At 36.6% G+C, this 144179-nt stretch overlaps 1 protein-coding gene across 3 annotated transcripts; it reads left to right on the top strand.

Moving 5' to 3' along the window:
- The first annotated feature begins 58923 nt into the window (after positions 1–58923).
- Positions 58924–131556, top strand: RTKN2 (rhotekin 2). Of its 3 annotated transcripts, none has more exons than XM_045437538.1 (12): positions 58924–59197; positions 66082–66278; positions 79435–79493; positions 84644–84697; positions 86023–86140; positions 88269–88463; positions 99777–99871; positions 110057–110163; positions 111083–111214; positions 123956–124121; positions 128379–128486; positions 129757–131556. In XM_045437538.1, the coding sequence occupies exons 1-12, from the start codon at positions 59138–59140 to the stop codon at positions 130290–130292; spliced, it is 1827 nt and encodes a 608-aa protein (XP_045293494.1). In that variant the 5' UTR covers positions 58924–59137; the 3' UTR covers positions 130293–131556. The 3 variants fall into 3 exon arrangements, with proteins under 3 accessions (XP_045293494.1, XP_045293495.1, XP_045293496.1); XM_045437539.1 differs by having other exon boundaries at positions 58946–59197; positions 66082–66198; XM_045437540.1 differs by lacking the exon at positions 66082–66278 and having other exon boundaries at positions 59062–59197.
- The last annotated feature ends 12623 nt before the right edge of the window (positions 131557–144179 follow it).

The following is a 144179-nucleotide window of genomic DNA, read 5'->3' as shown; positions in this document are numbered from 1 at the left end:
CTCAACTAGATGTGGCTTTTGGAGACTGACCATGTGATGGATGAAATGTAAACTAATATTTTCCCTCTATTTCATGAGTTTGAAACCACTCCCAAGCAGTATTTAGGACATTAGGGCAGAGATACTAAAAGTATCATTTTCCAATTGCCTGAGCCCACCTCTTTATAGCCCATATAATAAGTACTAACTTTTCCTGTTTTCAGATGTGGAAACAAGAGTTGAGACTTTAAGACATTACAGCCTGGGAGCAACCCTTAACTGGGGAAATACTGGCAAGCAGAATGCCAAGTATTCTATCAACATAATTGTAAGGAATGTATGATTATATCCATTAGACAGATGTGAAAACTGAGTTTCTGCAAGCTTAAGTGACCTGCCTAAAGCTAAACTCTAAGTGCTGGGTAGCTGGGATTTAGTTTGGCTCCAAACTCTACATTCTTTCTTCTGTATAATAAAGTCATCAATTGCACGCGCTTCAGATTAAAATGATGGTTTAACCACATTCATATGGGATTGCTTTAGGACACATTATCTTTAAAATGCTCTTTTTTGTTTTCTTTGCTAATTGTTTTATTTCTTTGCCATTAAATTCGCTTTTAGAAACTGAAAAAGTAATGCTTGGGTGCCTGGGTGGCTCAGTCGGTTAAGCATCCAACTTCGGCTCAGGTCATGATCTCATGGTTCCTGAGTTCAAGCCCCATGTCGGGCTCTGTGCTGACAGCTCGGAGCCTGGGGCCCCCTTCAAATTCTCTGTATCCCTGTCTCTCTGCCCCTTCCCCACTTGCGCACTCTCCCGCGCATGTTCTCTCTCCCCAAAATAAATAAATAAACATTAGCAAAGCAATGCTTGCTTGTATTGTTTTAAAAAAGATCAAATACTAAGAAAAATATAGTTAAAAGTAAAACTCCCCCAAACCCTTTGTAGAGGTGACCATTGTTAAATTTCTCACATAGTCCATTGCAGAAAATTTCTGCCTGTATTCAAATATACACACATAGATTTTTTTTACTTCGATGAACCCATATTTTGCATACTGTTCTGCATCTTTCTTTTTTCACTTAACATAACTTGCACATCTTTCCATACAAGTATGTACGTCTACATTTTCGTTTTAATGGTCAAGTACATTGGCATTCCATTTATGGGTGTATATCATTCAGGCGACCAATCCTGATTAGAGCTGTTTCCCCCTTTTTATTGCTAACAATACTGCAATGATCAGTCCTGTACCAATATCTGTGCATACTTACATGAATTTAAACTAAATTATAATCAAGGATTACCCTATAAGTCAGTCCTAATTTTGGTTATAATAATTAATGGGACATAAATTTCAGAGACCCAAGAGACTCAACAGTGAGTTAAAAAAGAGTTACTATACAACATCTTTATTTTCCACTCAAAGCAACATATTCAACATTCAGATATTTCTACATTGGCTTCAGTCTGCTTGGGTGAGCAGAATTCTTTCAAATATCTGAGCTATCTGGACTCACCATGTTTTACCAAGATGATCACGGAAGGTTTTGTCTATAGGCGAATGGTACCTTCCAAAGGCAAGTAGGTTTTCATTCTTCTAATTACCTTCCTGAGGTCGGAATCATTGGGGTGTCCCAAGTCCCATATGATAATCTGTTAAAGTTATATTAAACAGCAAGCTGGATTAGTTTCTTGAACAGAGATTTTCCATAAACTCTATAATCATTGAATGTTCAATTTGTGGCAAACATGTGAAGTTCTTTCTAAGAAGGAAGCATGGCCTCTCCTAATATGACTTACTTGCAAACAGTTCTTATCTCACAACTCGATATTTCTTTTTTCTCAAGAGACAAAAAGATCATTAAATACAGGGAGTGTGCTAAAAGGGGAATTTGGATGGACGTAGAGGATATAATGCTAAGTAAAATAAGTCGGAGAAAGACAAATACCATATGATTTTACTCACATGTGGAGTTTAAGAAACAAAGCAAATGAACAAACAAAGAAAAATAAAAATGTACTCTTAAATACAGAAGGGGAGGTGGAGGATGATGGATAAAATACATAAAGGGGATTAAGAATACACTTAATCTTGATGAGCACCGAGAAACGTATAGAATTGTTGAATCACTGGGGCGCCTGGGTGGCTCAGTCGGTTAGGTCACTTCAGCTTAGATCATGATCTCAGGGTTCACGAGTTCGAGCCCCGCGCCAGGCTTTGTGCTGACAGCCCAGAGCCTGGAGCCTGGAGACTGCTTCAGATTCTGTGTCTCCCTCTCTCTGCCCCTTGCTCGCTCCCATCCCTCCCCCCCCCCCCGCCCCACACACACTCCCTCTCTCTCTCAAAAATAAATAAACATTAAAAAATTAAAAAAAAATTGCTGAATCATTATATTGTAGACCTGAAACTGATATAACACTGTATGTTAATTATACTTAAATTAAAAAATTAAAACTAATTGGAATGAGGATAAAATTCCTCTAAGTGGAAGTGCTGACTTAAATAATATGCCTTTCAAGTTTTGATAATATTGTCAAAATGCTGCCTAAAAAGTTGTTTAAATGTATATTCCCACAAGCTTATAGTGCCCTGAGTCCCATCCCTTTCCACACACAAATTCTCATCCTGAAAGTTACTAACTATGTAATTCATAAAATATATTGTTTTTCAGTTGCATCCTTAAATTATGAATGGGTTTTAGCATCACATATTTCCTTTACTTATGAATTGGCCATTTTAAGAACTTCTTTTAAGCACCTCCAAGCAAAGTGGGGAAGTCATCTCATGATGTGTAAATATGAAGAGAGACAAGTCCCAATTGCCTTTGCAAGACACCTTCTTTTCTGCAGGACTGCTCAGATTTTTTAGCACACTCATGTGCACCGTGACTCTCTAGGAGACCAGGTGGAAGAGGGGTTTGAAGGAAAATCTTCATTCCATACCCCTCCTCCACAGCAGTTTATAATGACTCCACCTCTGGGTCCTAGTTGCTGTGGAAATATTATTTATGACTATATATTACTGGGTATAAAATCTGTAAGGTAAAAGTTTATCTATTGCTATTCATTGTACAGTTGTGTTCTATATTTATCCTCAAGAACTTTCTTATGTGAGGACCAGAAAGGGGGTTAGATAATGTAGTAGATTGTCTGCAAAGATAACTGTCCCTCCCACCAAGCACTTAAGACTGTTTTACTTCTCCTTGCCTCCAGTTGATCTTGGGACTTCTGTAACCTACAGAATGCATTGGGAGTGTTAGGCAGGAAGCCAGGCATTAACGACAGGAGGATGGACCTTGGACACTCTTAAAGGGAGCCCCAACCTAGGACCACCCAGGGAGCATCCCATTCCACCCATCTACCAGTCGGTCTGGTCCGTGGTTACAGCATTCTGGCAGCGGAAGAGTTAAGTTTGTTGTGCGCGTTGCACTGGTGCAGAAAGCAGCCGCTTGTCCTTACCTGACCTCTGCCTCTAGAATAGAAATAATGTTGCGGCTTCCTACCCCTGCAGGCATTTAGAATACGTCTTGGGAAAGGACATGCGTAGTTGGTTAATTATTATATAATCCAGGCCTGTCACTCAAATGTTGCAACCCAAGGACCCACCCAAAAGAAAAAAGTGACTCAAGCCCACATCCTGGACTTTCTGGGGCCTTTGTCTCTTTTGGACACCTGCTCCTCCCTTGAAGCGTACTTTAATAACACTTTGCTTTGTTTTCGTTTCACTGTCCTGCGATTCTTTACTGTGGCAGTGAAAAGAACCTTGGCTTTTTTCTTTTTCCTTCTCACTCCTGGTAAAGGAATCGACGTTGGGCAAGTTCTAGTGCCAGCCCCTAAGCGCTCTGGAAGTTTCTGCCTTCCCTTGTTTATCAGATGAAATAAGAGTTGAACCACAATGTAAAAGAGAGAGAGAGAGACGACCCAGTCTGCTCCTGGCCATGCTGGCCACCTAGCTGAGGTGCCTGGCTTGTTGTAGGCAAAGCCATTTTGGACACCCCAGGTCACATACAGCTTCCAGCTGACCGCAGTCACAGGAGGGATCCTAGTTAATGCCAAGTGAAAAGAACCACCAGCTGAGCTCAGCTAACTCTCAGAATCATTAAAATTAAATAGATAATTGAAACCACAGTAGAGACTAAAAGAGAACCTGGAGAGAGAAAATCGTGTGAAATACAAAATGAAAACCAATTGTCAGGACAAGGGTGCTGGGAACAGATGGATGGGGAAGGCCCCAGGCCAATAGGAGAGTACAAAACTCCTATCCTGAGTCCTATCCTGAGTTACGGTTCAATTGCTAGGACTGTATATTGCAGATGGAAACATTGATTTGTGGCTATAGGGCACCTGAAATATGGCTAGTACTGGGGTACCTGGGTGGCTCAGTCAGTTAAGCATCTGACTTCAGCTCAAGTAACAGTCTCAAGGTCTGTGAGTTCCAGCCCCACAGTGGGCTCTACCCTGACAGCTCAGAGCCTGGAACATGCTTCGAATGCTGTGTCTCCCTCTCTCTCTGCTCCCTCCTACCCCACTCATGCTCGTTCTCTCTCCTCTCTCTCTCAAAAATAAACATAAAAAAATATGGCTAGTGGAGCTGGGTTTTAAATTCTGTGTAATTTTAATAAATTGTATTCAAATTTAAATAGCCCTATATGGCTAGTGACTATCATACTATAGTGCAGCTACTGTATCACACGTCAAACTTTACCCTGATGAAGGGGTGAAAATCAATAACTTGCCCCCAAATTGTGCCTTTTCATCTGCTTCTTTCTCAGAATTCTGATAGGAACCTAATTACTTACACTGTGATCTGCTTGAGTCCCAGAGAACTGCTTAGAATGACCACATAATCTGTCAACATTTCCATTTGCAGAACAAGAATCAGAAGTGGGTTCCCCCTTGTAGTGGTTTCTGAGTGAGCAGAGATGAGACTGGGAATAACAACTTAAAAAAAAATCTGTCTATGTTTATAAGTAGTCTTGAGGTGAAAGTACCTATTATGAAGGACATTTCTAAGAACTTTAAGGTATTGAAATTCAAACCCATACACACACACACACACACACACACACACACACACACATATGGCTGCTGTGTTTCCCAAACTTCTTTTAATATAGAAATATTTTGTGTGTATGCCTTCCAGTAACCTTTTACAGCAGCAATAGGACACATTTTGGGAATGCTTTTTTAGAAAATGGCAGAATTTTTATTAAACTGGGCTAAATGTCATTATGAAATATTGAACCCTTCAACCATGAATACTACATGATAACTTTCCAAAATCAATTCCATTTCCTTAATTAGAAAATTAATCATTTGATATTATTAAACAAATATGAGGCAAGATTAAAATGATGATTTTCATTTCCTTATGGGTTAATTTTTAAATATTTAACAAAAATAGGATAATACCCTTCTCAGGGAAGGCAAGATTTTAGCTGAGATTTAGTTTAATTATATGGTAACTAGACTCCAAAATTTTAAAACACTGTCTTTAACATTCCTACCTCCTGAAGGCAATATTGACATTCACATGAACAAAATCATCTTTCTTTTATACCTACCACTTGGCAATAGGCCATGATTTTCCAAGGAGCCAAGGACAAACGATTATTTCAAGGACAGTTTTGCTAGAGAAAAATTCTTGCTTTCTTAAAGAGAGAATAGAATTTGTTCTGCTTCGCTGTCTGATTTAACACCCCTGAAATTGAAAATGTATTATTTCTACTTCTGTGAGTCCTCAAAAGACTCTCCTACCCTCTGGAGCTTGTCCTAACTGGATTGTCAAATTAAGGTACTCCTCCCTAAATTCCTATTCATGTGAATTTTATTGTTGGTAGCAGTCCTCAAAGATCATCTTCCTTGATGGTTCTCACATTGGCTGCATATTGGGGGGGGCGGCTTTAAAAATATGGATTTCTGGGGGCGCCTGGGTGGCGCAGTCGGTTAAGCATCTGACTTCAGCCAGGTCACGATCTCGCGGTCTGTGAGTTCGAGCCCCCCGTCGGGCTCTGGGCTGATGGCTCAGAACCTGGAGCCTGTTTCTGATTCTGTGTCTCCCTCTCTCTCTGACCCTCCCCCGTTCATGTTCTGTCTCTCTCTGTCCCAAAAATAAATAAACGTTGAAAAAAAAATTTTAAAAATATGGATTTCTGTGCCCTACTTCAGACTAATCTCAGTGGGGAGTTGGGGAGGGTGTGGGGAGCCAGCATAGACATCCTTAAAGCCACTTGGGAGATTTAATGATAATTTCACTATTGAGCTAGTCCATCCTGTTCATCTAACAGACGTGGGGACTGAGGACTAGCCACCTAAGTGAGATGTCGCCATTCTGTTTCTTATTTATGAGGCTATTAGGACTGAAGCAGCCTGAACAAGCATTGGCTTCCAGCTTGTGCACAAGTTACCAGGGTTACAACTGGGTATCTCTAGGGCCACCTTGGGGGTAAAAGGGGACAGTGAGGGAAGGGGAGACTCTGATCTCCCACCAGAACATCTCTCTTAGCTGTTTGTTCATATTTTGTTTGAAGAGACGGTTCCACTGCTAAAGTATGCCCAGTCTGAAAAATCACCCCTCAAAAAATGTGAACATTGTGTGTTCATTTCTGAGATTTTTATCAAAATATCTTCGGAGCCAGACACCAGTTCAACTATTAATGAAATGTAAAAACACTTAACAAAACAGAGGACTGTTTATTCTTAAGTCACATTTCCCCCCAAGTGTTTGATGAGCAATAAAGGGGCTGTCTAAGCTCAAATATTTGCATCCATGAAAAATATGTGTGCCAGGTAAGAATGTCAGGACACAAGTGCAAATTTTTAAAATGCATTTCATTTTTTTGCAACTAACTTAATTTCTATTTTATGTCCTATTACTTTGATACCTGATGCAGCCTGCCCCTGCCTGTGGTTGTGTCTAATCCAGGGGATGTCGGGAATTTCAAAGCCTCATGGAAGAGGTCTGGTCCCTGGTCCTCTTCTGTCCTGGATGGCATCCTCTGAAATATACTCTTTTCTATCTGGCCTCAGGTCATGGGTACATGTGGTTTCTATTTACCCCTCACCACAAAGTCACTTGCATCCGGCTCTATCAACAGCCTTTGTCCATACGTGGTCTCTCAGGAAAGCATTCTGTTGCTCCCCCAGTCCTCCTGGGTTTGGAGAACCATGTCAGCAAGTCTCAGGCTCCTCTATGCAAGACCCCTCCCCCACATCTACTCCATCGCTTCCCCCATCATGATGCTGAAAGGGAACCCATGAATCTTGCTGTGTTTCCTTGCTTCAGGAGGAGCTGTCCCAGCAGTGGGGACCAAGGCACAGGGTCGGTGTCCTGAAAACAAATGTCTAAGTGTGCTCTGATTCCTCTTTCTTATGGATACTGTGGTTGAAAGGATGGGAACATTGTCTTGAACTGAGAACACTTTCTTCTGAAACCATTATTCTGTACTAAAGCCTTCAGAATCCAGGCTCTGGCAACTCAAAACACCTTTCCTTCAAGACTGTTATTTCTGCTATCATTCCAAAGGTCTATTTTAATACTCAAGCACAGAGAATCGCCTACTTATTCTTCCTTTCTCTTGTGTCATCTCGTCCAAGAAGCCGCCCCTGTGGTGGTGAGGAGAGTCACAAGAGGCAAAGGAGGATGGTGGGGGTGGGCATGGGGGGGAGGGGCGTACACACACACACACCAGTTAATACACCAATATCATATCTTTCTACATATGCGTAAGGGGGAAATATTGATCAGGTTTTGATCAATTTCTTGACTTCCCTTCAATGCTCATCACCATTTCATCCTTTTCCCCTTGTTCCCTATATTTTCTAATGCTTAGTAATAGGGATTCATAATATAAATTTCAGAATTTCCATATAATGGACAACTATGTAGTTATTTATAAACGTATTAAGTTGATATTAAATTGCACGAAAAAACTGCCATGATTCTGGACATTGGAAATGTTAGTGTGCCCGCCCTGACCACACCCAGTAGTAAGGGAAACAGCCCCACCCTCTCCTCTGACAGCAGGGAGTGGGAGGGGAGCTTGTTTGACCACGTGGTCTTCCTTCCAGTGTCTCTGATTGGCTAAGGAGTGAGTAACAGATGCAAGGAGTAACCAAACAGTAAACTTAACAAAAACACAGTCTCTGTGCGGACTTGGAAAATGAGCAGGGCAGAATTTGAAATTTGTACTAAAACCCCAGAAAATCATGAGGCAATAAGGGTGAGGGCTCAGTTAAAAGGTCATAAGGTAAAATGGACACTAGAGGAGACAATGTGAGAAGTAGGAAGCTGAAAGTATGGGGGAGCAGACATGAAGAACGAGTAGAGAGAGTGGTTGAAAGAGTGAGCGGTTGAAAGCAGAGCGAAAAAGACAGAGATGGAGGGCAGCCACTAAACTCCAGCTCCCAGGGCTGAGGTCTTGGCAGCTGCTTGGGGTACAGAACTTTACTCCAGCTCGTTCCACACGGGACGTGCCCTAACCCGACCCCAGCTCTTAGATTTCCGAGACAATGTCCTCGGCATTCTTTGTAAATCATTTCAGTAAGCCCTTTATGTGGTCTATGCTCAGTGGGTCCCTAGCTTGCAACTGTTACAAGAGTATATAAACTATGAGCCCAAGTATATATCTTTAACGTGTGCTTACAAGTATGTGTGGATATGAAGCAGAGTCACAAACTTACTAACAATATTCTTAGATGTACCAAGATATGTGGCTCCTTTATTTCTTCATTAACTAATTTGATCACCTAAAAGGTGATAATCACTGGGTGCATCTCGGCAATGTTCCAGTATTCTGTGGCACAATGTCTCCACCCAGTTTACATATTCATTTAAAGATCAATTACCTAGGTTTTTGTTAAAGATATATCTCGTGTAGACAAAAATGACATATTTACAAGGTCATTCATTGCACTACTGTTTGTCATAGCAAAATTTTATCTATGTCCATCCATAAGGAAAGAGTTGAATAAGTTATGAAGCATCCTTACAACGGAAGACTTTCCAAAAAGCAGTGACTACATTATATACCATACAGATATGAAAATACCACTGATGTATTTTAAATGAGAAAAAAATAGTTATGTTCCCTTTGATTTAAGAAAATGAAAAACAAGATTAAGACTATATATTCACATTTGCTAGTAATAGCATAAACTCTGGAAAGATATATCAGAAGCCAATTAAAATAATGCACTTCGGAAGATGTGCTCTTGGGGGACTAGGAATAGGGTGGAGGGAAGCAGGTCTTTTTCCTGTAAGTCTCCATACAATTGTATCAGTTTATGGACCATGTAAATTACACTTTTATAAAAATGAGGCCTGTTTTGGGGCACCTGGGTGGCTCAGTGGGCTAAGCGTTTAACTCTTGGTTTTGGCTCAGGTCCTGATCTCATGGTTCATGGGATCAAGCCAAGCCCTGTGTTGGGCTCTGCGCTGACAGCATGGAGCCTGCTTGGGCTTCTCTGTCTCCCTCTCTCTCTCGGCCCCTCATCCCTCTCAAAAATAAAGCTATAAAATTTAAAAAATAAAAATAAAAATGAAGCATATTTTAAAAAGCAATTAACATCCAACCTATGAAAGTGATTTAAATAGTATCTTTGTGTGACTCTGGGTAAGAAGACTGGTTCCCTCAGACTTACCCTAATTCTCTGATTAGGCATAAATGAAGTCATCTCCCCGGGGTGGAGTGAGGGGAACTTGGATCCCTGCGGGTGATCTCTCTTTTCTGCCTGGTCATGCTTTCCTTGCTGGCATCTGCAGCTGAAGTTGGCATTTGCTGTCCTCTACTGTCTGTACTTTCTTAATGGGTCTGGCTGAGTGGTGCTACCAGGTTGACTTGGTCTTATCTTAGCACTTGCTGGTGCTCAAGACTTCCCGGGCCTCCCCCATATCCTCCCTCTGGCTCTACTTGAGTCTGATCCCACAGCCTCTGCCATAAGACCATCCTGCCCAGGCCTGCCGACTTCTGTGGAGCAATCTTCGTATTTGACCCCTATCCCCTACCGCATTCCCCACCTTCACGTTCAGGAAACCCTGGGCCCAATCAGTGGCGCACAGGAACCGGAAGAGTTCTGGAAAGCTATACTTCTGTTCTCTCTGTATCTACCATGGAGAGAACTTCCCAATTGACATTGATGTGTCCTACTCCCAGGTTGGTATGTGGAAAACTTGCAAAACTATGTCCCCCAGGGACCCAGATGTGAACCTGGACAAGAGCAGCTGCCTTAGTATTCCCTTCCACTTTTCTTACACAATTGGCTTTGGCCCAGAGAGGGATTTTGTTTTATAATTTTCATTTTGAAAATGTTTTTAAATGTTAATTTTCTGTTATTATTGGAGAGAACATGAGAACTTAATGTATTATCCTTTGTACTCTCCTGAATTTGTTTTCTTCTTCTTCTTCTTCTTCTTCTTCTTCTTCTTCTTCTTCTTAATTTGAAGACAAAATATTCATTTGAGCCCTAGGTTTAATGATGTTTGGGAATCATGTTTAGAGCTATTTCTTGGGAGATAAGCTAGGATTTGATTTAGCATAATGACTGGTTTGTGAACTGCACAGGTGAGATGGGGAGGGATTTAGAAAATTAAAAATGGAAGATAACACCCCCCCACACACACACACACCACAACATACACACACACAAAATACATCAGTCGTTGTTGTTGTTGTAGTTGCTGTTTTACTATCCAGAAAATTGTCTCAAATCACTAGTTATTTGACTAATTCAAATGCAGCCTAGGAAACAGATAAGGCAAGATCACTCACATGGCTCTTCCATAACTATCTTTTCTCAGCTCTCAAAATGTGGTGTTTGAAGTCCATCTGTTTGGTCAAGAGAATGCTGACTGTGTTCCTTAGTAATAGCAGATTTTATTTAAGGTAAAAATGTACTCAGAAAAACACTACCTCTTTGGAAATCTTGGCAAGTCTGCCTTCAGATTGCTTTAATGTAGAAAATAACTCTTGTGTTTTTAATCCACTGCAGTTGGGTTTCTTTTAATACCAACCCAACTTAATGCCTAACTGAAACAATCATGGGTCGGAATTTGTTCATTCCTTTATTCATTTATTCAACAGATTATAATTGAGCATCCAGATTCCAGGTACTGTATTAAGTATTGGGTATTCTGTTACCAGATACTGGAATAATGGAGATTTAAAAAGAATAATGGTAACAATTAACAATATTATGTTGGGTCGCTTTTCTATTTGCCCCTCCAAATCCATTCTTCATGCAGCCTGCATTGTGCCCCTGGGGCAGGGGTGGCTGACCCATGTGGATGTTGTCAGTGGACTCCCTAACTCTTTGGCTCTAGTTGGATTATTTTCCCCCAGCTCCCTCCGTGTGGGATTTTCATAAACTGGCTTCATCTCTCTCCTGAAAGTCACAGCTCCTGTCAGGCAGGCCTCTCCAACTATTTCGTCTTCAGGTTCTGACGACTGTCCATTTCTTGTTAATTTAGGCCTCAGGTGGTCATACTGTCCTGTTATACCCAGCTTGCAGTCTCACTACATTCTTCCCACGCCTTTATAAAGAGCTCCTTTCCAAACCTCTTCTCAAATCAATCAATAGGAATGTCTGTTTCTTTTTGGGAACTTAATAACACAGCCCTCATTTATCAAGAACTCCTTGTGTGCTACACACTGCTAGGTACGCCGTTTCGTTGAATCTTGTCCACACTTTATCATGGTAGGCTGACAAATAGAGGTTCAGTTAACTATGACCAAGTTGTTGGCTAGATTCTTTTATTTTCCTAACCAGGACACTTGCAGACATAGGCTCACCCTTATATGAAACAGTATAATCAACAGTCAGCATGGGTGAACCCCTCTGTCTTGTTCCCCACCCGAGCTCCTCTTTCTGTGTCTCTTGCTCACAGTATCGTGTGCTCCCTCTTGGGTTTCACTTTTGTGGTGTCTCTCTCTGGTCTGTCACATTGGCAATTCTCCTTGCTCCGACCACAGTTACCTTCCCTGTGGAAGGAGTGGCAGATAATTATTATTACCTCTCTGGGTTGAGAGGGGAGGGTAGCAAGAAGCTTAGTTGACCCATTACCTTAATTTAAACAAAGGGCTTAAACTGTACTGGTAGTTTTAGAGACCGCTGTGATGATTTAAAGACACATTTTGATGGTTATATTCTTATTGGCTGCAGACCCAGGAGTACAAGGGGGTCTTATGAGAAGACACTAGAAAAACTCTCATATTTGGTTTTGTGAAAAAATTCTGTGGCAAATCTCCATGAAAGGAACTTGATTCCTGAAATTGTCTTCCCATATGTGTCTTCAGAAATTCTGAGTTACATATTCTACATTAGGGGAGGAATTCTCCAGGCAACATGTGGATTAACAGAGGTAAAAAAGAAAATCATTTTTGGTGGTGGAACGATACTCCCTGTTACCTTTAATTTGTGTAGAAAAAGCCCAGCCAAGTCCATTTATTGTTATCAAGGACAATAAGTAATTTCACTTCCAAAACACTTTTACATTCTCTTTCCGCAATTGTAATACAATCTTTAAAAAGAGCTTGTCCAGGGGCGCCTGGGTGGCGCAGTCGGTTAAGCGTCCGACTTCAGCCAGGTCACGATCTCGCGGTCCGTGAGTTCGAGCCCCGCGTCGGGCTCTGGGCTGATGGCTCAGAGCCTGGAGCCTGTTTCCGATTCTGTGTCTCCCTCTCTCTCTGCCCCTCCCCCGTTCATGCTCTGTCTCTCTCTGTCCCAAAAATAAATAAACGTTAAAAAAAAAATAAATAAAATAAAAAAATAAAAAGAGCTTGTCCAAAAGTACATTCAATATGTTTCCCCAGACAACGTACATTCTATAGTTTCAACTTATTTGTTTCTAGTATTACTGGGAGGCAGAGGGGAAAAATCCAAATGGTTTGAATTGCATAACAAAACCTACAGGCTGAGAACTCTTTGAGTCACAATTCCAAAAGCAGCCCTCCAAATATATATGTCATGTTTCCATTATCCAAACAATTTTTGAGTGGTTTAGTGTATCCTAACTACAGAAGCCTTGTTTGTAAAGAATGATAGTGATGGCAAAGAATTCTGCCAAAAACATTCTGTAGCACAGGTATGAGGCTTGCCTGGAACATAGAACTCAAGAAACCCAGTAGTCATTGGTGAAGTTTGGAACATTTAATCCCAATATAAAATTTTCAAGGATACATGGAATCCCTTGCCATATTCTCTTCCTATGACAGTGGAGAGAAATGTACTACTCACTCCTACTTTTCCTTGACGACTGCAGTAACAAGACAGATACTGAAGAGCAGAAAGTCTTCGGCAGTTTTAAGACATGGCTGCAAATTCTTTGACACTCCCATTGAGAGATGGGAGCTCAGCCCTTCCCCTTGAATTTGAAAAGCTTGTGACAGTTTTGACCAAGAGAGTATGGCAGAAGAAATGTTATGTGATTTAGAAGTCTGGATCATAAAAGGCCATGCGAGGAAGCCTTCTTTGCTGGAACACTCTTCTTAGAGCCGTGAGTCACCATGTAAGAATCAGACTGCCTTGAGTCTGTCGTGCTGGGAAAGTTGGAGTAGGCATTCCAGTTGACTGAGTCCAGGCTCCCAGCCTATGCATCCCTGCTAAGGACACCTGAATGAAGCTGACTTGGACCCTCCAGACCAGCCCACATTTTCTAGCCGAATACCATCAAGCAAACAGAAATTTCCCTAGACAAGTTCTGCCTGAAATCCTGAACCACAAAATCATGAGATGATATTTTGACCACCAAAATTTTGGGAAGTTTGTTTTATAGCAATAGATAACTAAATTATCTAGTTACTGGTCAGCACACCTATATTTAGTAGAATAGTAGAATATCTACTATAGTAGTATAGTAGAATATCTCATAGGCAAAAGTCTGAACCACAATGTCACGCAGTGCCGCAGGGCTGGCGCATCATTTCAGTGATTCCTGAGAACTGTGTGTTCTTCCTTCACTATGGCATCTCTTCATGTTGGTTATAAAATTTTCAAAGTAGAATATTAAAAACAATTAAGTCCATTGGCTTTCAAATTGTGTTTTCTGGAGCCTTAGTGTTCCAATAAAGGTGACTCAAGGATAGAATTGCCAAGAAAGGGAGGTTCTGGCTCTATTTCAAACCAAATTTACTCTGCTTTTAGTAGCTGTATAAAACATACTCATATTCCACCTAAGAGATCTTTAAAAAATGTTTCATTGCTAAAGCTATCAAACAAAAAAGTTTTCAGAGTAGTGATCTCATCTGAAATTCTCACTTTACAATTAAAAAGCCAAGTCTTGGGGCGCCTGGGTGGCTCAGTCAGTTAAGTGACCGACTTCAGCTCAGGTCATGATCTCGCAGATCGTGGGTTCGAGCCCCACACCGGGCTCTGTGCTGACAGCACAGAGCCTGGAGCCTGCTTTGGATTCTGTGTCTCCCTCTCTCTCTGCCCCTACCCCACTCGCACTCTGTCTCTCTCTCCCTCAAAAACTAAACATTAAAAAAAAAAAAGCCAAGTCTTGTGATTACACTTATCGTGGTGAACACTGAGTAATGTATGGAATTGTTGAATCAATATGTTGTATGCTTGAAACTAATATAACATTGTACGTTAGTTATACTTCAATAAAATAATAAAAAGCCATATCCTGAGAAACAAATATTTTATTCAGTATTATATCTAGTTATGGGCTAGTCAAATTCTTATTCCTATCATAGTGATTTTACCATGATTATACAATTAGCCTATGTCATGAATATTAGCAAGACCAAAGATTAAGATGAGTTCATTTATCCAATTAATATTTAACTGAACACTTGTCAGGTACCAGCTCCCATACCAGGTGGAGATGAGGTGTTGAACGCGATGGGTGTGGTCATTGCTCAGAATGGGGTTACCACTTGACAGGATAGAATTATCAACCAGTAATCCATGAGCTTCTTTTCTGTAAACGGCTTTGGTTTCTGTCACCATCTTACTCATAACAAGAGACAGCAATAGGGAAATGTTAAAAGTTGTAGCATTTAGTATCTTGCTGAGGAAAAATGCCGAGTTGTGAGAGAAAGAAAAGGAAGGATGCAGGGAACTATAATAATCCAGAAAGAGTAATAATTGGGTCCCAATTAAGCAGAGAGGGCCATGTGTATAAGAGTACAAGGCAGTCTGGAATTTTTAAATCATTATAAAATTACCAAAATGAATTTTCAAGAAGTGTTACCCACTTCATTGAGTTGTTTATTCAATTTTGTTTGAGAATATGTCCTTAATTGTTCCAAGAATTTTTTTTAAGTACTACATGATTCAGGTAGCATTTACATAGCCTGCTCTATAAAGATTAAACTAAACTTAAGTAGGAATGTGAGACGGCTTTGAAAAAGGAATAGGCCACTTGAGAGGTATGTGAACGTTGGTAATTTCTGAGCCGCTCCAGGTACAGAGATAACATATCAAAATATCTCGTTAATTGAGTGATAAAAATTCAATCTCTTTAGGCAAACCCATTATAGAACTTATGAACCAAGTAACTCTTAATGACTAAGTTAACACCATGGACTCTTCATTTTTAAAGGTGCAAAAGAGATATTTTAAACTTTGTATTTTAATTTTAATTTTAATTTTAATTTAAATAGGCAAGGGCTCTGGTTGAACTCTTGAGAAAATCTAGTTGTAGGAACAATCTTTCCAATACATTTTCTTCTTTAAAGACTCCAATTTTGGCAAAATCAGTTTCACTTCATCCACAAATCTTTTACTTTGCATAACCCACAACTTAAACTGAAAGTATTTTCCCTTTATAATAGAAAAAGTTCATTTTTCTGGCATCATCAACACTTCATTTTTCTGGCATCATCAACATCATAGTGTGTTACTGCAAACTAAAATTCCAGAGAGTGATTTTTTTTTAGTTTATATAAATTATTGTTTTTCATATTTATAAAATAGAAACAAAAATATCTCACGTAAATGTATTTTTTCTTTTTAAAAATTGCTATTTTATTTGTTTTTATTGGTGTATAATTGACATATAACAGTACATTAGTTTCAGGTGTACAACATAAGGATTTGACATTTGTATACATTAAGAAATGATCATTACAAGAAGTCTAATTAACATCTGTCTACCGTATATAGTTACAAAAATTTTGTCTTTTTTTTCTTTATGATGAGGACTTTTATCTACTTTCTTAGCAACTTTCAACTCTGCAATACAGTCTTATTAAATATAGTCACTATGCAGTACATTACATGACCATGAACTCATTTATTTTATAGCTGAAAGTTTGTACCCTTTCACCACCATCACCCATTTTGCTCCTCCCCTCCCTCATCCTGGCAACCACCAATCTGTTTTCTGTATCTATCATCTTGTTTTTTTTTTTAATTTGTTTGTTTTGTTTATTAGAATCCACCTATAAGCAAGGTAATACAGTATCTGCTTTTCTTTGTCTGACTTATTTCACTTAGCATAATGCCCTCAAATTCTATCCATATTGTCGCAAATGGCAACATTTCATTATTTTTTATGGCTGAATAGTATTACAATACATGCCTCTGTGTATAAATATCACATCTTCTTTATTCATTCATCCATATATGGACACTTAGGTTGTTTTCATATCTTAGGTATTATAAATAATGCTTCAGTGAACAGAGGCGTGCGTATATCTTTTTGAATTAGTATTTTCTTTTTCTTTAAATAAATATCCCAAAGTGGAATTGCTGGATATGGTAGTTTTATTTTTAATTTTTTAAGGAACCTCCACACTGTTTTCCATAGTGGCTACACCAGTTTGCAATCCCAGCCAGCAATACACGATGGTTCCCTTTTCTCCATACCCTTGCCAACACTTGCTATCTCTTGTCTTTTTGATAACAGCCATTTTAACAGGTGTGAGGTGATAACTCACTGTGGTTTTGATTTGCATTTCCCTGATGATTAAGGATGTTGAGCATCTCTTCATGTACCTGTTAACCACTCGTATGTCTTCTTTGGAAAAATGTCTACTCAGATCTTCTGCCCATTTTTAATTGAATTTCTTAGTTTTCTGCTAGGAGTAGTATAAATTCTTTCTATGTTTTGAATATTAACGCTTTATCATATATATGATTTGCAAATATCTTCTTCTATTCAGTAGATTGAATTTTAATTTCATTGATGATATCCTTTGCTATGAAGAAACCTTTGAGTTTAATGTAGTTCTGCTTGTTTAATTTTGCTTTTTCTGCATTTTCTTTTGCAGTCAGATCCAAAAAATCGTCACTAAGACTCATGTCAAGGACCTTATGCCTGTGTTTTCTTCTAGGAGTTTTATGGCTTCAGGTCTTACATTCAAGTCTTCCAGTTTTGAGTTCATTTTTGTGTATGGTGTAAGGCAATAGTCTAGTTTCATTCTTTTGTATGTGCTGTTCATCTTTTCCAACACCATTTATTGAAGAAGCTATCCTTTCCCCATTACACATTCTTGATTTCCTCATTGTAAATTAATTGACCATATGTGCATGGGCTTCTCACACAAATTTATGCTGATGATTATTTAATAATTGATGATTCACATGGCACAACAAAAATTAAGCCTCAGTATCACATTGCAAACATTTATTCTCACTGTTTATGATAATGTAAATGATGACCAATATCAAGCCGGGTCTCTAGTAACGCATGAGTAAAACTTTGAAAAGGCCTTTAAAATAAATCTTGTATGTGAGCTTTTTACCTCCATTTGTTTAAAAAGCATCCCTAAAAATAAAAAAATAAACGTCATACACATACACAAACACACACATAGTTACATATATTTACCTATCTCCCTGAATCAGAGGGAGATTTTTGACTACAGCCTTTTTTCTTGAAGCTTTATATATCATGCTGTTAATACAGAAGCCCATCCCAAAGACAGTACTCAATAAATGTTTGTTGACAGAATAGATAATAAATAGTACTTTCCAGCATCTCACTTACAATGATTAATTTTGTTTTGTTTTTCGCAGCAACATTATGACAAAAGAAGGTCAACACAAAAAATGAGGCTTAGAATGTTTGTCACTTTTACAGTCATAGTATTATTATGTGGTGGAACCAGAAGTAGACTTTCCCGACAGAATCCTATCTCCTTTCCATCCCTGGATACTAGTTTCTCTTGTAGAAGGAAGAAATAAAAACTTTCCGCTTTTTAATTATTTTTTATTTTTTATTTTTTTTTAATTTTTATTTATTTTTGAGACAGAGAGAGACACAGCATGAGCAGAGAAGGGGCAGAGAGAGAGGGAGACACAGAATGTGAAGCAGGCTACAGGCTCTGAGCTGTCAGCACAGAGCCCGATGCGGGGCTCGAACTCACGAACTGTGAGATCACGACCTGAGCCGAAGTCGGACGCTTAACCGACTGAGCCACCAAGGCGCCCCTCAGGTTTTTAATTGTTATTGTTGTTATTCCAGAAAAATGAATGTGTTAGTTCATTCATTCATTCGTTCTCTAGCACTGTGCTTTTCTCATTTGTTTCACCGCACTTACACAATTTGTAATTCTCTATGTGAGTGTGTATTTGCTTGTTTATTGCCTGTCTCTCCTACTAAACTAAGTTCCACAAGAGCAGGAAGAGGGTGGTTTTCATTACCCAGAGCCCAGCCCAATGCCTTTTGCATAGCAGGCATACAAAACACACATAGGCATTCCAAAGACACTTGCTGACTGTTCAAAGTTACAGAATTGTTTCCATTCTGTCTTGAATCCCTAACTACAACGGCGTTAGGAAGCACGTTTCGGGTAGGCGGCAGGTGGCACTGAGGAAATGACGGCACAGCCAGCACGAGAACCAAGCACCTACGATCCCATCTTTGTGAACGGGTCACACTCTCAGAGCTGAGTAACTGACATTTATTCTCAAATATTAGCTTTTTGTCTCATTCAGATGTCGATTCCAATAGAATCTGACATTTTTGTCTGAGATTTATTTCCTACATAGGAAAAAAAGTTCAGAACCCTTGTAACTTGGTAAGTACCTCCTGTAAATGTAAGCTTTTTTAATTTTGAAAGTAAAACACACACTTGATACAAAATTCAAACAAATAATATATTAAAAGTAACTCTTCCACAAAACCTGGTGCCATTTCCAGAGAATACTTCCTGTGTAGTTCCCTAGATTTGATTAATTTACTCCTGTAAAGCATGTGGGGACATGCATGTAAGTGTGTATGTGTGTGATTTTACAGTTTATCCACATCAGGACACTTTTTAGGGTGAAAGAAGGTGCTGTTAATAATTATGTAGGGGCAGCAAGCATAAACCAAGATTGTCCTTAGCAAACCTTGACATGTGGTCACCCAACCTTGACGTGTTACCCAAACCTTGGTAGTGCGCAACAAGGTCACGGCTGGTTCAGGGCCTGGTTTGCTGAGCTGTCCAGCTCTTCTGCCCCTTTGCTTTAGAGCTTAGCCTGTGATGAAGATTTCACTGGTCCATAGGGAAGAAAGAAGAATTAAAATCCAGTTCTTAGATTTTCTTTATAAGGCTAAAGTGATTGAATTTAAAAATTTATATCCTATTCTGAGATGATGCTCTTCCCACTCTTTTTTGGTACTTAAATGTCATTTTTTGGTACTTTTTTTTTTGGTACTTTTTGGTACTTAAATGTCATTTCAAGTGTGTAATGGTTGTCTCTTTCTTTCTTTCTTTCTCTCCTTTTTTCTTTCTTTTTTTCAATGTCAATTCCAGTTTGGAATTCAATTGCAAGAAACAATAACCCATTAAAATAGGTCTAACAAAAGTTTGGAGGTAGGTAGTCATGAGCTACTATAAAGGATCAGTGGTGTCACCAAAGACCCAGGCCCCTTCTATATCTCTGCTCCACCATCCTTACCAGGAAACCTCCTCATTCATGGTAGTAAGGCAGCCGCTGTATTTCCAGGCATCACATTCAAATTCCAGGCAGAAAAAATAAAGGGAAGGGCTTTCTGCTCATAATGCTTAGCTTATTAAAAATTTGGCAATAGATGCCTAGTAGTTGTTCCTTAACACCCTTTAGATGAGTCACTGACCATCAACACAGCTAGAGAAGGGACATCAGGGGACATCAAGACAGCTAGAGAGCTGTGTAAAAGCAAATCCCAGATAATGTGATGCCTCTGCTCAAACCTCCAGTGGACTCCCCATTGTGCTCAGGGTAAAAGTCAAAGTCTACCTGACCCTATGCTGCCTGACTTTCACCGCCATATTCCCTCTCTGATCTTTTCCCTCACCCATTCTGTTCCAAATGCCCTGGCCTTTTTGCTGTTCTTTGACATCCAGCATGTCTCCTCAGGGCTGCCACGCTTGCAGTGTCTCTGCCTCAGATGCCAGTACGACTCGCTCCCCTTTCACCGAGGTTACCATCCTCCACCTCCACCTATCACGTCTCATCTCATCTTGCTCAATTTTTCTCCCTAGCCCACCATTTCACGTACTGTATTTGCTTATGTATTTAGTAGTTGTGTCTCCTCCCACTAGAATAGAAGTTCCTTGAGGGTAGGAGCTTTGTTCACTGCTGTATGCCTAATGCTTAGGACTGTGCCTGATTCATAGGAGGTGTTCGACGACACATTGAATCAATGGGTGAATGAATGACCACATGGTCTAGAGTCTCATTATTCACCCTTAGTCCTGAAGGTGAGGCCTACCTTTCCTAACGGCAAGAGATCTCCCTCTCTAACTGAACAGGTGTGACGACTTAAGCAGGGAAGAAAATGCTGCTGAGAAGGTAACAGGCAGTGTCTGCTACAAGGCTCTTACTTAGGGAACTGAAACATTGAAAACCATCTTTGGTTCCACCCAATTAAAAAAAAAAAAACAAAATTATAGTATCTAGAAACCTTCCTGGGCACTGACACTATTGCCTCGCTGGCTCATCTTTGTGCTGCCCTATCTACAGTGCTGGTGACCTTGGTCTTTCCCCTTCGGAGTTGGATGACACTTCTGGGACCCTTCTTAACTGTTGGCCTTCTCTGTCTTGAACCCTGACAGTCTCCAGTTCCCAGGGCTGCCCTGTGAGTAGCTCCTTCTCTGCACTCCAATCTGTTGAAATTGGGACCCAAACAAACAAACCACTCTTCTTTTTGTCTTAAACATAAATTCCTAAGAAGCAAACCAACAATAAACCCTAAAAACTATATTAGTTAAAACTGAAACAAAATCTATTAGATACATTGAAACGAAATATATTAGAAGGCACAGGCAATAAAACATTTAGTAGTGAAATAATTTCAAAATTATTTAAGTTGAATTTCTGAAAGATACACTCTCATGCTCTTTGTTACTGATCCAAATCAAGATTTTAGTCCTTGGTCATTGATTGACATTGGAAATGTAATTAGATTCAAAATAACATGTTCCAAATTGTTGTTTTAACCCTCACAAATTGTTTTCTGGCTCTAAACTTTACCCCTCAGCCTCCACTCCTCCCCCCTTCCCCCCCCCCCCAGGCTGTACTAACTTGTGTGAACAAATCACCTCTATTATTAGTCTAAAATTGTTTTTTAGTAAAATGATGATCAAATGTCAGGAAATTGGTGGCATTCTGCTTAATACCGTATTGCAAAATTTGGAGAGAGGATGTATCTACGATGTGGACAACAGCCAGTGGGGTTGTGGGTGGGAGATAAGAAAAAGGAGGGCAGATTTCCCCCCATCCCTAGAGTGCACAGAACATCTGTTCCTTTATGTTAAATGGAAAATCAGGCTCACCACAGCATGATAAACCAACTTCTGAGGTATAATTGGGTATTTAATATTCAAAAGAAATAGTGTGCTCTATAAAAACAATTTTCTCTTGGCAAGTAGGACTTTACTTTTGAAATTTCATGTAAGATGAAACGAGCCTTTATCACCATTTCAACACTGGATTTAAAACAAACCTAAAAGTGTTTTGTACTCATTTGGTCTTAAGATGATAAACAGATTGATGGCCCCATTGAGGAGAAACAATGTGTATCTTCTCATAGAATAAGGTGATGGCACCATTCAGTTGAATGTCTCCAACCCCTTGCTTTGTTCCCTGGGTGCACATGTGTATGTATGGGCACTTGTGGGGGACGTACATTCCGTTTGGTTAAATATCTACATATTCGAACAATGGCAAAGAACTGATTGGAGCAAAATTTATGCACTGACCAGTCTTAACAGAACTTCCCTTAATGGTGTGGAATTCAGAGGATGGGAGATCCCTTTTGTTCAGAGTGGGAAATTATGGTGAGTTCTTTTATCCCAATATATATTAAATTGTAGTATTTTTTCTCTGTCTTGGGTGCTCCGCAAGTTGAATATCCAGTTAGCTCCATACAACCTAAGAACACTGTGTCTTAATTTTTTTAAAGTTTATTTATTTATTTATTTTGAGAGAGAGACAGAGAGAGAGAGAGAGAGAGAGAGAGAGAGAGAGAGAGAGAGAATTCCAAGCAGGTTCTGCACTCACGAAACTGTGAGATCATGACCTGAGCTGAAATCAAGAGTTGGATGCTTAACTGACTGAGCCATCCAGGTTCCCTGAGAACACTGTTTTCTAAAATAATTACTTGGGTTCATATACAAAAGGTTGAAGCTTTCCAATAAAAGCAAATATGAAGACATGGTTTAGGTAAGCTAGGTGTGCCCTCCCATAGTTTTCTATGTCAAACTCACAGAGAAAAGCCCATTATTCCTCCAAATGAGTTTCCTGATTACTTAAACAAATAGAGCATTCTGTTGCTCTCATTACTTGTCATAAAGAATTTTTTCAAGCTAATGTACCACAAGGTGAATATGTATGACATTGTTGTTTTCTTACAGATTTGCTGTCAAACTTTGAAATAAACAGGTCTATAGTCACAAGATAGATCTATACGGTTTCAAATATTTTCAAGGCTCATTTCTAGTCCTTCTATTCTAATGTCAGAATAACAGAAGCATAATAAGTGCTTCCTTTCTTGAATATAACTTCATGAATCTAGTGAGAAATATAGGACGCTAAAAATGCTAAGCCTCACGTCTGGAATCTTCCGATATTTGTTAACAGATACTAGCTTCTCTCTCATGTTCAGAAGTTGGCTTTCACAGATAGAATTTTCTATTGCTGTTGATGTGGTTTAGAGAAGTGAGATGGAGAGGGAAAAGAGTTGAGGATCTTCTTCATTTCTGTAGGAGAAGATGCTTTCTAAGATGAAGTTCAAGATGTATATAAATGTAGGTCCATTTCAAGTTAATATGGACATTAGGACACATTTTAGGATTATGTAAGTTTAAAAGAGGAAGATTTATTTTGATAGATAAAGTCAAAAGTCAAGGAGAATAAGTATGTATTTATTAAAGAAAAGACCAGAAGATATTAAGAAATAAAGTGGTGCCTTTTTTTTTTTTTTTTTTAAGAATAGGTGTCAAGTTCAGGATGATCAGTAATCTGACTCCGATTTTCTTACACTCTTATCATAGGACCTGTCCCACAAAAAATTTTCTTTTCTCAATTTTACCCTCCCTAGGTAATTTCTGTTCCCTTACTTTTTCCTTTTCATTTTCAGAACTGTACTATACTGTTCAGTGGGGTGCAATGGGGGTTTAGTAATTCAGATTTTCACAGTAATTACATGTGAAAAATGTGTGTGAATGGGTCTTTGAAGCCTCAAAGGAGGCCAAGAGAACTCCAACCTAAAAAGAAATAAGTATTGGGGCACCTGGGTGGCCCAGTTGATTGAGCCTCTGACTCTTGATTTTGCCTCAGGTCATGATCCCGGGGTTGTGGGATCGGGCCCTATGTCAGAGCCTGCTTGAGATTATCTGTCTCCCTCTGCCCCTCTCCCTAGCTTGTGCATGCACACACACTCTCTGTCTCTCTGTCTCTGTCTCTCTCTCTCTATATATATATATAAGAAAAAAGAAAAAAGAAAAAAAAAAAGAAATGAATAGCGACAAAACAAAACAACTCAGGAAATGAACACCAAATGAACACCAAATACAAGAAAAAAGAAAAAAAAAAAAAAGAAAAAAGAGATGAATAGTAACAAAACAAAACAACTCAGGAAAGCACCAAATGAGCTTTTAACTTTAAAAAGAGCTTTGTTGGTGAACTCATTGAAAGAAAAAAGTTAAATGTATCCCTAGAAAGTGGGTTGTTAACTATAAGGCAGTTAATTTTAGGGGAACATTTTCCAAACATGATGACTTTGGTTATCTGTTACTCAGTATTAAACTAAAGCCTTTTTCTGCCAGTAATTAGAAAACTGGGTCAGTTGTCAATTTCATGATGGATCAAAATTAAAAACTGTTTTTAGGCTTTTTTCATATCCACAGAGATATTTGTAACAAGACAGAATAATCATATTTTATGTCTGTAAAGAATCATGGGAAAGCCCTCCCCTATCCTCTCTTTCCCTACTTCTCAACGCACTTTCTGCTTATTTACTGATGAGAAAACATAGAGGCCAGAAAACTTGTGGAAGGCCACCAGCAGAGTTGGAAATAGCCTGGAATCAACCACAGGCAGCACAGAAGTTCAGGAAGTTCCTGATTTTGCTCAGGAAGTTCTCACCATCTCAACTTTCTAAAACTCGGCTGCCATCTTATGAACTCTTGGAAAGTCTTATGGAAACCTTCACCTCACATTCCTCTGACAAAACCTTCCACAAACCTTCCTCTGACATTCCTAGGCAAAACCATGACGCACAGTACACGGCATCCATCTGCTATTTTGTAATCACTGATTTCCCTCTATCTCCTTCATTAGACTGTGAGGACAGATATTGTGTGTCTGACTTTCTGTATGGTCATATATTAGGATATATTAGGAGCTTAATGATCTATGTATTTAAAAGATTCAATCAGTAGAATTATAGTCTCCTTATTTCTAAGGCTACCTTTTTCTCTATACATTCTATACTTAGGCAATGTAAACATTTATTTTTATTATTGCACCAAACATTTGGATTTTTTGTTGCTTATCTGTTTTGTCTACATAGCATCCATTTCCATTTTTCAGTTAGCAATATTGGGAAATAGCTCATTCTATGTGTGGTTGGGTAGGATGGACCTCAGCTCCAGGGGTCTCAGGAGACCTGATCACTATGTTTTATGTCTTTGGCTAGAGAAATTGTTCCATGGAAGAGTACGGAACTCAAGCCATATGGATCTCACTAAATCCTAGGATGCTTTGGGAACTCTTTTGGAGGAAATTCTCCTTAAGCTAAAACTGATTATCAGTTTTAACCACCTGGGGCCACTACCTGGAGCCTGACAATGAAGCCAACCGTGAGGAAAAAACAGTTGTGAGAAAAACAGATAAAGATTTGATAATATCCTTTAAGCTTTTGAACCTAACCATACCAGAAATCAGTAATAGCAGTTACAATGGCTTTAGCTGCAAATAACAAAACATTCCATAAGATGTGAGCATTTCATTTCATATAACAAAACATTCACGGGTAGATTGTTCCAGCACTGATTTGGTAGACCAAATTTGAGCTTTGGCCCCACACTTCATCTTACCACTACAGCACCACATCTCACACAACCATGACTAAAGACAGGAAAGAAAATTCTTTTATGAGGGTTCCCAGTTGACTTCTTCTTATATCTCATTGGCCAGGATTAGGTCACAGGCCAAACTCTAGCTACAAGGAAAGCTTGCAGATCTGTTTTTTCTCACTTCCACAGAGACAGGCCTTTCTGGAAAGGAAAAAAGTGGTATGGGGTGGGGGATGGGGGAAGAGAGCCACTACTAGTTGGGTCCACCATATTGATTTTCCATGGGATTTTCAAGTAAATGAGGAAAAATAGTTTATTTATTTAAATTACTTTGAATCAGTTTCTGTCCTTTGCAACCAATCATGTTTCATTTCAATATATATTTTAAAACTTTATGTTTTTGCTATAAATTTTAAAATATTTAAGAGAAATTTCTTATAAATTAGTACAATATTACCAAAGAAATACAAAATTATAAGGGTTATTTCTTTTTAGAATATGGGTTTGCCATCCATATTTTCAGACAGATGACCCAAACATTCACGTGTATTAAGTAGACCACTCATGCACTCACTGAGAAGATAGCTGAGTCATTATCTCACAAGTAGAGCTTTGGTAAAATTTCAACATAAAATCAGTTAGTATTTCATAGGGTTCTTCATCTTTATCTTGTTTTCAATCTCTGAGATAAAAATATTTTCAGAGGTTAAGATTACCGTGTTCTTTTATCTACCACACATTCTGTAAATGTCTGTCATTCCATTGTTCACTGCTTACAATTTTTTTTATAGAAAAAGACCAGAGAGCATAAAAACATAAAAGCTTAACTCAGACGACTGGCAGAATTGGACCTCAAAAATTTTCTTCTCTTCACACACGCAAACAAACAAACAAACAAAACAAAAAACAAAAAACAACCAAAAGCAAAACGAGGCTCCTTCCAGTGAAAATTTTATTTCTTTAGTGCATTTTTTGGTGATTAACTTTTAAAGACTTGAATCATAGTAAATTAGATATTCTTTTCAATTTTTTTTCTAAGTGATGTTGCTTTATTTTTTTCAAAAGCCAGGACCAGATGACTTGTTTATTTTCAAATTCAATTATAGCTATACATAGGGGAAACAAAATTGTTACTGCCTTTTGTATTAATTTTCTCAAAAAATTTTGGACAATTTAGGAAATACTAAATTTCCTCAGTTTTCATAATGGGTCTGGAAAATAGATATCATGTCAGCAGGGCAGCTGGACTAATTTGGAATGACTATTGTAAGTAAAAACGAATGGGGTGTTAGAGTGGCTCGGTCAGTTAAGCGTCTGACTTTAGTTCAGGTCATGATCTCATGATTCTTGAGTTGGAACCCCAGGCTCTGTGATGATGGTGTGGAGCCTGCTTGGGATTCTCTCTCTGCCTCTTTCTCTGCCCCTCCCCAGCTCTCTCTCTCTCTTTCTCTCAAAAAGCAAATAAACTTAAAAAAATTAGCTTTGTACCCCAACTACGATTGTAGTGAGATATCAAACTCTTCTGAATATAACTATAGATTAGTGAATAAAACTATAATCTGACGAGGGAACCAAAATGAATGCTAATCCTAACTGTAGTTTAGAACTCTCTCTAAAGTCATTCTGATTTTTTTTGACCTATGGTATATTTCAACTTATGTGTTAGAAATAATTACTATTTATTTAGTGCAAACCATTAGTACCTAAAAGATGAAGATGATAAAAATAGACACACTGAGAAAAGTTGGGGATAAAAATCAAACTTGAATGTGACCTTGCCTCTAGAGTTTCTCAACCTTGGCACTATTGACAGGTGAGCCAGATAATCCTTGTTGGGGGAAAGGGGCTGTCCCATGTGCTGGAGGATGTTTAGCAGCATCCCTGGCCTCTTCCCCTTAGATGCCAGTAGTACCCCCATTCACTATGACAACCAAAAATGTCTCCAGACATTGACAAATGTCCTCTGGGGTCAAAACCGCCTGGATGGAGAACTGCTACTCTAGATCCTACTACCAATTTGCAAGAATCTCAGAGGGCAGAGGTACAGGACATGCAGTCAATAAAGCCTACAGTATGGGAAATTATAAAGATCAAATGACCTGGATTTTTCTACAAATAAATAGTAAGAAAGAGAAAAAAAAGGATTAGAAGAGACTTAAGAGGCATATCAACCAAATGCTATGTATGGATCATATTTTGACCCTGATTCATACAAAAAAAGTATAAAAATGTTAGGCAATGGTAATAGAACTCTGAACACACTGGCTGGATATTTGATGACAGTAAGGAATTGTTTAAATTATGGGACTGCAGTTATGTTCCTAGAAAGAGATCTTGTCTTTTAGAGAGCCTCCTGAAATACTTTCAGAAGAAGTGAGATGCATATTGATATTTGCTTCCAGTGAATCAGGGCTGGGGCTGGAAGGAGGGGAGCAACTTAAATAAAGCAAGATTGACTATGATTTGATAGTGTTGGACCCAAGTGATGGGTTCATGAGAATTCATGAAATTACTCCTCTCTCTTAGGATTATGTTTAATATGTGTCATAACAAAGAATTTAAAAACATAAGGGCGCCTGGGTGGCTCAGTCAGTTAAGCAACAGACCTTAGCTCAGGTCATGATCTCACAGTTCGTGGGTTTGAGCCCCACAGCGGGCTCTGTGCTGACAGCTCAGAGCCTGGAGCCTGCTTGGGATTCTGTGTCTCCCTCTCTCTCTGCCCCTCCCCCATTCACGCTCTGTTTCTCTCTCCTTCAAAAGTTAATAAACATTAAAACAAATTATAAATAAACCAAAACATTCATGACTAAATTAATATATATATATGTGTGTGTGTGTGCGTGTGTGTGTATATATATATATATATATATATATATATATATATATATAATCTTTTTAAAACAGTTTTAGCCTCATACACTATCCTTGTACTAGCAGCTGAATTTTTTTACTCAGTGATTTAAGTTATTAATTACTAAGTGAATTGCCAAGAGAAAAACACAGTGCATTTGCTTTAATCTAAATTTTTGGCTCAATTGATCAGCTTAAGTATTGCTAAGTCACTCTCTTATCTTAAATAGAGCAAAATCTGACACAAGGCCCAGTAGGGTAGTTTTCAGGTGGTGCCCTTCATCAGTCCTGGGTTTCTACAGAAGTACTTCCAGAAAGACTTGATTCAAATTTCACCGTTTAAACATTTCCAAGTTTATTTATTTATTTATTTATAATTTCTTTTTAATATATATATTTTTTATTTAGTTTTGAGAGAAGAGAGAGAGAGTGTGAGCAGGGAAGGGGCAGACAGAGAAGGGGACAGAGGATATGAAGCAGGCTGTGTGCTGACAGCAGAACCCTGATGCGGGGCTCAAACTCATGAACCGTGAGATCATGACCTGAGCCAAAGTCAGATGCTTAACCGACTGAGTCATCCAGGTGCCTCTCCAATTACTTTTAAAAACTGTCATTAAAAAAATCTCAGTAGGGGGGCGCCTGGGTGGCGCAGTCGGTTAAGCGTCCGACTTCAGCCAGGTCACGATCTCGCGGTCCGTGAGTTCGAGCCCCGCGTCGGGCTCTGGGCTGATGGCTCAGAGCCTGGAGCCTGTTTCCGATTCTGTGTCTCCCTCTCTCTCTGCCCCTCCCCCGTTCATGCTCTGTCTCTCTCTGTCTTAAAAATAAAATAAACGTTAAGAAAGGTTTAAAAAAAAATCTCAGTAGGGAGATCTATCTATCTGTTAACATGTGGGCACGTTAATTCAATTTTTCTAAGGCCAAGAGCAAAGTTACTTCTGCCATCACTGTTTTATTGAATGAAGAACACCCTAAGAGTACAAGGTGAGTGGTTGAAAAGTAGTACAATTTCCATTTCTGGTTTGTGTGATTCCAAGTTTTTTCAGCGTTTTGTAACCTGCCTCCAAAATGTGAATGTTTAAAATACTTTATGACTGCAACTTGCAATCATAATACCCAATATTAACATTTTGTTTATTGTTACTTTTAATCAATGTACTATTATAGAAATGTTTGTATATATAATAAAACAATTTTATGCTAATCAAGTCCTGAGTTGTTTCTATGTTTGAAAAAATGGTTGTGCTACAGCAAGAAGTTTGAATATCAATGTCCATGTGGAAAGAAAGTCAGGGCACCTGATGAAGCCTTGGGCATCAGCTTTGAACATTCCAGGTACACCTGAGGCAGGACCACATCTTGAGAAATGAAGCCTTATACGTTAGAAAATTCATTCCATCTAGAATCCCTGTTGGGTCAAGAATCCTATCTGGTTTATTCACAACCATATGCCCAGACTATTACTAAGGTTGTGGCATATGAAAGCTTTAGTTCCTGCCTGAATCTCTATTAGTTCTCACCAAGACACTGAACTCAAAATTTTAAATATATCAGTCAGGATACCTGGAGGGAAGAGAATTCAACTCAGAAGATTCAAGAGTTGCTGATGAAGGACTTCTGCCCTGAGATGTGAGCTGAGTGAAGGGAAACAAGGCATGGCGAGGTACCTAGGGTCCAGAAACCAGGGAGGCCATTGATGCTTCTGTGCCTAAAATGGTAAAGAGAGGAAGTGATACATACCCCTGAAACACAATGGCAGCTGGAGCCGTGAAGTAGAGGCCTGGGAAGACATACAGCCACTACTCAAAGCAGGAGGGAATGAGGAAGAAACACAGACCCCTCCCTCTCTTCCCCCATCCTTCAACCACTGCCAGTGCCTCCCACTGGCTGAACCAACCAGAAACCAGTAGCAAAGGAGCCTGGAGATGCGGGTCGCAGGGGTCAGGCTCCACAGCACAACCCAGGGCAAACGCAGTGTGAATGGATGATGGCCGTGGATGAACAGAGAATTATCAGAAACCATCTCCCTCCCCACAAAACTGGCAAAATGAATATTTAAAATCCTCAGGCTGATGATGTCATGTATTAAATAACAAGAGAATGAAATCAAGTAAATTCTTCCATGTAGGGTGACACTTGGGTGACCAGTGGGGATTAATGGCAGTCCTTGTTTCAGCTTCTACTTAAAGATTTCGTTTATGTCGACAGGGTCTACGTATTTCTAATATGTTCAAAAATTTCTTTTTGTGGTGATCTGTCAATTGAGCGTTGGTCTCTCCCTGGGTGACAATCTTGTATGGTGTGACTGCCTCTGCGAGGGGCTCCTGGAGCCAACAACTTCTACCCTCAGTGACATCCGCTGATGCGGCGCCTGCCTTGCTTTCTCCTTAATTGGAGGTCCACTAGCTGCTGAGATGTGCCTTCACTGCAAGGTCCTTTCAGGTTCAGTTCTCTCTGCAATGTCAGTGCCCCTCTCAAAATGTTCAGGGATCTGCCTGCTGCTCCCAAGCTATGCCGGGCTCTGGGAGGGCTGTCAAAAACCTTTTCCCCTGGGCGTGGGAACACTTCTCTGTTCCAACAAAGAGGCAAGGGAAACTTCGGAGCCTTTTTCCAGGGCATCTACCTACCTAGACACCTCACAAATCTTCCTCCTCTGAGGCCTCACTGCTTCTCCAGTCTCTATCCAGGAGTGAGGCCACATCCTCTTTATCTTTGGCCCCCATCCTGTCTTGGGTGTCTCTTTTCCAGGGACACACAGTTTCTAAGCTCTCTTAACTTCTCATACTTTTCTTTCTTCCTTTCTTTCTTTCTTTCTTTCTTTCTTTCTTTCTTTCTTTCTTCCTTCTTTTAATTTTAGAGACAGAGAAAGAGGGGGAGAGAGGGAGAGGGGCAGAGAGCTAGATAATCCTAACGTGGATGTGAGGCTTGATCCTACAGCCATGAGATGATGACCTGAGCTGAGACTGAGTGGGATGTTTCACCAACTAAGCCACCCAGGTGCCCCAGCTTCTCCTCATACTTTTCACCTCCCCTAACCAGTTGAATCTTACCAAGTTTGAGAGTGGTTTCTATGGTAGAAACCAGAGTCTTGACTTTTTTTTTTTTTTTTTTTTTAACAGCAGAAAACATATGGTTCTAACCCTACCAGATCCAGGCTCTCCTATTATACTCCTATTCTATTCTATTCTATTCTATTCTATTCTATTCTATTCTATTGCAAGTAGAAAGGTAGTGTAGTAGGCTCTAAAATCAAACAGATCTGGCTTAAGTCCCAACCAGCTGGCCACTTATTGTGTGAATTAAGCAAGTTACTTAATTTGTGAATCTTTCTCCCTTCTCCTGTGTTCACCTTCCTCAGGCAGTGAGGATTTAATAAGATAACATATAAAGCACCAAGTATCATCACTACAGAACAAAAATACCAAGTAAATATTAGCTACTGCTGCTGTTATTATCATGTGTAAAATCTCCAATTCATACTTATCATGGGGCTACTGAAAGGATTAAGTTAGTATCTAAGCAAACAGACTGCAAACCCATTTTTAAATAGGGAGAATATTTGGAAGGCATAGAAAACAGTCAGGAAAATGGGATGCTTTCCTAAGTACATCACTTAGTTAGCATACTAAGGTCCATAGAAGTAATTTAAGAGTAGGTATGTATGCTATGAAATTAAAGCCATTAGGAAAATATATACTACTATCCAGTAATGTAGGTAAGAAAGGAACTGACCCCAATTAAGTTAAATCATAAGCTTAACATTAAGAATAATTGGTTAGTAGGACTATCAAGAATTGTGTTTTCTGGATAGTGATTCTGCTTATCTTTATTCTGCAGTTATTTTTCCATTTTTTCCATTTTAATATTCATCTATAATTCAGCAATTGCTAAATGAAGTGGTAAATTCTATGGATACATAGAGGGAATGACCTTTCTCAAATATAATAATCATAGAAGAGCTTAACCTTTGTCAGAAACCCAGCATCTCTTCAACCTGCCCAAGATTCAAAGATTTAATTCCTACTCAACATTTCAGATCTGTATTCTTTACCATAACTTGCTAGGTAATTCTTGCTAATGTATCTTTTGCTAAAAGATAAGTCACAGTTAAATTCTTAACCTCTTGGGTTTTAGCTTAAATTAATAAGAGATTTGTGTAACATAGAGTCACAAAAATCCAAACCAGGGTACAAAATAATTAAAAAAATGAAAGCTGTTAATGTACCCTTTTATACCTTTAGCTAAACACCTTGAAAATAATTTTCTCCTGATCAATAGTGTAAAAATGAGAGGAAGGTTTGTACTGTGAAGTCAAATATAATTAATTATAGAACAAATCAATTTTTACAAAATGTATTAGAAGTAGAACTAATAAAATTACTACAGTAGTACCACATTAGTATACAATAATTAAAGAGAAAATGAGCACATCAAATTTAAGGGATGAAAACATGATTTATAATATCCATAAGGATTAATAACTTGCAAGAGAATTACTTATTTCTGTAAACAGTTTTGGTTTAGTAAAAAATAGAAGTGTGAAATGACTAAGACTCATTGCAAACTGACCTATTTTAGAAAAAAAGCAAGTTGATTATTAGGAAAGCAATTGAGAGCCAAGAGAAATAATCTATCCTAATTGATCATTAATTAATTTTGACTGGTTATTCTTGCTAGACATTTGTATGAAATTATTAATATTGAAAGTACTTCAATAATTTAGCCAAGTATTTGACATAAGTTATTTTAATGATACATGAAAGATATTTTGTTAACATTCTGGAATGAGTAACTTTATTCATACCATCATAAATATGATGATCATAATAACAGATTCAAATTTGTAGTCTCATTTTTTTAATTAATTACTATGGCATCAGACTGACATTTTACCTAGTATTGTATAAACTTTTGATATTAATCTTGTTAATTTGAGGTTTGATATGTAGCCACAGAAATAAATAATAATGATCCTGGAGAATTATTTAATGTTACAAAGTATATGAGAATAACGAGGCTGAGGGTGGAGGTGGCAAGGCTTTTTGTTGTATTTTTCATCTGAAAAATTAAAGACTTAATATTCAACAGATGAAATCCTATGTTTGGTTATACTTCCAACTATAACTTTTCTCCAATAAAAGCTGTAAATAAATGTAACATTGAGGCTTACTCTGGCTTTAGAACCGTATCTTAAAAGCTAGATTTTGTTTTATATTTGAAGAGAAAAATTGCTGCTACTACAAGGAAGAAAGAAAATGAATTTCTCAGTGGACGAATGACTGTATTTATTCTGTGGCGGGTGCAGCTGTACCAGAATGCAATCAAGGAAGGATTTTATTTAAAAGACATTGCAACTGTCACGGCCATTGAGCTCTTGGATGATTAATGTCATGTCTGATATAAACTATGCCAACTGGATCTGGAAGCCAGGAAAACAAGTATCATGGCAGGCTCTTCAGTGGTGGGCATCTTTTCTTTATTCTCTCTCTTTCTCTCCAGTTAACTGTCACGTCCAACAGCCCTTACAGCTCTTTAGGCTCACAGCTGGAAAGACAAGCCATAGCAGGAGCCTTGCACATATTACTTTAGTCCTGGGGAGGTGAACATAAGGAGATGGCCCTTGGGGAAATCATGTATCGTTACCTAGGTGAAACCCTTGCAAATACTGTAAGCAGTCATTTTTAAAAGATGGAAAAAGTATTGTGGTAGTTTATCATTAACAACCAATTCATGTCCTTAAGTAAATGTTGTCACAGAAAAGACCATCTCAGAAAACCACTCTGTGAAATGTCTTTTTTAATCATATATTGAAATTGTACCTTATGCCATATAATATATATCAATGTTTATATAAATACATAATAAATGAAAGCTGGCAATTTATCATATTGCTAAGATATTTTGGAAGAGCTTGCCAAGATGCCCAGTGGTATATTAAAGGTACTTAATAAGTAGTAAATTTTTTCATTATTTTTATAATGTTTTATAATGATTACATTATTTCTACTTTCTTCTGCAAAATTATAGAATAGAGCTGGATAGATACCCTCTAAAGCCCGTTCTAATTTCTAAAATTCTATGATTGAATCTTTACTCTGAAAATCCTATGATACATTTTGCCAATAGTCATAAAAATTCTGACCTGATTAAGCTATAAAGAATTGACATCAACCCAGATCTTTTTGTGCTAACATTGTTACATGATAGATTTTATTCTGTACCTTAGAAAACCATACCATAGCATCTGCCTCATACACTTGGTGATAATTACCAAACCATTCTGATATTTAACATACATATTTATTTAACATACCTAACCAGTCTTTCTATTAAAATGAATTTTCTGGAACAATCAAAAATTTTTTCAGGAGAAAATATCTTTTTTTGAATAATAAAAGGTGGTTAAATGCTTAATCAATAATTTATTTCCTCCAATAATGAATTAAGATATAGAAAAATTCAATAAGATACACAAAGGACTTTTAAGTATTTTTTGCTCATCTCCACAGACATTTTCAACTTACAAAACTCATGTTTGTTAATGCATTATATTAAAAAGTAATTTATGATAATCCAGATTTCCATAGTCTTTTTTTTATTTTATTAATTTTATGAATTTGAAGCACAGTTAATAGAGGCAAATTTAGTTTGAGTAAATAAGTAATGTCCAAAGTTGAAACAAATTTCACTTTAAATAACAAAATACATATAATTTTGTATGTAATTCCTCTAATTCGCTTGAACATAAGAAACCATTAAGCAAAGAAGCAAAGTACAGTTCATCAGGGCACAACAATATTTTTATTTTAATGTTCATTTATTTTTGAAAGAGAGAGGGACAGAGCAAGAGGGAGGAGGGCAGAGAGAGAGGGAGACATAGAACCCAAAGCAGGCTTCAGGCTCTGAGCTGTCAGCACAGAGCTCAACGCAGAGCCCAAACCCATGAACCATGAGACCATGACCCGAGCTGAAGTCAGATGATCAACAGACTAAGCCACCCCAGGCATCCCTCTGGGCACAACAGTATTTTGAAAGAATATTTTGGTTAGACACTTTTCAAATATGAATCCAGTGTTATGATTAGTATATAGAATTCTTCAAGGTATTTAGAGTTACACATTCAGGAAGACACATTAAACCTACAGATAAAGTTTCATATTTTATTTATACCATGCTAGGAATAAAAAGTGACATTGTTATAACAACATCTACAAAGCAAAGGAATGAAAATCCAAAAGATGAAGATATTATTAGGACATAAATAATTTAGATGTATATCTGATGACTGTATTCTGTAACATACACAAATGTCCTTTCAAGAAGTCAGAGCCACATTATTTGAGTCACAAGTGACAAAAAGTTTCTTATTGATACTATATACTATCTTACACTTTATTTACTTCAACTAAAGAATTTAGTGCATGTATTATAAATGAATGATTTCTGGGGCACCTGGGTGGCTCAGTCAGTTAAGTGTCCAACTTAGGCTCAGGTCATGATCTCACAGTTTGTGAGTTCAAGCCCCACGTTGGGCTCTGTGTTGACGGCTCAGAGTCTGGAGACTGCTTCGGATTCCTTGTCTCCCTCTCTCTCTGCCCCTTCCCTGCTTGTGCTCTGTCTCTCTCTCCATCAAAATAAATAAACATTAAAAAAAATAAAATTCATAAATGAATGACTTCTGTAACTAATAAAGAAATGGTTTGAAGAAATGAAATTATTTTCATGGCAGAGTTAACAAATGGAAAAAAATTAGAGCAGTGATCAGCAAAAAGCAAGCTTTCATTTAGCATTAGCTATTATCTAACATTTAATTTGAGCATAATTAATCAGTTAAGCTTATACAGCTCAAAGTGAAACCTAAATCTTTAAGATTTCCCATTGCAAAACTAGAAAGGACAGGGATAAATAATCCAACCCAGGTGTCTTATATATGAGGAAGAGCTCAGATTTTCATATATAATTACTCATCACACATCATCATCATTACTGTGATAGCACCAGTCAACATAGCACTTTACAGAATTAACATGGAGCCCGCCCTACCTGCCTGGCCATTCATAACAGCAAATGTCAAGCCAAAACTAACAATCCTGGAGACCGAAAGTTCCTGCTCATGGACAGCTTTAGTGTTCAGTTTATGGTCTTTGTTAACCAGTGCAGAACTGCTAAATAGGCTGACACATTCTGGAAGGTGGTCATAGGATTTTTTCCTGTTTCCTGTGCTGCCTTTACATTTTCAGACAATGATAGGGCATTTCTTATAAGACTCTATGACATTCTTTCTAGTGTGGTGATCTCAATGGAAGACAGGGGTCAACTACTGAGAACTCAGAATTTTGTGGTGAAGAAAAGGCTGATTAAATTTGAAAACAAAGCAGTTTCATAAACTTGGCTCTGGAATTCATGGTAAGCAAGCGAACTGAATGCTCACCTTGATATCACACATGCACAAAACTTCATTTTTAAGGCCAAAAAAACTTTCTTCCTTCCAAAATTACCTTTGGTTTTATTTTTTTCAGTTATAACTCTTTGACTCACAATAACATTTCAAAAGTATTTAAGACTCTTTAAAGAAGTGCATGTTTACAAAAGAAGGTGTGTGTAACTATTTAGATATTTTAGATGGACGTATCGCTGCTTCATGCTGAAATTATCAAGTCATTCATTACACCATTATCTGAATTAAGTCTCAAGTTTTCATAACCTCCTTAATGCTTTCTTCTTGGGACTGGCATTATATAGATGGGAATAGACCAATTCAATGCTGTTAATGATACTACTGGTACATATTTGTGCCTCCTTGACATTTTTCAAACACCTTTACAATTGCTGGGTGCCAAAACCAAGCCAGTGAAGCAGACAGGGGAAGAATTATTAGTCCCACTTCACAGGTGAAGAAACTTGGGTTTAGAGACACCAACTGACTTGGCAGGTGGATACTAGGTGGCAGGGCTAAGACCACACTTTAAGTCCTGCCTCTCACTTTTGTACTTGCATCAGTCAGGATGGCCTACGTGATGCTGTAGCGACAAGCAATCTCCAGATCCAGAGGCTCAAAACAGCAAAGATATATTTCTTGCTCTTTTTAAAAATGTATTTATTACTTTTTAAATTTTATTTTTTATTTTTTAAAATTTACCTCCAAATTAGTTAGCATATAGTGCAACAATGATTTCAGGAGTAGATACCTTAGTGTCTCTTACCCATTTAACCCATTCCCCTTCCCACAACCCCTCTAGCAACCCTCAGTTTGTTCTCCATATTTATGAGTCTCTTTTGTTTTGTCCCCCTCCCTGTTTTTATATTTTTGTTTCCCTTGCCTTATGTTCATCTGTTTTGTCTCTTAAAGTCCTCATATGAGTGAAGTCATATGATTTTTGTCTTTCTCTGACTAATTTCACTTAGCATAATACCCTCCAGTTCCATCTACGTAGTTGCAAATGGCAAGATTTCATTCTTTTTGATTGCCAAGTAATACTCCCTTGTATATATATACCACATCTTCTTTATCCATTCATCCATTGATGGACATTTGGGCTCTTTCCATACTTTGGCTATCTTTGATAGTGCTGCTATAAACATGGGGGTGCATGTGTCCCTTTGAAGCACCACACCTGTATCCCTTGGATAAATGCCTAGTAGTGCAATTGCTGGGTCGTAGGGTAGTTCTAGTTTTAATTTTTTGAGGAACCTCCATACTGTTTTCCAGAGTGCCTGCACCAGCTTGCATAGCTACCAATAATGCAAAAGATATCCTCTTTCTCCGCACCCTTGCCAACATCTGTTGTTGCCTGAGTTGTTAATGTTAGCCATTTTGACAGGTGTAAGGTGGTATCTCATTGTGGTTTTGATTTGTATTTCCCTGATGATGAGTGATGTTGAGCATTTTTTCATGTGTTGCTTGGCCATCTGGATGTCTTCTTTGGAGAAGCATCTATTCATGTCTTTTGCCCATTTCTTCACTGGATTATTTGTTTTTTGGGTGTTGAGTTTGATAAGTTCTTTATAGATTTTGGATACTAACCCTTTATCAGATATGTCATTTGCAAATATCTTCTCCCATTCTGTCGGTTGACTTTTAGTTTTGCTGATTGTTTCCTTCACTGTGCAGAAGCTTTTTATCTTGATGAGGTCCCAGTAGTTCATTTTTACTTTTGTTTCCCTTGCTGCAGAGACGTGTTGAGTAAGAAGTTGCTGCGGCCAAGATCAAAGAGGGTTTTGCCTGCTTTTTCCTCGAGGATTTTGATGGCTTCCTGTCTTACGTCGAGATCTTTCATCCATTTTGAGTTTATTTTTGTGTATGGTGTAAGAAAGTGGCCCAGGATCATTCTTCTGCATGTCGCTGTCCAGTTTTCCCAGCACCACTTGCTGAAGAGACTGTCTTTATTTCATTGGATATTCTTTCCTGCTTTGTCAAATATTAGCTGGCCATATGTTTGTGGGTCCATTTCTGGGTTCTCTATTCTGTTCCATTCATCTGAGTGTCTGTTTTTGTGCCAGTACCATACTGTCTTCATGATTACAGCTTTGTAATTCATCTTGAAGTCCGGGATTGTGATGCCTCCTGCTTTGGTTTTCTTTTTCAAGATTGCTTTGGCTATTTGGGGTCTTTCTGTTTCCATACAAATTTTAGGATTATTTGTTCTAGCTCTGTGAAGAATGCTGATGTTATTTAGCTAGGGGTTGCATTGAATATGTAGATTGCTTTGGGTAGTATCGACATTTTACCAATATTTGTTCTTCCTATCCAGGAGCATGGACTCTTTTCCCATTTTTTTGTGTCTTCTTCAATTTCCTTCATAAGCTTTCTATAGTTTTCAGTGTATAGATTTTTCACCTCTTTGGTTAGATTTATTCCTAGGTATTTTATGGGTTTTGGTGCAACTGTAAATAGGATCGATTCCTTGATTTCTCTTTCTGTTGCTTCATTGTTGGTGTATAGGAATGCAACCAATTTCTGTGCATTGATTTTATATCCTGCAACTTTGCTGAATTCATGAATCAATTCTAGCAGTTTTTTGGTGGAATCTTTTGGGTTTTCCATATAGAGTATCATGTCATCTGCGAACAGTGAAAGTTTGACCTCCTCCTGGCTAATTTGGATGCCTTTTATTTCTTTGTGTTTGATTGCAGAGGCTAAGACTTCCAATACTATGTTGAATAACAGTGGTGAGAGTGGACATCCCTGCCTTGTTCCTAACCTTAGGGGAAAAGCTGCCAGTTTTTCCCCATTGAGGATGATATTAGCATTGGGTCATTCATATATGGCTTTTATGATCTCGAGGTATGCTCCTTCTATCCCTACTTTCTTGAGAGTTTTTATCAACAAAGGATGCTGTATTTTGTCAAATGCTTTCTCTGCATCTATAGAGAGGATCATATGGTTCTCGTTCCTTCTTTAATTGATGTGATGAATCACATTAATTGTTTTGCGGATATTGAACCCTGTATGCCAAGTATAAATCCCACTTGGTCATGGTGGATAATTTTTTTAATGTATTGTTGGATCCGGTTGGCTAATATCTTGTTGAGGATTTCTGCATCCATGTTCATCAGGGAAATTGGTCTATAGTTCTCCTTTTTAGTGGGGTCTGTGTCTGGTTTTGGAATCAAGGTAATGCTGGCTTCATAGAAAGAGTTTGGAAGTTTTCCTTCCATTTCTATTTTTTGGAACAGCTTCAAGAGAATAGGTGTTAATTCTTACTTAAATTTTTGGTGGAATTCCCCTGGAAATCCATCTGGGCCTGGAATCTTGTTTTTTTGGCAGATTTTTGATTACTAATTCGATTTCCTTACTGGTTATGGTTCTGTTCAAATTTTTTATTTCTTCCTGTTTCAGGTTTGGGAATGTATATGTTTCTAGTAATTTGTCCATTTCTTCCAGATTGCCCATTTTATTGGCATAGAATTGCTCATAATATTCTCTTATTTTTATTTTTTTTAAATTTCTGCTGTGTTGGTTGTGATCTCTCCTCTTTCATTCTTGATTTTATTTATTTGGGTCCTTTCCTGTTTCTTTTTGATCCAACTGGCTAGTGGTTTATCAATTGTGTTAATTCTTTCAAAGAACCAGCTTCTGATTTCATTGATTTATTCTCCTTTTTTTTTTTTTTTTTTTTTTTTTTTTTTTTTTTTGGTTTCAATAGCATTAATTTCTGCTCTAATCTTTATTATTTCCTGCCTTCTGCTGGCTTTGGGTTTTATTTGCTGTTGTTTTTCCAGCTCTTTAAGGCGTAAGGTTCGGTTGTGTATCTGAGATCCTTCTTCCTTCTTTAGGAAGGCCTGGATTGCTATATACTTTCCTCTTATGACCGCCTTTGCTGCATCCCAGAGGTTTTGGGTTGTGGTATTATCATTTTCATTGACTTCCATATACATTTTAATTTCCTCTTTAACTTCTTGGTTAGCCCATTCATTCTTTAGTAGGATGCTCCTCAGTCTCCAAGTATTTATTACCTTTCCAAATTTTTTCTTGTGGTTGATTTCGAGTTTCATAGCATTGTGGTCTGAAAATATGCATGGTATGATCTCAGTCTTTTTGTACTTACTTAGGGGTGGTTTGTATCCCAGTATATGGTCTATTCTGGAGAACGTTCCATATGCGCTAGAGAAGAATGTATATTCTGCTGCTTTAGGATGAAATGTTCTGAATATACCTGTTAAGTCCATCTGGTCCAGTGTGTCATTCAAAGCCATTTTTTCCTTATTGATTTTTTGATTAGATGATCTGTCCATTGCTGTGAGTGGGGTGTTGAAGTCTCCTACTATTATGGTATTACTATTGATGAGTTTCTTTATGTTTGTGATTAATTGATTTATATATTTGGGTGCTTTCATATTTGGTGCATAAATGTTTATAATTGTTAGGTCTTGGTGGATCGACCCCTTGATTATGATATAATGCCCTTCTGCATCTCTTGGTACAGTCTTTATTTTAAAGTCTAGATTGTCTGATATCATTATGGCTACTTCGGCTTTCTTTTGTTGATCATTAGCATGATAGATGGTTCTCCATCCCCTTATTTTCAATCTGAAGGTGTCTTTAGGTCTAAAGTATATATATATATATATATATATATTTTTTTTTTTTTTTTTTTTTTTTTTTTTTCATCTTTTCTCCCCTCCAAGAGTCCCTCTTAAAATTTCTTGCAGGGCTGGTTTAGTGGTCACAAACTCCTTTAATTTTTGTTTGTCTGGGAAATTTTTATCTCTCCTATTTTGAATGACAGACTTGCTGGATAAAGAATCTTGGCTGCATATTTTTCTGATTCAACACATTGAATATATCTTGCCACTCCTTTTGGCCTGCCGAGTTTCTGTGGATAGGTCTGCTGCAAACCTGATCTGTCTTCCCTTGTAGGTTAGGGACTTTTTTTCCCTTGCTGCTTTCCTGATTCCCTCCCTGCCTGAGTATTTTGTGAATTTGACTATGATATGCCTTGTTGATGGTCTGTTTTTGTTGAATCTAATGGGGGTCCTCTGTGCTTCCTGGACTTTGATGTCTGTGTCTTTCCCCAGGTTAGGAAAGTCTTCTGCTATGATTTGCTCACATAACCTTCTACCCCTATTTCCCTCTCTTCCTCTTCTGGGACCCCTATGATTCTGATGTTGTTCCTTTTTAATGAATCACTGATTTCTCTTTTTCTTAAATCGTGCTCTTTTGCCTTAATCTCCCTCTTTTTTTCTGCTTCATTATTCTCTGTAAGTTTGTCCTCTATATCGCTGATTCTCTGTTCTGCCTCATCCATCCTTGCTGCCGCTGCATCCATCCATGATTGCGGCTTGTAACATTTTTAATTTCATTCAATTTTTTTTCTTCTTTTATCTCTGCAGAAAGAGATTCTAATCCATTTTCGACTCCAGCTAGTATTCTTATTATCGTGATTCTAAATTCTGGTTCAGACATCTTGCTTGTATCTGTGTTGGTTAAATCCCTGGCTGTTGTTTCTTAGTGCTCTTTCTTTGGGGTGAATTCCTTCGTTTTGTCATTTTGAAGGGAGAAAAGAAATTAATGAGGTAGAAAAATTAAAATTAAAAAATTAAATTAAAAAAATATTAAAATTAAAAAGTTAAACACACACTCACACAGACACAAAATCTAATAAATGATGCTAGATCCTAGGTTTTGGTCTGGGTGTTTAAAGCAGTGTGGCAGATTAGAGAAAAAAAAGGGGGGGGGGAATAAATAGTTTGAGAATTTGAAAAAATGAATACACTGAAGTAGACTAAAATGAGATGATGGGAGCAAGATAGAATTTGAAAAAAGCTACACAAAAGTAAAGAATATAGTAGAAAAAATTAAAGAAAAATATTTTTAATGAAAATTAAAAATTAAAATGAATTTTTTCTTTCTGCATTCAAACAAAAGAAAAGAAATAAAAAAAAAAGAAAAAAGGAATCGTTTGAAAATTTGAAAAAGTGAATACACTGTAGTAGAGTAAAATAAAATGATGGAAGTTAAGGAGAATTTGAAAAGAATTACATAAAAGCAAAAAAATATAGTAAAAAAATTAAAGAAAAATATTTTTAATAGAAATTGAAAGTAAATGAAGTTTTTCACTTTCTGCATTCAAGAAAAAGAGGAAAAAAAAAGAAAACAAGGAAATCGTTTGAAAATTTGAAAAGGTGAATACACTGAAGTAGACTAAAATAAAATGATGGGAGTAAAATAGATTTGAAAAATTTACACAAAAGAAAAATACAGTAATAAAAATTAAAGAAAAATGTTTTTAATAAAAATTGAAAATAAAAATGAATTTTTTCTCTTTCTGCTGAATTCTGTGGTTCAGGTTGTGCAGATTGTTGTGTTAATCTTCCAATCAGTTTTCTAGGTGTGTAGGATGGGTTAGTGTTGGTCTGGCTGTATTTCATGGGCACGAGACACACAAAAAACTTCCATGCTCTTCCGCCATCTTGGTTTCTCCTATTTCTTGCTCTTAATACATGTCTATCACAAGATTTCTGGGGCTGTCTTTAGTTCTGTCTCTCTCTGCAACCCAGGATATTGTACCATCCACTATCTGGAAAGTTGCCTGTCACTGGGACACCGAGAGAAAATTCTAGCAAATCACATGCTTGCTCTTAAAGTTGCGGGAGAAACACTTCCATTCATGGTACATTGGTCAAAGCATGACTCACAGTTGTGACTAACTGCAAATGGGCAAACCTATGAGGCAGTGCACCAAATGAGAGATATTTTGTGAATGTCACTGATTACAATAGTCAGTCCTTCAAGGCTCCGAATATTCAATTCATTCTCCTTCCATAGGCAATATAAACTCACCTGTCCCTGAAGGATAAAACTCACAAGTTTCATTTAGTGAGGACAACAAGCACAATGAGCAGGGTCTATGGATGACACAGTGTAGTCTCTACATCAGGGAGAAATGTTCTTCATGTCTGCGTGTGGCTCCTCTTGAACCAAAAGACCTATGAACCAAAAAGGCAAGTCATTTGCTTGCCGAACATCTAGTACACACTGGTGAAACATGTTCAGGGTAACTTCACTAACTATTCCTATTTAGAAAAGAGGAGTATGGGAGACATAGCACTGTTGTTCTCTAGGTATGAAATTCCAGGGGGCAGATATTTTAAGGATCCTCTATCCCAAAGGGAGAGAAAAGTTTCTTTGATTAGACTTACAAGGGGCTTTCCAGTCCATTTATCTCCATGGCTCTTTGTTATATTCTTTGAAAAATTCCATCTTTGTCTAAGGATGAACAATGGTGACCTTGTTGGGACACGGAACAACTTTTTCAGGTAGCTACACTTGAAGAAGAAAAAAAAACAAAGAGGCTATGGCAACCTTCCCTTAAAACCAGATGTGTGCAATTTAAGACTGCTCTTTATTTTTCAGTGAAGAATATTACAGACTTCTTATATTTTTGGTGTTAAAATACCCTTTCCTGTGGGCTTCAATATCAGCAGTACAGTGGATTTCATGAACAGTGATTCCTCTCACTATTGAACAAGTTTGGGTGAAATATAAGTTTTTCATGAAGTATAACTTTTGTAGCATTGCTGAGATCTCAGTAAAGAAGAAATATGTTTAAGGGGCTAAAAATAGAATAACAACAAAACCACCAACCAAACATGAGTTGAAACACATTCCCAGGCACATACACAAATGGATTTGTTCTGTCAGTGGCAAGTTGAAGGACCTGCAGCTGAGATTTTTATATTAAACCTGGGAATCTTGGCTAATGGGTCTCAGGTGATGAGAGCCTTATAGCAAATGCAAATCCTCCCTGGAAGAAAGTTGAGATTAGCTACATATGAACATCCAGTTAAAGGTTACAAAACACAAGGAAACAAGTCACCATGAGTAAATGTCTGTGGAAACATCAAATTAATATCCTCAAAAGCTACAAAGAGTAGAATGACTGGATACAGAATATAGAGTAACTATGAAAAAGATTTAAATTAAAATAGAATCATAGGAATTCATAGGCAACAAAAGATTACCCAACATGACAAGGAAGATACCAAAAAGTAACTAAAATGGAACCGTTATAAATGAAAAATGTGATTGTTGAAATAAAGAAACTCAGTGGTTGAATTTAAGAGAAAATTAGACACTGATAAAGAAATAGCAAGATGGAAAACATACTCAGAATTCAGCACAAAGAGGAAAGAAAATGGAGAACATAAAATAAAGGCTAGGAGATAAAGACAAAAGAATAAGATTTAACCTATGTCTAATTGTAGTTCCTAAATGACAGAATACAGAAAACAGAGGAGAGGCAATTTTTAAAGAGTTAATGCTTAAGGATGAAGGGCATAAATTCAAAGTAGCAAGATACATGGGTAGTGAAATAAAGTTGTTAAATGTTAGAAACGTTTCTTTTAAAATCAGAAAGAAGACAAGCATGCCTTAGAAGCATGCTTCTATTTAACACTGTATTAGTGGCCTGCCCTAGCAACTGCAATAGGTCAGGAAAAGAATAACAAGAGTTAGAAACAAAAGAAACAACATTGTTATAATGAACACTCAGTTGAATCCTGCCCGCTGCCCTCTGCAAGCCTACCATTTAATTAGAACTAATGAGAGGATTTATTTTATGAAGGATAAATTGGTATTTGGATATAATATCAACAAACAAAAAAAGGGTTATTTTTATACACTAGCCACAAACAGAAAACATATTTTTAAAGCAATTATTTAAAATAGTAAGAAGAGGGGCGCCTGGGTGGCACAGTCGGTTAAGCGTCCGACTTCAGCCAGGTCACGATCTCACGGTCCGTGAGTTCGAGCCCCGCGTCAGGCTATGGGCTGATGGCTCAGAGCCTGGAGCCTGTTTCCGATTCTGTGTCTCCCTCTCTCTCTGCCCCTCCCCCGTTCATGCTTTGTCTCTCTCTGTCCCAAAAATAAATAAACGTTGAAAAAAAAATTAAAAAAAAAAAATAAAATAAAATAAAATAGTAAGAAGAGATACAAGAAATAAAAAAAATATGGAACAAAGACATGCAGAGCCTATATGGAAAAAAGTATAAAACTCCTACTGAAGGACATTGAGGAAGATCTAAATTTGCAGTGTTTGTGATGTTCATAGATAGGAATGCTCAATACCCTAAACATATAAGTTTCTTCTAAATTAAATACAATGTTAAGGGGCACCTGGGTGGCTCAGGTGGTTGAACATCAGACTCTTAAAATTTTTTTAATGTTTGTTCACTTGAGAGAGAGAGAGAGAGAGAGAGAATGCATGGGGGAAGGACAGAGAGAGAGGAAGACAAAGAACTTGAAGTGGGATCCAGACTCTGTGCTGTCAGCACAGAGCCAAACCTGGGGCTTGAACCCATGAACTGGGAGATCATGATGTGAGTCAAAGTCAGATGCTCAGCCGACTGAGCCACCCAGGCACCCCGAACATTAAACTCTTGATTTTGGCTCAGGTTATGATCCCAAGGTCGTGAAATCAGGCTCCAGGGAGCATGGAGCCTGCTTGAGAATCAATCTCTCTATCTCCACAACCCCCCATCCCCTGATCATGTGCGCACTCTCTCTCTAAATAAAAAAAAATTAGTTAAATTCAGCACAATTACGATAAAAATTCCAACAGACTTCTTTTTTGTTTCTTCAGAACTTGAGAAAATCTATGAAAACTTTTACATGAGAGATCAGAGGCCCAGTAATAGCCAAGATACTCTTGAGAAGGAGAAAACAATGGTGAACTTTTATGAAGAAAACCATTTCTAGAACCAAAGCAGGAAGAGAAAAATTTGTCCTTCATCTAATTGATGGTATTCATGCACCTAAAGAAAAAACTTCCTAGAGAAGGAGCTGAGTCTGTCTGGGAAACTTGAAGTAGGTAAGAGGGACAGTGAGGGATGGTGGGAAGCAGAGGGAGCAGCATCAGAGAAAAATTTGAGGAAGTGAATTTTCGAGGGCCCCTCTGTCAGACATAGACACATCCACGTCATGCAGTGTGATGTTATAGCATCATACTACATCAGCAGTTTGCAAAAATATTTGTGCAACACTCCTAAAAGAATTGTTAAAAACTTTTTACCCCTTAATTTTTAAGGTGGCATCTCTTATGCTTTAGCATATATTTAAATAGTTATAAAAGATGTGATTGCTGGTACATTGAAAATAATTACAGTTTAAAATTTAAATATTTATTAACTTATCTAATAGAATCCAAAATGTTAAAGATGGGATACTCAGCCACTATCATCCATTTAGAAAATACATGACAGCTTTATCTCTAAATTGGAAATTTTACATTGTTCCTTTTCCTACTTGAACTTCTATTTGTATTCTACTTTCTTCACCGAATTTTATGCTTATATAAAATATTGTTATGCTTGAGGTCTTCATTGCTCATCCTATCATGTTTCTCTTCAGCAAGCATATAAATGTAAATTGGAATTTTATACATTTTTGCATTTCATGTGACTGAAAGACTTAATGGTCAAGAGGGTTTTTTTTGGATTGCAATATTAAAATTAGTAGTAGTATAAAATTGATAACAAAATAAGCACATTGCAAATGATAATGGATCAACATCGAACATCAAAAGTAACATTTTCCTGGAAATGAATCTCATAATGAGACAGATGAGCCCTTTTTTCCTTCAGTTTATGTATCCATGGGCAAATGTTAAATAATGCCAAAATGAGCCCATTTTCAACATCAAATCTACATCTGCTTTTCATTTTTATACATGCAAGCACTGAGCTCCTCATTCATTGCTTATAGCAATGTCAACATCAATGAATTTAATTGTCCCTTTGGCCCCCAGATAGTTTTTATAGTCTGGAACAATGCTGTAGGGTTGCTTAACAGTGACATTTCTTTTGTCATTTGGGAGAAGGTAGTTGTGCAAGGAGAATCAATGTGAGGCCCAGACAACAGACACCTTACTTAAATCAATTTTAGGATGGGGAATGTAAGTTGAAGATCTTGACAGTGATTGCTTTAAAACTGCCCAAGCCCATTAAAACTTTGGAAAGCCTTTTTGTCCCGCAGCTTGAGGACCACTGATTCAAGTCATTAACTAATTCCTCTGATTGATTTGCTTGCTCAGTAAGGAGCCTTCTGATTTTAATGCCATTTGAATGTCCTTAGGCCTATGTGTAATATGCAGTAACACATTAACAGTAAGAATGCCAATGGAACTTCACTTTGTCCCCATCTGCTGACAAAGCTCTCACTCATCCTCTACAAATTTTACCTCTCCTACCTGCCACCCAAGCTCCCAAGCAGTGGCTCTTAAGTGTTCACAGATAAATCCATGTGGCCAGTTCTCATCTCTCACTGGGCATAGCCACTAACCAATGCATTACAGCTGTACTTTCAGAGTTTCAAATAGTAGAATGTACTAGAAATGAATCAAATGTAAGTCCAATTTTGGAAGCCAAAAATATATTGTTCTTTTGCCATGTAAGAATCTTCTAAAATACTGTACGTTATCACCATTGTTTAACCTGTACAAGAATATTTCAAATATCTTATAATGATTTCTTATTATGACGTTTGAGGCACACGAAAGAATATATGCAATATATATGTAAGTTTTTAAGTAAACATTAAAATAAATACCTGGGAACCCATTACCCAGCTTAAGAATTAAAACATTACTAGTAGTTTTATATCTGCATGCTCTGTCTCCATCCCATCCCCTTGCCTTTCTCCCAGAGATAGTCACTATGCTGAGTTTTGTTTTTAGCACTCTCTTCCTTTTTAAATATAAGCTTTATCACATGAACATGTTCCTAAATATGTTGTTTAGATTCTCTCTTATTCAGCACTATAAAAATTATATATTATACTCTTCTGCAACTTTCTTTCTTCATTCAATATTTCCAAGATTCAGCCATCATGTTATGTGTATCTATGGTTTATTCATTTTTACTGACATATTTCATTGGGTACACCACCACAATTTTTTTATTCATTTTCCTGAAATGAACATTTGGATTGTTTTACATTTTTGCTATTACAAACAATGTTGCTGTTACGTATCTGTAAGAATTTCCCTAAGGATATTTGTATATAAAAGTGGAATGGCTTCGTATATACATTTTTAACTTTACAGAATAGTTCTGAATTTTTCTCCAAAGTGATTGAGCAAATTTACATCTCCTCTATCAGTGTATAATATCCTTTTGACCTATAACTTCACCAGTTCTTAGTATTATCAAGCTCCTTAATATTTACCAATCTAGTAACCACAAAATAGATTAAGAGATTAATAGATCTTATTGGGATCTTAATCTGTAAATTGGTAATTTGCAAATGTACAGACTAAAACTGATAATAAAGTTGAGCAACTTTTCACATTTTATTTTCCATTTGGGTGTAATCTTCTACAGTATGCCTACCATAACTTTTGACCATTTTCCAGTAGGATTTTTATTGATTTGTTTTTCTTTATTTTTAATATAGGTACTCATTATTTTTCAGTGGTAGGTGATATATCTTGACTATAGCCAATCCTACTCACATAAGCTTTTCTCATTCAGTTCTCAGTGTTCTGTGGGTCCTGTACAACTGCCCATAGGTGTTGATGTTTCTTCGTATGAGTAGCAGTTCCTCATGTTTGTGTGGGATAACCAGTTTATAAAGCACTGTCACAGATCTTATCTCATTTGAGTCTCCCAACAATTTCTAAAAAACTAGACAGAGGCCAAGATGGCAGAGCAGCATGGAAGTTTTCTGCTTCTCTTGTCCCTGAAATGGAGCTAGATCAGTACCAAATCATTTTGCACACCTATAAAATTAATCTGAGGATTAACACAACAATCTGCATAACTTGAGCCATAGAACTCAGCAGGTACGTGGCATGGAGAGGTGAAGTGGGGGAGAGAGAAGCTGCGGAGGTTAGGGGGCTGTTTTTGCTTGTGGAGAGAGGACAGAGACTGGGGAAGAGTACAGGAAAAGCACCTCCCCTGAAAGCAGCTGGAAAGAAAGAGAAAGAGTGAAAACACCTATAAGGGACCGAACAAAAAAGGGAGAAAGGAGAAAGGAGAGGGTTTCAATACCATTAGGACTCTACAAACGGGGACACAGAGTCAGGAGAGGGAATAAATACCATTAGGACTCTATAAGCAGGGAAGTGCAGAGTCTGAAACCCCACAGCTTGATATCTGGTGGAGCTCTGGTGGGAAGGGTGAATCCCTAGGAGCAGACAGTGAGGTCCGAGGGGTCCTCAGGCTGCATGGGGAGAGGCAGTTTCCCTACTGGGAGGACATTTGGTAGAGGCTGTGTGGCCTCCCCACAGGCAAAGGTCCCAGCTGATCCCAGAGAACAGCCACATTTGCTGGTAATAGAACAAGGATGTTAAGGGTTCACTGAAGCCTGGCACCAGATATGTGTTGTGATTTACCATAATCCCTGAAATGCTGCTGCTACACAATCGCACAAACTTTTTCTGGGGCGGTCTAGCACCCAACCACAGTCTCTGGGCATCTGCAGCAGTGTAGTTGTGCGAACATTCCCAGGGACAGGTCAGTGCTTGGCCATTGCTTGGGTGGATCCTCCCTAGAGGGTTGGAGCAGACTCAAGCCACAGGGCCCTAAGAAGTGAGGGGTTTGGAAACACAGCCCCATCTGAGATAAAATTCAGAAGGAAGGTTCCACCTGGCAGGCTGATGGCTTGGTGGTGGACAGTGTAGAAGTGGGGAGTGGATGGAAGCAGGAGACAGAGGAGGAGTGCTTGATTGCCATTTGGCAAAAGCACAGAATTCTCATGCTAGAGACTGGGTAGCTGGTGACGCCATTTTCACCCTTCCCATGCATGCACATACATGCGTACACGTACCACAATGATCCACTCCATTAAGCTAAGCAGTGTCTTCTAGTGGAGAATGGAGCAATTATACTAAGCCCCGTCCAACTGTGTCAACCAAGTTCTAGAGGAAGAGCACAAGTCTCTCCATCTGCTTAGTTTACAGACTATAAAGTGCTTAGGAGTTTGGCTTTTAGGGGAAACTGGATGTAATTTCATTCATAGTTCACTCTATTCGCTGGTTCATCTATTCAATTTTTTTCTTTTCTTATTCTTGAATACAGACAGAGAAAAACATTTTTATTTTCCATTTTTATAAAAAAGATTTTTATTTTTTCTACTACATTTTTTTGTAATTTTTTAATTCTATTTTACTTTCAGCATTTAATCATATTCTATTTTATTGTGTTCATTTTAAAAAAAACTTTAAACGTTTTACTTTTTTCCCCCTTTTTTCTTCTTTTCTTTCCCTTTTTTCTCTATTCTATCAAGCTTCTTTCAACAGCCAGACCAAAATACACCTAGGATATAGCATCCTTTATTTAATTTTTTTGTGTTGCTTTTAATTTTTTTATTTTAATTTTTTATTTTGTTAATTCTTTTTCTTCCTCCTAAATGACAAAAAGAAGGAATTCACCCCAAAAGAAAGAACAGGAAGAAATGACAGCCAGGGACTTAATCAACACATAATAAGCAATATGTCTGAACTAGAATTTAGAATCATGATAATAAGAATACTAGCTTGGGTTGAAATGAGCATAGAATCAATTTATGTGGTGATAAAAGAAGTAAAATCTGTCAGGATGAAATTAAAAATGCTATAACTGAGATGCAATCTCAAATGGCTGCCATGGTGGCAAGGATGGATGAAGCAGAGCAGCGAATCAGTGATATAGAGGACAAACTTACAGAGAATAATGAAGCAGATAAAAAGAGAGAAATTAAGGCAAAAGAGTACAATATAAGAATTAGAGTACTCAGTGACTCATTAAAAAGGAATAACATCTGAATCATAGGGGGCCCAGAAGATGAAGAGAGAGAAAAAGAGGTAGAAGGTATATGTGAGCAAATCACAGTGAAAAACTTTCCTAACCTGGGGAAAGACACAGACATCAAAATCCAGGAAGCACAGAAAAGTCTCATTAGATTCAACAAAAACCGACCATCAACAAGGCATATCATAGTCAAATTCACAAAATATACAGAAAGGAAAGAATTATGAAAGGAGCAAGGGAAGAAAAAGTCCTTAACCTACAAGAGAAGACAGATCAGGCTCACAGCAGAAATTTGGCATGCCAGAAAGGAGTGACAGGATAAATTCAATGTGCTGAATCAGAAAAATATGCAGGCAAGAATTCTTTATATAGCAAGGTTGTCATTCAAAATAGAAGGAGAGTTACAGACTTTCCCAGACAAACAAAAACTAAAGGAGTTTGTGACCACTAAACCAGTGCTGCAAGAAATTTTAAGGGGGACTCTCGGAGGGGAGAAAAGATGAAACAGAACAAAAAGACCAAAAGCTACAAAGACTAGAAAGGACCAGAGAACACCACCAGAAACTCCAACTCTACAGGCAATACAATGGCAATAAATTCATATCTTTCAGTACTCACTCTAAAACGTCAATGGACTCAATGCTCCAATCAGAAGACACAGGGTAACAGAATGGATAAGAAAACAATATCCATCTATATGCTGTTTACAAGAGACCTATTTTAGACCTAAAGACACCTTCAGATTGAAAGTAAGGGGATGGAGAACCATCTATCATGCTAATTGTCATCAAAAGAAAGCTGGAGTAGTCATAATGATATCAGACAATCTAGATTATAAAATAAAGATTGAAACAAGAGATGAAGAAGGGCATTATATCATAATTAAAGGTTCTAAACACCAGGAAGACCCAACAATTGTAAACGTTAATGCCCCTAATGTGCAACACCCAAATATATAAATCAATTAATCACAAACCTAAAGAAACTCATTGACAATAATACCATAATAATAGGGGACTTCAACACTCCACTTATAACAATGGATAGATCATCTAAGCAGAAAATCAACAAGGAAACAATGGCTTTGAATGATACACTGGACCAGATGAACTTCACAGATAAATTCAGAACATTTCATCCTAAAGCAGCAGAATACACATTCTTCTTGAGTGCACATGGAACATTCTCCAGAATAGATCACATACTGGGACACAAATCAGCCTTCAACAAATACAAAAAGATCGAGATCATACCATGCATATTTTCAGACCATAATGCTATGAAACTCGAAATCAACCACAAGAAAAAAATTGGAAAGACAACAAATACTTGGAGACTAAAGAACATCCTACTAAAGAATGAATGGGTTAACCAAGAAATTAAAGAGGAAATTAAAAAGTACATGGGATTCAATGAAAATTATAACACCACAGGGCAAAATTTCTGGGACACAGCAAAGGTAGTTATAAGAGGGAGGTATATAGCAATCCAGGCCTTCCTAAAGAAGGAAAAAAGATCTCAGATACACAACCTAACCTTACACCTTAAAGATCTGGAAAAAGAATAGCAAATAAAACCCAAAACCAGCAGAAGACAGGAAATAATAAGGATTAGAGCAGAAATCAAGTCTATTGAAATTAAAACAAAAGAAAACAAAACTAAAACAGAACAGATCAATGAAACCAGGAACTGGTTCTTTGAAAGAATTAACAAAATTGATAGACCTCTAGTGAGTTTTATCAAAAAGAAAAAGGAAAGGACCCAAATAAGTAAAATCAAGAATGAAAGAGGAGAGATCGCAACAATGAAGGAATACAAACAATAATAAGAGAATATTATGAGCCAATATTATATGCCAATAAATTGGGCAGTCTGGAAGAAATGGAAAAATTCCTAGATACATATAAACTACCAAAATTGAAACAAGAAGAAATAGAAAATTTGAACAGACTCATAACCAATAAAGAAATTGAATTAGTAATCAAAAATCTGCCCAAAACAAGGGCTGGATGGCTTTCCAGGGGAATTCTACCAAACATGTAAAGAAGAGTTAAAACCTACTGTTTTGAAGCTATTCCAAAAATTAGAAATGAAAGGAAAACTTCCAAACTCATTTTGTGAGGACAGCATTACCTTGATTCCAAAACCAGACAAAGACCCACTAAAAAGGAGAACTATAGAGCAATTTCCCTGATGATGATGGATGCAAAAATTCTCAAGAAGATACTAGCCAATGAGATTCAACAATAAATTAAAAGAATTATTCACCATGATCAAGTGGGATTTATACCTGGGATGCAGGGCTGGTTTAATACCCTCAAATCTGAAAACTATAGAAAACACTGAAAACCATAGAAAGCTTATGAAAGAAATTGAAGAAGATACAAAAAAGTAAAAAAAGATTACATGCTCATGGATTGGAAGAACAAATATTGTTAAAATGTTAATACTACCCAAAGCAATCTACATATTCAATGCAGTCCCTATCAAAATAACACCAGCATTCTTCACAGAGCTAGAACAAATGATCTCAAAATTTGTATGGAAACAGAAAAGACCCTGAATCGCCAAAGCAGTCCTGAAAAAGAAAACCAAAGCTGAAGGTATCACAATCCCAGACTTCAAGATGTATTACAAAGCTGTAATCATCAAGACAGTATGGTACTGACACAAAAACAGACACTCAGATCAATGGAACAGAATAGAGAACCTAGAAATGGATCCACAAATGTATGGCTAACTAATCTTTGACAAAGCAGGAAAGAATATCCAATGGAATAAAGACAGTCTCTTCAGCAAGTGGTGCTAGGAAAACTGGACACAATGACAGGCAGAAAATGAACCTGGACCACTTTCTTACACCGCACACAAAAATAGACTCAAAATGGATGAAAGACCTAACTGTAAGACAGGAAGCCATCAAAATCCTCGAGGAGAAAGCAGGAAAAAACCTCTTTGACCTTGGCTGCAGCAATTACTCAATCGACACGTCTCTGGAGGCAAGGGAAGCAAAAACAAAAATGAACTAGTGGGATCTCCTCAAGATAAAAAGCTTTTGCACAGCGAAGGAAACAATCAACAAAACTAAAAGGCAACCGACAGAATGGGAGAAGATATTTGCAGATGACATATCTGATAAAGGGTTATTATCCAAAATTTATAAAGAATTTATCAAGCCCAACACCCAAAAAACAAATAATCCAGTGAAGAAATGGGCAAAAGACATGAATAGACACTTTTTCCAAAGAAGACATGCATATGGCTAACAGACACATGAAAAAATGCTCAACATCACTCATAATTAGGGAAATACAAATCAAAACCACAATGAGATACCACCTCACACCAGTCAGAATGGCTAAAATTAAGAACTCAGGCAATTACAGATGTTGACGAGGATACAGAGAAAGAGGATCTCTTTTGCACTGCTGGTGGGAATGCAAACTGGTACAGTCTCTCTGGAAAACAGTATGGAGGTTCCTTGAAAAATTAAAAATAGAACTACCCTACGACCCAGCAATTGCACTACTAGGTATTTATCCAAGGGGTACAGGTGTGCTGTTTTGAAGGGGCACATGAACCCCAATGTTTATAGCAGCATTATTCACAATAGCCAAAGTATGGAAAGAACCCAAATGCTCATGGACAGATAAATGGCTAAAGAAGATATGGTGTATTTATACAATGGAGTACTATTCAGCAATCAAAAAGAATGAAATCTTGCCATTTGCAACAATGTGGATGGAACTAGAGGGTATTATGTTAAATGAAATTAGTCAGAGAAAGACAAATATATGACTTCACTCATATGTGGAATTTAAGATACCAAATAGATGAACATAAGGGAAAGGAATCAAAAATAATATAAAAACATGGAGGAGGACAAAACATAAGAGACTCTTAAATACAGAGAACAAACTGAGGGTTGCTGGAGGGCTTATAGGTGGGGGGATGGGCTAAATGGGTAAGGGGCATTAAGGAAGACACTTGTTGGGATGAGCACTGGGTGTTACACATAGGGGATGAATCACTGGAATCTACTTCTGAAATCATTGTTGCACTATATCCTAACTAACTTGGATGTAAATAAAAAAAAAATAAAATGACAAAACAAAACAAAACAAAACAAAACAAAACAAAACAAAACTAGCTGGGTGGGGCACCTGGCTGGCTTAGTCGATTAAGGGTCCAACTCTTGATTTTAGCTCAGATCATGTTCTCACGGTGGAAACCCCTGTCTGGCTCTGTACTGACAGCACGGAGCCTGCCTCAGATTCTCTATCTCCTTCTCTTTGCCCTTCCCCTGGCTTTCTCTCCCTCTCTAAATAAATAAATAAATAAATAAATAAATAAATAAATAAATAAATAAAACTAAAAAAAAAAAAAAAACTAGCTGGCTATTATTATACTTGTTTTATAGATATGGACACTGAGTGGCTTGCCCAAGGTCATATAGCTAATGAGTCCTCAGATTCTGTATTCCATTTCCTTCTTATGATTATATGATGCTCCTGCTATTTGTAGATTATGGCCTATTCATTTAGACAAATGCTGCACCTCTGTTTAGCATCTTTACTTCAGTTTCTTTTCTCCCTTTTTTTTTTGTGTGTGTGTGTAATTTAAAATACAGTTCTAGGGGCGCCTGGGTGGCGCAGTCGGTTAAGCGTCCGACTTCAGCCAGGTCACGATCTCGCGGTCTGTGAGTTCGAGCCCCGCGTCGGGCTCTGGGCTGATGGCTCAGAGCCTGGAGCCTGTTTCCGATTCTGTGTCTCCCTCTCTCTCTGCCCCTCCCCCGTTCATGCTCTGTCTCTCTCTGTCCCAAAAATAAATAAACGTTGAAAAAAAAAATTAAAAAAAAAAAATAAAATACAGTTCTAGTCTATGAAGTTCATTTTAAATGCATTACCTACAAGATAACACATGAATAAAGGAAGCACCAAGAGGATTCTTTAATAGGATTTTTTAAAGAAAGTCTAGGAGGATATCAGAAACCACAATAGTTACCTGTTCTGGGGCAAATCACATTTTAAAAAATAATAGGTTTATTATGTAAGGGAGCTTATTTCAAGTTCATTATCTCCTTTCTTTGGCCTTTTAGAGAGTTAAAAAGGCGAATGTAGGGAATAATGAGAAGAAAAATATGTTTTAACATTTATTCATATTATCTAAATTGGCTGTCCTATGTCAAATACTGATTTTATATTTATTAATTATTAAATATTATCTGTTTATTATATTAGAGATAAGAGATACTTATAATTAGTCTTAAATGTTGAACTTATCATGGGAAGTAATACTGGTAGAACAGAAATGCCACCATTCAACCTTCAGCTGAAGCTTTTACACTTGGGCAATTAGGTGGGGATCCATCAACTGTGGGAGCCCAAGGAAGGTGGGATGTTAGCTCTTGAATGAGAGATACTCAAATATTATCTTTCAAACAGTTGAGGTGGCAAAGGGTAGTACTTCTTACTTTCTGGGAGTTTTAAAATTCATTCATTCATTCATTCATTCATTCTCTAACCAAACCACTGCTTGTGAAATCTTTAACCTTTTTTAGTTTCCATCTATTTTTATATACATCACATGCATCAGAGAAAACTACGATGAAACTACCAGAAGGATCTGGGGATAAATAAGGAAACAGCATTCCTACTCTGAGGTATTTTAATCACCATATAATAGTTATATCTTAAGCACTTCCTGGGCACATCCCTTGATGAATAATAGATAGGACTACATATCTTCTCCAAAGAGAAAGGTCTTTAATAGCAATTGTCAATTCTACAGACAATAGCTAAATATGACTTTTCCTAGATCTTTTTTCTTCAGTATTATAAATAAATGCATCTCCAGTTAGTATTTATCAAATATTCCTACATCAGTGTCCAATTTTAAATTGGCTGGCTTGCCTCTGTTCTCATGAACTGATGGCTTCTGTAAGTATTTTGGTCTGAGTCTAAGAGCTGTGTGTGTTACATGAGAAATAATATACGTCTGATGATGAGCTCCCTGTGTGTATTTCTTTTATGAGTCAGGTACTCTACTAGGTTCATGCCGCTCACTGTGAGTAGGGGATAATTATACCACAAAATGGTAAAGCATTAGAGAGAGGAGTGCATTGGGGGAAGGGTACCTAATGACTTTGGAATTCAGATCTGTGTTTGGAGAGAATGAGGTGAACTCATTGTGTTGGTAATTTTCAGCTCTCCATATTTTATAGTTGTGTGTAAGGATATGGGTCATCTGTAATGACCCATACATTCCTAATTGTAAGGGGATGTCATTCCTAGCTGGGCAGCTTCTATTATCATCTAGTCCAAAGGGCCACAAAGAGGCAAATTACTTATTTGAGAGGAAGGGCACTCTTCATATTTTCAGAAGTAAATCTTCAAACTAACTGCTTAAAAAAGGGCCTTGTGGATGTGACCATGCAACTTAATATCCGCTTTGGACAAGTGCATGATTGGTGGGATGTTGGGACAACAAACCCAAACAGGGAATGTCTCAGGCAAATAAAAAACATGGTCACCCTATTTATGGAAGGAAAAGCACCCAAGGCCTTCTTCTGTGAGGTTGCGGGTGCAAGAGTTGATTTGGTTGATTTTTCCTGTAGGAGAAAAAAACGTCAGAAGCCAAAGCAGTGTCCTGTTGCCTTTTCAAGGGTAAGTCAGGATAGGCCAGGATAGTGGATTATAAGGACCTTACAGGGTCCTGAAATCTGTAGCACTTCAACTTTGATTTTTAAAGATTCCATTCTTTCCCATTATGATTAATAACAAAACTCTTCAAAAAAGTCTTTGTATGGGTCTTTAGGGACAGCAAAAAAATGGGGCTTTGGGAAAATAATACCTTATTCTGCCATCAGAATGGGAAAGAGTAATGGGAAAGAGTAATGAAGAAGTATTTTGCAAGAAAAGAATAGACTACTTTCAAGAAAGAAGTCTTTGCAAGAACAGACTACTTACATGTTTGCGGTGGGGGTATCTGGAATTACAAAGAAACACTGGGGACAAAAGAAAAGACCTTGTGAAACGTCTGACATAGTATCTCTCCAGCTTGATCAACAGGGCCGTGGGCTTCCAGTGACCCTGAGTGACAATGCTCTGCTGTGTGGGAGCGCTTGGGAGCAGTGTCCCTTGGTTCTCTGGGACTGAGGCCACGGGCTCCTGGTGACACCGCGTGTCCCTGAGTCGTCCGCAGGAACGCAGGGACGGCAGCCTTGAGTCAGCCAGCCGCGAAGGGCCTTGGCGGGGATGCAGGCAAAATGCACTGGGGCGTGCCTCGAAAACCACCTGCCTAAACCCTGTGCCCGGCCAGGTGCGCTCAGTGGCCAATGTACTCCCCACGGCCCTGCCCACTCTTGTCCCAGGCCCGCCCACTCCTCAGTCAGTGCCTTAAACCTGCCCGCCGCGCCCCACTCACTTCGCCGCACTGAGGGCTCGGGTCTCGGCGCGCTTCCGTGCGGGAGGCCCGGGCGCTGCCACTGCGCGTGCGCCCTCAGGCTGGAGGCCCCCTGCACCCCTCCCCCTGCGGCCGGACTTGGTACGGCCGGGCCGGCGGTTGGCGTCCTCTGCGGCTCAAGCTTGCGGCGGGCTTTTCAAATCTTAGGAGTGGCGGCGGGCCTGGCAGTGGTGCTGAGATGGAGGCACATACCGTGAGGGGTCCCGAGCTCCGCCTGGCGGGCCTTCCCGCCCAGCAGGTGAGTGAGGAAGGGCCGGACTTCCAAGTCTTCAAGCCCCGTTTTGCCTCGTCGTCGAGAAAGCCCTCACTCCGCGTCTCGTATTCAGCCGTGTCCAGAAACAAAGGGACGGACTAGGAGACCGCACTTTGCAGGCTCCAGTGGAGCTAGGAAATCTCCTCCTCCCGCTCCGGCCCCCGATTTCTTTTGGAGGAGACTAGACCCGAATGGGGAAGCGATGCCGGAGTTCCTCCGTGCGTTCCCGGGCGTACCTGCCGGCTGCTTCCTTCCACACCTCCCCGCACCCCCCCCCCCCGACACACACACACACACACACACACACACACACACACACACACACACACACACAAGGTTTGGATCCCAGTGTAGGTGATGCAGGGGAAATGGGGGTCCCGGGATTTCCAAGAAGCCCACCCGAGGCCAAGGGAGGACGGTTTTCTTATTACTCGATTTGACGGAAAGCGCAATTACTGGAGCGATGTCCACACACGACATAAACTCGATGGGGGCAGGGTGGAGAAGCAAACTGCAAACTTGGAACTTTAGGAAAATTTGGTTTGATAGTGGATTCTTTTCGAATCGGATAAGAGAGAAGTTTGATGTTTTGCTATTTCGCCATGTAAAGTATGTGTTTTTTTACTGAATAGAGACCAATCAATTATTAAAGTGTTATATTTTCCCCTGAACTCTAACTTTAGAGTCTTAAAACTGATGTCTTTATGCTTGATCTTCCCTTTAATCTCCACCTTCTTTTACCTAGTTCTGAAATAGATTAAACCATGTGAAAATGCCAGTTTTGTAGGTCAAAATTAGTAGACTATTAGCACTTTTATATGGTCCAACCTATTTTTTTTTATTAGAAACCTGGGTAAACCTAACCTTCTAACCTTTGCTTAGAAACCTGTTATTTTGTTTAGAAACCTCAGCAGATACAAAATTGTTAGAAATTCTTCAATAATACTGAGGGAAATAAAGCAAGACAGTAAGAACTATTATGCAAACCAAAGTCCAACTCCTTTATTAGTAATGCTGTTTTATGCCAGCATTTTCAAAAATTTCAGACATTTTGATGTAAAATGCTTTTCTGTCCTATCTGTTAAGTACTTTGTCTGTTCTGATAACAGAATCTTGATTTCTAGTCAATGGGCAATCTGTTGAGGTTCTCGTATTTATTACATAGGTGTTGGTGTAGCCATATATTTATTTAGCTGTGTGCAGCAGTAATATTTAGGAATTTTACAAAAGAGACAAGAAGATAAGGTCATGAAAGAACTTTAGCTACATGGAATGAAAGTAAATAAATATACATAAGAACTGGGTTATTTACATGTGAGACGGTACAGTAATATTTAATGATTTCATAGGCAGTAAGAAAACCAAGTAATTGAGTTGTGGAAATTGCTTGTGTTTGGATCTTGGATAAAAATTGCAAAATAGTAATAGGTTTCAATCTAACAGGAATATTGAGGCTAAGAGAATTTTATATTTGACTAACAGTGATTTCTTATTTGCTGTATTTCCTCTGATATTAGTGAAACTGCCACCTAATAGGGATAGGACCAAAGATTCTGAGGTGGTCATAACACTAGTGAAACATCTACTGAAACCTTGGAGTCAGCTGTGAGTACTCACAGCATAAAGCATCGGCTTTGGAGTCAGATTAAGGTCAAATCCAATTCTGCTTGTTGAACAATCTCAAATAAGTTAACCTGTCTTTTCTAAGTCCTTGGTTTCCACAGTTGTAAAATGGGTAAAATGCTTATCCTAGAAAGTTGCTGGGAGTTGAGAACCTTTTTAAAGTACTTAGCATAGTACCTGACACTCAGAATGTGCTTGAGGGAAAACTTTTTCTTACTATCTTTTGTCCCATTCATCTGTTGGGGCAACCACCTAACCTTTCTTACAAACTTTCAAGCTTTTGAAATCTTAATAAAAAAGAAATTCAAGAAGTAATGCCATTGATGCCGGCAGGCTGGTTCGCAGATCCAGAAGGGGTCCCACAGGACCTGTCCTTGGCTTCCTGCAGGATGGAAAGCACATGTGAGCCAGCAGGAGGTGAGTTTATTGAAGATACAGAGAAAGCAGTTACAGACAAAAGTTCAGGAGACTCCGAAAGGAGAGGAGCACGAGTCTTGTCTTCATTCGGGGTCTGGGGGTTTTTACTGAGGATGATGGTCTAGTGTACGTGTCCTCTCAGGCATCTAGGAACCTGTTAGAACAAAGATGAGAGCCCAGGTATTATTGCTTGGAGCCAGGGGGTCTTGGCATTGAGATATCTAGTGCCAGTGGTCTGGAATACACATATAATAGCTTCTTCCAGTCATTCTCATCTGGTTCATCCTTAGATGTTATCTATTCTAGACAAATCATTAACTCCTTGTCCCTTACAAGGAGGACATACACTATTTTCATTATAAGACATGTGTAAAGTGGAGTGTAGGGGTAGGTTGTAGCAAGGATAGAAGCAGGAAAAAGAGCGAAAAGCATATTTTAATGGAGTTCTTCAGTTTCCCTGTCTCACTATCTCATTGTAGTAAACATATACAGAAACATGGATTTAAGAATTCTTTCTGTAATACCATTCCACAGAATAACCACTATTAACAGTTTCCAGACTTTTTCTGTACATAAACAATTCCTTTTTTTTAAAGTTTTTTTTTTTTTTTAAGTTTATTTATTTACTTTTGAGGTGGGGGCAGAGAGAGAAAGAGGGAGCTATAGAATCCCAAGCAGACTCTGCATTGTCAGCATGGAGCCCAATGTGGGGCTTGAACTCGTAAACCGTGAGATCATGACCTGAGCCGAAACCAAGAGTCAGAAGCTTAACCGACTGAGCCACCCAGGCACCCCTGTACATAAACAATTCTTAAAATACACACAATTTCTTTTAGAAGGATGTATGCTATATATACTATTTTGCAGTCTTCTCTTTCACCATGGTCTCTTAACTAATACGGTTTAACTATATCCATTAGGTGGGTGATATTTTCTATCTGGATTACTACAGTTGTCTTGCAGCAGCCCAGCTTCATTTATTTTTAAGTCAGTGCTTAATTTCAAAATTAAGTCCATTTTCAGGGGAGCGTGGGTGGCTTAGTCAGTTGAGCATTTAACTCTTGACCTCAGGAATGTGAGTTCAAGCCCTGCATTGGGCTCCATGCCCAGTGCGGAGCCTACTTAAAAAAAATATTAAGGCCATTTTTTTTGCACTTCCTTTGTCCCATTATGCTCTTAAAACCTGGTATCTTTCTGTTTTCTACATAATCTAGATTTGTACTTCTAAGTCATTTCCCTGTTTCATTTTTAGCCTTGCCCTGTCCATTTTTATCAGCCTGACTAGGTATCTACATGATCAGGACCGTACCATAGGCTTCTGTTTGACTTGATTACAAGGTAGCTCATATTTAGAAAATTGAAGGAGAAATGGCAAGAGGAAGGTTTCCCCCCACCCCATTCTTCCCCACCCCATTTGCTCTTTCTGGAGACTTGCTTTCAGACACTTCTAAGAGGGATGAATACATGCTTTTGTCATGGGTCCTAGTCAGTGTTTACTCTGCCATTATGGTTGAGGTAGCAGCAGTCATGATTTTAGCTCCCTGCCATACCACTTTGGGGTTAGTAAGCACCATCACTGAATGCCCTATGCATGCCCTCATTACGTGATCATTGTTCTCACTGTGCATGGCACATCAGCTCTTAACCCCAGGAGCACTTTGCACCCCTTACTAACTAAAATTAAGTTCTTCCACTCTGAAAAGACTTTCTTGGCTGCAGTAGTTATCACTTGACCAGATGGGTTTCCCTGTATGTGAAGTATAGATGTGTACTAAAAGAAGTTGCATGGAGAACAAAAAACGGGTAACACCATACCTCTTTTTTTTTAAACCCCAGTACATTCAAAAGCATACATACGCTTAACAATTCACCCCACTCATGTCAGCCCTCCCAGATCCACATCTGCTCACTGTAGAATAGGGAAGGTAAGGTCATAGTTTACTATGTATGTTAATTTGGCTGAATTAAGGATCAGCAAACTATTTCTGTAAAAAGGCAGATAGTAAACATTTTCAGCTTTGTGGGCCACATGGTCTTTCTCGAAATTACTCAACTTTGCCATTGTAGTTTGAAAGTAGCCTTAGATAATACAAATGGGCGTGATTGTGCCCCTGTACAACTTTATTTACAAAAACAGGCATTGGCTAGGCTATAGTTTGCTGACCCCCACGCTATTAGAATTCTAATACTAATATCTGTTAGATATATCTTATTTCCTTAATGAATATTTAATCTTACAAATAAGGTGATTTAAAAAACAAGCCTTAACTTTGCATTTCATTTTTGCACTATTTCCCAAGCCTCTATAATTTTATAGTCTTTATCAAGTGATGAAGAGAAGACAGTCTTCATTTACAAGATGGAAACCCTAGAACCCAAACTGATTCTTTAATGTCTTTGTGGCCACCTACTGGTTTCTTAAGGTTGTTGCAACTTTCCAGGTCACTGTGGAATTTCAAGTACTACCGCATTATCTCTCTACCCTGGCTCTACATTGAGTCACCGGAGGAACTTAAAAACAAAACAAAACAAAACAAAACAAAACAAAACAAAAAAACCTCAGGCTCCACCTCCAGAGAGCCTAATTGTTTTGCGGTGGGTCGTAAGTTCAGGTGCTTTTATAAAAGGCTCTTCCTCTACCAGAGGTGATTCTCATGTGTAGCCAGCTTTAAGAACCACTGTGCTGGTTCAGCTGCCTGCCTCACTGTAACATTTAAAAAGCAAAATTGAATTTAATGGCACCAGATGGTATTTGTTTATATTTGGGTTGTGGGGTAAAACTATTCATCTTGCTTCAGGTTGCCTCCTATGTGTGTGTGCTCCCCAATACTAACCAGCTTGACAGAGCTTAATCTTATAGACATATGGGTCACATAGATAATTCTTAAAATTCGTTATTAATTACATTAAAGAAGAATTTACTTTGGGACTGACAAAGTCATACAAAGGTGAAATGGAGTTGTTGAGATTCAGCCATGTGTAAAGAAGGAAAAGTAGCAAATGACTACATTTATGTAGTGTACCAGTTTTGACTTCTACCACTAAAGAAGGTTTTTATGTGGTAATTACGTGATGTAATTACAGAAGGTAATTAAACAGATCTGTTTTCTGCATGTGAATAGTATATTTGATTGATTTGGATAGTCAAATCATCTACTATTGCTTCTCTTTAAAAAAATTTTTTTTTAAATGTTTATTTATTTTTGAGAGACAGAGAGACAGAGTGTGAGCAGGAGAGGGGCAGAGAGAGAGGGAGACACAGAATCTGAAGGAGACTCCAGGCTCTGACCTGTCAGCACAGAGCCCGACACCGGTCTCGAACCCATGAACTGTGAGATTATGACCCGAGCTGAAGTTGGGCTCTTAACCAACTGAGCCACCCAGGCACCCTTATAGCTTCTCTTTTAGCGTAATTTTCATTGACTTGCCCTCCTAACTTTTAGGTTTTCTTTTTGAAAAGATTGTCTTTTTAATACCTGGAACTTTTGTTATTAGGTTCCAGTTACATTTTTTATATAGATTTTGATTCAATTAAATGGTAAATTATAGCATTCATTTTTTTTTTTTTTTTTTTACCACAGAAGCCAGGATAATGGTCACTTTACTTTTAAAAATAGACGTACTAGAGCATTATTGTGTTTGTAGTTTAGTAAAGAGTATATCTAATGATTTATAATTGTTTAAAAAGCCACTGTGAATTAAATCAGAACAGTACGTTTCAGCTTCTAGAATTCTATTGTTACATGTGTAACTTGTATATAGAGCGGGCCACTACAAGATCATTGTATGGAATAAAAGACTTTCAGAACTAAAATGATTTAGTAGTTTCATGGTGACTTTTTAAAATAAACAAAAATCCAAAAATATATTCTACATCTCTGTTCCATCTGATAGCTAAAGCTTTGGACATTTTTTAACACAGTGCTTTCCCTCTGTAGCTTCTGAGATTTTATTGACTTTGTTTACCATAGCTGCTAAACCTCAGTCCCTTTTCCAGCATCTGCTCCTTTCCAACATCTGTTTTTCCTTGGTTAATTCAGTGTCATCAACCACATCTTGCTATCCCACAATACAACTTAAATAATATGTACATGTGCTATAATATTCACATTAGTTACTATACATATTATTGTATTCATTTCCTGGACTGTCCCTTAACAAATTACCAAAACTAGGTGGCTTAAAACAATGGAAATTTATTCTCTCATCGTTCTGGGGTCCAGAAGTACGAAATCAAGGTATCTGCAGGCCCATACTCCTGCTGAAGGCTGTAGGAAGAATCTTCCCTGCCTTTTCCAGCTTCTGGTGGTTGCTTGGTAGTCCTTGGCTTATAGACTCATTACTCTCATCTCTGTTTCAGTTTTTACATGGAGTTATCTCTGTATGTCTCTCTGTCTTCACATGGCTTTCCTATAAGGACACTCGTCATTGGGTTTAGGGCCCACACTATTCCAGTATGACCTCATCTTAACTGATTACATCTACAAAACCCTGTATCTGAATAAGGTCACATTCTGAGGTTCTGGGAGGACAGGAATATTTGGGGGACACTATTCAAACTTGCGAAGCTATGCAAATAATATGTAATGTTTCTCACCCTTGTTTCTGTTGTGTTTCTCCACTAGATTGTAGACTTCCTAATAAAGCAAGAAATTAAGGTTTTGCAAAGAGCATTTTTGAATAGCTATATTTTTTGTACTATCATACTTCAAAACTTTGTTACTTTCCCAATATGTTATAAAATCACTAGCACATTTTTACTAATAAAAAGAAATGTTATAATTTTGGATTTTTGCTATCTTTAAAAAATGCTTTTCTCTTTTTTTAAGGACTGCAGCATTCAAGAAAAAATAGATTTAGAAATTCGAATGCGAGAAGGAATATGGAAACTCCTTTCTCTGAGTACTCAGAAAGACCAGATCTTGCATGCAGTTAAGAATCTCATGGTATGCAATGCTCGAATAATGGCTTACACATTGGAGCTACAGAAATTAGAAGAACAGGTTGCAAATCAAACTGGAAGATGGTTAGTAGTATAGTTTTCCTATGGATTTTAATGTACTGAAGTATTTGAATTAAGAACACAATATAAGTTAACTTTAATGGCAAATATCAAATCACCAAAGCTTTTTAAAAAATAAATACACTGAAATAGACTCTGATACTATAAACATTTTGATAGTAGAGCTCATAGTAAAGTTACTATTAAAGTAGCAGTTTTCACCAGGCGATTTTGTTGTGTTCCAGATTGTAAAATGAAGTGGTTAAGATCAAGAACTGAGGGAATATTTTAAAGAGGACCAAGACTGATAATTAGTATATAGAAATGTGAATTTTTTAAAAAACGAGTTGCTTAAAAAATGCTAACAAAGAGGTACTAGCTGAGAGTGACGGAAACAGGTATAGAAATTGAAATGCACACCCCTTTCACACTGTGAACATAAATCCTAGAGAGGCAAGCAACTTAACTCAAGGACTTGTAACTGGCTAGTGACAGAAGTTAACAGGAGGTTGCTTAGGATTTGCCAAATAATGTTACTCTGTGCTGCCATTTTGGATTGGGTCTAGAATGTGTGTATGAAATTTACATCCTATCCTATTTACAATGCCCAGTCTTGTGCTCGCTTTGGCAGCACATATACAATGCCAGGTCTTACTTGAACCCAAGAATTAGCTCAACTTAGTGGCTAGATGGGGATTTCTTTTCTAATATAAGTGGTCTTACATCACCCATCATTGATTGGTCTTAAAACTGTACTGCTAGTGAAGAGTTTCTTTTGATACGTTAGTGGCTATGTGCTGTTCATAGCACATCTGCATTAAATTCTTGAAAAGTGAGATTTTTGTAAAAATAAAATGTTGATGAGATTGTGATATAATAAAGACTTGTGTACAAAGTAACTAATATTTATTAGCTGTATTGCCTTTGGATAGCTATTTCATCTCTTTGTGTCTCAGTTCCTTAATTACTGTTGGTAAGATAATATTTACATTTTGAAAATTAAGATTATATATATTAAAAACCTAATTTAATACTTTTTACATATTTATTATTCAACACATAACAAATAATTTTCATTATTATTTATCCCTGATGTTATAAAATGAAATTATTCTTACGTCATAATTCAGGAAAATATTATTCACATGGGCATACACTGGTTTAAGTCAGTGCTTCTCAAACCGGGTCTTATAAATCACTAAGAGTACATAAGTATGTGTCAGGAGATATAAAAAGCCATAGAATAAATATGACACACCTTCTTTATTAACCATGAATTTTTAAGAAAAAATGAGAAATTTATAATTGTGGCATAATTTGGGCTGTTCTACTCATGGAGAGAGATATATGTTCTCTTATCCTTTTTAAGGATATTCGGTCAGGAGGGGGCTGTTTCAGTGGAAGAGTTTGAGAAACACCGGTTGAAGTACAGTGTGGGACTAAACACTTGCTATTATATCATCTCTCACAGTTACATGAAATGCTCCTCTGGAAATCATATCTGTCCTCCACATTTATGTTCTTTAAATACTTATAGTGAACTGTGAATTGACTATTTTCTTAATTTGGCAGTGTAACTTTTCTAAAGTTACTGATTTGTAAAAATGCTTAAATAAACTTAATCCTTATGGGATTTATATAAAAAAGATAGGAAAAAATATCTGAAACTCTCAACTGGAAATGTGCATGTTTTTCAGTTTCTTTAGAGATTATCTTCATTAGATGAAAATAGCTTTGCTGCTATACATACATTTATATTCATTATTCCTATAAAAAATTGTCTCCCTTAATTATAAAATTATTTCTTTAAAGAAACCTGAATATTCTCTATGAATTCTTTTGTTTATAATTCCATATTGTTATGTGCAGATAGAACCTGATGTTACTGATCATATAAATATAACTGGAAATTATAATACTTACCTTCTTATTACTTAAAAATGACCTAAATATTTTTTTATTTCTATTTTTTAAATTTTATTTTATTTTATTTTTTTAATTTTTTTTTTCAACATTTATTTATTTTTGGGACAGAGAGAGACAGAGCATGAACGGAGGAGGGGCAGAGAGAGAGGGAGACACAGAATCGGAAACAGGCTCCAGGCTCTGAGCCATCAGCCCAGAGCCTGACGCGGGGCTCGAACTCACGGACCGCGAGATCGTGACCTGGCTGAAGTAGGACGCTTAACCGACTGCGCCACCCAGGCGCCCCTCTATTTTTTAAATTTTAAAAAATATTTATTTATTTTTGAGAGAGACAGCATGAGCAGGAGAGGGGCAGTGAGAGAGGGAGACATAATCTGAAGCAGGCTCCAGGTACTGAGCTGTCAGCACAGAGCCCTACACGGGGCTTGAACTCACCAACTATGGGATCATGACCTGAGCCAAAGTCAGAAGCTTAAACAACTGAGCCACCCAGGGGCCCCCAAATGATCTAAATAGTAAGGCAAGTCTTATGATAAGTTTTTTCAGTATCTTGAAGAAAGTATGTCAATTATGCCATTTGATGAATCAATCAAATATTTACCAAATATCTACTATTTGTAGAACAATTATTAAGTACCGTGCTAGTGTGTACAAATTCAAAGAACAGAGTATGTCAAAATATGAGAATATTTGTATATTCAGAAGCCAAACATTTTACCTTTAGAGATACAGTAGTCTGTTCCTTAGCTTGGTTTTGATAGTCTTTGAGGTAGAAAAATGGTTTGCTTTTACATTGCTGTCAGAGTTAAAATAGCATTTTAATGAGTCTACTGCTTACCATTTGTCTACCTTCTCTAAAATTTTACTATAAAATATAAACAAATTAATATAATTTTTAGCTTTGTTAAAGAAGAATCAAATCAGGATGAAATGATAGAATTGAAGAAGATCTAGTGGAAGAATTGGGTCTTCATGATCTTCGAGATCATGAAGGATGATCTAGTTTGGTTGGGTGAGTAGGAAGAAAGTAGCATTTCAAGAAAGAAAAATAGCAAAATAAAAGCTCAGGGTGAAAGATGACCATGAATTATTTTTTTTAATGTTTATTTATATTTGAGAGGGAGAGACAGAGTGTGAGCAGGGGAGGAACAGAGAGAGAGAGAGGGAGACACAGAGTCCGAAGCAGGCTCCAGGCTCCGAGCTGTCAGCACAGAGCCAGATGTGGGCAGGAACTCACAAGGGTGAGATCATGACCTGAGCTGAAGTCCGACGCTTACCCGACTGAGCCACCCAGGCACCCCTGACCATTTATTATTTAAGAGCAGTGAAGAGATGTGTTTGGTTGAGGCTGAAGATGAAGTCAAAGTTGAAAAGCAAAGGGATAGCAAGATTCAAGAAAGTTTAGAAGGCTAGCTAGCACGTTAACAGTTGTTAACTGACAGACTTCTAGGTGCCAGGTATGCTAAGGGTGCATAAATATCTCACATTATAAACTGAAAGAGGTATAAACCTTGGTTTTAATGTCCTAACATTCTTTTTGTCAATTTCTTTGTATATTCTTAGGGTCTGACTTTTGTTGTCCTCTATGCTTGCTATGTTACAGATTTTCATTTCTTATTCCCTACTTTGTTCAGTTTTTTAATCAACTTTTTATTATGAAATTTCATATGTAAAAAAAAATAAGAATAGTATGATAAAAATTGTAAGAATAGTGTATTCTCTACCTTGGCAGACCATTAATAGTTTACCATATAGTTCATCTACTCACCCTCTGTCTTTGTGCTACATGCACACACATACCTTTTTCCTTTTTTGTGTTGGTCCATTTGAAAATAAGTTGCAAACAACATGGCATATACATCTCAGTGGTTCTAAAAGGAGGAACATTCTACTACATAACCAAAATATGATTATCATGTAAATTATTAACAATAATTCCATAGTAATAATCTAACATTCAGTCTGAATTCACTTTCAACTAGTTGTTAAAAGAAAATCCTTTCTGGTTGTTTTTCTAAAACCAGAATTCAGTCAAGGTTCATATAATACATTTGGTTATGTCTCTTTAATTTCTTTTAATCATTTTACTTTTTTCTAAAGACTCCTTGCCATTAATGCCTTGAAGAGTCTGCACTTCTAACAAATATCCTTTATGAATGTCCTGCATTTTGTATTTATTTAATTGTTTCTTATGGTATCGTTGACCTTTTATCCTATTTCCTGTTTTAGCTGTACCTGGAATTTGCATCTAATGGCTTATTAATAAGACTCAGGTTAAACATTTTTGGGGCAAGAATTGTTTTAGGGCAGATTGAGCAAGATACATGCTGCCAGTGTAATGTGAAGAGATAATTGGTTTTACCACCCTGTGTGATGCAGTTTGATCCCTTGGTTTGGATGGAAGTTGCCTGATTTCTCCTTTGTGGTATAATGGTTTTTCCTTTGCAATTCACAAGTAATCTGTGGGACATTATATTCTGTTATCTGTTACATTCTGTTATCTAACTAGCTTTCACTTAGCGGTTTTATCCATTTATGATCCTTGCCTACATTATTACAATGAGGTTTGCAGATAGTAATTATCTAACCCTATTATTTTTTTCTATACTTTTTAGCTAATCTTCTGTAAGAAAGGGCATTTCTCTCCTTTCTCTCCCACTGCTTCATGGATTGTTATTTATTCAGTGTATTATATCATTTTTAGTCATTAATCTTTTTGATAGATAAATTGTCCCAAATTTGTTTGATGGAAGTTCCTTCAAAATGGCTTCTTTATTCTTTTGACTTGCCTCTATTAGTCTTTAAGAACTTCCTTACTTTCTAGCACAAAAAGATGACCTAGGCTTGTCTTGCATTTTCTGTGCCATATACCTGGAATCAGCCATTTGTCTAATGAGTTCTGGTTCCCTTTAATGGTAAATGATATTTTGAAATCAAGATCTGGGCACTGGGTGTGCTCATTGCTACCGGGGATCACTGCTTTTAGACCTTTTTAGTAGACATAGCTATGGGAGAGACTTTTTAAAAAATTAGGAGTTTGGGGGGTGCCTGGATAGCTCAGTCAGTTAAACATCTGTCTTGATCTTGGCTCAGGTCATGATCTCATGGTTTGTGGGTTCAAGCCCCCCTGTTGGGTTCTGCACTGTGTCACAATGGAGCCTGCTTGGATTTTCTCTCCCTCTCTCTGCCCCTCACCTCACGCATGTGTGCTCTCTCTCAAAATAAATAAACTTAAAAAATTTTTTTAAATTATGAGTGTATATTGATATTTTTAGGTTTTTGTTTTCTTCAATTATTTTATATTTGCGTCTCTTTGTTATTCTGAAAATCTTAATTCATAATAACAGTAATCCTATTTCCTTATTTAATAATGTGATTATGTAAAGTAGTTTCATAATTTTAGTATCAATATGATTACTGACCTAGGCCAGTTCAAGATTTCTTTGCAGTTTTTTTCCAGCATACAGAAATTAGAAAAAATTTCCAGTATACAAAAAGATTGAAAGACTTGTACAATGAAGACTCATATACCCACCACCTAGATTCTACAATTAATATTTTAATTATATTTTCTTTATTCTAAATTCATCTGTTTATCAATTCATCTTATTTTTTGTGATGCAATTCGAAGAAAGGTCTTTTTGTACATGTGTCTGTGTATGCACAAACATGTATACATTCCTGTGGATAGATAGGAGACCATGATTAAAAGTTCCTTAAAGTGATCTTTTTCTTTCAGTTTCATGAACAGGGTCATCTAGTGTTTCAATTTGAGTTTCCCTTTTTACCCTTGGACTAAATTGAACTTCTTGGATATGTCATGTTTCTTTTTCCCCAACTCCCAATTAGTATTACCTACCTCTGCCCCTACTCTAAGGGGCAACCATTGTTAACTGATTTTTTTTTCCACCATAGGTTTTGCCTATTCTAGAACTTAATGTAAATGCAATTGTCCAGTATGTACTCTCTTTTTTCCTTTGTCATACATAATACTTTTGAGATTCATTATGTAACTAGCATGTATCAGTGATTTTCTCCTCTTTATTGGTAAGTAGTATTCCATTGTATGAGTATACTTCCTTCTAGTGTTGACTCTTCTCTGACTTCTTCTTACTTTTGGTTGCTTGCCAGTCCCTTCAGGTAGTTTTTTAACTAGTTTTTCCAGACTTTATATTGTTTTCTGTGGAAAACATAAGAGGGGGAGGTAGAGTTTTTCTAATATGAGCTACTCTGACATACCAAAAGAGGAATGCATTTTTTATCTTGATCAGATTTTTATTTTTTCTATCTTAAGAAATATAATTTCTTTCTGACTTAATATAGTTAATTTTCATAACTTTCACAGCCTTTTAAAGTTCTCACATTTCTTTTTATCAGGGTACAAACTTTCATATATGTTCAAAAGATATATGTTACTGTTTTTAAAATCTTCTACAGCCTGGCTTATTTTTGGGCCACTTGAACTGTCTTGGACTGAAAGATAGGTTGAGATTTTTGTTACTAAAGTTTTTCTGTCTTACCCCTTGTATATCTCCTACTTTCCATTTTATGAAATGTTTGGTATCTTAGTGCTTGTTACACACATGTTGTCAATTGCGGCCTTTAGCATTGTTATCAAGTGTTCTTTTGTTACTGTTGTCACATAGTGCTTGTCACATAGACTCCAATTCAGGGGTTGCCTGATAACAAGATCATAATCCCAGGCATTTTTAGTGTTTGCATTTGTTTGGTTTACCTCTGCCCATCTCTTTATTTTAGCCTTTATGAATCACTTTGTTGAAGGTGTATTTCTTGTATTCATCCAGAGTTGGGTTTTATATTGTGAACCTATCTGAAAATCCTTTAACTAGGGGATTTAATATGCCTATTTACATTTATATTACTGATATATTTAGCTTTGACTTTGTTATATTCTTTTATGCTATGTTAACTTCTGTATGTTATAATTGCGGTTTGTCTTACAGTATGTCGCCTATCTTCTCTGCTTTTTAAAATTTTATTTAATTTAAAAAGAGTTATTGGTTATAGTAGTTACTAGAACTTTATATTAAAAAACTATATACTGGTAATTTTATAATCACTTTAATTCTTTTTTATTCCTCCCCTTAGGCTTCTACTATTTTGTTTTTCTACTTTGAATGATATCATTTTATTTCCACTTTTCATCTACGTGGAGATCAATGAACTCATTTTATTTTTCCATTTTTTCCTTCTGTACCTTTCTATTTTATTTTAGTTTAGTATTATCTTTTTCTAGGTTGTGGTCAGTTCTCCTGTGATGGAGTAGATAATACATACTAATCTTGTACTTGTGTCTCCACTTTTGTTTTAGTCTTTGATCCACTTTTAAACATGTATAATGTTCACTACCTGACCTTTTGTTGTACTTTCCAAAATCATATCTTGTTTGAGGGAAGTTTATGATCTAGTAGATTTCTCAATGTGAGTATAGCTTTCTTCATATTCTTTTATCTTTAAAGTGCTTTTCTTTAGTGTTGGTCTTTAAAAGGATAGCTTGGGTGTATACAAAAATCCTTGGCCAATGCTTTCTTTCCTGGAGTTTCTTGAAAACCTCACATCCCTGTTTCCTTATAAAAAAATCTAATGTCTAATTTTCCTTGCTTTGTAAATGACTTGGTCTTTTTGTCTAGAGGCTGAAAATAGTTTTTGCTATCCAAAGTCTGATAATTTTAGTGGAGTATGTTTAAAGGCTGACCATTTTGGCTCACTTAGAACCCTTTCAGTATGTAGATTCAGTTCTTTTATTTTCAGACAGTTTTCTTGGAGTTAAAGCCTCTAGAATAAAGCACTAAGTGTCTCCTTACTTTGTTTTTCAAATCTAAGGACTTCAATTACACATAAGTTGGATCTTCTTTGCCTGTCTTCTATGTCGATCACTTTCCTTTGATATTTTTAAAATCTTTATCTAATTTTGCTCTTTTTGCTCTTTTCATTTTCATCCATTATGTCCCTTAATATACTTTCAGTTTTATGTCTTCATTCTTGGGCACTGTATTTTACCCTTCATTTCAGAAATGATTTTATTTTTCTTTTTCCAGTTTGTTTCCTGTTCCTACCTCTCATTTTTTAATTTTCTTTCTTTTTCTTTTTTTGCATATTTACCTATTGTTTGTCCTTTACTAGTCTGAGGCTTTAGATTTCAGATTCCCCACTTCTTTCACATTTGCAATAGCTTATTTAACTGCACTCAGTTCATTTTGGAGTATTATATTTTTGTTATTTTATATTTTTTGGAGAGTGGTTTGTGGAATGTTGAAGCATTTTGACGACTCCTACTTTTGTTTTATTGTAGCTTTCTATGGATGTTTGGGTCCTTTTCTTTGTCCCTAGTTAAATATGTAGCATGTAGAGTTTTCTTGGGCCAAGTGATGATAGGTGCACAGAAGGGCTTACTTGTTTTTTTGACCAAGAGTGTTTTCTATTATTTGAACTGTGAAGACAAATTTCTTTAATAAATGATGACTTAGGGATGTTGGTTAGTTGGTTTCCTGATTTTTTGGTATGATTTTGTTTCTTGGGGTTTTTAACTTCAGTTGCTTTCTTCTTCTTCTTCTTCTTCTTCTTCTTCTTCTTCTTCTTCTTCCTGTTTTTTTTGTGTTTTTTTTTTTTTTTTTTTTTTTGGCATGTCCAGACTTTCAAAGGATACCTCCCTCGTTGTGTGTCTCTCTTCTCCACAAGACTAACAACTTCGGAACCAGAATTCTTTTGGAGTCCTTCCCTTTCAACTCCCCAGGAACCAGTGCTATGGTATCCACCAGGTCTTTTATCAGTTTTCTTTTCTTCTAGGGGACATCAAAAGTTGATATTGTGTTTTGCAATGGGTATCTGCTCCAGGAGCTGGCTTTCATGATTTCAGTTGTTAATTTCTCCTATTTACATGTAAATGTAAATTTTTTATAGTCTCTTTTCTAGTTACACTGTAAGTATGGGCTATAGGTGATTTTATTTGCTTTCCTTGTTGATCTGAAAACTTTTATAAGATACCTGAAGAAATTCAAATTTAACTACCATTATCTTACAGGAACTGGAACTGGGACTCTGATCACTTTAACAAATGCTTTAGTGCCTCTTCCATGTAAGCTCCATGTTAAATACTGAGGCCAAAAATATAAATACACTGAATTACTGAAGTAATCCTCAGTAATCTTTGTATTTGTGTAACATTTCTAAGAATGATATAGATTCATTGAAAATATTATTTCATTCAGTACCTATGAGGTAGATGGATACTTCTGTTTTACAGATGATGATACTGAGGCCAAGAGGTTAATGGCAATTCTTTCACATAACTAGTTATTTATTGATGGTAAGATTCAAACCTAAGACTTCAGTCTGAATCTACTAACTGTTCCCTGCTCCATCAAAATGGCCATATATATTTCACTTCATTTAGTATTCACTAAACATTTATTGAGTGTCTTGAAGGTACTGGTGATTCAGCAGTGAACAAAATAGGCCAAAAAAATCCATATGCTTACAGAGCTTACATTTTAGCAATAATATTCCCTCCTACCCAAACCTGACAATATATCTCTTAAATTCTGAAATACTTTATTTGGTTTTGTAAAAACAATATTAGTCAAAGCAATTTGTAGCACCTAATTATGTATATCATTCAACATAATTGTGATTTTAATAATGCCACAATAACCAGTTTCTTATACTCCAGTTGCCTAATTTATTACTTATATACTATAAAAAAAAGAAAAAGTATAGGTGGCAAATGAAAATTGTGTATTCCTGGTATTTCTATAATAAAACATGGTATATTAAAGACATTGCTGATTTTATTTTTTAAACTTTTATATTGTCTGTTGAAAGAGTCTGTTATATCAAGGTTTGAAATAGAAACCTCATCTTTCCAATTTTAAGATACTTATGAAGTTATTAATTTTATACCACATAATTTTAGGATGGTTTAAAATTCCATAATAAAGCACTTCTGAATATTTTAGTTTTCACTTATTTGCATAAGAGGTGAAGGATTTTATAACCTGCTTCCAAATAATGGAATCCCAGTTAGAATTCTTTTAGTGCTTCATTAAGAAAATATAAAATACTTTCATCAATTTCTCATTTTACCTTGTTAACTTTGGCAAATAAGTGCTATTTTAAATTCCCATATTGAATAATATAAAATAGGATAATCTGTATTTACTCAATACAGATTTTTGAGCAACAAAGTGGTTGATTGGCACCCTCTGTTGGTCATTTTATTTACCTACAGGCAGAAATTAAGTAATAAAGCAAAGTTAAAAGTTTGTCTTTCATATTTTTATCTCTTTTAAATTAGCTTTTACAAGTCTTACCAAAATAATGCTCTAAACTAGGTCTATAAGAATAAGGTGTGCTATTATTTAGCTGTGCTTCTGTTTAGATAATTTTGTGGTTATTTGCTTTTTCCTCAAGCTGGCTCTCTAATTGTAGCATTTAGAATTGGCATTAACATTGCAGATTTTCAAACAAGTATTTATTTAACTGTAGCAAACTATTAGCTACAGTAGCACATTATTAAACAGAGAATGTTTAACAATTTTGTTGTCAATTTGGATTAATTAGAAAAACATCACATTTTAGCACCCTAAATAACAGTTTGAGGAGTTATTTGAATTGAAAATAATTCAAGCTTCAGCAAAATGAGGCTTAATTGCTTCAGTTTATCTCATTTTTTAAAACATAGACTTAATTTTTCTATAAGAGAATATGGTTAAATGGATCTATATTATAGTTTGATAATATTTGATGTAATAACTTTGTTGGCTGGCCCTGGAAATGCCTGTGTAAGCGATTTGTAATTACAGGGAAGAAAGCTATACTCTGCCAGGTGATTGAAGAGTTTGATTGAAGAGTTTAAAGAGTTTGGAAAAAAATTTTTTTTGATAAATATTCAGCCATTTTGCTTTTGGTGGTTCTAATATTTCAGAATTTCACTTACCTGCTAAAGCATTAAGTTTAATCAAATTTAGAAATACCTAATGGATCTCAACTTTAGTGTAATCTATGACCTACATTCTATAATACTCAAGTTACTTACCAATATTAGAGCTTTCTTGTATTTTCTCACTGAAATAAGTATTTTAGGAATTTATATTATGCATTGCTCATATAGAAGGTGTTTTTAGAAATATTACTTAAAAATGCCAGCCAACTGTATTTATATTGTACATCTTACACCAACCTGAGGAAATTGAGATTTGTGTTTGATTTGTAGTGTGCCTTATTCAATTGAACTTTTCACTTTGTGATGAACTAATAAGCAAGCTAATGTTCTCCAGTGTGACAAACTAAAATTGAGTATAAAATACTGAACTTGATTCTTTTTAAACTTATGATTCAGTGAAACATTATCTTGAAATAATCAATGAGTACTTTTATTTTTTACTTAATGAATTCCCTATTTTAACTTAAATACTAGTGCGACCATAAAGTAATTAGTATCCTGAGAGTTTATGGCTTTAAATCTACTACATTACTTTAGTTATACCTCATGTAGTTCTAAAAATAATTTATATACTTGTCTTATGTGAGTTTATCAACTTAAGTACATCAGTGTATTATTTCAGTGCATTTGGAATATATTTTGCCTAAAATGCTTATGTGCTTAATTCAGTAAGAGAGTAAGAGAAGTAGACTTAATATTTTGTTTTCAAGTTTTGGCATATGATAATGAATATCTTTGCAATCTTTTTAACAAGCCTACTGAAATGCAATGAGATGGTGTCATACTCTTCTGAAAGTTAGTTATACTTCAAAATCCCACCCAATCTCCAAAAGCTCTCTTAGAACGAAACAGTAGTCAAATGGAAAGTTTTTATCTTATCACATATTTGAAGTACCTAATTAAATTAGCCAGTAGTTAATTAGCTAACCAAATTAAGTAGAGACCAAAAAAAAAAAAAATGTGCAAAGAATACTCTTGGAAATATTGTCCCAGAAATGGAATGCTAATTTCTTCTTTTTTTTTTTTTTATTTAGGTTTATTTATTTTGAGAGAAAGCGAGAAAGTGCTAGTGGGGGAGGGGCAGAGACAGAGAGGGAGAATCCCAAGCAGGCTCCACAATGTCAGCATGGAGCCTGATGTGGGGCTTGAGCCCAGAACCTTGAGATCATGACCTGAACCAAAGTTGGATGGTTAACTGACTGAGCCACCCAGGGACCCCTGAATGCTTATTTCTATGTGCAGGATATTAGGAAATAGAAAATTATAAAATATTCAAGGGACTGATTTGATTTAGCAGGAGATAACTATTTTGAATTTTTTTTTTTTAATCATAATAGTGTGTTCTAAAGTCAGATCTGGGAGTTTCTTGTATACCTAGAGATTTTTTTACTTGAGATTTTTTACTTAAGATTTTTTTCTATTGTCATGATAATGTTTTCCTCTCCCCATTTTATTCTCTCTGCAGAGCCACTCCCTTCCTTTAGCACCTGAGTTAATTTATTGTTTTAGTATGTAGTTTTTTTGAATTTCAAGGAAATGATATATGATATTATTGCATATAAATGTATAGCGGAGAATAATTTTTTTGATATTTGTTAGGTTTTTATAAGGATAAAGTACTCCTGAGCAGCAAGTTCATGGTTGGGAAGCTCTTTAACTTTTTCAGGCAACTATAATGTAGTAAGTTAGAAATATAATTTGTGAAGTGGTGATCCAAGGTATTACACTTCCTAGGACACTTCCAAATATTGTACATCTTGCTTATAAATAAATATTCACAGAAGACTTTCATTGTAGAGTAACCCAGTATATAATCATCAGGAAATGTAAAGCTTACAAGAAAAATCAAAGAGAGTGTCTGTATGTATTTCTCTTTTTTTTTTTTTTTTTCAACGTTTATTTATTTTTGGGACAGAGAGAGACAGAGCATGAACGGGGGAGGGGCAGAGAGAGAGGGAGACACAGAATCGGAAACAGGCTCCAGGCTCTGAGCCATCAGCCCAGAGCCTGATGCAGGGCTCAAACTCCCGGACCGCGAGATCGTGACCTGGCCGAAGTCGGACGCTTAACCGACTGCGCCACCCAGGCGCCCCTGTATGTATTTCTCTTAAAGCCAGCTAGCTGTTGACTAAACATCTTGAAGTTTGAATCAAGTAGTTTATATTAACTGGAAGTCATTATTATGCATGGATATATGTCAGGTTTTAATATTTAGGCATTTGTGAAAGGTTATTAAAACATTGCTTATTAGAAAAGATCTTTTTTTCATTAGGTTTTTTTTCCTTTTGACAGTGATGCGAATTTTGAAAGTAAAGAACGAGCGGCATGTAAAGGAAAGATTGCCATATCAGGTATGCTGTAGATGGGTTGTTTTCGTATTGCTGAATAAATTGTATAAAGTATCTTCCTAGAACTGGTGGGATTTCAATTCCCTGCGCCCATTCTTTTCTTTCATTTTATTTTGCATACCTCTATCTATATTTGTTCTAAAATCTATCTTTTCTTTCATTTTATTTTGCATACCTCTATCTATATTTGTTCTAAATTTGTTTTTATCATTTGCTGTACTTTTGTGTAAGATTTTATAGTTTGGAAAAGCTGTTCCATATGTACTACATATATTATGCGGTTTTCTGTTCAGCGTAGTTTTGTGAAATAGGTAGGATAGTTCTCTTTTCTTAGACTTGAAGATTAAATAACTTCCTGTAAGTCATTGAGCTGGACTGCAAACTCAAATCTTTGACTCTCTGTTCCTTTTCTGCTCAGAAGTTTCAATAATATTTTTAATGTTTGTCCAGGCTAGAAGCTCCTGGGTTGGAACAATGTTTGTCTTGCCCATTACTATATACCCTGAAGCCAGCATGGTGCTTATGCATAGTAATTGCTCATTGATGTTGATTGGATGGATGACTGTTTCTTGTTTTCCATAGGATAAAAACCAAACTCCCTTCTTCCCCAGAGTTTTCCCTTCTGACCCAACTCTTTTTCTAGCCATATCTTCTACTCCTGTACATAAACTGTCTGCTTTAGCCAGACATTTCTCTCCCTGTTCCGTCAATACACTGCCTGCTTCTGACAGCCAATTAGCTCTTGAAATAACTATATTATCTTCACGATCTGTTTGCTCATCTATAAAGCCTTCCCTGTTATCATTCCAGCTGGAAATGATGTTTTCTTTCTTTGAATTCCTAATGCAGGTAGAAGACCCTTTACCACTAGATGGCACTTAATGCTCTGTTGTCTCAGTTTCTCCAAAGTGTTAAGGAAACTAGACAGTGGCTTGGAGATGCCACAGATTGAAATGAACACAAGGCTGACTCGTGTACACTAGTTAGATAATGTGCCTTTTACAAATATTATCTCATCAATACATTTTGGGTACAGCAGACCTCCATCACCCCTTAAGCAATAACTAGCTTGTTTCATTGGCCCGAAGCCTTGTTCTCTTAGCTCCAGGGAACATGCTGCTGCATTTCAGGCTCTCTCACCCAAGGAACTGTTTTTAGAAATGTCTTTATGGATAAACAAAATTCTCATGCAGGAAGGATAGATTTGGATTTTACAGGATGTAATTGTCCTAAATCATAGGAATTGCCCTCAGCAAAAATTCTTCAGAAAAATAACTGTATAAAAATCTGTTGCTTGTTTTATGGTTATTTATATTCATGTTTTCATCTTTCCAATTATAAGACTGGAATAAAACATGTTTTATACCTCCTTATATGCTTTTGATGCCAAACACAGTACCTTTACATAGTTGTGCACTATGTTCAATACATTTTAATGTGAATAAATAAAGTATTATTGATCTTTAAGGGAGATTTTCTAAAAATACTTTAAACATAATCTTCTATTTCTTGCTTCTGATTTAGTGCCAGTAAGTACACAAATGAGATGTGTTAAATTGCTCTTGAAGATTCAAATGACATGATAGACTTAACATCTATTGACATCTTATAATAGTTTATTGGCTACAGCAATTTGTGAAAATAGCATTTACTGTACATTTAGAAGAGTGATAAAGTAAAATCAGTTAAAATAAGAAAAAAAACTATTTTCCTGACCACAAATACTTCAGTGTAGAAATTAAACTTATTTCTGCATGTGTTCCTTCTTTCCAAAAGATAATTTTAAATTAACTTAAGGAACTGGAAGTCTCAGAAAATTACATATGTAATTTCTTTTCATCTTTGCTTAGTCTCAATTATATCTTATCTGTATATTTGTAAAAAACTTGTAAAAAATAAATGAAGAAAATTAAAAACGAATTCACCTTAAAATGAAACACATTTTCTTTTGACATTGGGATGAAAATGTGACTTTGGTTTTGATCAAAATGAATATTTGCTACAAAGTTTCATAATGTTCTGAGTTTTCTCTGATTACCAGGTGAAACCTGGGTTTTCCATTTTCAGCTTTACCACTCATGGCCAGATCATTACAAAATTAAAAAGAATAATTCAGGTATATCCTGATCATTCCCACTAAGCACCAAATAATTGTATTGTAGCAATTGTCTTAGCTTATTCACTGACTACTAATTCAATATCTAAAGCCAAGTCAGTTCACAAAGTTCAAAAACAAAAGTTTTTACTTTTAAAAATAATAGAAAGACTTCTAGGACTTGATAGCATCAAGTTAGCCATTGTATTACATATGTCTCTTTCATTTTATAATACAAGTGTCAATGAAGACATAAAAAGAGACAAAAGCAAGAGTACTGTAAACTAAAACTGAGTCAACCATTTGCAAGAATCTGTAAGGAATTTCTACTATTTGAAGCTGAATTAAAACACATATTGGTAGGTTACACATCCTTTGTCATCTGAACAGTAAATAGACCACCTGGTAAATAGATAAGAAATGTGTGCCTTCTCTCAAGGATTTGACTTAGCTAGGCATGGGAAAAGGCAAGACTGCTATATGCCATAGACTATTGGTGTATAGCAGAGAAAGTCAGGGTTCATGTTCCTCCCAAGATAGTGTAAATGGTTAATACCACCCTAATAGGACAAGAACAGCTGTGAACAAGAACAGTTGTGAAATGAAATGAGTCAGCAACTGTGGTCAAGCAAGAAGCAGGCTCTTTGACAGGGTAGCAGCCAAGTCATAATTATAAAACAATAAAGACAATCCCATTAAAATGAAGAACAAAGTAAAAATGTCTATTATATCAACATAATTTTAACACAGTTTTAGAAATTGCAGCTAAAATAGCAAGAATGAAAGATGAAACTACTAAAAAGAAATAGAGAAACTGAATACTATTTTAAAATAAGAAATTGCATACCTAGAAAATCTAAGGAAAGTTACTGAAACACTATTTGAACTAATAAAGAATTCAGTAAAAGTGGCTAGATTCAAGATAAATATACAAAAAAGTGGTAATCTCTCAAAACCAGCAATAACCAGTTAGAAAATATGGCAAAAGGGTCTCTTTTACAATAAAAATAGCAAAAAACCAAAAATATCAAATACCCCAAGCATAACCTTAATAAAAATGTAAGGATGACTGTATCATGCTACTATATATATTGACAGAATATTATAAAGTTAATGGCTCTCAAATTAATTTGGACAGTAGAATTCTAATGAAACATTTTGGAGGGGGAGTTTTGACAATATATTTCTAAAATTCACATAAAGAAATTAACAATTGGGAATAAGATGTTTTGGAAGGATATATTTCTAACCGATGACAAAGTATATTATAAAGATTCAGTAGTCATAATAGTATGGTATTGGTACTAGGATAGACAGTAATTAATAAATGATTCAATTAGATCTGTAAAGCATATAGCCAAAGAAGAGATACTTAGTCAGAATGGCATATATGATAAAGAGCCATTTAATCATTAAATCAGCAAGGAAGAGAAGTCCTATTAGATATATAAATGGAGTTGGAACAATTATTGTTATAAAAAGAATCTTTATATTTTTATTACATATACCCAATATTCTCATATAGATTAAATAATTAACTTTTAAAAGTATAAACCATAAACTATGTAAAGAAAAAAGTGGGTCACGGATACAAATATTCACTGAACTGACTAATAAATGTGTTGACATTCTTCTTGTTAATCAAGAAAATACAAATCTAAACAAATCTTATCAATTGACTATTAAATTAGTAAATATATTTTTAAAATTATAGTTGGATGAGATGTATATAAAGTATTTAGCTTGGTACATGGAGAGAGCCCAATAAGTAATATTTTTTATTAAAACTGCTAAGGCAGCAGTGGTAAGGGCACTCATACATACCTACCTGGTTGGATAGGGTAGGGATGAAGGAGTATTGTAAAGTTTTTCTAGAAAGGGAATTAGAAATAGGCATTAAGAACCTTAAAAAGAATTCTAAACAAATGAAAATGTGGACATAGGATTTAAAGTGAAGTACAACAGAAATGTAGCCAAATAGCTTATGTTCATAAAGAGTTGAAGGTATTTGAAAGTGGCATAATTAATAGGTATAAAAACATGCACATAAATGTCCTAAGTGTAATTGGGAAATGTCTTAAACAGAGAAATTTTCCACAAAGGTTTGAGGTATTTATACTCTTGAGTAATTAAAACAAATTTCACTTTACATTGAGCTTTCTACTGTTCTGTGTTATGCTGTAATTCATACATCTTAATCTATTTGGTAGAACTTTGATTCTCTTTGAAGGTATATAGATAACATAGGAATGTCAGGGGAAAATTGTTAATTGAGTATTAAAAGTAAAGGGAAGGATGGAGGAAGCTAAGAAAGAAAAATTTTGACTGTGACAAAGGTCTAGATTAACATCTGAAATAAGGATCATTAACACAATTACTTTCAAATTTGAAGCATGTGTGAACGAGAGAAAATGTATTTCCACCACTTTTAGAATACATACCTTTTTCCTGGTCTGAAAGAAGGAATGCATTGCTCTTTTTAGTTTTCTTAAGGGAAATGCTGTAGTTTGTGTAGTTTGTAACATGAATATACAAAGATCTTGCAAATTCTTTTGTAGACAGGTTAAATCTTCTTAATGGAATGAATTTGGTCTGTATGTCACAAACAATGATCTTAGACAAGTCATGGAGTTTTCATCTTTCAAGTTTGCATAGTAGAAGCCCTGAAGTCCTTTCTATCTACTATTTTATGGTTTTGAAATGTTTTTAGCTATGTTTGTTGCTACTGCTTACCCAAAGGAGAAATTCAACTATTTCAAAAACATAAATCACAAAATGAAAATGTTATGGCATAAGCGTATTACAGATCTTACTTAATTTCTTGAGTCATAATTGGTAGGATTTTATAGTAAATTATTTAAATAAATAGAACAGATTTTATATTCCTAGTCTAAGCTATTTTTGAGAAAATATTGCCTGTGTTAGAATATTTAAATAATAAATTTTATATTGGCTTTAATGGTCAGAATCTATTATGGAATTCAGAGGTTTGTTTCACTCTAAGAAATGAAATTTATCAAGACTATTACTTGTCATTTCTTTTTCCCCTCCTTTGTAGATATTCGAATACCACTAATGTGGAAAGACTCTGATCACTTCAGCAACAAAGAACGTATGTATGATTTTAATTTATAATTGGAATGTATTCTTTAGGGTATAGTAAATTTGTGATTATTGAGAGAAGAGCTGCTTCCATGGTGAAATAAATTGATGTCATTTGACAGAATAAGCAGTATCTTGCTGAACTGTGTTTTTTCCTAGTTTTAGTAAATATGTTGTAATTGCTTGATACTTACTAAGATAATGCCTATCTGATGTACTTGTAGTTGTTGATTGGAACCTAGGCAAGGACAGTAACAGGTTGTGGGGAAGAGAAGTGTGTAACAAAGGAAAATGTTTAAGGAGAAAAGGTAAAGGCAGCATTTCTATCTGACCAGAATCTGGGAGATCTTTTCTGCCTTGTTTTGTTACTTCAGATTATTTAATAGGATGTAAAAGGGAAAGATTTTTAGCTTGATCTGATTTTTCCCCCTTCAGCATTTTATGGCTTTATATAGTCTTCACAAATCCATGTATTGCTAAGGTCATAGAAATTAACCTCAAATGATTTCTAGCTGTTAGAGGCAAAGCAGAAAAGATATGATAATCCTTTATCTTTCTTGTCTATTGTGATAGCTTTGTTCTTCATACTTTAAAAACTGAATCATATTGAGCATAATTAGTTTTATATGAAGAATCCAAAATCAGGTTAGTATATTTGTTATTCAATTAGGAAATATAATTTACTTTAAAATGGAATGCATATGGGGATTAAGCGTATCTTTCTGATTACTATGGAGAATAAGTTTTTCTGAAGAGCTACATTTTCTCAATAATGAGGTTTTGGCCCTTTAATCACCTAATACTTTTAAAAAACATCACCAAATTAAGAGGCTCAGCAGCTATGTTTTTTGGACTCACATGTCTACTTTTTATTGTTTTTGTGGTTTCCTCCCTTGCTGTCAGTTTGGTGGAAAATGTTTTGATGTTGTTAACGTGCCTGCTTTTGGTCTCTCACAATAGAGAACTTCTTAAATAGACTTGGATGCCAAATGACAGAGGTCGTAGTAGTATATATACAATAATAAATTTGCTATTAAAGCTTACAGAGTTTTCTAGGAATAAAATTTATGAATGTGGTGGTTACAGTAGGCTGCTGAGAGGCCTATATTTTCGGTTTTAATTTTTGATACTTCCTGGCTTAGTTGCTTTGTTCTGGTTGGGTAAGGTATTAACGTGTACTGACAGAGCAGTCACTATAAAAAGTTAAGGTTACAGTGTACCATGTATGAAAATAAGAGTCTATGAATAAATATTTGAGATAACTTTGTCATTTTCAAGGAGCTTTTAACGTAATATAGGTATGATACATCTCATGGGGCACTGTTTTTTCCCTAGGATCACAGCACTATGCCATTTTCTGTTTATTCAAAATGGGAGCTGAAGTTTTTGATACTGACATGGTGATTGTGGATAAAACAACCACAGATATATGTTTTGAAAATGTAACAATATTGTAAGTATATTTAAATCTTCAAAGAATGAGAATAATTTAAAATTCTAAAATTCTAAAATTTTAAAATTCTTTAAAGGAAGACAAAATTTTTGGGTCTTTGGATTATTTTTGAAGCATTAAGATGTTTAAATGTTAAATTGCTTTTGAAAATTATTCAAAAGAAGTCCATTTTTGCATTTGAAACTTTTAAACGTAAAATAAAGTGGAAATCATGTAGTATTAGTAAATATTTGACTCATTGGATATGGTAAATTTTTATTAATTTTTATTAATATTTATAGTGTTATTATTAACCAAGCTATGAATACAATGGAGTCTCATTATACCAGTATTTTCTAGAGAGTTAATTTGGGGCATAAAACAGGTTATTATATTTCCTACAGGATGTTTAGGTATAGCAATACTAAAATAGTTATAACAACTTTACTTATAAGATAGTCCTGAAATATGTACCATAGGAAAAGCACTTTGGTAAAATTTCAAGATGTTCTTTTTCTTATGGAGTGCTCCTTTCATGTACTTCAAAACAATAAAAGATTGGGTGATCCTCAGGGTTGTTTTTATTGCCCCTGCTCTTTTACAGGCTCATTTTATTGTGGTCATAATACAGAGCCAGAAGGAACTCCTCAGGTAGCCATAGAAATCATTTTTAACTAACATAAGTTTTTCCTGGCCCTTTCAGAGGTGCTATTGGCCTAAATCAGTGTGTGATTTGTATTTCTTTCAGGGTTTCAAAAACACCATCTTTGTATCTAGATATTAATAGCTACTTAACTAATAGTTAAGTAAAATTGAATGTCCACGTCTTTTGCCATTTTCAGCTATGGAGGTAAACAGTTGAGATTTGAGAGTAGTTTTGCCACTCACGTAACATTAGAAAAACTATTGCAAGCCATGTTTTGTGGCTTCTGTCCAGTGTCCCATAAATAACTGTGTAGCATGGAAAAATAACATGTACTGTTCTGAGTTATTAGCAGTTGTGCAGGCCTTCTTACAAACTCTTTTGAACCAAAGGAATAAGGAATTTATTTAGGATCCCCAAAATATCACCAAATGTTTACAGAATTGAGACTAAAAGGATAAATTTCCTTAGTTATCTAAATACATTTATTTCCATTATCAACTTTGCTAGTGCATTTTTTTCTGCCAAAATTGTCCTTTTAATGATCTCTTTACTTCACATCACTTTGTTATTATTTGTTTTTACCACAAAGGCAAAATTATGATTTTTTTTCATTGAAAGAATGATGTGAGTTACTTGGGAAGACAACACGTGATTTATAATTTTTTAAAAAAAATCTGTAAATATTTTAAATTGTTCCAAAAATAACTGCTGACAAATGTTCTAAATGTTGTTTAAAAATGTGCCTTTGTTATGATTGCTTTTAATAAGTATTCAATATTTATGAGTCTCTGGTTTTTCTCTAAATATTGACATTTGTTAGTCATTACCAGGAATACTGTATGTTTAAAGGTTGCCAAGTAAACTATAAAAATATCTGGGAGTTACTCCTTGGGTGTATCCAAACTATAGATTGGCCATTTTTATTCTCTAAGACTGATGGATCTTCCATCTAAGGCAACATCTACCGCTGATGGCCCTCTCTTGCGGTTTTAAGTAAATTTTATTGTTAGTAACACCACCGCAATCTTTTATAGCAAAGGTAGTTCACTGTGTTTGGAAAAGGGTAAAGCCAATCTTAGCATTTGCTAAAATTGCAGAATTTTTGCATATGGGTATAATAATGCATTGAGTACCTTTTATGCTAAGTTAAGAATGCAGAGATTACCCAGGCAGCACTCTCCCTCAAGGAGTTCCTGCCTTGTAGTATATAGCACTTTATACTGTTTCTTGCTTGCTTGTTATCCTTTTTCTTTAGTACTATGCCTGTATACATAGATTGAATTGAGTTAACTTTGTCCTATTTTAGAAGCTCTGGAAGTTGCAGTGACTCTCTCAGGTCATTTAGATACTAAATAAACACAGGGAGATTCTGCCTCATTAACATATATTAACATAAACTCATTTCAAATTGTGATTTCAAATGTTATGAAAACATCAAAGGGTGTTATGATTTTATTTTCTACCAAGTTAAATTTCTAACATTATGAATGCTCTTGATTTTAGTAATGAAGCAGGGCCAGACTTTCAGATAAAGGTAGAAGTATATAGCTGCTGTACAGAAGAATCTTCTATAACCAACACACCAAAGAAACTAGCCAAGAAGCTGAAGACATCTATAAGTAAAGCTACAGGGAAGAAAATAAATTCGGTGCTTCAAGAAGATCATGAAACATGCTTGTCCTACAGTTGTGCTATTTCGTAAGTTTTTTCGTACAGTATTTATAGTGACATAGTATTACTATATATTTGTGACGTTTTGAAGTATTGTATGTGGAGTAGAAATTTACATGTTAAATGGAAATAACATCCTGAAGCAGAAACAAAACTGACACTCACCCAATTGAGATATCCTTAATACCTTCCTTTGAAAGTAGGAAGTTGGGTAACCGTGTTTTTTAGTGATTTGGAATTCCAGTATCTACCACAAAAGCAGAGACGTTTTTCTTTCTTTCTTTTTTTAAAGTTTATTTATTTATTTTGAGAGAGAGAGAGAGAGAGGGAAGGAGGGAGGGAGGGAGGGAGGGAGAGAGAGAGAGAGAGAGAGAGAAAGGGAATTCCAAGCAGGCTCCATGCTGCCAGCGCAGAGTCTAACACAGGGTTCGATTTCACAAACTGAAATGGTGACCTGAGCCAAAATGAAGAGTTGGACGCTAGCCTACTGAGCCAGCCAGTCACCCCTGAATTGTTTTTCTCAAAAATGGACTATCTTTATGTCAGAGTGTTTGCTGTGTGTCAGTCTAACTGGATTTCTATATATGTCATGCATCATTCTTACAGATTTTTTTTTTTAATTTTTTTTTCAACGTTTTTATTTATTTTTGGGACAGAGAGAGACAGAGCATGAACGGGGGAGGGGCAGAGAGAGAGAGAGAGACACAGAATCGGAAACAGGCTCCAGGCTCTGAGCCATCAGCCCAGAGCCCGACGCGGGGCTCGAACTCACAGACCGCGAGATCGTGACCTGGCTGAAGTCGGACGCTTAACCGACTGCGCCACCCAGGCGCCCCCATTCTTATAGATTTTTAACAATATTTTATCTCTTGATAACAACCTCATTACCATAATCACATCTAACAAAATAAAAAATAAATCCTTAATATCATCTGATATCCAGTCTGTATTCAAATTGCCCCAATTGTGAAAATGTCCTCTTATAATTTGTGCAAATCAGGATCCAGATAAGTTCTACAATGTTCCATTTGAGTGATTACGTTTCTTTTAGTCTTTGATTATTCCCTGTCTACTTTTTTCTTGTCATTGTTTATTGAAGAAATCAGATCTTGTAGAATTTCCCATATTTTGAATTTAGCTAATTGCATCTTTGTGGTCTTTTTAAATACTTTTTCTATCCCTGTGTTTGGTAGTTAGATCTAGAGGACTGATTTGATTCAGGTTCTTTCTGGGTAATAATACTTCATATTGATTATAGGTACTTCCTACTGTCTCCCATTAGGAGGACTTGTCCCACTTACAGTTATGTTCAGATTGACCAGTGGGTTCATGTGTTGCCAGCTTAATCCATCCTTTATAAAGTTCCCTATCAATTTTTTATCTAATGGTTTTAGCAGCTATTGCTGATTATTTCATTAAGGATTATAATTTGCTGACTTTCTAAATTTATCATGCCTTTTTTTTTAAACTTGGAATTTTCTCAAGAACTTTCCTTCATGAATTCTCTGGGTATAAGTGCAAAAAAATTGATGGAGGAAAGGGAGAAAAAAATACTTGATTCTTTTATTTACCCAATTTTAGAATAATAAATTGATGTCCTAGCAACCATGGAGGTAATCAGTGTTTGATTTTATTTGAACTCTTGAATTGTTGTATATATTTGTGTTTCAATCTGTTACAGTTGTTATTCTCTTTGAAGCCAAGTTGTCCCATCTTTGATAAGTGGGAAATCTTCAGTGACTCCTGCAGCTTTTGACACAACCTAGTCTCTGATAGCTTCTTTGTTTTTCTGACACAAGGTGTTCGATATTCATCTTGTATTTTTCTGCCCAGACTTGGTTTCTTCAAGGAGCCCTGGTTTGTTTCAGATACTTTCTTCAAACATTGTGTTTATTACTTCACAAACAGTTTTATGTTATGTTTCTTTTCTTTTTAAAAAATGTTTATTTTACTTTGAGAGAGAGAGAGAGAGAGCGAGAGCGAGTGAGCATGAGTGGGGGAGGGGCAGAGAGAGAGGGAGAGAGAGAGGATCCCAAGCAGACTCTAGGCTCAGCACCCAGCCTGAAGTGGGGCTCGATCTCATGACCGTGAGATCATGACCTGAGCCAAAATCAAGAGTCAGTATGCTTAACTGCCTGAGTCACCCAGGCTCCCCTAAGTTTATGTTACTTGAGAAAACTGTTGATCAGTCTACATTCCCAGAATTTCTTTGCATGTCTCTATAGAGTTGGCTCTTCAGCATGTCAATAATTTTACTATGATTACAAAAAGCAAAATATTTCAGGTATGGAAAATGTTTTGGGATTCTAGCATTGTAGCTTTCAGTCTATTTTGCTTGAGACCCATGCTAAGAAATACCCTCATGACTGAGTGTACAGCAGAATAAGCAGATAGATTTCATGAGGCAGTACTTAGCCCTACGTATTTATAACACCGTGATCAGACTTTTCTGTTCTATATTTTGTTTTTTAAAAATGCTGTTTATGAATCATAAATTGATGTCATGATTCAGTGAATGGGTCCTATCCACTGAAAAACAGTCATAGAAGATGTAAGTCTTTTCTCATAAAAATGTCATTAAAAAGTATTGTAATATTTAGTAATACTATATTGTATTAAATATTTAATATATATTAACTATATTTAATACAACATATTAAATACAAATGTATTATAGTACAAATACAAATGTGTTATAGTACAAATATTAATACAATGTTAAGTACAATATTAATTCAAATATTAACATAATAACAATATTGACTGTAGATACCATGCTGTAAATTATATCCTCTTGACTTATTTATAACTGGAAGCTTGTACCTCTTGACTCCCTTTCACCCATTTTGCCCATTTGCCAACACACCTGCCCTCTCACAAACACCAGTCTGTTCTCTGTATTTATTAGTTTTCTTGTATCTTTGTTTTGTTTTTAAGTTCTACATAGAAGTGAAGTCATATGGTATATGGTGTTTGTCTTTTTCTGTCTGACTTACTAGCATAATATCCTCAAGGTTCAACCATGTTGTTGCAAAGGGCAAGATTTCATTCTTTTTTATGGCTGAGTAGTCGTCCATTATATAAATATACAACATCTTCTTTATTCATCCATTGATGGACACTTAGGTTGCTTCCATATCTTGGTTATTTTATTTTTATTATTATTTTTTCAACGTCTATTTTTCAGAGAGAGAGAGAGACAGAGACAGAGCACGAGCAGGGGAGGGGCAGAGAGAGGGAGAGACACAAAAATCTGAAGCAGGCTCCAGTCTCCAAGCTTCAGCACAGAGCGCAACGTGGGGCTTGAACTCACGAGCCATGAGATCATGACCTGAGCCAAAGTCAGTCGCTTAACTGACTGAGCCACCTAGGCGCCCCACTTATTTTAAATAATGCTACATTGAACATCTGGATACATACACATTTTTGAATTACTGTTTTCATTTTCTTCAGATAAATACCCAGGAGTGGAATTGTAACATTAAACTCAAAAACTTCTACACAGGGAGGGAGGGTAATCATCAACAAAGTGAACAGGCAGCCAACTAAATGAGACAAGATATTTGCAAATCATGTATCTGCTAAGGGTTAGAACTTAAGAGCCAAAAAAAAGAAATCCAATTAAAATATGGGCAGAGGATCGAATAGACACTTTTCCAAAGAAGACATATGAATGGCCAACAGGCACATGAAAATATGCTCAACATCAAAAATCATCAGGGAAATGCTTATCAAAACCACAATGAGATATCACCTCATACCTGTTAGAATAGCTGTTATCAAAAAAGATAAGAAATAACTATTGGTGAGAAAATGGGGACCCTGGTGCACTGTTGGTGAGAATGTAAATTGGTGCAACCATTATGGAAAACAGTATGGAGGTTCCTCAAAAATTAATGATTGAAAAAAATAAAAATATAGTAAACATTTAAGAATTGTAGCTCTTTCCATTATTATTATTTTTACTGTTGTGAGACTAGTGCTTTTTCTGAATTATTTTCTTCAAACTTATGCTGAAGCATTGCAGCTTAAAAACAACATAGGATTATAAAATGTAAACAGATACTTTCAAATTTAAAACCATTGTTTATAATTTCATGGAAGATAACCTAAGTGATATTAGAACTTGCATTTAACCTCTATTTTTCTTTGAAGTCTGGCAGAAGTTTTGAGAGTGATTGGTGTTAAGTTCTTTTAAAATAGTGACTGACATTATTTGTCTTGAAGTGTTCATTCTCCTACTAGATTTGTTATTTTACTTGTTTTATACCTGAATCCAAACACTAATTTTCTTTGTGAACATACTCCCATGTAACTTGCATGCCATTTGCTTATTTATACCAATTAAAGTTGGTCAAAGAAAAAGTAAAATCTTTTACATTTCACTGACTCATGTTCTGCTAATACCTGTATTCTACTGAGTTTCTGATGTGAATCCAGAGTATACTAGTTAAAGTCATAGCCCAGCACCACTCTTAAGTGATAATTCCTTAACTGACCGCTTGAGCACCATATAGGAGTTTGAGACTAGCACTAGTGATCAGAATGTATAAAGGAATCAGTTTTGTTTCTTTAATAGTAATCTAGTTCAATGAGAAGATTCCCAATATGGCTATTAATTTTTAACCAAAATGGACATAAAAGATCAAATTTGGGCTGTATAGATCTTCTCTAGTAATATGGCATATAACCACCAAATATAGCTGTTCTTTTTGCGTTTTTAGACTACCATTTAGACTAGTCATTTATTTTTTCGTAGCATTTTTGAACCAATCTCTCCCCCCCCCCCCATAAATGTTATAACAATTGGTCTATTTGATTAAAAAATGTAGCTGATTAAACTGTTGGGAACTCAATATTAGGGTTGGCTAAAAGGAATGAGTGTAATGTTTTAGTAAGAAAATGTTATCCTGACAGGAATGTTTTAAAAGTGAGATCATTGTTGGTTTTGGAAGCATTGGCGTTGTAATTAGTCATGGTTTAAAAATGAAGTAACTTGAAATATCATCATAAAGTATTGTTTGATCTGAAAGAAGACAGTGAACATTTTTGGTAATTTTTAGCATGCTCCCTGATGTGATTCATTTATTCATTTTATTTGTGGAATCTCACTTACTGAAATTCCTTTAGCTGGATTTTCCCAGTGTCTCTAATAGCTGAGTTCACTATTTTATGCCCCTTGAGAACTATTTCGAACATTATTCGTCACTGTATAAATATACATCATTTTAAACAATCATTTTGTGAAAACTGGTAAAATTGAGAGTGATTATTTACTTGACAAAAAGGTGTATTAACTTAAAAAAATAAGCCACTATACTACATTTTAAATTAAATTGAAGTTGTGAAACAAGTATCTTAACACTTGTCCAGAATAAATGGATTATTTATATTTTGAGGAACAATGATGTTAATGTTTTGGTCATTTGAAAGACAATGCAGAGTTCAAATATAATTAAGGAGTACTCAGCCATTGGGTGTAATTTCTTCATTTACTCATCTTAGAAATGATTTTTCAGCAGTTATATCATATGGCACATTGGATTCCAAGGTCAATGAGTCATGCTCCCTGCACTCAAAATTCTTGCCGTGGTGAAATATAGTCGCTTGTATCTGTTTTAACAGAAAAAGTACCAAAATTTTAAACCATTTCTTAATGAAGTATAAAGGTAGTAAGTGTAGTATAGTGGGGTTCTCTTTCCATTATACTACTTGCTAGGTATAGGCAAATCAGTGATATTCTCTGAGCTTCAGTTTCTTCATCTGAAAATATGGACCAAACTATCTGCCCTGCCTACCTCGAGTAGTTACTGTGAATCTTTAGAAAGATATTGCTTGTCAAAATGCCTTAGGCTGTACCTATGTGCTATTATAATTCTTCGCATGTCCCTGATTTTTATGGGAGATTTCCAATGTACTACCACATTTATTATTTGATTATAAAAACAATCAAATAGAATCTAGAAGAGAAAAAAGTTACTCACATGCCACTCTAAATCAAATACTTTTTATAATTTTGAACTGATAATTTTCAGGTTTTTAAATACCTAGCTTTGGGAGATACTTAGATATTCATAATTACACATTTGGCTCTTTTTCTGCGCTCATTACAGAGTCTTCACATAATCATTTTAATGACCACATTATCTAGCAGTTGGCTCTTAGTTTATTTAACCAGTCTTAGAAGTTGTCAACAATCTTTCTCACATTGTTATTTTCAGATGCATCATTCATTGGAAATAGAGGCAGATGTGTTCTATGTTGAGGAAAAGTTGTCTTAGTTACAATTATTTCTTAAGGCCTGAGAAAAAATATAAACGTATACTTGGGTGATCACATAACTTCAGCCTACTCTGCCACACAGGTTGCTTTCTGAGCTTCCTGCCTCTCCAGGGCCCTGGTGCAGGTGCGCAGCCTATAACCCAGCTGCTTCCTGTGCACACTCATAGCACTAGCATTTTGTATTATACAATGTATTGAAATGATGCTGTTCCTCAGGTGAAGAATACTCAAATGTTTTCAGTGGTTAGTAAGAATAAATTACAATGTCACTCTGAAAAATAAACCCAAAAAGTATCTTCATCTCTTTCTCTCCCTCTCCCTGCCTCCCACCATTTCAGATGTTTCTCTTGATGGACTTAAAATGACATGTAGACTATCCATCTAATACCTTGACCTCTCAGTTCCATGACCTCCTGCCTGCAGTGATCTTGTCCTTTTGCTTGTTTCAGTCGTCCACCCCATCGTTGTTACTATGTTACTTGTTACTAATAATTGTATATGCTCTGTGATCTTCATAGCAAGTATCTTGCTGCATCCACCTCCCACATTTCCAGCTTGTTCCCTTCAGTGCTCTGCCTTGAACTTAGCATAGACTCCATGATTTACCACTTTATTTTTTCTTAGCCTTTTTCATACTTACCTTGGAAAGACTCCAGCCTTGGTTGAATCTCCTTTTAGATCCTCTGCAGCTGCGTTCATGAGAAATAGATGAGGAAGCTGGAGAAAAACAGTCCAAAGGGCTGGTCTCACTTTAGACACATGATCAGTAACTTTAGGTGAGTTCTCAGTATGACTGAGCAATCCTACTAAGTTTCCATGCCTCTCCACTTTGCCTCTCTTCAGGGGAAGTATATCCCATCACATTGCTCTCTCTTCCGAAGCCTCCGATTCCCTTCCTCTCTGCTCATTCAAAGCTGATGACTTTGTCTCACATGTCACTGACTCTGCTGAAACAATCAGGAGAGAACTTGCATATCCTTTATCTGCCAAATCTACCAGCCTATCTGCATCTGTGTCTTTATTTGCTGCTTTCCTTCCTTGGGAATTCTTTCCCTCCTCTAAGGCCGCCTTCTTGCACACTAGATCCCATCTTCTGAGCCATTCAGAAGTCAGGTCCTGCACATGTACCCCACTCCCCCACATTATCAATTTTCCTTTTACTGCATCATTGCTACCAACATATACCTACTGCCACATTGCATAGCTATCCTTTACAGAAAAGAGTTTTCTATATACCTTATCTCCACTTCACCTCTTACTCTCCCTTAGACCACTGTAGTCAATTTTCATCATGTTACCTCTGTTAACTTGCCTTCCAGGATACCATTTCCCTGGTTTTTCTTCCACCTGTGACTGTTCCTCACCTGTCTCCTTTGTTCATTGCTCTTCAACTTAATCTGAAATTATGAACTGTGTCTCGGTATTCAGTCCTTGGACTTCACTTGACTTTCTAACTTTAATTAAATTGCATTTGTATACTGGTAACTCCCAAGTTTAATTCTTCAATACCTTTTTCCCTCCTAACTCCAGATTTGTATAGCTAGCTGCCTACCTTGTAGCCCATCTAGATATCTAAAACTATTTTAAACTTGACTCATCCACAACTCAACTCTTACTTGTCTAGTCTTCTCTCAGTCAGCCTCACTGCAGTTTCCAACAGTTCCAGTTTTGTTCTCGGGCCAAAAGCCTTGGAAGTGTTTTCAGCTCTTTTTTTCTTTCACATCCCATGTCCACATTGGGTCAACTTTAAGAATATATCAAGAATATTGCCACTTCTCACCAGCTCACCCGCTACCATCCTATTCCAGGCCTGCATCAGCTCTTTTGACCTCCAATCAGGCCCATTGCAGAAGCTTTCTAGTTGGCATTTCCATTTTCACTGTTGGCCCCTGTGGTATGTTCTCCACATAGCAGCCAGAGGGATCATTTCAAAATGCAAGTCAGATCATAGCACGTGCCTCTGCTCAAAACCTACCATTTGCTTCCCATCTCACTCGGAATAAAATCCAGTGTCCTTCTGACGCCCTACAAAGCACTGTCATGTACAGTGTCTGCCCCCTACTTACCTTTTGGACATCACCTCTCCTCCTTCACTATTCCAGCCACTCTGGGCATGTTTGCCAGTCACACCTGGCATCTCTCTCCCTCATCATGTACCTACTTATTGACAGCTGTTCCTGAAGATAACACACTGCACTAAAATGCTACTGGGGAGTCTGTTTCCCTCTATTCTAGGTGGGAGTCATTAAAATGCAGTTCTGTAAACCTTCTATATCAGTGACAAATTATCACATTGAGATAATGCTTAATATATTGGACCCTGATCACCAGACAATTAGGGATTGTTAGTAGGCCATTTGTGCATAGTAATGTTTGCTCTTCCGTTGTAACTGCTCTTCTCAAATGCTTTCCACAGTTTTCTTTAATACTTTCTCAACTTTTTTTTTGCGGGGGGGGAATTCATTGTGTAACACTAGGGAAAAATAAGAGCTAACTATGGAAGGACTAGAAACCCAGGCTAAGTGGGTAATAGCAGAGAATGGCCCACACTGAGTATGAGGCTGGTGCCATTTAGCTCTTGCAACGTGGAGATTTTTTGGTGCTTAGTGAACTTTTCCAGGAGTTTCCATATGAGTCTGACATCATACCAATTGTATTCAGAATGTACCTTGAAATTGTAGTCCTGCGTCGTTTCGTTAAAAAATTTTTGTTGAGTTTTAGAGACAGAAACATAAATTTTCTTTTATAAACACTGACAAAAGACATTGGATATTGAGAGATATTTCTAGTCTTTGGTGGTTGTATATTAAAAATAAAGATAAATCAAGCCGCCATGCTGTACTTAGTAAAGTATTTCAATTATTTCTCAATAAAACTGGAGAAAAAATAAACCACGAGCTCTTCTCCAAGGGAGTAACGTTCTTGGGGTATGCTTTACACACCTACATATATACATACTTTTTCTCTGTAGTAGAGATTCTATTAAAGATTTAGTAAGAGATGAAGAAGGTTTATGAAACATATCACCTGATACAATAAAAATTCCCATCAGAAGTTTCTCTTCTATGAAGTTTGTGTACATTTCTGTCTGTCTGTCTCATTTTAACATGCTTTCTGATGTTTTGAATGTTGAGGTTTTACTGTTTTGGAAAATAAATAATAAAATTAAGAGAAGTCTTGAAATAAGATTGCTAGCACAGAAAATATAATTATTGAATAAAAATTCACTTTTTATCACCACAAGGTACCAGGATATGAAATTTAGCATCAGAATTTTTAGATACTTTGGCAAGAGTGCTATTTTAACACAAGTAGCGTAAAGGGAACTATAATGGAAAAAAAAATGGAATTGGTAATGAAGTCCTCCATTTTCCTATATGATGGGTGAAAACCCCAAATCTTTGAAGTTGGTAAACTCCAGGAAGTAAATGCGAATCCGATCCCATCACTCCCTTCTTCTTAACCTTCTCCAGTGACTTCCTATTCTACTTGGAATCAAATCCGCCCTTCCTCCAAGCCTCACAGCAAAGTCCCAGGGATCTAATCCTTGCCTGTACCTCTGACCTTGGGTCAAGTAGGGTGGTGTTTCCTGCAGGCTCCTTATGCTTCAGCCACACTGCTCTTCTTTCAGCCCTCTCTGTTTGGAATGTTTTCCCACATTCTTAGCCTGGATCCATCATTTTATGAGGTTATAACCATTACCCCTTAGAGAGTCCTTTCCTGCTTCTCCTTAAAAGACCCCTCAGTTTTCTTACCCCTTCGTTTCATAGAAAAAGTTGCATTATAACTTACAAATGCCAATGTCTTATTTATCCCTCTGCTGATTCTTTTTTTCCCCTCCCCCTTGCATCAGAATGTAATACTGAGTCCTGTTTGTCATTAGTGTCCCATCACCTTGCATAGGACTTGGCACATATTAGGTATTCAGTTAATATTTTTGAATGAATGGAGATCTTCCAGAGAAACATTAGTGAGTTAAACCAAATAACTTGAAGGTTTTCATAAGATGAAATAGCGTAAAGAGATAAACATGCCAAGTTGATAATTCATTTATGTTTATAATCTATCATCTATAACATCTAAATATATTTTACATTTTTTATCATGGTTAAATATATATAGCATAAAATTTACCATTTTAACCATTTTCAAGTGTGTAGTTCAATGGCATTAAGTGTGTTCACAATGTTGTACAACCATCCCACCATCCATCTCCAGAACTTTTTATCTTTCCAAACTGAAATTCTATACCCAATAAACAATCACACCCTGATCCCCCCTCCATTCAGCCACTGTCGACCTCCACCTCTATTTTTTGTTTCTATGAATTGGCCTGTTCTATGGGCTTTAGATGTGGAATCAAGCAGTATTTGTCCTTTTGTGATTGGCTTATTTCACTTAGCATAATGTCTTTAAGGTTAATCCATGTTGTAGAATGTGTCAGAATTTCCTTCCCTTTTTAAGGCTGAATAATATTGCGTTGTATGTATGTATCACATTTTGTTTATTCTTTCATCCTTTGAATGGACAGTTGGCCTTCTTCTATTTGGCTATTGTGAGTAATGCTGCTATTTATACAGGTGTACATATATCCGTTTGAGTCCCTACTTTTAAGTTCTTTTGGGTATACATCCTGAATCATATGGTAATTCTATTTCTAATTTTTTGAGGAAACACTGTACCATTTTCCATAGTGGCCACAGCATTTTTACTTTCTCATTAGGAATATACAAAGGTTCCAGTCTGTCTACATTCTACCCAACACTTAACTATTTTCTGTTTTGTTTTGTTATTTTTAATAGAACATATCCTAATGGATGTGAAGTGGAATCTCATTGTGGGTTTTAATTTGCATTTTCCTAATAATTCATGATCTTGAGCATATTTTCATGTTTTTATAGGCCATTTGTATATCTTCTTTGGAGAAGTGTCTATTCAAGATCTTTGCCTGGTTTTTAGTCAGGTTGTTTATTTTCTGTTGTTGAACATCTAACTATTTTATGTAGTAGAAAATATACTAAAATACTTAAGGTATGTCTTATTTCTCTCTATTCTTAGGGGTACAAAATATAATTTGCTAGCTCATACTACTCTGACCTTGGAAAGTGCTGAGGATAGCTTCAAGACCCATAATCTGTCCATTAATGGAAATGGTGAGTACAGTCTATATTTTACTTACTATGTATGTTATGTCAATAGATAACATTGTGGCAGTAGTAATTTCTAATTTTAGTATGCCCCTCTGAAGCAGATGTTGGCTTAAATAATGTAGGCATGCATGATTCTGTAGGTTCTTTCTAACATGTCCATCTCCTCCCCCAAAAGAGAAAAAAATGTTATGTTTCCCTCATGCCATTTGCCAGAGATTTGTTTGTGAGGCTACTAGCTCAGTGAGAACAGAAAGGGTTTTGTGTATTCTGAATCCTTGTCTTGGACTTGAAATTGATTACTTCAACACCCTTCTAGTTGGCAATCAAAGACCTATCTTATTTTTATTTTTATTTTTTTATTTTATCTTATTTTTTTAATATGAAATTTATTGTCAAATTGGTTTCCATACAACACCCAGTGCTCATCCCAAAAGGTGCCTTCCTCAATACTCATCACACACCCTCCTCTCCCTCCCACCTACCTATCTTATTTTTAAAGTTGAATTTGAGGAAGCCAACCCTGTTGGTAGAAACAGAGTTGGGGAAGGTAGGACCAAATTAATCTTAACCGTTTTATCTCTGGATAATATTGGTAGTTGTAGTGTGTCCCCCGCCAAAAAATAATAATAATAATACAGCAAGGTGAAAAAGGGACTTAAGCAATTAGGAAGGTTCATAAAATTTAGCATAAGCATTCTCCATTCTCCCAGATTATTTTACCTATGAGGAATCATACAGAGTGGTGATGGTAAAGTAGTTTGGAAATATAACTTGGCCACTTATTCTTGTCCATTTTCTGAAGCAGAATATATAAAATTACGTACTACCCTACTTGTACTTATTGTTGTAAGGATGCGTGACTCTGTACTGATGAGATAGATGTTTTTACAACAATATTTTTTAAGTTTTGTGCTAAAACTTACGTTAGGGGTGGCTGGGTGGCTCAGTCGGTTGAGTGTCCAACTTTGGCTCAGGTCATGATCTCGCGGCTCGTGAGTTCGAGCCCTATGTCGGGCTCTGTGCTGACAGCTCAGAGCCTGGAGCCTGCCTCTGCTCCTGTGTCTCCCTCTCTCTGCCCTTAACCCACTCGCATTCTGTCTCTGTCTCTCTCAAAAATAAATAAACATTAAAAAAAATGAAAAAATATATATATAATTTACTAAAACTGATCCAAGAAACCATAAACCTAAAGAACCCTACAACTATTAAAAATAACTAAATAAGTTACATACTGATATAATCATACAATGAAATACTTTAAGCAATAAGATATATACATACTGAATGAACAAAAACCAAGTCACTAAGAAAAGATAATGTGATTTTTATCCATATAAAGTTCAAACCAGAAAAAAACTAAATTGTATTATTTAGAGAAGCACACATAGGTGGTAAAACCAAAAATAAATGCAAGGAAGTGAATACCATAAAAATTGGGCCACATTTACATCTAGAATAATTAAGAAATAATGTTGGCAACGTTCTTTCTGGACATGGGAGTAGTTATGCATAAATTCATCTCATAGTTATTTGTTACATTGTACATTTACATTTTAAGAACTTTTCTCTATTTTTTAGTGTAAGATTTATTTTTAAATTTTTTTAATGTTTGTTTTTGAGAGAGAGAGAGACAGAGACAGACAGAGCACGAGTGGGGGAGGGGCAGAGAGAGAGGGAGATGCAGAAGCAGAAGCAGGCTCCAGGCTCCGAGCTGTGAGCACAGACCCCGTTGTACGGCTCGAACCCACGAGCGTGAGATCATGACCTGAGCGGAAGTTGGACACTTAATCAGCTGAGCCACCCAGGTGCCCCAGTAAGGTATATTTTTATACATATGTGTGTATTCTAAAATTTTGGGTTCATAAGCATTAACTTCTTCACAATAGCTTTATTGAATTTCTCCAGTACCTGTAGTGATGTTTCTCCTTTCCAACTGATAGTGGCTTTTTGTATGTTCTCTTTTTATTATCATTCTTGCAGTAGGTTTGTCAGTTTCTTTTATTCAGTAGTCTGTTCTATATATTCTAATTATTTGTTAGAAATAACTGTTGTAGTCTATGTATTAACTATGAGAGGTCTGATAAAATCTGCTGTGATTGTGGATTTTTCTAGTTCTCATAGCCATGTCTATTTTTGTTTTATAATATTTGAGCCTTTACTGTTTGATACACACAATTTTTAAATTGTGCACTTTCTTCTACTCTTTTAACCTCAAACTGTTCTTATTTTTATATTGTAGATATGCCTCTTCAAGCAGGATTATATACTGGATTTTAATTTTTATCCAGTTTGACAATCTTTGTGTTTTTTAATGGAGCAGTCATTTTGCATTTGATACCAAATAGTTTATAACCCATATTATATGATATTAAATATTTATGTTTAAATCTGCCATCATATCCTGTGTTTGCTGCTGGTCTTATATATTTCATGATGGTTTTTCTGTTGTTTCTTGCCTTTTTAAGGATTGATAGTTTCATCATTTCAGTTTTTCCTTGTTCCAACTTAAGTTGTAATTCTTTTTCTCATCTTTTAGAAATTACTTCTGGAAATGCCATTAATCATATATGTTAAAGTCTAAAATTAAAAGATAGTTTTACAGGGTGCCTGGGTGGCTCAGTCGATTATGTGTCCAACTGTTGATTTTGGCTCAGGTCATGATCTCACAGTTCAAAGGATCAAGCCCTACATCTCTCTCTCTCTCTCTCTCTCTCTCTCTCTCTCTCTCTCTCTGTCTCTGTCTCTATCTCTCAAATAAATAAACTTAAAAAAAGAGATAGTTTTACCTTTTTTTAGGCAATGCAAGGACTTTAGAACAGAAACTCCATTTCTCTGACCTGTGTGCTATTATTATATATTATAATTCTATTTGATTTTTAATTTCACAAGATGTTTTATACATTTTATATTTATTTAAGTTTACCTAAAGTTTCTGTGCACCACTTGTATCTAATACCCTTACATCTGGGATCATTTTCCTTATGCTTGAAGTATAATCCTTAAGAATTTCTTTTAGTATGTTCCACTGATATCATACACCTTTGTTCTTGTGTTTGAAGATAACTGTTTTTTGCTTCATTCTTGAAAGATATTTTTATAGGATACAGAATTTTGGTAGTTCCCATTTTTTTCCTTTTGAATATTACAGATATAATTCTATCTTCTGGCTTCTTTTACCAGCTACTGAAAATCATGTCAGTGTGTCACTTCTGTGACAGTAGCTTTCTTTTCCCTTTAGCTTTGGTTTTCTGAAGTTTCATTATGATAAAGTACATAATTTAATTTTATTTATGATGCTTTTGGAACTCTAACTTCTTTAAATTATTGATTGGTGTCTTTCATTAGTTCTGGACAAAATCTCAATTTTCCATTCAGAGAGCCTCTGCTCCTCCATTCTCTTTCTTTTCCCCCAGCATGTCTGTTAAACCCGTGTCAGTTGTCCTCACTTTATCCTCTCTGTGTGTTACCCTTTATGATGTGTTTCCTGCATGCATTGTCAATGTTATTTCTTAGGTTTTTGGTGAAAGAGCATGCATTGCTGTTTTATAGCCTGTGACTAATAATTCAGATGTATAACGTCTTTCTGGGTATATTTCTATTGTTTTTTCCTACAGGTCATGATGTCTCAATTCCTTGCATATTGGGTTATCTTCATATAGTTGTCATTAAAATCGAAAGTTTATGTACAGGAGTAAATTGATGCAGGCACCTGGAGGGACTATCATTAGGGGCCCACTTTATTCAAAGATCATGTCTGAGTTTTTCCGGACTCCTTGTATCCCCATCTCTAGGCACTGAGAGTCCTAGGCAGCAAGGCTGGTTTGTTTCTGGTTCACTGCCTACCCTGTCGGTGGTTCCTCTGGGATGTCAGCCTAGCATGGGGAGGATCTCCCATTAACCTAGTTACATAGTTCAGGCCCTAGACTTTGATTTCTGTTCTGCTTCCTCATCTTGCAGGATCATTAAATCATAACCTCAGCCTTGCTGGGATTGGCAAATGCTCAGGGCAAACACAGCATCTGTGCTCACTTAACTCACTGGTACTCATCAAATTTGTACTGGTAATTTCTTATGGTCTTGTTACCTTTTTGTCGCTCTTGGAAGAAATTTTAAATATATTTGATACAGCATTTTCAATAGTTGTCAGTGGGAAGATTGGTCTGCACAATCTACCCTTCTTACCCAAGATTTGAAGTCCGCAATATTATTAGCATTATCAATTTTATCACAAAATCTAGCAGATGAAGTTTATTGTCATTTCATTTGTGTCAGTTCTCTGATTATCAATATTGCCATCATATGTTGAGTGTCTATTATGTATCAGACACTGTTCTATGAAATATTATTCAGCCTTAAAAAAGAAGGAAATTCTGCAATATGTGACAACATGAATGCCCCTTGACAACATCACACTCACTGGAATAGCCAGTCGCAGAAGGACAGACACTGCATGGTTCCACTCACATGAGGTATCTACAATAGGCAAATTCAAAGAAGCACAAGAGTAGAATGGCAGTTACCAGGGGAAAGAAGGAGTTGCTAATAACAGGTATAAAATTTCAGCTATGCAAGATGAATAGGTTCTAGAGACCTACTGTATGATGTAGAGCCTATTGTTAACAATACTGTATTGTGCATTTAAAAATCTATTAAGAGGTGGGGTGCCTGGCTTAGTTGGTTGAGTGTCTGACACTTGATTTCGGCTCAGGTCATGATCTCACAGTTTGTGAGTTCAAGTGCCACGTTGGACTCTGTGCTGACAGTGCAGAGCCTGCTTGGGATTCTCTCTGTCCTCTCCCTCTGCCCGTTCCCCCCCCCCCCCCCCCCCCCCGCTCTTGGGCACACACGCTCTCTCTCTCTAAATAAATAAATAAACTTAAAAAAATCTCATAAGAGGGTAAATCTTCTGTTAGGTGTTTTTACCACAATAAAATGTAAAATAAGTAAACAAACAACCAAAGAAACAAACACTTTTAAGCAATTTTCATTCCTAGTGTCTGTGGGATGTGTCTATAAAGAAGCATTACCATGAAGTGATTAATGGTGTGGACTGTGGCACCAATCAGCCTTGGACTCATATTCTAGTTCTAGCACTGGCTAGTTCTGTGACCTTCACAAGTTCTTCATTTTATTGTCATTTACATTTTACAGATGGGTAAATTGCAGCCTAGAGAGCATAACATGCTAGGTCATGTAGCTAGGAAGTGGGTGAGCCAGACTTTAAATAATCCAGGACAGGCTGTACTCTCTCTGTTATGCTTTCTGGTCAGGGATGATGACTATTAAAGCACCTAAAGACTCAAAATACCATCCATGTGTGAATAATGGAATTGATGATGAAAGGCCCCATTCTTTCAACCAAATCATCCGAAAAGTTGAGGAAAAGAATACAATTCATAAAGGAAGCATTAATTTTAGCAGTGCTTCCTCAGTTGTCTTCAGTGTTCTCTAAGATATTACTAGACTCTTGTTCAATAAAATGCTCATGGGTAGATCAGCATGGGCATTGTGTGGTATGGCTCTTTTTTAGAGAAATGCAATACAGACTCACACACTGTGAGAAGTCTGAGACTGTGCTTAAAACAGTAACACCCAAAACTGTGGGCACTGGAGTTTGTGGACTCCACAGAAGAAAGTTAAAGAAACAATAACCCATATGCCTAACTCTTCGTAGGAGGTATATTCCTAGAATGTGTATGAATTAAAATCTTATAAATCAATCCTATTTGGAAAAAGAAGAAATATTCTAATTTAAAGGAAACTGAATTTTATACCGAAAAAAAGCCACCCTCAAATTTATTCATTAATATAAATCTATGTTAATACATTGGGTTTTCCTGAATAAAGTTATGTCAGTGTCTGTAAAATCAAGAGGAAATAACTATATTTTCTAAAATTTATAACTCAGTTTTATTATTCTTGATAATTGAAAGGAAAAGCTAAAATGGTATCTTCATCATCAAGAAATTTTTATTCTTTTTATGAAACAATGAAACCACATTGTGAAGATTGACTCACAGGGAACTAAGATGTTATCTGGATTCTTTCCCTTGCCTGTGTTTTGTTTTTGTTGTTGCTGTCATTTTTAAACACCATTTTGTTCTCCATTTGAAAATATAAATGAATTAGATAAAATCTTTAAGTAGTGAAAAGTTAAATTGCTTTTTCACTTCCTGTTTCATTTCATTTTGTCCTAATGTCGCCCTTGGTTAGAAAAGAAGAATTAAGCATTTGGATTAGATAATTTGTGCAGGGATGGAGGCAGCACTGAAAATGGAAAGGGCATGGTCTGGGGAGTGAGACTGTCCTAGATATGAAATAACAGGAAGCTGGTATGTGACAGACACAATGATAGATGCCATTTCCACATTATTTGATTTTCACAACAGCCCTCCTTCTGAAGATGGGTAGTATTTTTAAACATGAAGACTTGGTCCTCAGCTGGGTTAAGTGACTAGATGGATGCCATGTTTCCTGTCAGAAGTAGAGAGAAGAAGCTGTGACTCTGCACTTCATCCACGGTGGTCCTCAGCTGTGAAGAGACCCTGGTCAGAAGGGATAGGTGATTGCAGAGTATATGGCAAGGGGTCTGCAGAAAAAGGAATTCTACATCCAATATTGCTTTCCAAGGACCATAATCAGGAGGAAATTATTTTTCTCTGCATGCTATGAAATCTAAACTTCTTTTACTGGAGAAGCACATTTGTTACGAGTGGTAGTTTCCAGGATACATTAGTGATTGAACAAACTTTATGAACTCGTATGAAAAGCTAATCATCATTTATGGTTCTATTTTTTTAACAAAATGTATCCTAACTTAAAAATAACTAGCCTACAGATATTTAGAACATAAGCCATCCATAAATCTAGGATTGCTACATAAAGAAATTTGCTTTCAAAGTTTAAATTCATAAATCACAAAGTTGATTTCAGATGTTTTACTCAGATGCCTGCTTTTGTCGAATTTTTATTTCATTTCCTGCCTATTTTAGAAAAGGAATTTCTCCTATATCTATTTATTTATGCCTGTGTTTTGGAATCATTGCCTGTGTTCTATTTATGCATGTTTTTTCCGAGGTCAAACCCTTTATTTCTGAAAGGTAGCAGCTTTACCAAGATATTAGTAAAAAAGATTTGAATAGTCCCAGACAATTTGTTGTGCTCTATTCTTAATAATGAGCAGGCAGGTTGTTAAAAACTTTTTTGTTTTCCTTTGTGTACTTTATTTAGGCACATCTTTTTCATGTAACTGATGTACCAAACCTTGGCATGGCATCTATATATAATTGTACTTTTACCAAAAAATGTTTTATTTTCCAGAGTTATTTTCCAGAGTTTCCAGATTATTGATTTTGGGGTCAAAAATCGTAACAACCAATGGCTAGCAATTTTAGAGGCACTACCAACAGGGATGCACTGAAAACTTTGAAATCAGTTTTGTGTGGTCCATTGTGGGCAAAGGGCCACATATTGGGAATCAATTACACAATGCTTTCTTTCCATGCAGATGTGAAGGCTGTATGTCTATCTACACACTACATTAAGGGAATATCTTAATGTTTTTTGAAAGAACTTTTTTAAACAATTGCAAACTTACAGAAAAGTTACAAGTTAAATGTCAAGATCTTTTTCCCAAAAGAATTTATGAGAGCAAGTTTACGTGATTCTCCACTGCCTCCAAATATGTTATTATATATTTCCTACTAATAGGACATCGGTTACATCACTACCACTATTCCAAGTCAGTAAATGAATATTAATACATTACTACCATTTAATCATCAAACTCTATTAAATAAAGTATTGCTCCTTGTCCCAATAATGTCTTTTATGACAGAAGGATCCAGTGCAGAATCATTCATTGCATTTAATTATCATGCTTCTTTTAGTTTCTTTCAAACTGGACCATTTCTTCTGTCTTTTCTTGGCATTCATAACATTGACATTTAAAAAAAAATTTATGTAATGTTTATTTATTTATTTTGAGAGAGATAAAAAGAGCAGAGGAGGGGCAGAGAAAGAGAGAGAGAGAATCCCAAGCAGGCTCCATGCTGTCAGTGCAGAGCCTGACATGGGGCTTGAACCCATGAACCACAACATCAGGACTTGAGCCGAAATCAAGAGTCAGATGCTTAGCCAACTGAGCCCCCAGGCAGCCCAATAACCTTGATATTTTTAAACATCATAGTCAGTTACTTTGCAGAAGGTCCCTAAATTTAGGGTTGTCTGATGTTTTCTTGGGATAAGACTTAGGATATGCATCTTTGGCAGGAATATCACAGAAATGATCCTGAGTTCTTATTGAGTTCTGTCAAGTGGCATGTAATTTTGATTCATCTCAATACTGATAATTTTTACTTTGATCACTTGATTAGTGTGGTGTCCGCCCAGCTTCTCTACTGTAAAGTTACTCTTTTGTTTCCCCTTTGAAAGAACTTTTAATATGTATTTTGTGTGGAAGAGGGCGGTGGCTTGAAACTATGTAAGTGTATGTCTTACTGGTCTTTCAATTTATTCATTTGTTTATATCAATATGGACTCATGTTTTCCTGTTTTATTCAGTGCATCATAATCTGTTAATATCATTGCTTGTTTTAAGGTTCAAGTTGTCTCCAATCTGGCCAATGGGAACACATTCAAGAAGGGTTCTGTTGTCTTTTTGACAGTGTTCTCATCATGAGTACTTCCTTGCTTTATGGCATAACAAGGTATTTCAGGTTCATCCTGTACTTTCCTTGCCCCAGTCATGGAATCGGTCATTTCTCCAAGGAATGCTGGTTCTTTGTAATGGAAATAATATTTAGAAGACATGAGCTGGGCTCTAGATATATTAGAGTGGTACTGTTAGAGTGTGGCTTTCCACGGGCGCTCTCAGTGGACACAGCTGCACACATGCTTATGTGTTTTGTCCTGTATTTCCTAATCTCTGTATGTTGGAAATCATGAGTCCATACCAGTGCATCCAGTTCTAATCTAACAGCACAGAGTTCATTCTACACATTTGTAACTCCTTTTTCTGACAGAAAGAAACCCGTCTTTTGTACCTTTAATGCGTTTTCTTCTTTGATCAGCCTTCCTGAAAGGAACCATTCTTTTATCTCCCTTGAATAGATACTCTCTTCTCCTTGTTGGAGCTCTGACTCCTCATTCTAGGCTGCTCCTTGCCTCATGTAGACTCTCCTTACCTTGCTGAGGCTCACACAGGCCTGGCCACCACAGGCTTAAAGTTCCCCTGCCTGGCTGCCCTCTCCCTTACCTCAAGTGGACACCCTCCTCAGCTGGCCTGTGCTCTGACACCCCACGCCCACTGCCTCTGTTCTCAGATGCCCCCCTCACTGGGCTCTGACACACTTTTCTGGGTCACTGAATGTGACCTTGCTGCTCTCAGACTCCGACTGCCATGGCTGAGTCACCTGCCAAATATGCACACTCTCCTTACTCTTTGGATTCTGACACCTCACATTGGGCAGCCACACCATGTAGACATCACTCTGCTTGGGCCTTGACTCCCCACACCAGGCCACCCCCTGAGGAGAAATCCCCCATGGGCTGTGTCCCACGTGGTCCATCTTCCTCAGCCCATTCAGGCTCTGACACCTGGTGCTTGACAGCTCTCCTACTCACCATCCCCATCCTTCCTGGCTCCAGCACCTGGCATAGGTGCCCGTGGGGGTGGGCTCTACCTAGTGACTTACAGCTGAATTGTGCAGTAAGGGAAGGGAAAGAAGAAGGGCCAAGAGGCTTATACAAGCATTATCTTGAAATTGTCCTCTGAAATGTTATGTTCAGATCACTTTGTTAGATATTACAATGAAAATCAGAACACGAAGTAGAATTTGACATATAAAAATCATTTTATTAGAATGTTTTTTATTTTAAATGAGTTTACTTATATGCCCTGAACTACCTTCATTGGTTAAATACTTTAAGATCAAACCAGAGATCAAGAGACTAAAAGCTCCACGTCTGTTTTGGGTAAAAGCATTATCAGTTTAACATCATCCTGTCCTATTTTCTCATATTTGATTTTTTCGTTAACAATGGCATTGCTGTTTGAGTATGATGAGCCTTTACATATGTTCTTATACACAGCAAAAAAAATTGCAAAATAGAAAAAAAATGAAAATGTATAATGACCTTAAATACACATGTTTGTAACTTGCTTTTTTTTCTATCTTGTTTAACTAGAGGAGTCTTCATTTTGGCTTCCCTTATACGGCAACATGTGCTGCCGCCTAGTTGCCCAGCCAGCGTGCGTGGCTAAGGATGCATTTGCAGGATTTCTACATCAGCAGGTTGGAGGACTTTGAATATCCTACAATTATAGCTACAGTCTAGATCTTAATATACTGGCAGTTTGGTCTTCTGATAATGAAAAGTATTATTTTTAAAGTGTTCCTTTAAATGGCCATTTTCCCAATGTTAGGCATAGAATGGGGGTGAGGAGGTGGGAAGGGGAGGGGTCTAATGCAGGCTTGATGGCTAAGGAGCCACTTCCAGGTCCCTCTGCTTCATAATGGCCGTAGCAGGACAATCAGCAGCAGGGACCCCTCGTGGAAGCAGATTAGGGCTGTTCCCCACCTTTCAGAGAAGGCCTTCCTGGCAGACAGCTTTTGGCACACTTAAGGCCTCTGGGCTTCCAAAGTTGCTTCTGTGGCACCTACTCCTGATTTATTTATAACCACAGTTATTTACATGCAGTAAATAATTAATTACGGGCTTCAGTGAATCAATACCTTTTTAAAAAAGATTCCATTAAGAGGAAAGAAAATTTTCATTCTTACAGGGTAGTCAACATTTTCCAGTATTCTGAGAACAGTAAGGGAAAATTATATTTTGAGTATTGAGTTATTTTTATAATTTTTTTGAGTTATTAGATGGATTGCTGTGGAATTTGAAGCACTAATTTTTAATAGACTAGCTTTTCTAAAACTGCATTGATTTATGATCCTATATGTGTAAAAGTTATGTGGTAATCATTACCTCCATTTGCTTAATGCTTTTGAGAATTCCAAACCTTTCTTCTGTGATATTAACTTACTCTTTCATTTTGGACTATTGATTTATTGTACATTAAATTAATGGGTAACTCTATCACATTAAAAAAAATTTTTTTAAACTAACATAACTTTGGTAATTTAAGTATTTTGTTGAATTTAATGTTAAGATGATAAATAATGATTAAGGTTGATGGCTTCTTGAATTTTTTTTCAGCAAATGGTAGAAAGCCTGATTAGTTGGAGAAGGCTGTACTGTGTTTTAAGAGGGGGTAAACTCTATTGTTTTTATACACCAGAAGAAATTGAAGCCAAAGTGGAGCCAACTTTGGTAGTGTCCATTAACAAGGTAAATAAAACGCTGTTTTGAAAATAAAGACATAATATTTTATAGTTTGTTCTTTTCCATACAATTCACATTATTGCCACCTTATGAAGAAAAGGGAAGGACTGCTGAAAATAGGTTAGTTCATAAAGATAAATTAATCTCTTTTTCTTCTATTACAGTGCTTATCCAGTAAAGGAAATACTGTATATTTCCTAAGAAAACATAGTAATTGGAAATCTATACCAGTAAATAGATTTTAAAGCAGAGAATGTAACTCCACATTAACAGGATATTTAAATTTTTCATGAATTTATTTAAGAGATAATATAAACATAAACTGATAGCTCATGTTACAGTGATGCTTTTTCTAGAAAGTTAGTATTCAAATGAACCCATAAAAAGGTATTCCCGGGTGTACTTCCTGATTTCTTAGGGGATTGATGGGCAGTTGTCCAACCTTCTGTCAGAAAAGGAAAGCCTGATTCTCTCTCTCCCCCTCCCCCCCCCCCCCCCCCCTCTCTCTCTCTCACACACACACACACACACACACACACACACACACACACACACACTTATCGCATGATCTTAAATTTATCTTCATCTGTTACCTAAGTCTAGTGTTTATTAGAGGGTTCCTCCCCTTTTGGCATTCCTACTCTAGAGCACTTCTTGGCATTTCTAGAGCAGAGTATCATGTTTTCTGTCCATAGACTATACTTACTTGTTTCTAGTTGTTTTACTTTGCTTGTTTTTGCTTTTGGAGTGGTTGAATTGAAGTATCTGGTAAAATATGAGCCATTACATCTGTTAACTGTACATGTTCTGCTTGACTTGAAATTATTTTTGGAAAAACATAAAGTTGTATGTCTTGAAAAACATGTGGATACTGTTTTACTAATCTATAAAGACTTGAGTTAATTTCTGTGATCATTTCCAATAATGACATTTAGTCCATTTCTATCCTGCTTTTAGAAATTATACTGCTTTTTCTTAAATTTTTTTTTTTCAACGTTTATTTATTTTTGGGACAGAGAGAGACAGAGCATGAATGGGGGAGGGGCAGAGAGAGAGAGGGAGACACAGAATCGGAAACAGGCTCCAGGCTCTGAGCCATCAGCCCAGAGCCTGACGCGGGGCTCGAACTCACGGACCGCGAGATCGTGACCTGGCTGAAGTCAGACGCCCAACCGACTGCGCCACCCAGGCGCCCCTATACTGCTTTTTCTTAAAGGAACTTCTTCAGTGAGACCTTTTACATTAAGGTCCACTTAATTGATCTGTGTTGTGTTTTAGAAAGATTAGTGTTGCTCTTAAATAATATACCTCAATATTAAAACATGGTGAATTTATTTTAGTTTAGATAATTAGGTTGGTTTGTGAAAAGTATATTTTTTATTGGAAGATTGATATATTTTTTCATTACTTGCCAATGTTTTGTTTTGTCTTGTCTTGTTTATGCAGTGTCCACTTTTGCCTGGTCTTTTGAAAATTGCAGATGTGCAGAAAAGTTGAAAGAATAGAATAACAAACACCTATATACTTTTCACCTAGAGTCTTTGGCTGCTGTTAATATGTTGCCATATTTGCTTTCTCTTCGCATAGTTTGAGAATTTTTTCAGAACCATTTGAAAGTAAGTAGCCCACAGCATAACATTTCTTCCCTGGAATATTTCAGTATGTTTCAGCTAAAAACAAGGACATTTCCTTCATGACCATATTATTTACCACAGTCATGAAATTTACTGTTGGTAAAATATTATCTAATATAGAGAGAGCAAATTGTGCCTAAAATGTTCTAATTTTTCTTTATTGTTTGATTAAGACCCCCATCAAGGATCACAAACTGCAGCTGGTCACCAGGTCTTTTGATTGTTTCCTTTTTACCTAAATTGGACCCATCACTCATTGCCTCTTTTTTCTTTTTTTGTCTTTTACTATATTGACATTTTGTAAAAATCCAGGCTAGTCCCTAAATCTGTTTTTGACTAATTGGTTCACTAGATTCGAGTAAATATTTTTGGCAAGAGTTCTGCATAGATGATTTTATCTAACCTGGTTTTCACTAGGTAGCTAGGTAGTGAAAAATGGAATTCTACCGATTTTTTTCTTCCATGTTGTGCAATGGAATATGGATAGTCAGACAACAAATTAAAATGTAATCTAGACAGATGATATTTTAAACTCATTTATTTTATTTGAAAACAGTCTTCAAGGTATTCATTTTACCTTATCAGTCCTTTATGGTAGACAGAGCAGGTAAGTCAGCCCTGTTTTATAGGTATGTTATTTCTGTTTTACAAGTGAAGAAACAGACTCACAGATCAGATAGAACTTGTCGAGCTAGTAAGTAAAATTATATGGCTCACTGTTTTTCTGTTTCCTTACAGACATACTGCTAGACTAGATTTGGAAGGCAAAATTAGACTTTTTCCCATCTCTGTACCCACTCTGAATAAGTTATGAGAGTAAAAACAGCTCTGAAGTGAGGTTTTGAGTCTGAGGCCACAGTTACTACCTACCTATAGGCAATGGCTTAGACACGTATTGAATCTTTACCATTTAAATTTAAGAGGCAGTTATAATGGAACCCCTTTGTTACTGTAACCAGTGTATTTTCTTGTCTGATGACAAGGGTGTAATTCCAAAAAAGCAGTTAACAGTGTTTACATGGTCTGGCTGAATTAATCTTTTTTCAATTGACTCATTTTTCCGTGTAGTAATAAAAGCTGGTGGCCTGGTGACTGATAGGATTCTGTAGTCAATCAGCTCCATTATTAAGATGACTAAAATCACCATACTTAGAAATCCCAGTGGTGGTTCCACAATTGACCATTACAAATTCACAGGAAAATGATTAATCTAGTAATTTGTATAACCTCAGCCTTAGACTTGGGGCAGTATGGGCTGTATTTGACCCTGACGACCGATGACATAAATTGTCATTGCACATGACTTTTGTCTAAAGTACAAAAGAGAATTTTAAGATTAAACCATGAGGTAAGGGTTAGGTCGAGAAGATTAATATAATTTAGTTGCTGATCTCAAAGATTAAACTGATAACACAGTCTTCCATTCTCTAGCTTTGTGACATTGCTGTCTTAATTTTCTCCAGGACTGATTCCTGCCCTTTCTCTGTAGCAGCTTTTCTCTTTGCAGTTCCTACTTCTACCTCAGGCTTCTTTTGAACCCTTCCATTTACCTGAATACTTCACTTTTAACAGTAAATGCCCTGGTCTTCTTGTTTAAATATGACTATCTCAGTCAAGAAATGTATTTGTTACTTCTGTAAACTTGGCCGTTATGTAATTACATCTCCTATTAAAGTAATTTTTACTTATTTTTTTCTCAACTTAGAAAATTATTCAAATTTATAGAAAAGTTGTAACAATACTATAGTGACACTTTCATACCACCTAGCTTTAACAGTTATCATTGTTGTCATCTTTGCTTTATCTCTTTTTTTCTTTTGGGGGGGAGTTTAAATGTTTTTTAAAATTTTTTTAATGTTTATTTATTTTTGAGAGAGAGAGAGAGAGAGAGAGAGAGAGAGAGAGAGAAAGAGAGAGTGTGTGTGAGCAAGCGAGGGGCAGAGAGAGAGGGAGACACAGAATGGAAGCAGCATCCAGGCTCTGAGCTGTCAGCACAGAGCCCTACATGGGGCTCAAACTCACAAACTGCGAGATGCTGACCTAAGCCCAAGTCAGAGGCCTAATTGACTGAGCCACCCAGGTGCCCCAAAACAAAAGTATTTAAAAAAAATTTTTTTTAAATGTTTATCCATTTTTGAAAGAGAGAGAGAGAGAGAGAGAGGGAGAGGGAGAGAGGAGGGCCAGAGAGAGAGGGAGACACCGAATCGGAGGCAGGCTCCAGGCTCTGAGCTGTCAGCACAGAGCCCAATGCAGGGCTCGAACCACGAACCATGAGAACATGACTTGAGCCAAAATCAGACACTTAACTGACTGAACCACCCAGGCGCCCCATAAACTCTTTGTATTTAGTTTTAATTTGCTTTATGATGGTATAGTTGACATAAAATAAAATTCACCAATTATAAATGTACAATTTGATAATTTTGACAAATAATATACAGTTGTGTAATCATTACTACAATCAGTATTGGATTATAGGTTTTTTAAAGCTTTTTTGTGACAACATTTAAGTTCTACTCTCTTAGTAAATTTTAATAATGCAGTAGTGTTATCAGCTATAGTCACCCTCAGATCTTATTTATCTTACAGCTGTAAGTCTGTAAAGTCTCTTATCTATATTTTTTGCTGACCATTTGAACATAAGTCTCCAACATTGATACTTTATCCCTGAATACTTCAACATGCAACTCTTAAAAATAGGAGCCTCTAAAAAAAAGTGTGTTGTGTAGATGAAATTACAATACCATCATCACAGCTAGCCAAACTGACAATAATTCTCTTATAACTTCTAATATCCAGTCCATATTCAAATTTCCCCATTTTCCCTAAAGTGTCCTTTTAACTTTTACTTTCAATCTAGGAACATTCAAGGATTGTGCATTCTTCTCAACTGTAAATTAGGTCTAGAGGTTTGCTTAGATTCATTCTAAACATTATTTACAAGAATATTTCATGCATAATGACAAATACTTTACAGGGCATTCTGTTCAGAGGTACATGATGCTGGGTTGTCTCATTTTGGCAATGCCACATTTAATGACTTGGTTAAGGTGGTGACCACTAACTCTCTCCTGCATAACGGTAAGCCATCCTCTTTACTATTAGCAAGTAATCAGTGAGGTGATAGTTTGGCACTGTTTGTATATCTTTGTTGTCCAGTAGTCTTTCACATAATGGTTTTAGCGACCGGATTGCCCTTGTCTGAATTGGTTATCACACTGGAGATTGCATATGTTGTTCTCACAATACCCTTCATTCTACGTGTATTAGCTGGCATTCTTTATAAAGAAGGACTTTTTCTCATCAAGTAACAATGAATTCCAGTCCCTCCTGAAATGGCAGGATAAAAGCTTACTGTTTTAATTACCAATTTTCAGAGTAAGGAGTTGGTATTTTGGTCTTGTATTGATATTGGCAGTATGTATCGGAGCAGCATTACTCCCTCCAGAAGAAGCAAATGAATGTTGTGTCTATTGTGTTCCCCCCCGGATTAATGGTAAACTCATAGATTTTTATTTATTCAATGCTTTAAATTACTTGATCTTAAAATATAAGGTAGGTATTTTAATTGTTTGACTTTGGAAATTTCCATGGGATACATGCTAAATAGGATCTTTGATAAATGCCAACTTGGTATTTTCTGATATGTAGAGCAGGTAAGCACCAAATAAACCTTTTTTAAAAAAATTTTTTGTTTTTAATGTTTATTTTTTATTTTGGAGACAGAGAGACAGAGCATGAGCAGGGGGAGGGCCAGAGAGAGAGGGAGACACAGAATCTGAAGCAGGCTCCAGGCTCTGAGCTGTCAGCACAGAGCCCGACGTCAGACTCAAACATGTGATCATAAACATCATAAACATGTGATCATGACCTGAGCTGAAGTCAGACGCTTAACTGACTGGGTCCCCCAGGTGCCCCCAAATAAAACTTTTAAGAATGGTTTTCAGTTTTTAGTATATTTTCAATTCTGGGTCTCTAACATCTTTTTTTTTTTTTTTTTTTTTTTTTTTTTTATTTTTAAATTTTTTTTTTTTTTCAACCTTTATTTATTTTTGGGACAGAGAGAGACAGAGCATGAACGGGGGAGGGGCAGAGAGAGAGGGAGACACAGAATCGGAAACAGGCTCCAGGCTCTGAGCCATCAGCCCAGAGCCTGACGCGGGGCTCGAACTCCCGGACCGCGAGATCGTGACCTGGCTGAAGTCGGACGCTTAACCGACTGCGCCACCCAGGCGCCCCTCTAACATCTTTTTATGCTTAATACTGTTAAATATTAAGTACAAATTAGAGTTCTTTTCTCTTTGCTGTCTTTCTTCTTATCTCATGATTTAGAAAATAATAATTTTGCTTAATGCTACTATAAAAATTATGTGAAATCATAAATTTTGCAGTTGCTAAGGTGTATAAACAATAATTCTGTTATTTTGATCACAGGATCTGTTCTCTAACTGTAATTTTTTCTAAATGGCATTTCCTATAAAGCTAAGTCAGTTTATTAATTTTCATAGGGAGCCATCTGTGGAAATAGTCACATTAAGGGAAGAAAAGCCTGAGCTATTCCCCTCCTGTTTTCAATCCAAATTTGAAAGGATGATTTACTTCAAAGTGATTGCTTCAACTTCAAAAAACTTCACTATTAATGTTGTTGAGCAAGACATTCCCAATAAGGGATACTTAACAGAGCCATTGAATCTTCTATATATTGTAGAAAACATTTTATTAGCCAGTTTTATCCATTGCCAGTGGGGTGAGTAGTGGAATGGAAAAGTGGTGTGGGTCTTTGAGATCAAAAGTTTTTTCTTGATTTAGATACTGTACATCATTTCAATAATGAATAATAAAATTTGTACTAACCAAATCAATATTACTACTTGGTCTGATAGATCTTTGTTAAATTATCTTGAAATTGCTTTAACCATTATGTTTGTCATGGACCCTAACAAGCAAAATTATTATGAAGCACATGGGATTTTTTTTCTGATTATGTTAGTCCTTTAATGTCTCAATCCTATCAACTATTTAGATTGTCGTTTATTAAATACAGCAAAAATAGTTACTTAAGCCTTTTCCTTTAGGAGTTTACATCTGATTTCATTGACATAAATTGAAAATAATTATATCACACTAATACTAATCCTTCCTAATGCTTGGTTTGATTTATGGTTATGGTTTATGTATTTCCAACATTCCTTGCCAAATACTGTGAAAGTATGCTTTCTTTGTTACTAGAGTGTGTATGAGGTCTAAAGCTTGTTTTTCGTCAGCAACATTTTGTCTTCATTCCTGATTAACAAGACTTTAGACCAAACACCTTTCAAAGAACTCATTTATTCTTAACAACATGTTCATGAGGAAGCTGTGAGTGAAGTAATATTATCTCAGCATTATAGGTAGGAAAGCAGGCACTTAGTTCTTTGTACTTGTAGCTTATTTTTAATTTGGGGAGGGGACATTTAAAGATAATCTTTAAGGAGAACGATAGAAATAAACCTGTCTGTATCCTCGTACATTGTCCATCGTAAAATTATTTTGAAGCAAATCCTGGAGGCTATATGATTTTACTTATAATTATTACAATTATCATACTTAACGAAAATTTATAGTCATATATATAGTCAATATATCATCAAAAATTCAGTGTTCAAATTTTCCAGCCTTGTAATTTTTTAAATAGCTTTTGAATCAGGATTTTAAAATAATGGTTATATATTGCATTTAATTGATTTGATCTCTTAAATCTAACTCTGTTGGAGTTGTCTCTGGGTCTCATGCACACACACACTCTCTCTCTCACACACACACACAATTTATTGAAGAAATTGAGTCATTTATCCTACAGAGTTTTCCATACTCTGAATTTTGCTGATTGCATCTTTGAGTTGTCTTTTTTTCTCCTATTTTTGGATCGGATTTTTGTTTGTTGGTTGATTGGTTAGCAACAATATATCTTAGGAAATATTGTGTACTTTTATTGGGAGACATTTAATTGCCTGGGTCTTCTAATCATGTTAACATCCATAGGTGAGTATTGATTGCATCCTTTATTTCATTAGGGATTGAAAATTGGTGGTATTTTAACATTCTTTCTTCATTTATTAGCTGGGATACCTCTATATTATCAGCTATTTGGTTGAGGTACAATTCTTATAGGAAAGACAGAATAAAGACTTTAAGGTTTAACTAGTTGCCAAAACAATGAGGTGGTTCCTTAGCATCCTTCAAAATTGACAAGTGAGTCCATTTTGTTTTTAAATTTTGAGAGAGTGAGTGAGTGGGGGGAGGGGCAGAGAGACAGACAGGGTGAAAGAGAATCCCAAGCAGGCTCCACACTCAGCACAGAGCCTGACATGGGGCTTGATCTCACAACTGTGAGATCCTGACCTGAGCCGAAATGAAGAGTTGGATGCTTAGTTGACTGAGCTATCCAGTTACCCCCAAATGAGTTCATTTTTAAATATCATTAAGAATTTATGGGTTTAAAGACATTTCATGCATTAATCCATTACCATTGGATTCTTATTGACATTTAGATAGTCCCATCTTTGGCTACTGGAAGCTTCTTCAGTTTGGCTCTCGAGTCCTTTTGATACAATCCTATTAATCTTTGATTTTTGGTAGGATAAGAAGTTCAGGGATTATCCTATATATTTTCTGGCCCAAGCTAAGAATTAGCCATGTCTATAAAGAGCTCTGATTCCTTTTAGTAAGAAATAATATTTAGAACCCATAATCTGGGTACGGAGTAGACTTTTTAAAGATCGTATAGTCAAAAGTAAGGTAAGAAACAGTGCATAAATCTAGTCCCAATTTAGTAATTTTCCATTACCACAGAAATAGAGAGGTTGAAGTACAGTTTTAATTTAAAATAATGAACAGCCTAAAAGAAACTTTCCTTTGATTTCAGAGTTAATTATATTTTGTTACAAAATTGACTTCTCAGGTTATATCTGTATTGACTTCAGTTGGCCTTCTCTGGGTACCCACCATCTCATGCAGTGGAAGGTTCCAGTTCAGTATGTGTTGACTGATGAAAGGAGATCCAGCCAAGGATTAAAATTTCACAATGAAGTCTCAAATTTATCCACAGAGCAGTAAAAGTTGACTGTAAAACCTCCCTAATCAACTAAATGGTTTGGGATTAGCAAAAAGCAAGACAGGAAACTCTGATTTTAGATAGAAACCTTATTTTGGGACTTAAGTTTCCTCATCTATAAAGTGTTGGATTAGGACTATTTCTGCGATCCTTGTATGTCAACCTAAAGCTGTCATTATCTGAGTTGTTCTTCTCTTATCTCATTAATTTATTCTTCATATATTTTTCAATCACTTAGTGAGTGCCAGGCAGTATTTTAGGTGGGAGAAATAGTGGGAGCAGAAATGCCTGTTTCTTGCTTTCAAACCCTGCTAAGAGGAGACACTGCCCTCATCTAAGCGTCATGTGAGCCCATAATGATAACAGTCCTAAAATTCACCTTGTGTTTTCTAATCCATTCCTCATTGAAGTTTTAAGAACTCTTATTGATACTTTGCCCAGAATGAAAAACAGCTTGCATGGACTTTCTGACATTATCAGAAACTTTATTTAATGACTTTTTCTTTGACATCCAGTTTTTGGTTGAAAAAATTCCCATTAGTTAAATTATTTGGGGTGATAAAATATAGAAGTTAATTCAAATGATCTATTCTGCATTTCATTTGCACCTTTTAAAAGCTTCTCATGTTTTAAAAATTTAGTGGTATTTATGGTCCTCAGAGCTAATGGAGTGTATAGTGTACAGTATTTATATATTATTGCATTATATTCTCTTAGAAAGATATAAATGATCCAGTTCATCAGATTTTCTACATAGCTATTTTCATTTGAAATGATATCTTGGTATTATTAAAAATGTACATATTCATCTATAAAAATCACACTTTCCATATTTAAAAGTTGAATCCATTTTAATCCTACATACAAAAGGTAGTCAGAAATTTGTATTCTGATAGATTTGAATGGAGAGAAAAGCACAATTTCAACAACAAGAATAATTCATATTTTAGTGTTTTTTTTAATACTGAGAGAATAGAGGGTTCTCCTGCCTTCCTCCCCCACTGAGTCAGCCTTCAGTAAGTCTTACTGAGAGCATATTAAAGATTCTTTCTGGAGCTTCAGTCATTCTCTGCTGGTGATAATAAGCGTTATACTTAAAGAGGTTGATTACGTGCATTTTCAGCCTGCAAGGATATCAATTAGGGTACCATTTTGTTTTTATATTGTATAAATAATTGCTTAAAAGAGTTAATTCACAAAGTTTATTACCATGGCATAGGAATGTAAAAAGACCGTTATGTTAAATTACAATGTTGACCATAAGTCCATTACAATCCTCTGAAGACACTTACACTCCTACATTTTAAAGATGACAGTGTCTCTAAGATGGTTACTAATCCTTATGTTTTGTGATACTCCAGACTTTCAAAGTTAGGTTGCTACTTCATGCAGCATACATTTTTTCTCATGTGATTTTTGAATAAGAATTCCTTCCTTCAGGAAAGAACTTCTGTCATCCACAGTAATCCCTTCTTAATTGCAGGGCATATGTTCCAAGACCCCCAGTGGATGCCTGATACTGTGGACAGTACCTAACCCTATATATACTGTGTTTTCCTATACATACATACATACATACATACCTGTGGTAATTTGGTTTATAAATTAGGCACAGTGAGAGATTAACAACAATAACTAATAGTAGAATAGAATAGTTATAACAATGTACTGTAATGAAAGTTACATGAATGTGGCCTCTCTGCCTCTCAGAATATCTTATTATGCCACACTCACCCTTCTTGTGATGGATGTGAGACCATAGGATGCCTGTGTGATGAGATGCAGTGAGGTGGGTGACGTAGGCATTATGATGACGTAGAAGCATTAGGCTCTGCTGACCTGATGACGTGTCAGGAGGAGCATCATCTGCTTGTGGACCACAGTTGACTGGGGCAACTGAAATTGCAGAAAACACAGACTGAGGATAAGGGGGAACTAGTGTTTATATGGTGCTCACCCGTCTGTATTTTCCCATGCTTCAGGGAATGTATAGCTTTTCTTTGTAAGTCTTTGCTCCTGTCCATAGACATCATTATATGTATATGTTAGTTTTGGTGTGTGAGAATACATGCAATTTCTCTTCACTCAGTGCTGAAAGAAGTGAGGAATTTCTTCTCACTCCTAATCAGCTTTTGTAACTGCCAACTAAATCCTCTTCTGCACACACTCCAGTAGGTTTAAACGTATTCCTCTAGGACTCTTCAACCCAGGACAGTAGACACTCGCTACCAGTGGCTGCTACTTATAATGTGACTGGTCCAAATGGAGATGTGCTTTAAGTATAAAATAGACACTGGATTTGGGAGACTTAGAATGAAAAAGTGTAAAATATCTCAAAAAAAAGTTTTTCAATCACACATTAAAATAATATTTTGGATGCATTGGGTTGCAGAAGAACATTTTATTTTTTTAATTATTTTTTTAATGTTTATTTTTGAGAAAGAGAGAGAGGGAGACACGGAATTCAAAGCAGGCTGCACACTCTGAGCTGTCAGCATAGAGCTTGACGCAGGGCTCGAACTCACCGCGAGATCGTGACCTGAGCTGAAGTTGGACGCTCAACCTACTGAGCCATCCAGGCGCCCCTTTTCTTTAATTGTTTTTAAGTTTTTAAAAAGGTGTTTATTTATTTAGAGAGAGACAGAGAGTGTGAGCGGGGGAGGGGCAGAGAGAGGGGGAGAGAGAATCCCAAGCAGGCTCTGTGCTGAGGCTTGAACCCACCAACTGGAAGATCATGATGACCTGAGCTGAAATCAGGAGTTGGACGCTCAGCTGCCTAAACCACCCAGGCGCCCATAAAAACGTTATTTCAAAATATTGTAATAATTATTACATAATTATTTTCACCAGTTTTCATTTTACCTTCTAATGTGATACTAGAAAATCTTCAATTACACATGTGTCTCATTTATTTATTTTTTTAATATTTACTTTTGAGAGAAAGAGACAAAGAGTGTGAACAGGGGAGGGACAGAGAGAGACAGGGAGACATAGAATCCGAAGCAAGCCCCAGGCTCCGAGCTGTCCGCACAGAGCCCGACATGGGGCTGGAACTCACAAACCATGACGAGATCATGACCTGAGCCAAAGTCAGATGCTTAACCAACTGAGCCACCCAGGCACCCCAGATGTGGCTCACTTGTGCAGGACAGCACTGCTCTAGAATAATATCACTCATTATCCAGGCAGCCAAATCCCCATTGTTTCCCCAAAACTCCTTGGAAACTACATGTAGTTGCTAGCTTGTCATGTGGCATGGTGGTGCCTGTGTCACTTGGGAACAGACTTTCTACATGTAGACACAGTAAGCACCATAATGTCGTACCTAGTACCACTCAGAAAAAAAGCTTAAGACTATCAACATGAATGAAACCATTGCCTTTGTTGTAGAGTGTTGCATTCAGCATTTAAAAAAATAATTGTTACCATCATGAAGGTTATAGTACTTCGTGGATCTTTAGCTATGAGCTTTGTAAATGAATGTTACACATGAAATAAATGTTAATGGGAAAAACCTAACTGCTTTGCTGCAGTAAACACTAAGTTATGGTTTTACTGCTTTAAGTGATAACACTGTATGTAATGCCTGAATATTAGAATAACAAACATTCTTTACTGATTCTTTTATTTTATTACTGTTGGAAATGTAGTTAATATAATTCACATTACAGTTATGACATGCCATACTTGTTTTATTGCAAATTTTAAGATGTATATAAAAGACAGCATACTCCTACTTAAAAGGATCAAAACAGGTTATGTTTTAATCTCATGTAATTTAATGTAAGTTCTATATGTAGCATGCTTTGAAACATTGTTCAGTATTTTTACTACAAAGCATTTTTTAACTCGGTGATCTGAGTCTGAATTTTGAAAATTCTCAAAGTTCCATATTTTAAATGATCAGCAACAAGATTTATAAATGTATCTGCTCTGAGTGTGGTAGTGAGCAGTAAAATACTTATTTGTTAATTATAAAAATATTCTCTTGTAAAACATTAATTTTGTCTTAATTTTTAGGAAACCAGAATTCGTGCAATGGATAAGGATGCCAAGAAAAAAATTCATAATTTTTCTGTTATCAACCCTGTTGCTGGACAGTCTGTAACTCATATTTTTGCAGTGGACAGTAGAGAAGATCTCCAGAAATGGATGGAAGCCTTCTGGCAGCATTTTTTTGATCTTAGTAAGTTAATTTTTGGATTTGCCAGTATTATATTCATGTATCATGAAAGGATGCACAAAGCAATCTAAATATTAAAATTATAATGTTATAATTTGTATCAAGAATTTTTTATGCTCTTGAATAAAATGATAGTATATCATCAATGCATTGATCACTTTTTCTCTCAACTTTTCCCCAATGCCTGACTTTAACTATAGTTTATTATACCTTTGAATTCCTAGTATCTCTACCTGTTACTTTTTAAGTTCCTTTGGTCCCTAAAACAACTAGACCACATTTTTTCAAAATATTAGGTTTTAATTGGTTTAAGCAGTGTGTTTAATCAAAGGGATAACAATCCATTTGAGGAGTGAAACACTTCTCTAGGTTAGTGATGATTCTAAAATGTTGAAATGTTCAGAAGGAAATTCATTTTTATGTAACCTTCTGTTAACTCCAGATTCGTTATAATATCATTTTGGACATCATCCAAAAAATTTTTTTAAACCATACATGTGGTTTTTCAGCTTCAATAGTACAGCCCATGATTTTAAAAACAATGTGATAGTAATATAATAAGAGTTTTACTATGTAAAATATGTGATCTAGTATTCTCAAGGAGGAATTTTATCAACAAGAAAATATTGAAATGATATATTGAGATAGGAGGGAGGGAGATGGGGGATGGGCTAGATGGGTGATGGGTATTAAGGAGGGCACTTGTGTAAATGTGAACTATTGATATGGGCTATTTCTAGTCAAACTAAGCCTACTGTTAGATTCAACCAGCATTTTATATCTTTAGAATGCTTTTTTATAGAATTACAAAGGATAGCCATTTCCAAACAATCAAAGTTATTTCTTCAACCCCTAGAAATAATCCAACAGAAATTTTAGGACTTCTTAATGAGCTATTTTGGGGAGCTTTATAAAAGAGTTAATACCTCCTGTCCCCAGTGTGATCCATGGCCTGGTCAAGTATTATAGTGATGGTTGGGGAGGACGCAAAGAGGGAACTGAACGTATTGATTACCTTCAACATACCATATGGCTTCATTTATTTCTCACAACAGCCCAGCAGGGCAGAAATTACTTCCCTCTGCTCTAAAGTTGAGAAAATTGAGGCCTGAAGAGATGTCTGGTTTACTGCAGGAAACTAGAGGACTCCCTCTATAGCCTTCTGGAGTTCTTTAGGACTTGTTTTCCTTAAGTACTATCCCTAGGCACTCAATAGGCGTTTGAATATTTGTTCCATGCTTATCAGCATGTACTACATTTTTTTTTAACTTCAGCTGATCTTAGATGTGTAACTTAAAAGACAACAACTTCCTTTCGTTTGCTGATCACATCTGAAATTTTAACTGCTTTCCTAAATGCTCTGCTTTAGAGAGTTTGTCTTACAAAGACTATATTATTTTTAGAAGTGATTCTATAAAAATGTTTATGTGTATAAAAACAGGAACAGGGTAAGAGGAGGTAAAAATGCAGAATATTATAGTCTGGATATCAAATACTACTAGATGATCTCATGTTTTTATTGTCCAGATTACATAAAGTAATTTATCATGCTAAAATAGGGAGTTGGAGGGATATAAATCTCGTGATACAACTGTCAAAATAAGAAAGTGATGACAACTAGGTTCTTAGATCTGGCTACTTCTTTAGTATTTAATGATTTGGGATAAAATCTGCGAATCTATCTAGTTTTTGAAGTATAAATTCTGTTAGATTCACATTTTACAATACATTATGTATGGGGCACCTGGATGGCTCAGTCAGTTGAACATCTGACTTGATTTCAGCTCGGGTCATGATCTCACAGTTCCATGGGTGGGTTCAAGCCCCGCATCAGGCTTCAGGCTCTGCGCTGACACTATGGAGCCTGCCTGGGATTCTCTCTCTCTCTCTCTCTCTCTCTCTCTCTCTCTCTCAAAATAAATACATAAACATTTTTTAAAAAGAATTCATTGTGTATGAAGATATGAAGCAAAGATGGAGATCCTAAAGATTGACTTGTACTTTAAATGTTTTATCTTCCTCATGGTAAGTGTAGCCTGTCGTGATCTTAGGTGAAATGTGATATGTAGAACATAGTAGAGGATGGATATTCAAGGCAGAACAAACTAAGAGTAATTTAATATTTAGAGCAAATTTCAATTATTTGACTCTGTGTAAGAGTAGAAAATTGAAAGAGTGAGATTAAAAATCACAAGAAAACATTAATGGCACTAAGCCTGCAGAAGAACAGAGACGAATGAAGAGTGGAGGTTGGAAGCCAAGGGGGATGTGATAGCTAATTTTTAATATTTGAGAGCTGAAAAACACGTAAAAGGAATGACACTGTTCTGAAAAATCAAAAGGGGTAGGAGTGGTGGGTCAAAGATAAATTTGTTTCAAGTATTTAATAATATACATATTGAGTCAACATAAGCAGCTTAGCATAACAGATCATTTGGGAACATTATAACAAATATTATTGTGGTAAACACCTCCAGTAGACAGATTTTATGTGAAGACAACATAGCCATTTTATATTTCATACTGGGGCCTTTTTTTTTTTTAATGTTAACATGTTGGTATCATGTATAACTTTGCATACTAATTTATTCACTGGTAAAATAAATGTTTCCATTGTAAAATTGACCAATGAACATTCCACACTTGTACCTCTGACTTCAGTTACACATGGATAACATGGCTTTATATTCCAGTTTTCAACATGATTAATATTCTGCTACCACTTTAACAATGAACAGCTTTAATCTATCAATATAGAGAAAATACGGCACTTTGTAATTTGCCTAAGATTTGACAGAGAAATGTTTGCTAGCTTAAAGTATTTCATTATTTTTCCACTAGATAAGACCTTAATTTTTTTCTGCCCCAAGAAGGAAAAGCTGGCTTTTATATATTTATCTAAAAAAGGAAGTGGAGGGGAGGAATAAGTTATCAGATCTCAGATCCTACTAGATTTAAATTCTGCAGAGCAACCTTTGAAGCCTCAAACTCAAGATTTTGTTCTCTCTCTGAGATGCTATGTGGGCTATTTTGAAATTTTTGCCATATTCTATACTTAGCATTGTAATAAAACACACTAAAAGGTTTTTTATGTTTCTTAACTATTTAAAGTGATGGATTTAAAATTTATGCATATTACCATATAACCATGGCTGTATATTAGATTTAAAACAACAAAAATGAATAGATAATTTGACTAAACGTGAAATGTCTTTCATTTTTAAGCTATCGAAAATAACTAAATTGGATATTGAGAATATAATAAAAAGGAAGAGAAATATAGATCATAAATCATTCCAAAAAGACACATATGTGTATGACATTTACTTTTCTACAGATGTAAGATAGAGTATAAGCATAGCGAACCCCAGTAACCTGCTTTTATAATATGAACAGAGAGATGCATGGTTTCTAGCACAGCTGTTACTCAGCGCGTAGGTGCACAATAAATATGGAAAGGTTAAGTTGTTTATATCCACCACTCAGAAGAGATTAATCTGAGAATTTTAAGATGAAAATAATAAAACATAATTAAAAGAAAAATTAATGTTCACACTTCAAAATTTTAACTTAAAAGTTGAAGCAACTTATTTAAGAGTACTTTTTATTCCTAGTAACTACTGGCTTTATTTAAAGTGTCCTTCCTGAATAAATTAGATCCAGTTAGAATTTGGAGTAATGTGTTTTTATTGTAATGGGCTTTTATATACCTTTTACTTGACTGAAAATGCAGCATTTTTCTAGTTATGTGATTTTTGAAAAGCATAATCATTTGAAGAAATAGTTGTTAAATAAACAATTCTTCTTTCTTAGAATTTTCAAAATTAAAGCCATTTTTGAGAAGCATTATTTCTAACTATATTTTGGTTGATTTTTACCTTTCAAATGTCTTAAATACTGGGTATTTTTATTTAATATTTAACAGAGGAGAACTTGTGCCAACTTTTGCCATGAATAGAAATTTTAGTTATTGATCATTACTGTGCCAGTGAAATAGTACAGTATTTAATAGCCTAGAGATCTTAGCTTCTTATATCTGTGCACAGAACTTATTCTTAAAATAGATTACTTTTGTGCTCAGATGTGGACTGTAAAATCATTGGTAGTATTAGGTTTTTGTGGCTTCCTTAAGGCAATGCTTTATAAATTCACTGTTATTTTTCACAGCAAAAAAAAAAATATGTTGATATCTATTGAAAATGAAGTATACGTCTTCACATTTATGTTTTAAACTAGCCTGCCTTTTTCTGTCTTTCTTAGGCCAATGGAAGCATTGTTGTGAAGAACTTATGAAAATTGAGATTATGTCACCACGGAAACCACCTTTGTTCTTGACAAAAGAGGCGACCTCAGTCTACCATGATATGAGTAAGTGGGGTTTGTCTTTTCTAAGCTTCGGGGTAACAAAAACAACATTGTCCATACTCAAGCAGCTTATTCTATTGACATTAAAATGCTAAAATTTTCAGGGTGCAGTCAAAACGAATGAAAAAAGACTATGATTATAGACTGAGGAACTCATGTTTAATAGATGAATTAATACAAAATTAATGAATACACATTTTTCATAGTTTGAATGCTTAAGATCAAACAAAAATGTTAAGGCTTCAAAATGAATAAAGGTGCACTGAAAATAAATATTAGCTGAGTAGCTGATGAAAATTCTGAAAATGTGAACTTGCAGATTCTAAAATATAATCACGTTCTATAATTTTTTCTGTATTTTATTAAATTTGTTTTAAAGTAATGTTGATAAATGAATACTAGTAAACGGAAGTGTTCTTTCATCTCAGGTCAAAAATTTGGTTAAGTTTAATGCTTTGGAAAATTTTAAATTTCTAGACTCATTAATATTCCATTTTCCCACACTTTGAAGGGTAATTATTTATCTTTGTAGGATTGCCTGAGTGAACAGTGCTGTGAACACAGGTCAACACTAAATTCTAGTCTGTTTTGACACCAATATGTACTTTACACTTACTTTAAAATGTTAGATTAAAAATGATAGATTTGGGTTTACACATTTGAAAATACCAGTGATTCATTTAATAGACATTATCTCTATTCTCTTATTTTTCCCAAGGAAAAATTCATCCAGAACCCTTATCACCAAAATGTTTCCTTGGGTTTCTGGTTTTGGAATTTTTTCTCTATGAACAGAGACTTTTGCTAGTCTACAGGAAAGGATACTAATCCAGTTACATTTGTCCCAGTTTACATATCAGGCTTTTGTAAAAAGGGAATCCACTCTAACCTAGAAATCAGAATAGATTTTAAATCCAAGAAAAGTTATTTAATAAGTACTTAATCTACAGAATTGAAAAAAAAAATCCTGATGTAACTCTACTCCTTTGAAAGCTGAGTTTTACGCGTTTATTTAGGAACATTTACGCATGTGCGTGCATGTGTGGCGCACAGTGAATGAGCTCCTTAGTTTTTGGTTCTGTTGGTAGGGGAAGGGTTATTTTTACAAGCAAATGCTTAAAAAAAAAGAAAAAGAAAAACAACTCCAAATCACTTGCTTATCCAGTGTGTTTTGATGACCGTTATAGATGTTGGTTTAGAAAACAATAACTGACTCAAAGTGCACACAGCTTCTGAATTTTCCCCATGCATTTTCTTCTCAAAATCATTACAGGCATTGATTCACCTATAAAACTTGAAAGTTTAACTGAGACCATACAAAAAAAACTTGAAGAGACAAATGGACAGTTTCTTATTGGTCAGCATGAAGAACCCTCACCACCTCTTTGGGCCAACCTCTTTGATGGTAATCATGAAGTGGTTATCCAGAAAAAGGTGTTATCTCCTGCAAGCAAGCAGTTACATGACGGGAAAGGGAAAAAGAGACGTGCTCCCCTTCCTCCTTCTGATAAAGCTCCATTCAGCTTAAAAACACAGAGCAACACAGATCAATTGGTTAAGGACAACTGGGAAAAAACAAGTGTATCTTGGGCCTCGCCTTTGGATACCAAGTTATCAACCCTAATGCATCACTTACAGAAACCAATGGCTGCTCCTCGAAAACTTCTCCCTGCCAGGAAAAATAATTTAACTGATGGCAAACTCACAGACACTAAAACCAATTTTGAAGCCAAGCCAGTGCCAGCTCCGAGGCAGAAATCTATCAAAGACATTTTGGATCCTCGATCATGGTTGCAAGCACAAGTGTAGAAAACCCTTAATGTATAAAACATTTAAGAAAATCTATAACTGTTAGGCTTAATTCAGAAGCACTGGTGATATAGTAATACATAATTATGTTGGTAAATATGATAGTGATTTACATCAATAATTAATAAGCTATTAGGTATAAAAAATGTTTTATAATGAAGAAATGGATTTCTCTTTTACTTCTGATTTTCAGAACGTAAGTGATTTCCCCAGTAGAGTGCAAGAGGCAGTTTCTAGACAATATCCTAATTGTTGGAAGGGTTAATTTATTCCTAAATTAGTACCAGCAGTGAGCAAGCACTAGGCAGAAGAAGGCATTAAAATTTCTTTGGGGAGAGACTGTCTAGTAACTTAAAATGTGTTAAATCTGAGCCATATTCTCATTGTGAGAATTTTAATACTAATGGAATGTTTCAAAAGTTTTATTCAAACCACAAATTATAGAATCCACCCAAGAAAATTTCTTCTTAGCATTCTGGAATTCTCATCTAATGGTTCACTGGCTCTCATCTATTGTTTAACTCACTAGTTAACTCACTGACCTTTCAAATTCCTGGGATAAATTTTGGAATATTAAATTCTTCATCTTTAAAGGGGATTTATAATGTGCTATTCAAAGTTGTTTCCTTGATGAGCCCTGAAATCCTGTTGACATTAACTCATAAAGTGAAGCATAACATTTATTAGTTTAGAGAAAAGGTAAATGAAATGTTCTTTATTTCCACTTTTCTATGCATGGTGCTAATTTCCATTGTGACATTGGAATTTGGGGAAGTGAGTAGCTGATTAACACCTTAAAATTCATTTAATGCTTATTTAAAAAGCAGATGGCCGATTGAAAAATATCAGAAAAGTTGGCCATGATAATAATTTTCAGAATTAATCCTTTTAAAACATTTTAATTAAATTTCCTTTTTTCTAGTAAGGGTTGATGTCTGCTATTGATATTATTCATTAAAAGTCATATTCTTACAACAATGACATCGGAATCATTTCCATAGGAGGTAATTTCCATAGCAACTAATCACAGTGACCCAAACAGGATTATGAAATCAACAGCAAGAGGATGCATACCTTAAGGAACAAAACAATCCATTTTTTAAATAATAATGATTCCTCTAAACAAGAACTGAACAGTTTTAAAAATCAAGTCAGAATTTTCAAATAAAACAGTTTCCATAAGGTGTCAGCAACAGCACCAAAAAATGTGAAATCACACTGAACCCTAAATGTCATTGCAAGAAATAAAAATTCAAGAATTAAATTACTGGCCTGCGTATAATCTCTAGAGATCTTTTTAAAGCTCATGAGAACTCTATTTGGATCAGAACTACATTATTACAAAGTAAAATGAACACTTGACAAAAAATAACATTAATTTAAATGGAGCCTTTCATTATTTTTAGATAGCAGTCTTTTTTCATTTATAGAGAATGATGTAACTGCCAGGTTACTTTTGTGTTTGCCCGGGCCTCCTAGTCAGAATTGCAACTCGAGGGAGTAATGATACAAAAGGTCTCTTGTGACCAGGAACACCAGGACAGACATAGTATTTGATGAGAAGGAAGCCCCGTATGCATGCCTTAGAGGGTGTAGAGACAGTCACGTGTATGAAAACCTGCAAAGGTAGGATTAATTTGTTTTTTCTAACTAGGAGGCTCTCCTCAATGTCTGTTGTGGTTGCCAAATCAGTAAAGGACATATTAAAAATCTACAGGATATTATGGTTTGAATTTTTGTTTATTTTTTAAACCTCACTGCTGTTTTTGACAGCATTTGTGACTGTCATTGTCACTAAATTATTGAGCTAGAAGATGCTGCAGGCAAAATTGTTTCTGAAACTGGCATCTAAGCATTTTTTTTTTTTTTTTTAGTGGAAGCCTTCCTTATAACAACCGGTGTTAAAACTTCCAAATTATATTCTTGTCATTTCCTCATGCATATTATATCAAGAAAGATTTAAGGTGTACTGGAAAGAGAATGTACTCCTAGAGAACCTACGTAGCAGTTGTGCCCTCAGTGGGGCACTTTGAAACAAGGCTGAAGCCCTTCCTGCTAGAACCGTCTACGTGAAGCCTGACCAAGGGCCACCTCCCTCCCGCAATTATTCAGGCCGTTTCTGGGGGCCCGTCTCACTGTACGCTATGCAGCCTTTGCACTCAGGCTGAAGTTTCCAGCTTCACTTCCTTTAACGTTGTGCTCATTAAATGTTCATTCACTTCCCCCCAAAAGGTATAATACAGAGTTGGGGCTCCCTCCCTTCCTTCTTTCCATCTTACTCCCTTCCTTCCTTCCTTCCTTCCACAGTTAAAAAAAAATCTAAAAATACTTAAACACTTTGTCAAGGAGTTCGTCAAAAGAAGTATTTGTTTTCGCATTTCCTAAACCGGAAGTTTATGACATATAAAAATATGCCGTGTAATGAAAGACATTTCAGCTTTTTATGAGCTGGCTTTTCACATTCTTTGTCCTTTTAATTTGTTTCTTGATAGATGAAGACCATAAACCTGAAAACAAAGAGTTAGCTGTCAGATCTTGATAATAATATTATAATTAGAGAAAAAAGAATAGATATTTTATGATATTATGATAATTCTGGTGATCTGAAGATAATGTCTTAGAAAATTACATTTACATTTCAGACTCTGGGATGTAAATTACAACAGCATTAAGATAGTATTATTTTTACTTGCTACAAAGTGGTGAGCTTTTTATTTAAACATCTTGCCAAGGACAAAGAAGGCATCTTGTTACTGGAAACACACACCTCCTAAGGTAAACAGTCTTTCAAAATATCAGGCAGGCCAACTCTTGGGGAGTTTGGTTAAATCCTCCTTAACTGTCTTCAGTGCCCCCTGACTTCTTTTAAATGGATGTGCATGTATGTGGAAAACTGATTCCATTTATTATAAATGCCTTGTCTTTACCCTTTAAGATCCTACTAAATACATTTTTCTAGTATTTATTAAAAATGGAAGCTGCCTTGAGTTAGAGACAATTCATCTAAGGTAGGTTAAGCAGTCAAGTATTTCCTTAGGCTTATGTTCAGCACCTTAGTCACCTACTGAGAAGTTAATTAATTCAGTCCAAAATGAAATTATAGGGCAGTTTGATGCAATTTATGTTAAATGCCAGTTGAATGTAATCACCTGTGTTACCATGAATGAGGGGCAACTGTACTAGATAAAGTGCTATACCATGAACAAGAAGATAAATGCTTTGGCAGGAAAATATCTGTCCCTGTGGTCAGAATTTATCAAAATCCTTGTCTTTTTAAAGAGTGAATTATTGAACAGTAATTAAACTTTAACTGATGACCATTTATACAGGGATCTATTAGTCTTAAACTATAAAGTAGACAGAGTTGACTTTGTGCACTTAGATTTCAAAAGCATCACTATTTTTAAATGTTTACATGTTTAATGTAACTCTGCTAATAATAGTCATGAAAAAGCAGTTTATCTGGGATCATGCATATTTTTAGTTAACACTAGAAAGGGTATTACCTTTGAAGTTTTAAAAGACTTCATTTGAAAATATGGTAGTGTGTGTTATTTTCTATGACATGCTTGTATAATTGGCATTTTTGTAATTTTTATTTTATTTTTTTAAAGTATATTTATTTTGAGTGAGAGCTCGTGCAAGCGGGGGAGGGGCAGAGAGAGAGAAAAAGAGTATCTTGAGCAGGCCCTACACTATCAGCGTAGAGCCCCACATGGCACTTGATCTCAAAACTGTGAGATCATGACCTGAGCAGAAATCAAGAGTAGGAGGTTTAACCTACTGAGCTACCCAAGCGCCCCTGTAATTTTTATTTTTTATTTTTTATTAATTTTTTTTATGTTTTATTTATTTTTGAGAGAGCATGAGCTGGGGAGGGACAGAGGGAGAAGGGGACAGAAGATCAGAAGGGGGCTATTATGCACTGAGAGCAGCAAGCCTGATGTGGGGCTCAAACTCACAAACTGCAAGATCATGACCTGAGCCGAAGTTGGGTGCTCAATGGACTGAGCCACTCAGGTGCTTCTCATTTTTACTTTTTAATTAAATGTAGGTCAAGTATCTGGATTAAGACATATTCTATTATCGTTATCTATATATATGGTTATCTATATGGATACACACACACACACACACACACACACACACACACACACACACACACACATATATATATATATATATAAAGTACCAGTGATTGGTAAGGAAGCCAAGGTCATGTGATTAAAACTTCTATACATTAAAAGAACTGATTTATGAAGACATTTGCTTGATTTTTCTTTAGATACCCCTCTGTGCTACATTGATAGAAGTAAACTCTTGTGAAGTCAGTTTAATCAGAGAAAGACATACCCAGTAGCTGGTGCTTCTTATTATAAGACTAATATTTGATATCCTACGTATAACTAACAATTATTAAAATGTTTGTATATAATCCTTCTTATAGGATACTCTTTTAAAAATCTACTCATATAACCTTAGCTTTAGGCTACTGATGCAGAATTTGCCCAGAGCTTTAGGTCACTCTAATGATAAATTAGGGACCTGGGATACTCAGTTGCTGTAGCCACAAGGAGACTCCTTATTGTAATGTACCTCCCTCAGTGCTTAATTTATTCCCATGGAGCTCCTCAAGGGAGGGGGAGAGAAATGAACAATCCTGGCTCAATTATATTATTTCAACATTTTATTTTGAAATTGTGAAGCGTGACCAGAAATACTTAACATTTCATTTTAGGAAAAGCTTCTCTTTCTCTGAGGAGATTTATTACAGAGGTATTTTTATTAATCTGAATATCGGAAAATACCAATCCTGGCGTGTTTGATCATTAGAAAATTAGGCAAGATCATTCCAAATCTTACTGAAAATTGTTTTAAATCACAGCAGTTTGCTTTCGGAGATATGGTAATCTCTTATTGTAACTACTAAAGGAGAGAGGGATTGAAAAGACCTTGTATGTACATAATTGTGCCATGTCATAAACATGTTTCAAGATTATCAAAATAGAATGTCTTAAACAAAAAGCAGAATCAGACCTATAAATACAAAGGACAAACTGATGGTTGCCAGAGGGAAGGGGGCTGGGGGCATGGACTGAATGGGTGAAGGGGAGCGGAAGACACAGGCTTCCAGTTATGGGATGAGTAAGTCATGGGAGTGAAAGGCATGGCATAGAGAGGACAGTCAGTGATACTGTCATAGCCATGCATGGGGACAGGTGGTGGCTACACTTGTGGTGAGCACAGCATAGCGTATAGGCGTGTCGCATCACTGTGTTGTACACCTGAAACTGACTAACGCCGTGTGTCAGCTATACTCACAAACATTTTTAATAGATTTTTTGTTGTTGTTGAGAATGGGTACTTTCCTGAGTGTTATATTTTTAGGTTTGTTAACTCAAAACAAATTTTCTCTCTGTGCGTGGATATATTTTTGTTGTGGATTTTGTTGTTTGTTGTGGATATATTTTGTTGAATTTAGCCATCTTAATAAATGCTTTTAATTGGTTGTTGGCAATTTTAGTTTTATATTAAAGAGGAGAGAGTGTTAAGAGTTATCCATCCTCTTAGCTCAAGCATTAAAACATGTTTGTATAAAATGTAAAACTATAGATACATACATATACTCTGTTAAGTCTTCAATCCAGATATTTTCAATTAGTTTTTGAAGATGCTTTTAAAAGTATGTCCAGTGCTGGCGGAATGGAAGTCCAGACCTCTCCACAGCCGACAGAAAGCGTCCCAGCCGCACTCCAACCTCCCCCCCCGCTCGGCCCATTCCTCTGCTGCTCTCAGCATGTGGACTTGCCTCAACAAGTTTCTGCTTGCTCATCATTTTCTTGTGCTAGCCCCTCTGCCTAGAATATCTTTCCTCCCTGTCTTCTCCATGAAATCTTCCCTCAACCCACAGCCAGCAAGTTTCATTCATTCTTCAAAATGGTAGCACCTCTAAATTCCCCAAGACTTCATGCCCTCTTCAGTCTCTCCACCTAGGTAGTTCCACTCCCTTTGTGCTTTATATCTATGTCTGCGGCCTAAGCCCTTGTTCATAGTGTTGTGTCCTGCTGCATAACAAAGTACCATGAACTTATCAATTTAAAACAACATCCATTCATTATCTCACTTTTCCTTAGATCAGAGGTCTAAATGGGCTCCACTGGTTTCTGTGCTTGGGATCCCACAAGGCCGACATCAAGGTGTCCACTGGGCTGGGTTCTAATCTGAAGCCTCTGGGGAAGATCTGCTTCTAGCCTTATTATTCCTGCTGACACCAGAATTGTGTATTGGTCAGGGGTCACTCTCAGCAACTGGAGATCACTCTTCAGTTTTTGCATCTGGCCCCCTCAATCTAACTTCAGCTCATTAAATTTGCTCACAGAGGAGTTGAATCCATTGGATTCAAGTCTGTCTTACTTTTCCATCCACTACCAGCTGGGGAGAACTGCTCTTTACAGGCTTATGTGAGTATATGCAGCCCGCCGGGATAATTTCCCTTTTAGTAATTCACGGCCCACTGATTAGTAACCTTAAGTACATCTGGAAAAATCTCTTTTGCATTTAATATCGCATAATCATGCGTATGCTATATTCATAGGGCAGGAAGTCTTGGAGTGCCATTTTAGAATTCTGCCTACCATAAATTAGATTTTTCAAGGACAGGAAGCATGTCTTATTGACCTTTTAACCCTGTCATGGTGAAATGATAAGGAAGGAATATTACTGGGTAATTATGTGTAGGGCATTGTGCTAAGTACATGAATTAACTTCCTAGCCCACTAAGCAAATGTCGAAGACTTGCCCTGGGTCACACTGCCTGGTAGCTGAGAGTATAGACTCTGGAATTAGACACGGATTAACTTGAGTCTACATGACCTCGTTGTATGATTTGGGGCTTTTTTTTTTTTTAAACCTCATCTAAGGTTTTTTTTTGTTTGTTTATTTGTTTTTTATCCTTTAATGTAAAAATAATATTTGCCTTGGGGCGCCTGGGTGGCGCAGTCGGTTAAGCGTCCGACTTCAGCCAGGTCACGATCTCGCGGTCCGTGAGTTCGAGCCCCGCGTCGGGCTCTGGGCTGATGGCTCAGAGCCTGGAGCCTGTTTCCGATTCTGTGTCTCCCTCTCTCTCTGCCCCTCCCCCGTTCATGCTCTGTCTCTCTCTGTCCCAAAAATAAATAAACGTTGAAAAAAAAAATAGTATTTGCCTCATAGGATAGTCATGATTATTAAATTAGATAATACATGTAACACAAAGCCCAGGGCCTGGCATATAAATTCTTACCTTGTTTCTATAGTGTGCCATATAACATTGTAACATACATAAAGAAAGGAATGAGAAGATATAGCTGATATACACACATGCATTCATATATTCTTCTTTTTGTTTTTAATGTTTATTTTTTTATTTTCAAGAGAGAGAGACAGTGTGAGCAGGGCAGGGGCAGAGAGAGAGGGAGACACAGAATCCAAAGCAGGCTCCAGGCTCTGAGCTGTCAGCACAGAGCCTGATGCGGAGCTTGAATTCACAAACTGTGAGATCATGACCTGAGCCGAAGTCGGATGCTCAACCAACTGAGCCACCCAGGTGACCCTGCATTCATATATTCTTAAAAGAACTTTGGGGCGCCTGGGTGGCGCAGTCGGTTAGGCGTCCAACTTCAGCCAGGTCACGATCTCGCGGTCCGTGAGTTCGAGCCCCGCGTCGGGCTCTGGGCTGATGGCTCGGAGCCTGGAGCCTGTTTCCGATTCTGTGTCTCCCTCTCTCTCTGCCCCTCCCCCGTTCATGCTCTGTCTCTCTCTGTCCCAAAAATAATAAATAAACGTTGAAAAAAAAAAAAAAGAACTTTAACCCAGCCCCATGTTTCACTTCATGTGAACATGCTAGACTTACAGTACCCAAAAATGTGTTCAGATTCTTGTTGTCCCTGTATTAGAACCCTATGTAAGGCACTATTGGGACTTACAAAATTAAAAAGAATACTTATTCTAGAGAAGTTCATGTTCTAGTTTGTAGGACAAACCATAAGGTGAATTACTGTTTGAACTCGCATTCCATATATCTAACATTAATATGTCTGTAGAAAGACCTTTAAAACAATCCCTATCTATCATCAGTGAACTGGAGGAATTAGTTGAAAAGATAACTCATAAAACAAAAATAGGTGATAAAAAGAGAATTCAGTATAACACATCTAATTTTGTTATGAGAGATCAGAGAGGGGTATGAGAACTTCCACAAAGCAATTTTCAACAAGTGTAAAAGCCCTTGTATCTTTACCACTAAACTGAGGTAAGCAGTGCAAAATTATACTCTGAATATCATGGGGCAATGTGAGAGCAAGTCATAATGGGAAGATTGTTCAAATCTAGGAGAAATAAGGAAAATAGGAGTCAGTTTAGCCAGTAGGTTCCCGGAGGAGTTTAATTTTACAGCACTCAAAGTTAAGGGGGAGTGTAGTCATGGAAGTTGTGGAAAGGAATGAATTGGATAAGGCAGTGAGTCTATTTTTAAGGTAAAAATCCACAGAACATGATAAAGAGTAAAAATGGCAATAGGGGAAAGGTAGGATATGTTGGACCACAGGCCACGAACTTGAATGTCAGTTCAAGAAAACAAGACAAACTTAAGAACAGTTGACATCAGGAATAGAGTTGGCAGAGTTAGTGGAAAGAGAATGTGGTTTATAGGTTGGGAGAATTGGATTTTAGTCTTTGGTTTACCATTAACCAGCCATGTTGCCTGGGCAAGCTATTTACTAATCTGCTCAGCTTTCCTATCAGCAAAACCACTGAACTGACTGTTGGTATTTGTCTCATACGAATCTAGAGAGCCCCAGGCTCCTGAGTTGGTACCCCTAGAGGTAGCAACCAGAGAGGGTGATGCCAAGAGAGTGAGCCTCTGGTTCTCCCTTGTCTAATTCAGCTAGAGCAGCTCCAAGTAATCTGTCTTCTGTTTTAACCCTTCAGGGTGGTATCATAAGAGTCACCATTTTACAAATGAGCAATTTAAGGCACAGAACAATTAAGTAACTTGCTTAAGGTCTTGTGGTGAGTGAGATAGGATTTGAACGTCACCATTCATGATCCAAAGTGAGTGTTCAATATCCTCATTGTACTACCAGCCTCTAACAAATGTGAAATACAAAAAAAAAAAGCATTAGGAAGTTTTGCTAGAGTGGCCTCCAAACTTTTTCCCTAGTGATGTGGTCACTTGGTATATCCCTTTGTGTTAAAGCCCCAAATGAAAATCCATTTCATTCACAATAAGATCTGGCCTGTACTATTCTGGACATGATGCTTGGCCCTGGGAGGCCTTCAGGAGGGACCTGGTTATGTATATGTGAACCTTGAATCTACTACTAAGCTGTGGAACTCATTTTAATGGACATATGAAGGGTAATAAAAGATAAATTTCATCTAAGGAAATCAGGGAGAAGAAGTAGTATTTGAGCCAGGCCTTGAACGACAACAACAACAACAACAAACTGGGGCAATTTATTGAAAGGCCACTGGAATCTGGAGTGAAGGAAGCCTTAGAAAGATTGGGCAGAACAAGTCAGGGTCTTCAGCAGCATGAAGACTGAAAGAAGAAAGTCATGTTCTTCTAGATTGTTAGAATAGTCTTTTAGAGTAGTGACTACACCAGCATATTAAAACTGTTTAATATTGGGGTTACAGATAAATACAAATAAAAATTCCCCTCCCCTTGAATATGGACTTAGTGATTCACTCCTAACTAACAGAATATGATAGAAGATGATGTCATGTGACTTGTGAGGCTGGGTCATAATAAGGATAGCTTACACCTGAGCACTCTCTCTTGGATAACACGCTCTGAGGGATGCCAGCAGCCACACTCACACGGTCCTGGAAGAGACCCACGTGAAGAGGAACCAAGACTTCCTCCCAACAACAAGCACCGCCTTTTGAGTGAGCCATCTCAGGAGCAGATCCTCAAGCCCAGGTATGACCACAGCCTCCTGAGAAATTCCAAGCCGGAACCAGCCAGTGACTCACTTCCTAAATTCTTGACCCCACAAGCTTACAGTAAGATAATAAATGCTTCTTGTTTTAACCAGTAACTTTTGGGGGGGGGGTGTCATCTGTTTCCATAGCAATAGATGACCTTAAAAAACATGAAACTATAGGGTATGCCAAGGGCTGGCAATGGTTTAATTGCACATGGTTGGGGATTAGTGAGAAGGAGTCAGATGATTAATGGCCCTGAATGTCAGACAGACGTGCCTTCCATTTAGTTTCTGGAGAAATCTGCCATGTGGGCTTAATACATCCAGATCACATCTGACTTAGTCTCTGTTAGAGCAGTGAGGGTAGGAGTGGCTACAGTTGGTATTGGGGAGCATGCTCACCATGTCTCTAGAAGAAAAGGAACAGTAGCCGGTAGGTGCCTCCACTACATGTTAAGTCCATGGATAGCAGGGACTATTTTTCAGTCATGCTTTGTTAATACAAAGGTGCTGGGAGGCTCAAGCGTCCCCTGGCTTTATAAAAAAAAAATTTCCTTTGAGAAAAAAACTTCTACCATGTATCCAGGTCACTAATGTGACACCATTGACTTGATTCTTCTTACCTACCAACCTCCTTTCGAGGAGAAGGTGATACTTTAAATTGCTTCCACCTGTGACATCTTAGCATGACTGAGTTTATCAAATTCTCTTTTCAGTAGGCAAGAGGGAAGGAGAAACCTGAAGGGTGTGAAGAGTGACACAGAGAGGTGAACAGATTAAAGGGGGGAAACATTCAGGGGCCCAGGGCAAACCTCATTTACATGTGTCCACACCAAGGGTTCTGAATGGAATCCATGATTCCTACTCCTCTCAGTGGGAAATTCAACTGTACTTTTTTTTTTTTTTTTTTTTGGTTTGGGTGTTTTTTTTTTTTTTCATGATTTGTATTACCAAAAGTGTTTTTCAAATAGTCAATTGTGAGAGCAAAGCTGACATCATTCCCAAATGAGTCACTCAAAGTTTCTTCAGGAAATTATAATAGTGTGCCCAGTATCCTTCAACACCTTTGCTATATCATTCAGCAAGGCATCCCAAGATATTAAACTCAATAAAAATTCAGAGATATGATTTCACTTTAGATTGATTTCAACCCAAATCAATTACTAAAATAAAATGCTTAGAGTGGACAGTCCAGAAAATGTTGGACTAAATGTACCACAAGCCTTATCAACACCAGTGAAAATACTCTGTTGTTTAATTTTCTGCCATGAACTTCCTGGGAAGTAGTGGATAGCTAGGACTATTAATGGAATCGGGAAAACACAACATGCATTCGGCCAACACTTTACTAGTCCCCATTCTATGTGGGACTCTGCCAGCTGCCTGGACATGTGAAGACGAGGATGAAGGCTGTCCTCCCGGAGGATACAGACATTGATATCTGTCCTCCTGGAAATTATAGACTAGTTAGATTGATTCATGGGATTTTCATTGCAGTGTCAGAAAAAGACACAAGTAAGTTTCTGCTAGGTAACCAGAATTAAAATGACAAGTATACAATACTATGCTTTTGTTTCAGCAGCAGAACCCCTTTTCCAAACCAAATCTCACATAGGCCTTTTAATACACATAACAGATCACAGCGCAAGTACTCTGGAGTGGAAAGGGAGTGAGGAGCATGTGGCCTCTGCAACCTGCTTTCTACTCATCCCCCTAGCAGTCCCAGAAGCTTCTCTGTAGGACCTGGGGGTTTCCCACACCAGTTTGAAAACTGCTGGTCTAAGGCACTCCTGGAGTCCTAGGTGTTGCTAGACAGTCTAATTTAGAAGCTGATGAGCTTTAAATTTTTAAAAAATGTTTATTTTTGAGAGAAAGAGAGAACAAACAGGAGAGGGGTAGACAGAGAGGGAGACACAGAATCCAAAGCAGGCTCCAGGCTCTGAGCTGTCAGCACAGAGCCTGAAGTGGGGCTCAAACTCACAGACCATGAGATCATGACCTGAGCTGAAGTTGGACACTTAACCGACTGAGCCACCCAGGCGCCCAAAGTTGATGAGCTTTAGATTAACTCCTCTTTTTCCTTTTTTCAATTAATTGGCCTTCTAGAAACTTATATTTTGACTGCTCAGTACTAGATTACTCAATAGACAGCACTAAGCAAATCTCAGTCCAACAACACGTACGAGAGAGAGAGAGAGAGAGAGAGAGAGAGAGAAAGGGAGAGAGAGAGAGTCCAGATTTTTCAATAAGAAAAAAAGAAACTATATTAATTCCAGCATGCATGTTAAGATTTATATTTTATGGGTTGGTATCATACTACCGTTTTAAAATTATATAAGGTAGAGGGAAGAGGGCACCAAAATCTCCAGTATCTCCCAAAGGCTTAAATCCTCACCAATTAGCCCTGAACTGATTCCTGGGACTATGAATTGAGGAGAGAACATATCTTATTAACCCATGCATGTTTTTCTCTCACAGGGCTAACAGCCATGTCCCCTATGGTGCCAACTCCCCATTCCAGTTAAGAGACAGAAGAATGCCAACATGTTCACTGTGTTCTTTTCCTCCATGGTCACAAAGTCTCCACACTTGTCTCCTTTAAATCCAGAGAATGTTCCCTCATCAATTCTGTTTCTAGTAAATCGCTCACTTGACTCGTCCTTCTTTGGCAACACTTTACATAGATATGTAGAGAGGAAATCTTTTATTTTTATTTTTTTTTTATTTTTTTATTTAAAAAAAAAATTTTTTTTTCAACGTTTATTTATTTTTGGGACAGAGAGAGACAGAGCATGAACGGGGGAGGGGCAGAGAGAGAGGGAGACACAGAATCGGAAACAGGCTCCAGGCTCTGAGCCATCATCCCAGAGCCTGATGCGGGGCTCGAACTCACGGACCGCGAGATCGTGACCTGGCTGAAGTCGGACGCTTAACCGACTGCGCCACCCAGGCGCCCCGAGAGGAAATCTTTTTGGAACCTCACAATATCCAAATGCATTAAGTAGAAGCTTTAGCTGAAATTTAGACTGTTCCCCTAAGTGAAACAAGACAAGTACAAAACACACACATGTTAAGAGTAGGTGAGAATGAGATCCCCGAGGAAGGGGAGTTAGGCACAGAGAAGAGAAAGGGGAAGGGGCAATGGCCTGGCTCCCTCCCTCAGTCAGTGCTATCTCACAGTCTCCATCCATGAACCTTGGGTTGACTCTCAGTGGTGCTGTCCTCACTGACTGGCCTGAGGCCAGTCAATATAACTCTGCTACGCCCCAGACCCATAGGACCTTCTTCAGAGGGTCATTACAAGGATTTGGTGAGAAACTTTCCATAAAGCTATCTGTAAGTTTCCAAGAAAATAGTAAGTGTCCAATAAACATTAGGTACTAAGGCTATTATTATTGTCCCACCACCTGAAGTTGTTCTAATCACGAAAAACTTCTGGCGCACTATTTAGGAAAGAGCCCAAAATGGCGTGGCTGCAAGGTGAGGATCCAGTGGTCATATGCATCTGCAACATGAATTCTGATATTAGGTTAACCTGGACTCTTCCTAAAGGAACCAAACCAGGAGCTCCTCCTTTGAGGTCTCCCTGCCATTTGACAATGAGACAATGTCTTTGCCAGGAGCATTTTTTGAATCAGAGTCAGAGGAATTGATGCAATCAAATGCTCACTTGCTTAGTACGCAGCACCCAAGTGCCAGTCAACTTGGAGAGGCTGCCAATCAAAAATGTGAGTTTTTATTTTTACGATGAAGGTCTTATTTAAGAATAATTATAGATGCGAGGGATGGCAAGCTAAATTATATGATGAAGCAAGAGTCATCTGAAGTTGGCACCAAAATCAGAATCGTGGGTGGAAAGTTAATTAGAACCAGGAGGCAAAAGCAAGAGGAAAGACATTAGCAAGATTTCTGGGAGAGTTGG

Source organism: Leopardus geoffroyi, chromosome D2, assembly GCF_018350155.1.
Source record: "Leopardus geoffroyi isolate Oge1 chromosome D2, O.geoffroyi_Oge1_pat1.0, whole genome shotgun sequence".
NCBI classification, from domain to species: Eukaryota; Metazoa; Chordata; class Mammalia; order Carnivora; family Felidae; genus Leopardus; species Leopardus geoffroyi.
This window is presented reverse-complemented; position numbering and strand designations above follow the sequence as displayed.

Coding starts and splice junctions, on each gene's coding strand:
- RTKN2 (XM_045437538.1), top strand. CDS start 59,138: ATGGAGGCACATACCGTGAGGGGTCCCGAGCTCCGCCTGGCGGGCCTT. Junction 79,494..84,643: donor AGGAAAGATTGCCATATCAG/GTATGCTGTAGA, acceptor CCTCCTTTGTAG/ATATTCGAATACCACTAATG. Junction 111,215..123,955: donor TGGTAGTGTCCATTAACAAG/GTAAATAAAACG, acceptor CTTAATTTTTAG/GAAACCAGAATTCGTGCAAT.